Source organism: Rhinichthys klamathensis, unplaced genomic scaffold (assembly GCF_029890125.1).
Source record: "Rhinichthys klamathensis goyatoka isolate OS25496 unplaced genomic scaffold, OSU_Roscu_1.1 h1tg000011l_1, whole genome shotgun sequence".
Taxonomy (NCBI): domain Eukaryota; kingdom Metazoa; phylum Chordata; class Actinopteri; order Cypriniformes; family Leuciscidae; genus Rhinichthys; species Rhinichthys klamathensis.
In genome coordinates, this window is record NW_026606564.1 from 800,057 (window position 1) to 913,681 (window position 113,625).

General features: G+C 38.9%; 6 protein-coding genes and 1 long non-coding RNA gene across 10 annotated transcripts; 3 read left to right on the forward strand and 4 right to left on the reverse strand.

Annotated features, from left to right (window-relative positions):
• Positions 1 to 217: 217 nt before the first annotated feature.
• On the reverse strand, positions 218 to 13,010 carry kdsr (3-ketodihydrosphingosine reductase). Its single transcript, XM_056263110.1, has 10 exons — positions 12,561 to 13,010; positions 11,083 to 11,172; positions 10,665 to 10,721; positions 10,504 to 10,569; positions 10,243 to 10,338; positions 8,363 to 8,554; positions 8,183 to 8,266; positions 7,810 to 7,893; positions 6,047 to 6,148; positions 218 to 1,440 (listed from the first exon to the last, which is right to left on the reverse strand). Exons 1-10 carry the CDS (start codon positions 12,747 to 12,749, stop codon positions 1,321 to 1,323), a joined length of 1,080 nt encoding a protein of 359 aa, XP_056119085.1. The 5' UTR covers positions 12,750 to 13,010; the 3' UTR covers positions 218 to 1,320.
• A 630-nt stretch (positions 13,011 to 13,640) lies between these two features.
• On the forward strand, positions 13,641 to 14,023 carry LOC130096590 (uncharacterized). The gene is made up of 2 exons (XR_008808196.1): positions 13,641 to 13,910; positions 13,941 to 14,023. It is a non-coding gene; the product is annotated as an uncharacterized LOC130096590 (long non-coding RNA).
• A 281-nt stretch (positions 14,024 to 14,304) lies between these two features.
• On the reverse strand, positions 14,305 to 34,196 carry vps4b (vacuolar protein sorting 4 homolog B). 3 transcript variants are annotated; one of them, XM_056263076.1, is made up of 14 exons: positions 34,055 to 34,196; positions 30,772 to 30,883; positions 30,590 to 30,690; positions 29,256 to 29,315; positions 25,395 to 25,506; positions 25,005 to 25,152; positions 21,911 to 21,972; positions 19,715 to 19,834; positions 18,958 to 19,114; positions 18,240 to 18,388; positions 17,857 to 17,938; positions 15,718 to 15,937; positions 15,458 to 15,598; positions 14,305 to 14,661 (listed from the first exon to the last, which is right to left on the reverse strand). In XM_056263076.1, the coding sequence occupies exons 1-14, from the start codon at positions 34,073 to 34,075 to the stop codon at positions 14,560 to 14,562; spliced, it is 1,587 nt and encodes a 528-aa protein (XP_056119051.1). In that variant the 5' UTR covers positions 34,076 to 34,196; the 3' UTR covers positions 14,305 to 14,559. The 3 variants fall into 3 exon arrangements, with proteins under 3 accessions (XP_056119051.1, XP_056119056.1, XP_056119064.1); XM_056263081.1 differs by lacking the exon at positions 29,256 to 29,315; XM_056263089.1 differs by lacking the exons at positions 29,256 to 29,315; positions 30,590 to 30,690; positions 30,772 to 30,883; positions 34,055 to 34,196 and adding an exon at positions 26,102 to 26,279.
• A 12,831-nt stretch (positions 34,197 to 47,027) lies between these two features.
• On the forward strand, positions 47,028 to 61,415 carry nmur1b (neuromedin U receptor 1b). The gene is made up of 4 exons (XM_056263100.1): positions 47,028 to 47,160; positions 51,929 to 52,811; positions 58,178 to 58,423; positions 61,147 to 61,415. The coding sequence occupies exons 2-4, from the start codon at positions 51,950 to 51,952 to the stop codon at positions 61,389 to 61,391; spliced, it is 1,353 nt and encodes a 450-aa protein (XP_056119075.1). The 5' UTR covers positions 47,028 to 47,160; positions 51,929 to 51,949; the 3' UTR covers positions 61,392 to 61,415.
• A 3,794-nt stretch (positions 61,416 to 65,209) lies between these two features.
• On the reverse strand, positions 65,210 to 70,321 carry cpdp (CPD photolyase). Its single transcript, XM_056263133.1, has 10 exons — positions 70,167 to 70,321; positions 69,789 to 69,998; positions 69,149 to 69,294; positions 68,532 to 68,714; positions 68,254 to 68,412; positions 66,739 to 66,937; positions 66,492 to 66,641; positions 66,302 to 66,423; positions 66,061 to 66,220; positions 65,210 to 65,448 (listed from the first exon to the last, which is right to left on the reverse strand). The coding sequence occupies exons 1-10, from the start codon at positions 70,216 to 70,218 to the stop codon at positions 65,270 to 65,272; spliced, it is 1,560 nt and encodes a 519-aa protein (XP_056119108.1). The 5' UTR covers positions 70,219 to 70,321; the 3' UTR covers positions 65,210 to 65,269.
• A 560-nt stretch (positions 70,322 to 70,881) lies between these two features.
• LOC130096593 (UAP56-interacting factor-like) lies at positions 70,882 to 77,799 on the forward strand. The gene is made up of 9 exons (XM_056263156.1): positions 70,882 to 71,078; positions 71,508 to 71,639; positions 71,964 to 72,184; positions 72,321 to 72,457; positions 74,551 to 74,623; positions 75,198 to 75,253; positions 75,595 to 75,669; positions 75,941 to 76,070; positions 77,521 to 77,799. Exons 1-9 carry the CDS (start codon positions 71,006 to 71,008, stop codon positions 77,620 to 77,622), a joined length of 999 nt encoding a protein of 332 aa, XP_056119131.1. The 5' UTR covers positions 70,882 to 71,005; the 3' UTR covers positions 77,623 to 77,799.
• A 10,184-nt stretch (positions 77,800 to 87,983) lies between these two features.
• LOC130096599 (TSC22 domain family protein 2-like) lies at positions 87,984 to 111,725 on the reverse strand. 2 transcript variants are annotated; one of them, XM_056263166.1, is made up of 4 exons: positions 109,675 to 111,725; positions 99,298 to 99,372; positions 92,628 to 92,679; positions 87,984 to 88,706 (listed from the first exon to the last, which is right to left on the reverse strand). In XM_056263166.1, the coding sequence occupies exons 1-4, from the start codon at positions 111,177 to 111,179 to the stop codon at positions 88,395 to 88,397; spliced, it is 1,944 nt and encodes a 647-aa protein (XP_056119141.1). In that variant the 5' UTR covers positions 111,180 to 111,725; the 3' UTR covers positions 87,984 to 88,394. The 2 variants fall into 2 exon arrangements, with proteins under 2 accessions (XP_056119141.1, XP_056119146.1); XM_056263171.1 differs by lacking the exon at positions 99,298 to 99,372 and having other exon boundaries at positions 109,675 to 111,724.
• Between the last annotated feature and the right edge of the window lie 1,900 nt (positions 111,726 to 113,625).

A 113,625-nucleotide genomic window follows, 5' to 3' on the forward strand; every position in this document is an offset into this window, starting at 1 on the left:
AATGTTCATTTTTGGGTGAATTCTAGCTTTCAATTGACCCCTTTCTGTTCATTCAGGCATTACTCTAGGGTGTGATCACATCACATGCTCGCCGTTTGCTTGTGACAGTGAGGAAGGCAAATATTACAACAGCATGAGTAAGTGTCATTTTCTCTCTAGCTATTGTGTTGTCAGTAAGGTACGACATCGAACGGGTGCAACAAGAACAAGGGGCAAGTTTGGAAGGCCTAAATCAGAAAACACAGTTTATATGCTAGAACCATCCAGTTTACATTACAACAGAGCAGAGCAACGAGGAGATTCACTTCACTTGTGGAAGCCGTATTGCCCGTTTTGGTGTACAAATCAGATCAAGCTTCACAACATCTACAGTATTTGAAATGCCTGCGTGAACAATACTCTTGATACATTGATTCATCTTCAATACTAGAGTTCTGGGGTTGTGGACATCAAACCACATGTATAGCTGACATCTGACTACGATTATTCAAACGTGAGCTGCTTCATATATAGGCTTTTGCTCTGGTTACACCTGATCCATTTGGATCTCCAGCTCCACCTGTTGGCAGAAAGGTGTAGTGACTCGAACCAGCGAGCCATTCACCACCGCAATGGCTTATCAAGACCCATCCTCCAGTTCAGTGAACTCTTAGAAGCCCCTGAGGTCACCTAAATGCATGCGTACAAGCAGACAAATATAATACACACACACGCACGCACATTTATAAGGTAAACATTTCCTTCAGAAACCCCCACACAGAGCAAAGAAGATAAGGCAGAGTGGCAGACTCAGGCTGTTTCATCCAAAAACACAGACGTCCCGTGTCCATACCTTAAAACTATGAAATCTAAAAGCAGGAAGATACAGTGCTTGAATACGAACATCACAGACCAGTCAGAAGAACATAGGACAGCTCGTCACCTCATAAGGAAGCGAAGTTGGAGTTCTTGAGCTGTACTCATTTTTACATGTACAGCATATGGTAACATTTCGTTAATATAAATAAAAGCTGATTGAATTTTAATTCTAGTGCTGAACCTTCTGAAGTTCACACCTTCTAAAACATGAAAATGAAGTATAGGCAGTGAGAGCCAAAGAGTAATTCATTTAAATGCAAACAAACTTGGTTTTGTTTTGTTTTTTAAGAGATTGAAATATTGATGCAGCATGCACTGGAATGATTGGGGTCCTGAATATTATAGATCTACAGAGTTTTTTTTTGGTAGACCTCTTCTACCCACTTAAACATGTCTGCCAGGCTGGGTTTGTGCGTGCTGTGAAGGTGTATGGGTGAATGTAGTGGTGTGGGAATGCTGGTGTTACTCCCTCTTGTCCGCTGCTTTGGACTGTTCTCTCTGGATCATGCAGCGGCGGACGATGCTGTCAAAGCTGCCCAGGTAGAAGAGAGCGATGGTGCGGAACAGTCCCATGGTCACAATCTGGACAGGGTGACAAAATATTACTATTTTAACATATCACAGAAAATAAACAACTGTGTATTCGATAGGGGTGGAACGGTACATGTATTCGTACCGAACCGAAACGGTACGGGCGTCACGGTTCGGTGCACGAATTTACACGGAGAATACACGGTATAAAAATAAATAAAACTCGCGTGGAAATTAATTAATGTAATGCGGAACTACTGTTAGATACGCGGGTTCTTTAGGGACACATAATCTTTACCATCTGCTTAGCTCTGAACGCGCGTTCACTTCAAACGTGGGCTTATACGCGCGTCCTATTCGCTTTGGACTAGCGTCGAACAAGACGCGATAGACGCGAATTTAACGCTCTATTCGCGTTTGGTGTGACCACATAATGAACAGGCTGCGATGTCAAGATTGCAATGCTGGAGTGTGTGTGCTTATGTGTGTGTGTGTGACTGTGAGAGAGAGGCGCGGCCGCGATCGAACAGTGGAAACATAAAAAACATACTCCGTCATTTTGTTCATACAGATCATTAAACCTGCAAAGTGTTTACTTATATTTGTGTACACTCGCAATAAAACACAACATTGTCCTTTTGTCACACTGTAAACTCTTGTCAAACTGTAACCTACAACTGTCACCCAACCAAAATCTCTCTCTCTCTCTCTCTCTCTCTCTCTCTCTCACACACACACACACACACACACACACTGTTTTAAAAGCAAAACATATTTATCCAACTCCATTTCAAAACAGTCTGTGGGTCCCATCTTTTGGACATTCATCGCATTGGTTTTCATTTCTCGTCCTCGGAGCACTAATCTTAAACATTCTACATTGATTAAAAAAGAAAATCGAATGCGTTATTAATGGTAGTATTATTTTATACAGAAATCAATTATTTATAATTCAGATGAGAATAATGTTACATTGTTAATTAATAATGTTAATTAAAATTAAGGAAAACAAATATATTGATCTGAAATATAGCAAATTAATTTTAAATTAATTCAGGTACAATTACCAAACATATCGCAAGGTCTTTTTGTCTTTTTATTAATTTAATTAATAAACTAATTATATAAAACTATTGTCAGTGCACTACAAATAAACTGGTTCTATGCCTTTATTAATAAAACTTATTTTAAAAATACAATGCCTTCTGCATTTTTGTTTTGCTTTTCCCTCCATTGTACCGAAATCGTACCGAACCGTGATGTCTGAACCGAGGTATGAACCGAACCGTGACTTCTGTGTACCGTTCCACCCCTAGTATTCGATTATCCATCCATCCATCCATCTATCTACCTATATATATATATATATATATATATATATATATATATATATATATACACTTAGAGTATATATAATATATATATTTTGATCTACCTATATATCTATCCATCTACCTACCTACCTGTCCATCCATCCATCTATCGATTCTACCTATATATCTATCAATCCATCTACCTAGTACCTATCCATCCACCTATATATCCATCCATCCATCTATCTATGAGCCATGTTTTTCTTACTGTGAAGAACATTTTAATAATCTAAATTATCTTATTTTTAATCCTATATATCTATCTGTCAACATATATTTATATATATATACACTCACCGGCCACTTTATTAGGTACCCCATGCTAGTAACGGGTTGGACCCCCTTTTGCCTTCAGAACTGCCTCAATTCTTCGTGGCATAGATTCAACAAGGTGCTGGAAGCATTCCTCAGGGAGTTTGGTCCATATTGACATGATGGCATCACACAGTTGCCGCAGATTTGTCGGCTGCACATCCATGATGCGAATCTCCCGTTCCACCACATCCCAAAGATGCTCTATTGGGTTGAGATCTGGTGACTGTGGAGGCCATTTTAGTACAGTGAACTCATTGTCATGTTCAAGAAACCAATTTGAAATGATTAGAGCTTTGTGACATGGTGGAAGTAGCCATCAGAGGATGGGTAAATGGTGGCCATAAAGGGATGGACATGGTCAGAAACAATGCTCAGGTAGGCCGTGGCATTTAAACGATGCCCAATTGGCACTAAGGGGCCTAAAGTGTGCCAGGAAAACATCCCCCACACCATTACACCACCACCACCAGCCTGCACAGTGGTAACAAGGCATGATGGTTCCATGTTCTCATTCTGTTTACGCCAAATTCTGACTCTAACATCTGAATGTCTCAACAGAAATCGAGACTCATCAGACCAGGCAACATTTTTCCAGTCTTCAACTGTTCAATTTTGGTGAGCTCTTGCAAATTGTAGCCTCTTTTTCCTATTTGTAGTGGAGATGAGTGGTACCCGGTGGAGTCTTCTGCTGTTGTAGCCCATCCGCCTCAAGGTTGTGCGTGTTGTGGCTTCACAAATGCTTTGCTGCATACCTCGGTTGTAACGAGTGGTTATTTCAGTCACTGTTGCCCTTCTATCAGCTCGAACCAGTCTGGCCATTCTCCTCTGACCTCTGGCATCAACAAGGCATTTCCGCCCACAGAACTGCCGCTCACTGGATGTTTTTTCTTTTTCGGACCATTCTCTGTAAACCCTAGAGATGGTTGTGCGTGAAAATCCCAGTAGATTAGCAGTTTCTGAAATACTCAGACCAGCCCTTCTGGCACCAACAATCATGCCACGTTCAAAGTCACTCAAATCAACTTTCTTCCCCATACTGATGCTCGGTTTGAACTGCAGGAGATTGTCTTGACCATGTCTACATGCCTAAATGCACTGAGTTGCCGCCATGTGATTGGCTGCTTAGAAATTAAGTGTTAACGAGCAGTTGGACAGGTGTACCTAATAAAGTGGCCGGTGAGTGTATATATATATATCGATCGATCCATCCATCTATCTACCTCTATAGCTATCCATCTATACCTAACCATCCATCTACCTATATATCTGTCCATCTATCTATCTACCTATCCATCCATCTAGGAATTCCCCGATACCAGTCAGGCCCAATACTGCTTGTGTACTCATATTCATATACAATAAAATGCTTTAATACCAAAAAAAACGATACCACGCAGCGTGTGTACAGAACAGTGTTTGTGTCCAGAAAAAGAAACGCAGACAACAGAACAAACAAAGATATAGAGATATCAGAGATTAAATATGTCTATGAAGTAGAACATTAAGCATAAATTCAATATCTACACCTGTATAGCTGCTGTGCACAATATGATAAGTGAAGCACGCTAAGTGGTTTAAGCTCGCAGCAGCATAGACGAGCACACATCCCTTTCTCAAAGACATCGCTGAAAAGTTTGTGGTTTAGTTCGGTCGGATACATCAATAGCAAAGTAAAACGACGCACCTATTACTAAAGTTATTTGATGCTAGAGAGAGAGAGAGAGAGAGCAATTCTGTTGCATGCTCTTGATTGCTGATTGCTCACTCAGTGTGTAGGTACCCTAACTAAAAACATGAACTGTTATGTGATTTATGTAAAACATGTGATTCTCTACATTTTTACAGGAAATGTCATGTGATTACTGTGCCGCTGGACTGGAGAGGTTCTAAATGTGTGCTGTAGATGAAATACAACAGAGCAAAAGAATGAAGAGTGAACAGAACATTAACAGACGCCTGTGCAATAATTTAACAGGCATAATTAAGCATGAAAATAACTGAAGGAAACATCTATTTGCTAAACTAATTAAGCCACTTGATTTGATTCATATTCGTTTGGTTTCTCTACCCAATTTCTTTTTTTTAAATATTATATTTAAATGATTTAACAATTTATTTATTCAAGTTATCATATTTAAATATTGTATTTAAATTATATTTTAAAATGCAAATGAGTACCAAAAATGAAAGTATCAGTATCTAACAATCTATCCATCCATTCATCTAAGCTATTTAAAAAAAATCTCAAATAAGTTACAGTATACAGACTGTGGGTATTTGCCATGACATCAAACAGCTGGACTGATTCAGAAACTACATAATAATTGATAATTGTCAACAAGATAGGAAAGGAATAGAAGTAGTAAAAGCTTTGACACAGACACACTAATAATTCAGAGACTGAATCCACAGACTTTTTTTCACATATTATTGGGGAAAATCTGCAAAATTGAATTAAAAAAAATGGTACCATCCTCTTCTTAGTCGGTGAAAACAATCAAATCAGCCCAAATATTTAATGAGGAATGTGATGTGATGATCTTTAATTTCATTCTGCACATGCTGATAACATCTGAATACGTTTTACTTAGTGAAAATCTGTGACTATATTTTATATTCTTCAAAGAAATGCATTTAAAAAAAATGCAGCCTGGCTGACCTCACAGGTTTATTCCTCTGATTTGACCAGTTTAGAGTCAGGGAAGAGCTGGGCAAAAGTCAAGAGGCTCATTAAAATCTTCAAAGGGAATATCTAAGACCGTGACTGACTCAAATAGCCCTACGAAAGCTGAATGCAAACAAGATGTTACTAAGATACAAAGATGAAGCAGGATGATAAAAGGGACATGATGCAGAAATTATTAGCTGTCATTCCATGTCAATCTCCTAGGGTATTGTCAATGCGTCAAATATGATGACACTGTTGCACTAGAGTCAGAATCTTAGTGTTTAGTGACAATGGGCCGTACCTGCTGCAGCCCCTCGGTGATGGAGGTCACAGGTGACATCCCACAGGTCAGCGCTGACAGCATGTAGCCATCAGGACCAAATGAGCTGGTGAAATTTCCCTGCTGTGAATGGACAAAAACCAGAAAGGGTATTTAAGGTATTTGAAGGAAACAATAGTTAATATTTACACAAACACACACACATACTGTACATATATATACTGTATACTATGGAAGCTTGTTTCCGCCACTGAATAAAAATTTATTTATTTTTTTAATTGCGACTTTTTATCTCAAAATTGCGAGATATAAAGTCGCAATTATGAGAAATAAAGTCGCAATTGCGAGAAAAAAAAGACAGAATTGCGACTTTTTATCTCACAATTCGGACTTTTTTTCTCACAATTGCAAGTTTACATCTCGCAATTCTGACTTAATAACACATAATTGCGAGTTTATATCTCGAAATTCTGACATCTTTTCTCAGAATTGTGAGATATAAACTCGCAATTTCGAGTTATCAGGCCAATTCTAAGGGGGAAAAAAGACTGAATTTTTTTCCCTCAGAATAGTTTATATCTCGCAATTCTGACTTTACAACACGCAATTGCGACTTTATTTCACGCAATTCTGACTTTATAACACGCAATTGCAACTTTATTTCACGCAATTCTGACTTTACAACACACAATTGTGACTTTATATCAATAAACTCTGACTTTATATCTCGCAATTCTGACTTTATAACACACAATTGTGATTTTATATCACGCAATTCTGACTTTATATCTCGCAATTCTGACTTTATAACACGCAATTGTGATTTTATATCACGCAATTCTGACTTTATATCTCGCAATTCTGAGAAATAAAGTCAGAATTGTGAGATGTAAACTCGCAATTGTGAGAATAAAAGTCAGAATTGTGAGATAAAAAGCAATTACCTTTTTTATTTTTCATTCTGTGGCAGAAACAAGCTTCCATAATATACACATCTATATATATATATACACACTACCGTTCAAAAGTTTGGGGTCAGTGAGAATTTTATTTTTATTTTTTGGAGGAAAGAAATCAATACTTTTATTTATCAAGGACAGTAAAGACATTTATAATGTTACAAAAGATTCTATTTCAAACAAATGCTATTCTTTTAAACTTCCTATTCATCAAAGAATCCAAAAAAAAAAAAAAAACTGTACAACTGACAGACTGTTTCAAACTGTTTCAACATTGATAATAATAATAAATGTTTCTTGAGCATCAAATCCTCATATTATACTGATTTGTGAAGGATCATTTGACACTGAAGACACTGACACTGGTGATGTTCACTGGTGATGACACTGGACTCAGCTTTGATCACAGGAATAAATTACACTTTACTATATATTCACACAGAAAACAGCTGATTTACACTGGAATAATATTTAATACTATAACTGATTTTTGTTGTATTTTTAATCAAATAAGCGCAGCCATGGTTAGCAGAAGAGAATTCTTTTAAAAGTATTTAAAATCGTACCGACCCCAAACTTTTGAACGGTAGTGTATATAAAAACCTGCAACATTTCTCAAAATATCTTCTTTTGTGTTCCACAGAAGAAAGTAAGTCATACAGGTTTGGAACGACATGAAAGTAAAATATGACAATTTACAATATCCCTTTAAAGAAGGACTTTATTGTGCTTAAAAACAGCTAGACGGAGTGCAAAACAGAAAGCAGGGGTCTCAAGGCAGGTTATTAAAAGCTAAAGGTCGACTTTTGATCAGTCCCTACTTACCACAGCATCCTTCACCGCGATTTTTGCCACTTGCTCAGGCTGACAGACTCCAGACGTCTCTGAAATTAACTTGGTCTCCAGAGGCTGCCGTTGAGAGAGATAAAACCAGAATAAGAATAATACATAGGCCGGACAAAAACATGTTTTGCCCAGCATTACTTTGTGCAGGGACAAACAGCCACCTCAATATACAGTATATATATTTTTAAATTCAGGAACAAAGATCCAACTATGTAAAAGAGCGGAGACATGCATTATTAGAAATCCTTCATTTTTAAATATTCTATTAATATTAATGCTCTTTTCTAATATTCTAGGTATCTAATATTCAGTGATTAATTCTATTCAGGAAAAAAAAAATCTATTATCTCACCTTAGTCTTATTCTCTTCTGCAAAACCTGGTGTGTCCGTGTCTGGGGGATACGCCACAGTGACATAGATATTATAGGGCTTCATCTAAGAAAGATCAGGAGGAAAGATTAAATCAAAATCAAATTGTTAATGGACAGCAACATGGTACATACTAAGTGAGCGTCACGTATACATACACACCTCCATCTGCAAGGCCTCAGCCAGACCACGCAGGGCGAATTTGGATGGCGAATAGGCCGTGTAGCCAAAGAGGCCAATCTGCCCTCCCTGTGACGACACAAACATGATGCGGCCCATCCGCCTTTCCTTCATAGTGGTGATCACTGCCCGGGTGGGGTAAACGCTGCCCAGATAGTTCACCTCCATCATTTTCTGTTAAAGGCACAATATGTAAGATTTTTGGGATTAAATTATCCAAAAACCCCTAGAACAATATTATATATTGTTGACTTGTGTACTTGAATTATCCAAAATGTTTCCAACAATACAGAATACAGTAAATACAGAGAAGTTGCTTTAAAGCAAGCAGCTTTGCAGTATTAAAGTCGTATTTAGGATTTAAACGAAGTTTACCCGAATTCCCGAGTTGGGCGGGCAATAAACATGGCGAAGGGGAGAACGATTGCTGCTGGGACTGATTTTCTTTATTAGTTTTTTATACAACAGCTTCATTCGCCTTGTCTTGTCATTAAAGTAATGCATATTTGAAGAGTTTGGTTCCAAAACGCAATAAATCCATTTAGATTAATTTGAGTAAAAATTTGTTTTCTTTACCAAGAAAGTGGAAAGATGAAAACCACTATTTTCTGTTTCAAACTTTCACATAGCATTTGTAGGTCATAATAACAAAAAAAATTAAAATCCAGGTTTTGATTTTCAAAGATTTATTATAAAAACGGATTATTTTTCCCCCCAAAATGCAATAAATCCTTTTTTTTTTTTTAAATGCAATTAATCCATTGAATCAATATAAAAGTTTTTTTTCCATATTGAAACTGTTGAAAATACACAACAACGTAAGTTTATTAGTATAATATTTTTATTAAGAACTGTAAAGAAGATTGAAAACATGTTTCCTCCTCCCGAGTGCCTCATCTTCTTAATCTCCTCACGTAAATGATTCGATTTCGATGCCTTACGTTTCTTACCGACCGCAGTAACAACCACAGGTTTATCAATGCCGTCAAAATTATTCATTTTTTTGTTTGTTTGTTGATCGAAAAGTACAAAATAGATAAGAAAAACTAGGAAGCCGGGTGTATTTAAGGCGCTGCCGTTACTGTTTACATTGCGTGGAATGGTGCGTTGTGATTGGTTGAGAGCGGATATATCGCATTCTGCAGAGAAGGGAGACTGGCGTTTGTCACGGTTTGGAAAGTAAGGGAGAAAACATGACAGAATAACACGGCGGATATCGCATTTTACTTAAAATTAAACATTGACTTTTCAATACCAACCAGATAAAATACTGATTTTTCCAGTAACGATTTTTTTTTTTTAAATGCCGTTTATCGCGTTTTGGAACCAAACTCTTCATTTACATATATGAATAATCATTTAAAGCGTATCATTTAAAGCCTGTATATGACTGAAATTCTAGAATCGACAGCAAGCTGACTATCTAGATAGCGTGGTGAATGTATAAATGCTTGTCAATGAATGGGACGCTAAATATCATTTTGGCTTAAATAAGATTTTCCCAATAAATAAGCAAGAATAAACCTGGTGTCCTCCATGATTCATGTTCTTTCCGGCAACAAAGCACTTGAATTTGACGAGCTGGTAATCGAGACTTAAGAAGTGGGAAGTAGGAAATTTCCGATAACAAGTGAAGGCAGAATAATAGTAGTTCGAAGGGGTTGACCAGCAAGGGCGAACTTTCCTGGAAAGTTTGCTTTAGGAAGCTGTTTTGAACTCCAGAAACAAACTCAAAAACTAACTTCATTTTGGCTGGATTTTGTTCGAAAAGACATCACAGCAGTTCATTCTTCGATTTCCAAGGCCTTTACTAGCCCAATTCGAAAATGCCCAAGCACATGTCTATGATATGCTGCTCTTACCTTGAAGCGGTCAACTTCCACCTCCTCAAACTTCCCAGATATAGACGTCCCAGCACAATTCACCAGCATGTCCACAGGACCCAGCTTCTCTTGAGCCTGGATAGCAAACACAAACATGCAACAGTCAGCAACCATCGCAAACCATCTGAAGAAAAAAAAATTATAATAGAGTTTATGTTTGAAAACAATGACCAGATTAAATGCTGACATAGAATAATATGCGAACAGATTCTTATAAATTGGTAAACAAAATAAACATACTTGTTTTATGACACTCTCCACTTGGCTGTAGTCTTTCGACACATCAACAGAAATGCAAAGCACCACCTAGAGGTAATCATGACAATACATGTCAAGCCCATTTAAGATTTTTGAGTTGATTTTGAGTGCAAGGTCCAAAAAATGTAAATAAAAATACACACTTGCTTATCATTTATGGCACATTTTTCCACTTCTTTCTTGGCTTGAACCAACTTGTGCTGTAGGGAGACATGTACGCAATGGTAAACACACATACAGGCTCATGGTTTTCAGAATTTAACACAAACAACAACAAATATGTAATACCATCCAAAGGCAGGATTAATTATTATGTAAACTACTGATCAAAAATTTTGGGGTCAATAAGATTTCTTTTCTTTTTTTAAAGAAATTAATACTTTTATCCAGTGCAGAATATTTCTATTCTAAATGCTGTTTTTTTTCTTCCTTTTTATTCATAAAGGGATCCTGGGGAAAAAATCGATGGTTTTTCCACAAATATATTAAGCAGCACAATGTTTACAACATTGATAATAATATCTTCAAATAACTGCAGTCACTGACACATGATATACACACCTCGTCTCGTGCCACCAGTGTGATGAAGGCACCATGTTTGTAGCATTCCATGGCAATGCACTTCCCAATCCCACTGCTGCCTCCGGTCACCTGATGATGGACAGCATATTCAGAGCAGATTTATTACAAACCAAGCAAGTCACAGTTCACATCATTTACTAAAATATGCAAAACGCTTTGAGAGAGCATATAAACAAATTCACCAGGTAAAAGCACCAGAAAATCTAACAAAAAAAAAAAAAAAAAAAAAAAATCTTCAGTGCAGGTGCCACCATCTGTTCTCAAACAGTAGACAGTGCAACAGTCAGATAAGGTTGCAATTACAAAAAAATCCTGTTCATATCCTCTATAGAGACACTGACTTTTCACAATATACAGGGTACAAGACTCTACTATTAAAAGGATAGTTCACCCAAAAATGAGAATTCTCTCATCATTTACTCGCCTTCATGCTGTTTCTCTCTTCTGTTGAACACAAACGAAGATATTTTGAAGAATGTCGGTAACCAAGCAGTTGATGCACCCCATTGACTTCCATAGTATGGAGGGGGAAAAATACTATGGAAGTCAATGGGGTCCAACAACTGCTTGGTTACCGACATTCTTCAAAATATCTTCGTTTGTGTTCAACAGAAGAAAGAAATTCATACAGGTGTGGAACAACATGAGGGCGAGTAAATGATGACAGAATTTTAATTTTTGGGTGAACTATCACTTTAACTAAGAGATTAGTGTTATTTATCAGGGAACTGGATGGTTTTATTCTTGGCTTAAAACTCGTCCACAAGCAATCGGAAAAATAAAATAATGGCTGCTGAAAAAAGTGTGAGATCATTCTGTGTGGTGTTAGTACATTATATGAATTCATTCTGATCTCTCTATGTGTTAGCCCAACTGCTTTTAAGATATAAAGAAACAAAATCAAGCATTTTATAAACAAAGCTTTGCGAAATATCTTAAGAAATCGTAAAATAGATAAAAATTGACTATTTTTAGAGAGCTCAACATGGTGTTCATTTACAACTAGATAAGTTTGAGCTCTTGATAAACTATGAACCTTAGCAAATGCAAAAACATGCAGTGCCCGCTTGAAAAGGTCCATTGCCCTGGAACAGATGGTTGCATAACCAGTACAAGAATGCATTTATTTGGCCACCTGTGAGAAATATGAGCTGTAACATGAATATTTTTATGCATTTACAATATGAAGCCATAACAAATATTTTCACCAACTGATGAAACAAATAAAAGTCACATGCACATTTGCATTGGTCCATTGCGCATAATTGCAGTGACGTGACACATAATGCATAAGTGCATATAATCACTTTATGAATAGAACAATTAATGTTTAATGCAAATACATTATTATGCGTTTGCAATATATGGAAGACAACGCATTGGCAACCATTTATTTTATACTTCTTATGTTATAAGATCTGTGTGCTGTTATTTAAAATAGAATTATATGAACTTACCACCACATGGGCCCCGTTCAGTTTGAGAGGTTTGGGGCTTATTAACGGGGATATCATGTACAGCAGCAGCACGAAGGCCACGATGAAAGCAGCCACTACCAGGAGCATAATGAAAGGCAGAAGCAGCCACCAGGAGTTAAAGGAGAGCCAGTGTGAGAGCGCGGAGCCGAGAGCCTTCTCAGAGGACATGGGTCAACCTGATGCTGATGACGTTAGCTCACAAGCTAAATGTCCAATTCCAGGCACTCCCCTGTCTCGCGGACAGAAGATAACAGGCCTTCGGGTGAGCTGTTTATGGGCTTATATTATCTGGTGATGTGCAAGAGGCCTGTGCAGTAGATTAAATACTAGGTTGAAGTCGTAAAACCGCAAAAGCTAACTCTTTCCGTTCACTACATGAACCAAAACACAGAATCTATGCACTTTGAACGGGATGCTGCGCTTGAGCGGTGGAATAATGGGAGTTGTAGTTTTTTTAACCTCCGCTTAACCCCGCCCAGTTCAGAAAAAGACTACAAGTTCCAAAGTTCAACACTCTTTTCATAAACTGTCAATAATTGTCACTTTCTTAATTAACGTAAAAGAGTCTTGAAATGTTTTTTTAGATGTTCTATAAGCCGTTTCGCTGTCTAAGCTACTGATTCTGACCGCCTCAGAGATTCAAACATTCTCCTAAAACAAGCCCCTAAAGAAAAGACATTATTTAGGGGCCGGTAAGCCAACCTGCTGTCAAAAAGAGACTGCCATCATGATTTGACTGTTATTTCAACGACAAAAGACAAGTTATTTCCATTTCAACCTTTATTTACATGTGAATAATAAAATGAACAAGATAGACCCCTTTTAACTGTCAAACAGGCCTTATCCTTAAAACAAACCAAACATTTCTATACTAGTTATTCTAATACAATGTTTAATAGGTTTTTTTTTTTTAAATGGCAAACCAAACACCCTATAAATGCATAGGAGCTGTATACAGATTGATATATAGTTGTAAAGTTTTAAATGAAATGTGCAAATATCATTGAATCATTCCCAAACGTTCTGCCTATAAAAACAGGTATATATCCATCAATAAGCATCAGTATGTGTGAATCTGTGTATGTAGATTGAGTGAGACAGACAGAGAGACAAGAGGGAAATGCAAAAAAGGCACATTGTGTGCTGAGCCTCAGCAAGTGAATTTACAAACGTCCAACGCTGGCCCCTGAACATATAATGTAACTCATAACTCAGTGAAGAAATATCACGTTTTACAGTAATATACTGAAAGTAACGCTGTACATGGAGACAAAAACATATGAAGTATATGTAAAGAGTGCCTGAATTGTTAAATGGGGATCTCAAAGTGTTACATCAAATGCCAATGCAGATTCAAAGTGTGACTTTCTCAAACGAGAAGGAAAAAAAGACAACTCTCATTACCAGCACCCTTAAAAAGATGTCTTTGCAGCAACAAACAAGAGCCACTTTAAATGGTTCTTCTACAAAGCACAGGCAGCAAAAACATTTTAAGATGGGGCTGAAAAGTCTTCATGCGCCATGGAGCTTAATTATTGTCCATTCAGACTTATGCGACTGTAAACAAGAGTTACATTAGTATTTCTTCAAACGATTAGTCACTGGGTATACGTAACAACTTATTACATTTGCTAATTGTTTTACAGGACATCTGTTGTAGGCCCTTCTGACTGTTAATCATAGACAGACAGTAAGCGCAGATTATTATGAGTGAGACCGCTGATTAAAGATGAAAGATGCATGATGGTCACAAGGTACTGATGGCAGCCTTGCAGGCAGAGTAGCTATTAAAAACAACTGAGGTGGGCTTGAAGAGATGCACATTTCAAATTACATCTAGCATTTAGCCTGAGCTGAGGGGGGCCGTCGGTCAGAGGAAGAGCATGGGTACGAAAGGAAGAGAGGGGCGTGTGAAGGGCAAGAGATAAGACGTTACAATCACATTCTGTTTGCTTTGGTTTCAGGAGTCCGGCTCTGTTCAGCCCTCCTGTCCAAAGTCCTCTGTGAACTTTTTCAGCTTCTCCAGATCCTGCTCGTTGACGGTGGGCTTTGTGTTGGTGAGGGACCTCAGCATGTCCGACTGTGGGTACGGGCAAAGTAGAGTGATGATTTGATTAAAGTACCATAACATTCTTGCAAATCTACACAAGTTAGTTTTTTAATAAAATAAAATAAACAAAACATTCATTGTATCATTAACTTCCTATTTTTTTTACTTTAACTTTTTTTTTTTAATAAATACTAATATTATTATTATTTCTATTGAAACACTAATATTTTTATATAAATACTATTATTCTGTTTGGTCCAACCATTAAAAGATGCTGCAAAATAGCCAATATACACATATATAAACACTACCGTTTGGTAGTGTATACTGTATATTTGTTACATATTTTGTTTGTAAAGTTTGGGCTCAGTTAGAATTTTTTTATGTTTTTGAATGAAGTCTGCATTTATTTGATCAAAAATACAGTAAAAACAGTAATATTTAATAATAATAATAATAATAATAATACATAAGGGATAATGTACATCAGGTCATCCGAATTAATAATATATTATTATTATTAATTTAATTAAATATTTAAAATAACTTGTCTATTTTCATGTTTTTTTCCTGTGATGCAAAGCATCATTACTCCTGTCTTCAGTGTCACATAATCCTTCAGAAATCATTCTACTATGATGATTTGATGCTCAAGAAACATTTATTATTTTCAATGTTGAAAACAGTTGTGCTGCTTAATATTTTTGTGGAAACAGTGATACATTTTTTTCCAGGATTCTTTTATGAATAGAAAGTTCAAAGAATAGAATTTATTTGAAATAGAAATATTTTGTAACATCATAAATGCCACTAAAAACATGCTCACCATGGAAACAATTGGCTCCAAAAGTTTCTCTCCAGGAACATCCATCCAAGTCATTTCTATAGCCTGTGGGTCACCTGGGGAGCAAGGGGTTAGGAGGTCATCCACTAAGACATTTGGATCATCTCTTGAAGGTCCTCGTACCTTATGAAATAAAAAAATGGTTTCAGTTAGAAAGGGAGGGTAATTAATTTCCAATTAATTAATGACACATTTCACAAGCTTTCATTTAATCCATTGTAATGGTGTCTGGCAGGACTCACCCGTTTAAAGTGAGTGGCAGACTGAACCTTCCTGACGGGCTGCATGAGAGCATCTCTGACGATGACGCTGATGTCAGCACCAGAGTAACCATCCGTCTTCTTGCCCAGAGTCATGAAGTCTGATTCGGTGAGAACGTTAGGTGTGCTGCCCAGATTTAGCTTGAACATGAACCCGCGAGCGTGCTCTTCAGGCAGAGGGATGTAGATACGTTTCTCAAATCTAAACACAACAACACAGAAGATGAACAATGAACAAACACTTGCAGTTAAAAGTGGTAGATGGACATGTACACTCATTCATTGCCGTTACTATTACATTTTAAAACAATCGTCAAACAAATCGGTCACACTTTATTTTAAGGTGTCCATGTTACAGTGTAAATATGCATTTAAGTACTCAGTAATATTAATTAAAATGTACTTACTATAGGGTTTGGTTTAGGGTTAGCTGTATGTAATTATGCAAAACTTACTGTTATAATTACTACAGTAAGAACATGTAATATAGGTAACAAGGGCACTGTAAAATAAAGTGTTACCAACAAATCAAATATATGAAATAGCACAAATGGAGGTTTAGGAAATCATAGCTTATACATCACTACCTACGTCTAGGTTTTTTATACATACACTACAGTTCAAAAGTTTGAGGTCGGCAAGATTTTTTAAAAGATCTCCCTTAAGTTCATCAAAGCTGAATCTATTAGATTTCAAAAATACAGTAAAAACCATAAAATTGTGAAATATTACAATTTGAAAATAAACTAAACTTTTCTATTTCACTATATTTTAAAATGTAATTTATTGCTGTGATGTCAAAGCTGAATTCTCAGCATCATTGCTCCAGTCTTCAGTGTCACATGATCCTTCAGAAATCACTCTAATAGGATGATTTAGTGCTTAAGAAACATCTTATTATTTTCAATGTTTTTCACGATTCGTTGATGAATAAAAAGCATTCATTTGAAATTGAATTATTTAGAAACATTTCTTTGTCGTCACTTTTGATCAATTTTATGCATCCTTGCTAAATATTAATTTAATTAAGTATTCATTTCTTTCAAAAAACAAAACATTTTCTGACCCCAACCCATACACAATTTCAAACGTCCAGGATTTCAAAATATTCCACATAAATATTAGCCTGGATGCCAGCCCGAACCCCGCCCACAACATTTTTTGGTCAGGAAGTTCGGTCTGGACTCGATCCATTGAGGAGTAATTATGATCGGTTCAGAAATGGTCGGGCCAATCAAATTGCCAGGGCGGGCTTTATACGATGATGAACAGATGATCTGCAGTTACGTAATCTTCACGTTCTCAAAGAGCGCTTGGGTTGAACTGGTTTCCCTCAGAGATGACTGCAGCTGGAGAATTGAGATGTATAGATTTCGCTATCGCGTCTGTTGTAAAAGAAATCGACAGCGCATTAATCTTAAAAGACGAACAGAGAACTGCAATCAAGGCATTTGTCGATCGGAAAGATGTGTTTGCCGTCCTTCCCACGGGATTCGGCAAAAGTTTAATTTATCAGCTGGCTCCGATGGTCGCTAAGAAGATGGGACGCAATGAACGCCCTGTGGTCGTTGTGGTTTCTCCTTTGGTCGCACTCATGGAGGACCAAGTAAAAGAAGCAACACTCATTATTTTACTACTTCTTCCAGCGTGCGTGCAGTGTTCTGTTGACAACTTTGCGTAGCTAAACATACTTCACTTACTGCGTTGCTCTGATTGGTTGTAGGTCTATCCAATTGAGTGCAGAGTTTTTTTTTTCCCTGGTTCGGTTAAGACACGCCTCATAATCAAAGCCCTATGGAGCAGTATCAGACTCACATTCTGACTAGAATATGAGTATGACGAAGTCAGGATACATAAATAAAATACCTGTACATCTTTCATAATAACATTCCACATGATTCATACTGATTCATGGTTTCTGGCTCAATCATGAACTACAAGAGTTAAAAAACCTGTTCCTTGATGATGTGACTCGAGTGATGTCATCAAAACATGACGCGTCACACTGGCACAGAGTTTAATGAGATAATCTTTAACTGATAGACTCATTCACTCCTCTCTGACTGCTCTCTTTCAGTTTTCATCATGGTAATTCAGTCACTCATGGAAACAAATTATTACCGTCTTCTGATGGCAGAATCCAACGTCCATGGGATATTTGTGGCTCCCAGTACCAGGATCCCTTCATTGTCAGTCCCAACACCTATAAAGACATGGATTTGCATTAGAAGTCTTAAACCTTCTTTAATCACTTTTTTAAAAGTATATTACTTTTATCTTAAATGCGACAAAAGGGAATTAAAAAAAATCAAGAAAATAATCTTTCCATTCAAAATGATATGAATTGATACAAATTGATATTCATTTCTATAACATGTATAATACATACAGTATATTTGTTTTATTAATACATTCAAACACAATTCTATCTGAAAAACACATTGTAAACTCTTCAGAAGCAGGATTTGACATCCCTGTAACAGACGGTCATAACGTATTCTCACCTTGCATCTGAACCAGAAACTCTGTTTTGATTCTGCGAGCTGCTTCACTTTCATTCTCGCTCCTGGAGCCGCAGAGTGAATCGATCTCATCTATGAAGATAATAGAGGGCTTGTGCTCTCGGGCCAACGTGAACAAGTTCTTCACCAGCCTGTGGGGATAAAAGGACACGTTTAGACATCACGTGACACCATTTTAACCATTTAATCAGGTGACAAGCAACTTTAACAATCAGAAATGTAGATATTTCCAGTATTCTGTATCATTCCCTAAACTTATACAGAATGTACAGCCATAAGAACTAATTATAAAGCCATAAAAAATTAAATGTTTTAAGCATTTTGGCTTTCGTTTACAGGTCAGTTGGTGAGTCAAGGTTGCTCGATACCAAATTCTGTTCAAAGATCCTCATAAAACCTGTACAAAACCTGTCCAAAACCCCACAGATGCAGATGCACCTTCCATACAGTTTCTGCAGTGTGGCACTTCATTTTCTATCCATTATTTTGTATGGCATATGTTGACTAAAAAAATGTAATAGCTACTTTAAAATGATGATAATGCATTTGACTTTTTAATTTTTTTTTACCAATTATGGCCTATCACTTTACAAACAGCTGATTATTACAAATATATTAAACATATTTCAGATGTTCACGTTCTAGCAAACTCCCAGACTCTTAGGTAAAGCTAACCATCACCATTCCTCACAAGACTCACTTTTCACTCTCTCCCAGCCATTTGGATACCAGGTCTGAGGAGGAAATGGAGAAGAAGGTGGAATTGTTGGCTTCTGTCGCTACGGCTTTGGCCAGGTAAGATTTGCCTGTTCCCGGAGGCCCGAACAGAAGGATGCCCCTCCATGGAGTTCTTTTACCTGAGACCGAAACAATCTGTATCGTTATCTGTCATGAAGTATTGGTACAGTTGTAGTTTTGGATACACCCACAGCCATCAATTATCCCTTTACACAAGGTTCAAACTACTGAGCAAAGCACAAGACACTTAGGCCCTGTTTACACCTGGTATTAAGATGCGTTTTGGTCGATCGGATCACAAGTGGACAACGCTAAATACAGGTGTAAACGGGGTCTAAAACGTTTTGAGCTTCTGCTCTCCGTATGTTTTTACATTGTCTCCATTCGCATTCATATGTAAATTGTGTGAGCTTTTCATCCATTAGATCGAAAGATCTGAAAAAACTCATACATTTACATAGACCCTCCCCTGGAAGAAATCAGGACAGAAGTGGTTAAAAGTAGACAAAAAAAGACGGATTAAAACACCAGGTGTAAACAGGATTGTGTCTCCCTCGTCTACTTGTGATCCGATCGACCAAAACAGATCTTAATACCAGGTGTAAACAGGGCCATATTGGCATTGATGAACATTAAATACTTAAAACTTTAAGAGTGTTACATGAAAGCATTAACCCATTAATTTATATTCTTAACCCAGGCAGGAAAAAGCCACTTACCTGTGAAGAGATGTGGGAATTTGATTGGCAGAATGACGGCTTCTTTCAAAGCCTCTTTGGCGCCCTCCAACCCGGCGACATCATTCCATTTAATGTTCGGCTTCTCCATGACAATGGCTCCTGTGACAGAAGAGCCGGTCTTTGAATCAGTCAATAAGATTTAACAGAGATTTGTTGGAATTTAAAACGAAGAAATATCAAATGTATTAACAAAAAAATTACTGTTTTTGCTTAAAGCTCCAGTCCGTAACTTTTTTAAGTTAAAAATAATCCAAAATAATTATATTAAAAAAAACTTATTCTGCCAGTGTTCAAAACTCTCTGCTTGCCATAGCTAGATTCAAAACGGTTAGCTTGTAATAATGATTTTAATTCCAGTGGTACTGGTGGGTTTCCGCGGGAAATTCGAGCATGTCTTTGCGTCATTACGTCACACCCGTACACATAAAGAAGGAGTTTCGGATAGCTGGCTATACTGCGCGTGACGAGATGTTTAGATGTATAGGCTTTTCTCGCAGTACTTTACATAATTAAAGGGATACTCCACTTTTTTTGGAAATAGGCTCATTTTACAACTCCCCCAGAGTTAAACTGTTGAATTTTACCGTTTTTGAATCCATTCAGCCGATCTCCGGTTCTGACGGTACCACTTTTAGCATAGCTTAGCATACATCATTGAAGTGGACAAGACCATTAGCATTTCTAAAAAAAAAATGACCAAAGAGTTTCGATATTTTTCCTATTTAAAACTTGACTCTTCTGTAGTTACATCGTGCACTAAGACCGACGGAAAATGTAAAGTTGCGATTTTCTAGGCTGATATGGCTAGGAACTATACTCTCATTCCTGCGTAATAATCAAGAAACTTCACTGCCGTACCATGAGAGCAGCAGGCGTAATGATATGACGCAGCACCTGAAAATAGTTCCGTTGTGTTGACGGAAGGTGGCCTATTTTCAGGCGCTGCGTCATATCATTACGCCTGCTGCTCTCATGGTACGGCAGTGAAGTTTCTTGATTATTACGCAGGAATGAGAGTATAGTTCCTAGCCATATCAGCCTAGAAAATCGCAACTTTACATTTTCCGTCGGTCTTAGTGCACGATGTAACTACAGAAGAGTCAAGTTTTAAATAGGAAAAATATCGAAACTCTTTGGTCATTTTTTTTAGAAATGCTAATGGTCTTGTCCACTCCAATGATGTATGCTAAGCTATGCTAAAAGTGGTACCGCCAGAACCGGAGATCGACTGAATGGATTCAAAAACGGTAAAACTCAACAGTTTAACTCTGGGGGAGTTGTAAAATGAGCCTATTTCCAAAAAAAGTGGAGTATCCCTTTAAACTTATGGCATCCAGAAAGATCCAAACAACAACCATCAGTGTCAACTGGAGATTCAGCAGTTATAAAACCCAAAAGACTTCGTACTTCGGATTTAAGGTGGCTAGAGAAAGAGAAAGAAACCGTCTCATGCGAACACAAGGATTAAACATCGGCGGGGCTTTTGAAAAGTGCGTGAACTCCGTGTTTTGAAGGGGTTCAAAACGGAAGAAGAGACGGCTTTTTCTGCTGAACAAGTAAGACATTTCAATAGTTCAATCGTGTAACAGTACGTTTTCTTAATTCACACAGTTATGGAGTTTCCTTTGTTGTGCCTTTCTCGTTTAGCTATTATGGAGAATATGAATTCTGAAGTACACAGGTAACCATAAAACACATTAAATTTAACATTAGTCACGCAATGCTGATGTGATGTTGTTAACATGAACAATTTGAGCACAAAGTAGGCTATAATTTGCACGGTTGCTGTAAATCGCGTTGATTAAATCTAACGAAGCTTATCATGTCGAATGCTTTTCCCCCCTTAGTTGGTCAGAACAAAAATGGATGTTACTTACTTGTTCAGAAGACATTTTCTAATGAAAATTCTTATGTTGGTCAAACTTTCAAAAAGTGAATCTGTGATTCTGTTTGACAGTATCCACACAGCGCGGTGACTGACAGCACCACTCGCCTCAAAGCACTGTGTTCATCCGCGCGGTTTCATGCCGATTTACAACCCACGTAAAGATGATAATTCCGCGAATCACTGCAGTTACAGATTTCGAACAGAGAGATGGCGACAAAGAGGAAAAGCTACGGACTGCAGCTTTAGTGTCTGAAAGTGTGGAATATGGGGAATGGGGGATAACTAACCTGAGAGTTGATTCTGAAATTTCTTTTTCTCTGGGTCATCTCCTTCTCCATCGCTCTCATTCCTAGGGTTAAAAACACAATGTGAAATGCGCGCAAAAAGCCGCTTTAAAGACAGTATGGGTATGAGATCTCTCTTTTCTATCACACTTAAACTGACAAAAACACACAAAAATTGTTTCTGAGTACTCTCGTAAATGCAGTCTTGAATGTAAAGAGTTGTGAGAAGATGGGATGTGCGTTAGATCCGCGTCATGTGCGTCAGGTCTTAAAGTGACAGCTGGCTAATAAACCTGCTTCTGTTTGTCTCATTAATGTTAATCAAAGAACGAAAGAAAATTCTCTTGCTAACTTTAGTTACTTTAATTAGAATAATCATTATTTCATTCATACATTGAAGATTATGCAATGTTATTTAATATTTCATTACTTTATTCAATTTTTGAAGTTTTTCTGAATTTTTCTTTAATTTCTGTATTTCTTACCTGAACCTACCAAAAAATATTGTTTTAAAGATGTTTATTTCATTACTGTTCATTATATTTGTTCTATTGTATTTATTTGTGCTATTGCTGGTAGTTTGTTTATTTATTCTTATTGTATTACTGATTGTTTACTTGTTTTTTAAAATGTTTGACTTGTATATTAGTTAGGCAAATAGTTTACAGGTGCTGGTCAACGAATTAGAATTATTTTAAATAGTGCAATCATGAAATTCTTTGAATGCATTTTTTGTGCAGAAAGCAAATCAGGTGTTCACCGCACCTGTCCTACTCGTTAGACTAATCACAGAACTCGTTATCTGGAAAAAAATTTGCTCAGCTGAGCTTTCCAAAAGGCCCATTTAGGCCATTTAACTGTGACACTGTTGTTTTATTGAATTAGAATAATGGTGAAAGCGTTTCATTGAATTGCAATAATTTTTATTAAAATTACAATCATCACTTTCTCAGTATTTTGTGGCTGCCCCTTTGGCTTGTATGACTGCCTGAAGTCTCCGCGGCATCGATTTGACCAGCTTGTCGCAAGTTTCCGCACTCACAGCTTCCCAGGCAGTGGCGATGTTCTGCTTCAGTTGGTCCAGCGTAGTAGGCTTTCTGTCGCGAATTTTCCGCTTGACGATGGCCCAAAGGCTTTCAATGACATTGAGGTCAGGCGAGTTGGCCGGCCATGCCAAAACTTCAAGCTGTTTTTTAGTGAACCAATCTTTGGTCGACTTTGCCGCATGAGCCGGTGCAAGATCCTGTTGAAATATGAAGTCTTCTTCGCCAAACTGTTCCTCAACAGTCGGAATCAGGAACGTTTCCAGAACATCTTGATATACGGCAGCATTGACAGTCTTCTTGAGGAAGCAGAGTTTCCCTACACCTCGAGCGGACATGCATCCCCAGACCATAACGCTCTGGGGAAACTTGACGGATCTTTTCACGCACTCGTGGTTGTAGGTTTCGCCACCACGACGCCAGACACGAGGACCTTGGTCACCGAAGGAGATGCAGAAGCGTGATTCGTCACTGAAGACCACTTTCTGCCAGTCTTCAGCAGTCCACTCGCCGTGTTCTTTGGCCCACTTCAGCCGTTTCACCATTTGTTTCTTGTTCAGCATCGGTTTTACTGCTGGAACGCGAGATTTGAAGCCGAGTTCGCGCAGACGACGGTAAGTGGTTGATCTGGAGACGTCAGCGCCGGTCTGCTTGTTCCACAAGTCGGTGAGCTCGGAAGTGGACTTGAACCGGTTGCTGACTGCGATCTTTCTCAGCTGCTTGTTGTCGCGAGCAGAAGTTTTTCGGACGCCGGAACAGTTGGTGCGCTTGCTGCAGTTTTTCTTGAGAGCTTTGCAGACGGAAGACTGGCTGATGCCGAGCTGCTCAGCAATTTTAGTTTGGGTCAAGCCTTGTTGGCGAAGGGCTTGAATTTGAGCCACTATTCCGGTTGAGAGGTCGCGCTGCTTACCCATGATTGATTTTACAACTTAGAAATTCTACTCAACCCTGACTTTATACTGCACAGTGAACACTCTTCACAGAAAACAAAAATTTGAGCATTTATTCTAATTCAATGAAACGCTTTCACCATTATTCTAATTCAATAAAACAACAGTGTCACAGTTAAATGGCCTAAATGGGCCTTTTGGAAAGCTCAGCTGAGCAAATTTTTTTCCAGATAACGAGTTCTGTGATTAGTCTAACGAGTAGGACAGGTGCGGTGAACACCTGATTTGCTTTCTGCACAAAAAATGCATTCAAAGAATTTCATGATTGCACTATTTAAAATAATTCTAATTCGTTGACCAGCACCTGTATGTTGTGGTATAAAATTGGAACCGAGAATGGTGAGAAAAATGTGACTGCAACCTTATTTATTAAAATACAAGACAACTTCCATTTAATAGAGACATCAATAGCGGTTTTGCTGTCTGTTATATTAGCCTTCATTCATAGTACTTATATAAAAATATTATATTTCTTTGTTCAATGTCATCTTTTTCAACATATTATGTAACACTAGCTAATGGATGACGGGAAAAAATGGATGCTGCGTTAATTGCGTGTAATATATTATTAACGCGTTAAACTGAAAAAATAAATAAGCCAGTGCGTTAATGCATTCATTTTGACAGCCCTAATAAATATGTTTTAAATAGAATAAAATATTTAAAATATATACCCTCTTTATGTTATTTCTACATTAATTTGGAGATTCAATGTGAAATGATGTATTACAAAATAAAAAATATATTACAAATTTGAATGTTAGGTGTGATAAATGTGCAACAGTCTCAGTAGCTAACATGTCTTTGTATTGACATGTGAACACACACTAGCAGTTAGGGATATGCAAAACTACTATTTTAAATAAATATGGGTTATCTGAATGGCCAATCGATTAGTCAGCCTTAAGGAAGCTCTTCACAATTGGGTTCTACCAGAGCCAGATTATATGCATTTTTAAGTAGGGCATTCAGACTGGACATGTTATTGTGCTCAGAAACAATTGGCTAATATTTGTCATTTTGATATTTAGCCAATTCACAGAAATCGAGCACACATTTCAAATGTATGCATATATGTTTTTGTATTTATTCAGTCAAACCCACCCTTTGTCACTGGACTGGGACTCCTTCACTGGTTTCGCAGGGGCTTTCTCTTTCTTCTTCAAGAACTCTTTCAGCTTTTCAGCCCGGTCTAAATATTCGGCACATTTGGCCCGGATACTTTGTTTGGCCTTATCACCCTGTGCTTCATCTTTGTAAAAATAATTATTAAAAAAATAAAAAATAAAGAGTTAAAGATATAGAAAGCCTTCCCTGTTGTGATGTATTCTGCTTATACATACTGATAAATTAGAATGTGCAACTATAAAGCAACAATCAAACTATTACAGTCTGGATAAAAACAAATAATATGACAGGAATAATATAGTTTTTCCGTAGCTAAAATCATTATTCTTGATGGATGATATAAACAAATTTGTGATGCATACTTACATTTGACAACATGTAGGAAATATTGAACAGCATGCTGATATAAACGCAGGGCCTCATCATAGTTTTCGGCCTTATCCTCCTGAGATGCCTTACTGGCCAGATCTATAGCTTTCTGTGTGGTAAATATCATAGTATTGTTAATTAATGCAGTTTTATTGTCTTAACATTGACTGTATGGGGGATTTCAATCATGATTATATGCAAGCAAATAAATTAGACACTTCAGCAAACCCTCACAACGAAAATGAAGGATGTGGCATCAGTCCTCTATATGCTTAGAAGTTCACCACAACAATGAGCCTAAAAATAATAGGCGTATTCATAAACATAAAACTAAATTTAGATCTAAACTTCACACAAGACAATGGTCAAACCCAACCGTATCGTTAAGCTCATCTGATCTTAACCTGACTTATTTACGTTCAAAATGCCATTTATAATCTCACGTACAATCAATTAAGCCTGATTACGACCCTGACAGGTTTGTTAGTAAGTTATATAAATTTAACAAGTAAAAGAAAACACTATGGGTTCTGGTATAAGAGATGAGCGATCATTTCTCCATGTTGTTTACTACAAAGTCATTGCATTCAAACGTATGAATTTACAAATTGCTCAAGACTTAAGTATTGATCTTAATTAAATCCGTAAGTTAACATTCTTGCTGTCAGTTGAAAAAGTATGAGCTAATTTGTTTGCTAACTTACCTGTAAGTTGTTGTTGGCAGCCATAGTGGCTGAAAAAAATCAAGAACGTACGACGTGTTTCGGAAATATAAAGACAGTGTTATATTAACTGTCACAGACACGATTTAACAAACAAACAACAAGGATTGTAGATTTATGATTTTTTAGTGCTTAGTTTTGAGATCGTTGAATAACAGAGGAAAAAACAACTTCCGCATTAAAATGTCGAATGTCACTTCCGCCTCCTCGCTCACGTGTTCCAGAAATGTCATGCGTCATACGTGTAAGACAAGCCTCTTTGGCGCGCCCTGGAAAAATGCCTTTGGTTTCAGGAACACAAAAATAAAGGAGTAATTCTTACGTAATAGAAGTATTGTGGGTAAAAACAAAAGGATTCTCTCAAGCTGATGCCACCAAACATAAGAAGTGTAACTGCCTGACCTGCCTGTATATAAGATTGTGTACAAATCATCTGCAACCATTTGATTGTAAGCTATTGAATATACAATGTTACAATGATTACAGTTACTTGAAACCAATTAATTGGGGAGACTGAGACTAGGGAATCTATAATCTATGGGCTTTCTGAGCAACTATACGGTTTATAGTCAAAGGTCCAAATCATAGACTGTAAAAGGTCCAAATGCTTGTTTTCTTTAGTGGTTTTGTGTTGATGCTGGTTTCAAGCACTTGATATTCTTGATTTGTTTTCTTTCTAATATCTATTGGGTAAATAAGTGAACACAATAAAACCACACTGACTAATTTTGTATGTCAGATTTTCAAACATCAGAACAGAAGATATTATTTTTAATCCAATTTAATAATTTAATGTTTGCCAAAAAAAATATATTAATATTTGTTTTGCATTACATTACATTAATTTTAATTAATTATGCCACAGGCATTTTTTCCCTCAACTGATTGGACACATTTGGTCTCTAGACTATAACAGACTAATGACCAGTTAATGACCAGTTCCCATGTGAACACTTACCCCGCATAGTGGTCAATGTAAACTATATTTCCCAGCCCACTCTGAGAAGTGTGATAACTAACTCCAGTCTCAACACTATTATTATATTGGCTTCTGTACTAGAAATCTGAACATTCACAGCTACACAGAAAGGCCAGTGTGTTACTATAGTGATATAGCTACCAAAAGACTGAAGTCATCAGCAAGATAACTGAGCTATAAACAAGTGTTGCTATTGTCAAACTGAAAGGTTACCTACTATCATGAGCCATAACATTGCTTACACATTGTCAGGTATTATATTGCAATATGACAGGCTAGTAATAATATAAATATATTACGCTTGTTTCTTTTAGAATCATGTTGTGACATATAACAAAAAGGCACCACAGTAAATGAAAAAAAAAAGAGTTATGGAACAGACAATAAATACAATGTAGTATAACCAGACAATGGATATACAAAATGTTGAAAGTATAAAAAGTGTCAGTGGTCCACTGCCTTTATAATAAACATAAAATCAAAGTAGACCCTTTATATTTTCTTAATATGCAATTTCTTAAAGCGATGTTGGGTGACGTCACATCTTGTTGACGTTCGAAGTATTGTCAAACAAAACGGAGGCTAGCTAGACCCTCCCTCCTCCTCATCGCGCACTAACCCCCCAAACCCCACCCCCAAATCCTTCTTGTCGGTGATTGGCTGGAACTGTTTGTTATGTTTCGTGGTGCGGGTTGGCCCAGTTTGTTTTTGTTGCTGTTTGTGGAGCCTGGGGTGTCTGCAGAGACTGCGGTTTTTTACAGTGTGTTCAGGGGACAGGCAGCTAGCGGATAGCGAGGAGATGTTTGCTGTATGTGACAAAAAATGTTTTGGCCTTATTGCACATGATTCATCGATGCACAAAATAAAAAAAATAAAAAAATGCTTGTCTCCAAAACTTGACATCACCAAGCCTTCTTAATTTTCATTCGGTCCCCTTAAAACACCAGTGCAATCGGATGTAAACAACATTTAATTTTCACTTTAAAATAACTGTAGTGAGATAATATTGGTAGCTGAGAAATATTAAATATCAGCAAATTTAGAGAATGGTCCATCAAGGTTTTTATGAACAGTTTAGCACGAAAAAGAAAAATAAGCATGATGGTCCACCTCTAAATCTGACCATCAGCAGATGGTAAGCAGATCCTGCGAAAATACACAATTGAGATTTTACGTATTCATATGAATTAAGGTGCTGTCACACTGAGCGATGCAAAATCCAGTCTTTTAAATAGGAATCAATGCAATTTGCAATTTAGAGTGTGAGAGTGGAAGATTCACCCGCACAGATTTTGTTGGTCATGTGGATTCGCCCTGTCAACCAACAGACAGCTGCTTGGTTTGAAAGTTACTTCTGTGTAAGCTGTGCTTTATACCAACTGAAAACATAGCTAATTTTCACACAAAATGTTGCTAATGTTACTGTACCTTTAGCCACCAAATACTCCAATACTCAGGGGCCAATACTCATACATTGGCCCCTCCAGGTCCCTGAAAACCCACCCATATCCCACAACCTGGAGCCATGGCTGAGTTTCAATATCTGTTATAATCTATGATACTGCTGTCAGATCTGGTGACATATGGGTAATTAGGATAGCAAAGACTAAACTTTTTACTTGCAAAAGAACCAGACCTAAAAAAAAAAAAAGCCAACACCCTGAAAATAAACTAAAACAACAAAAATACCCCATGGTGAAAAAGCATGTAATGCGTCACTGCCTAATGGCAGAACAACCACCTCACTTGCCTTCCAGACACTACATTTTTACATTAGAAAATAAATTAAATGACCAGACCTTTAGATCAAGATGTCAAGGTTTTGCTGATTAGCATGCCGTCATCAGCTCTAACAGCTCATCTGCCATAACTACACCTTCTGACTGCAATAAGCATTTTTTTATTTATTTACGAGCATTCAACATTATCTGTTGTGTTCTGCTGAAATAAAATGTTTTACAAACACACTACCACATTGCACTTACTCGTAGTGTTTTAAGAGACTTGGCACATAATGCAATAATGCCCCAAAAATATAGGCTACTTACAAGCAAAACCACAGGATGCCATGGCATACCTGGCAGAAGCACCTCTCTCTGCAACTGAATCTAAGACTAAGCAACAGACCACGGTCAGGATACAAAGTAAGACTCCTACCTGCTCATTACTACCGGAGACCCCCAGGGCTCTGTCCTGAGTCCACTGCTGTTTATCTTTCTAACACACAAATATCACACAATCACATAATTTAATTTGCAGACCATTTCAGTTCACAGAGAATACGGTGAGACCCCTCTCCTGCTGTCAGTAAAACAAAAAAAGATTAGAGACTGAGGTCAAAGGTCAAAGCAGTTCACAACCCCGTCAAAGCAAAGTCAACTTCAAATATTTAAAAAATAATAATATAATACATATAATATACAGTGATCTCTAACCCCGCTACATTTTGGCTTCCAGGAACAGTAAATGAGAAAAGGAAATGTTGCTAGTTGGATTCAAACTCACACCACCCTTAAAGGGATACTCCACTTTTTTTGGAAATAGGCTCATTTTACAACTCCCCCAGAGTTAAACTGTTGAGTTTTACCGTTTTTGAATCCATTCAGCCGATCTCCGGTTCTGGCGGTACCACTTTTAGCATAGCTTAGCATACATCATTGAAGTGGACAAGACCATTAGCATTTCTAAAAATTACGCTATTACGCAGGAATGAGAGTATGGTTCCTAGCCATATCAGCCTAGAAAATCGCAACTTTACATTTTCCGTCGGTCTTAGTGCACGATGTAACTACAGAAGAGTCAAGGTTTAAATAGGAAAAATATATAGGAATAATTTTTTTTTTAGAAATGCTAATGGTCTTGTCCACTTCAATGATGTATGCTAAGCTATGCTAAAAGTGGTACCGCCAGAACCGGAGATCGGCTGAATGGATTCAAAAACGGTAAAAACTCAACAGTTTAACTCTGGGGGAGTTGTAAAATGAGCCTATTTCCAAAAAAAGTGGAGTATCCCTTTAAGTGAGCACAGCATAATGTGTTGGAGCTCTTGCACTACCATTAGGCCATGTCTATAATGTTCCATTTGATTTGAAACTACTTTAGTGTGTCCAGTGGTTTTGCAGACCACATATCGTTTTCCCTTCAGCATTTTATTTACTTAGCTTAATTTTCCCACTGCATGTTTTTCAGTCCATGATACAGAATGATGCTGCCACCATGCTTCAATGCACTGTTAGTGTTCTCAAAGTGGTTTAAATTGTTGGTCAAAATGTGTTTTTTACTATTTGACCAAAGATGTGTTAGTGTCCAGTATTTGTTATTAAACAGGAGACAGGCAGTTTATCAAGACTGTACATAACAAGGAAACATCACACATTTCTAAACGATCATGTCTTCCAGCATGATCTTTCGGAATTTCTAAGTTGTCACACAATAAAGTGTGACTGCTTGGACATATTCATAAATACACAAAGAGACAATTTGATAGTAACCTCTTTGTTATCAAGATAGACTTGGAGCTCTTCTGCTCTGTCGAGATACTGCTTACACTTATCTCTGATCTTCTGATTCCCCTCCTTACCCTGTGGTTCACCTGAATGTATGGAAAACAATGGGTTAAATTAGCAAGAAAATGACAAGACACCATTGTAAACTGTATATATTATGCACTCACGTTTTACTACATGCAGAAAATATTTCACTGCATGTTGATAAGATTTAACAGCCTCCTCATAATTTCCATCCTGGTCCTCCTGTGAAGCTTTGTTGGCTACAGCTATAGCTTTCTGTGAAATGAAGCATGTATTATATTAACTTCGATTTACTCATTATAGTTACACCTGACTTTTATACATTTAAGACATTTTTGAGACACATAATCACAAGGTGAGTAAGATCTGTATGTACATCTTGCAGAGATTTTAAAGTGAGTACATAAATAAAGCATCACTACACAGCATGTAGTTTAATATTTAAATATGAATAAATAATGCAACAATTATGTAACTGTTAGCATGGTTGTGTTGAGTCAATCAATAATATGAAGTGATTTGTGACTAGAAGTACAAATATATCAGTGACACTTAACTTTAATAGATATTAAAATGATAATGAATCTGATAAGGCACATAATTGAATAATAATGAATTCAGATTATCATGATTCTTATAGAGATTCAGAATATTAGCCCACTGATTCTTGAGAGTCGGGACAAAACATGTCCCACAAAGAAAAGTCTAATTTATAGCAAAAATTAAGAAATTCATCATGTATGACATACTTACAAGGTTAAATCTAAAGGAATTGTATATACCTATCTGATTTTTAGAATAAACTTTTTTATCTTTTTGGGGAAAAGTTGTTAAAATGTATGGTCTGTGGTTAGATGGTCCATGTTATTGCACTTGTCCTCAGCAAGAGGTTACAATATTAACCATCCCAAAAAACTTTTAAAAAGCTCTACAATTGTGAAAACATATATATCAAATAAAAAATAAGGGGTATAAATATAAAAAACAATGCATTAAGTGAACATCAAACAATATTTTCCATAAATATCTGCCTATTAAAGTTGTGTCCTCAGTTTCTGTCAACTCCATCAGATTTTTTCATAAAGCTCTTTAAATCAGGAAATAGCATGGTCAGCTATATCCTTGAGGACCCCTTTTCATCTCCCTGTCTGTGGTGAATGCAGCACTACCACACATGCTCTGGTACGTTTTACATTTTTTTATATTTTAGACAAACAATGTCAATATTCCTATGGTCACAGCTGCACCATGTCAATACCATCTTTCTGTTAAGATACTTTTTTTAAACCATAGTGGATTGAATTTAAGCATTTTAGTGAGGTTATTGGGACAGCTAGCAACTGAGGAAAAACTACCTAGATGCAGTGTACAATACATGTTTTGGCGGGAAAATACATGCCCTTACGTCAACTCCGTCAGACGTCAACTCCGTCAGGTTCTATGTCTGACGGAGTTGACCTGTAAGCTGACGGAGTTGACAAATCCACCAATAACCTCTTAATGTGCGAATATAATATTATTTGTGAATATAGTGAAGGGTTAAACTGTTATTTCAGGGTTTTATTTGCACATAAATGCACATACATAGCATGCATTACATTATTTAACCATACGCATGTCCGACGCCTGCTGCTCAAGGCATAAGCGCAGGTTAGACAAAAATGAAATCTTAAGTAAGCTAATTGAACCTGATTCTAAGCTACAGATTATGTGTTGCAGTATTGTTGTCAAGGAATGTCAATTTAAGATCACACCCAGTATAAAGTAGGCAGTGCAGGGCAATCACACATCCAACACACCCAAACACACACATATGCACACGCCACTTTAAAGTAAATGACTACTTACAAAGGAGGAAAGGAAGAGGAGAAGAGATGGATGAGAAAAAGTAGAGCAGGAAGTGGTATAGGGGAGGTAGATGAAAACAGAGGGGGAGGAGGGCCCCTGGTTTCACTTATTGTTTTGTTTTTTTTAAAGTTGGAAACGGTGTAATTTATAATAGTTGGAAACGGTGTATGTGCTTATAGTTTGCTTTACAGTAAGTTCAATACTCTAATAACAAGGAGTAGTTTTAGTAGTAGTTTAAAGAGCACATCTGTTCAATAATCACAATGCACACATATTCTTTGTCAACACCGTCAGTTTTACATCAACACCGTCAGATCTTCATCAACACCGTCAGTTTTTCATCAACACCGTCAGATCTTCATCAACAGCGTTGGATGTATGTTTTTGTTTTTGTAAATTGTTTGGGGGGAAAAATTTTCTTCCTTCAGTTTATGTTGTTTTTGTAATAAAGGACCATCTGATCTACATCATCTTATGTTTTATTTATTTAAGGAATTTGTTTTTACAATATTGAAATTAAAATCAAAGTTTGGAAATGCAAATATTTAGAAATCTGAGTTTTCAGAATAGTGTGAAATCACAACTTAAGTTTATATATTGTATTTTTTTTACATATCAGAGTAACTAAACACTATTACAATATACTTCAGAAATTTAGATTCTTTTCGGATTGGAAGAATTAAAATTGTATACTTTTTAGTGTGTCTGACAGAGTTGACACAAATCCAGTTCTGAAGGGAAACATGCTTATTTGTTAAAAATGTGTTTTTAATTTTGAACCTGTTCCTTTACAAGGTTAAATAGCTAAGACCTTTCTCTGCAGAAACATACCAACTCTAATTGATATAGTGTGTATTTTTTTAAAAGTTTTTTAAAACGTGTTTTGTCCCGACTCTCAAGAATCAGTGAGCCTATTTATTTAAAAATCTAAAATGTAACAAAAATGTCTAGTGATATATAATGTGGCTTTTGACATCATTATCTTGAATATCATATAATATGACTATTAATAAATGTGCCTGTGTAATGATTTGTTAGATGAAAATCAACCACACGAATAGGCTATGTTAAATGCACCAGTGAATATGGCAACGGTCTGCTCTTTATAAAAGTTTCCTTTCGGGGGATGAGTGACGTCTTGAAAATCCTTTTCAGGTAATCGTCACACTTCAACGGCAAAATTGTTCCTGGACTGATAATATCATCGATATGTCAATAATATCCGGTGTTAGTATGGTCGCCGCTCAAAAACTATAAAGCTGCCTGCCTGCCTTTGCCAGCAATTTGAAGGCATCCTATGAGCTTTCGAAACCACTAACAGATACTTGCTGTCTAAGCAGGCAGCTCACTAGGTTTTGAAACATAACCACTGTCATTACGTTGACCTGCGTACTCAAAGATAACTTAAATCACTCCAACTTCATTCTTTAAAATGGTTGCGAGAGTGGTCAATGTGAAAGTGGTTTCTATACTTTTACGAAGAAAATGATTACGGCATTTAAACATTACAAACCATAACACTTGGTGAATTCACATTGCCATCACATTTATTGGTGATTTCTGAATGTTTATATTTACCTGTAAATTTGTAGGCTCCATGTCACGCTGATTTGTTGTGTGTCAAATCGGTCACTGCTAAGTTTCGGTAGTTTGTCGGCGTTGACTGTATCGAGTTTGTTGACACCCACTCGACTCATAGATCAGGCATGATAATGATTGAGGGACAACACGAGAAACAGCGCCCTCTACATTTCTCACACTCAGAAATATACAATGATTTGTTTGCTAGTTCATACTAGAATGAATGTTGTTTGTTTATCTGTTGATTAATAAGTACAAATTGGTGTAACAGATACTCAAATAATAAACTAGATAGGCTACTACAAAATATAAGATAAGATATTTTGTATTAAAATTGGCTGTATTATTTTTTATTATTAGTTACAAAAATTAGAATTTTGGTGGTGTTCGCATGAAAATCATTTCTGTCATGACAACTCTCTAAATGTTTGGTAATGGTAATGGATATGACAATGTTGATATGTTTCGTCTTGGTGGAATAGATCTGCTATGCTGCTGCAGAACAACTTGCTACTGCCAATACACAACACACTGCTGTGAGCAAGACATGCTGCTGCTGTACAATATAGCGTACATGAATTACACCATTGCAGATACAGGTGGAGCTGGGGAAGGTGGAGGGTTCCTGAAAGTGCGCTGCAACTGCTACAGCAAACGCTGCCCGAGTATTTGAAGGTTGAGCAGCGAGCTCATTGGCTATGAAACAGCAGGAACCAATCAGCTGTGCCCTATAGGGATAGATGTGATTGCAAACGGATTGAGTTAAGGACATATATTAGCCTGCGCCATTTAGAGTTTCATGACAGAACTTGTTTGTAAACACAACCATAAAAATCTTAACCCTTAAAACAGGCCTTTTTTATTCATATAATTTAATTTAAGTATTTTAAGTAATTTTCCCCATGCATTGTAAACAGTGTAATTATATGAATTTGTTGTTCAGGGGAGGTCATCAGAACTTTGCGAGCCAAAGAATCTAAGGGTTGCTGACTGCTGCAGTTGTGAGTTATCAGTGTCGTGTGCTGTGAGTTGCCCTCGTGAAGTCAACAAAAAGTTCTTTTGTTTTGGTGCCTACATTGCTGGTTCTGTTTTGCAGGCTAAATTGTTGCACACTTTTTTCACAATGTTGCACTTCTTCATGCATCATTTTCACAGACCAACAATTCATATGGCAAAATGGCAGAGATGTATTTAAAAGATATGCCATATATATTTTTTTATAGTTTTATAAATTGAAAATATATTTTTATTTCAAAATATAAACACCAAAATATATATCATAATATATATTCAAGAGATAAGAAAAAAACCTTTTGCAATATTTGAAATTAATTTAGTAAGGTTAGATAATGTAGGCCTGGTTTCATAAACAGGGCTTAGATTAAGTCAAGATTAAGGGCATTTAAGTAGATTTTATAAACATGCCCTAATAAAAAACATTACTGGTGTGCATCTTGAGACAAAACAATGGCACTTTTAAGATATGTAAGTGCAATTTGCTTTCAGTTAAAACAGCTCAAACATGCATTTTAGTCTGGGACTAGTTTCAACCATGTCTGTGAAACCGGGGTTTAATTTGATACAACTGAAAATGAAGAGATATATGTACAGTCTGGCCAATAGGTGCCACTGTTGATCAGCTGATGAAACATTGAAACTAACTTTCCAAAACAGAAAGTCAACTGCAAGGCTACTAGCAGAAAACGAAACTTATAGCACCCAAAATCACAAGCACCTCATAATAAGTTTGTGTTGAAACAAAGAAAGTTCTTAAAGCTTAGATGTCATTCAGAGGGGGGATTAATTCAGTAAATGAATTTTAAGAAGCCATTTTGTTTATGGTTGAAAGGGTGGTCTGTGTTAAAATGACAAAACTGCAAGACAACTCACAAATTTCTACAAGAAGAAAAAAATGACTATGTCACAGACATAGCCTAACTAAACAGAATTTAATATCAAGTCCTCCAAGGGGGGAAATATGGGACATCTTACAGTGGCTACAGCACAGTACTGCAGTGGCACTTGTCCAAGATGACCTGAAAAACTATGCGGAGTATTTAACACAACATATAACAGATAAATGTGAACAGACATAATGGAAACAAAGCATCTTGCACTTAGGCATCTGGCTGTGAACCTAAGATTCCACAGCGGAGAGTAAGTGGAGAGGAATTACATTTTCTGCTAGAATTACATTTTCTGTTTCTGTTAAATATGTAACTAGGAAAAAAGGACAAATGCAAATGAGGCATTTTTACTTGAATAAAGTTTTTGAGTTTAATTTTAGAGTCACTAATTAACTAATTAGTGGAAGCAGTGGTGAAATTCCCAGTATGAAATACTATTGATCAATTCATTTTTTTTTTTTTCACTCTTAGAAGAAATGTAGAACCTTTAAGGGGATTGTGTCAGGCACTTCATAGAACATTTTAGGGGTTCCCATCATGGGATCATGTTATGAATTTAGTGCTAATTATTTATTTTGTTTTAATTCATATTATGCAGTAATATACTTAAATAGAAACTTTTTGGCATCTTTAAAATTGAGTCAAGAACTCTATAGGTTCTATATAAAACCCAATCAAACCTTTTTTTAAGAGTGTATATTTCTCAAGCAGAGTCAATCATTTGAAGAGAGGAGCATATTATAGCTTTCCTTTGTTTAGAATTAATTACAAAACAGACACTCAACTTGTGGCCACCAGGCAGTGGAGGATGTGGAGAAGGCATTTGATAATCCAATAAATATGGTTTTGCATAACCACAACCAAAATCCAATGCAAAGTGATACACATCTTCTCATAACAGTCACACAAAAAATAATAATAATATCATAGTTAACCAGGGGTGTCTAAACACGGTCATGGAGGGCTACTGTCCAGCAGAGTTTAGCTCCAACTTGGCTCAGCACACCTGCCTGGAAGTTTCCAGTATGCCTAATAAGACCAGAGATGATCTTATTGGGAGATCCGAGGGTCTATGGCTCTACCATTGGAAAAAGCATAACGGCTACCTTGGATCATGTGAGCCTTGATAACCAATCACATTACAGCCTTGACGCCATTTCGTTCAGAGTTGTACGACAGTCAATAACTGTTTGCGGATACCATATAAAACACCTTTTTTTGGGTGTAAATTAGATCAATCCAAAAAAAAATTTTTAAGAGCAAACATGTTGATGATTAGCTGATGGGCTGTCGATTCATTAAATGATAAGCTTTTTCCTCACAAAAGCGGTTTATTCAGCCTCTCCTCCATTGACATCTATTAAAAAATGGCCTCTTGTCTCCTTCCCTGCATACTGCAGCGTTAGCAGGCGTTACACTTTTTACAACTAAGATTGCAGGCTTGCCTTCAAGTGGCTTTGGTAAGACCTTGATTAGCTGGTTCTAGTGTGTTTATTTGGGGTTGGAGCTGAACTCTGCAGGACACTGGCCCTCCAGGAGCAGGATCTGAACAGAGTTTGAGGAGATGATGGAACGTCTGCAGTACGAAGGTTTTGGCTGTTTCAGGTCAGGAAGCATCAGCTCATCTGCATGATTTGGCACTAGAGCCGCAGGGTCCCTGTCACATGGTTTATCCTCCAGGCTCCAGCCAGTGTCTGTCCAGCTGTTTGCTGTCCAGAGGAAAGCACAGACCTCCACGGGGTCAAGAGCGTAGGATAATAGTTTCAATAGCATTTACAAGTAACTAAACTGTCTATATCTGTCACGTTCAGTTGGGGTTTTAGTTCTACCAGAAAGACTCGGGAGAATAAATACTGTACAATAAATACATTTATTAATAGCCCAGCAAGCAATAAAGTTCTTTGGCGTAGGCCCCGTCCATAGCTCGCAATCCGAGGGTCCGGACTCTGCATTTCCTGCCTGAAGACGAAGGCAGGGGCGCAGCCGACCCCCTGTGAGGTATAGGAAGGGACCATCCTGGTGGTGGTGGGGAGGATGGAGGGGAAGGGACCATCCTGGTGGTGGTGGGGAGGATGGAGGTGAATGAAAGCGTCAGCATCTGCGAACTCAAACATGTGTAAGTACTGGTCTTTTATACCGCAAGTATTAGACGCGATTGGATAGATGAGAAGGTAATAAGTGACGTAGCAATTGAGTCTTCCTGACAGAACTTAACGCTAAAGCTTACATTTCAATTTCCTGAAATTTTAGTTTGTATCTCACAATTTCCTGTGTTTCTCTTCGGTTGTCATGGTTGCTAGCTTGTGTTCATTGGTTGTCATGGTTGATCATTATTTCATCCACCTGTTCCTTGTTTAGATCATCAGTGTATACACTCACCGGCCACTTTATTAGGTACCCCATGCTAGTAACGGGTTGGACCCCCTTTTGCCTTCAGAACTGCCTCAATTCTTCGTGGCATAGATTCAACAAGGTGCTGGAAGCATTCCTCAGGGAGTTTGGTCCATATTGACATGATGGCATCACACAGTTGCCGCAGATTTGTCGGCTGCACATCCATGATGCGAATCTCCCGTTCCACCACATCCCAAAGATGCTCTATTGGGTTGAGATCTGGTGACTGTGGAGGCCATTTTAGTACAGTGAACTCATTGTCATGTTCAAGAAACCAATTTGAAATGATTAGAGCTTTGTGACATGGTGGAAGTAGCCATCAGAGGATGGGTACATGGTGGCCATAAAGGGATGGACATGGTCAGAAACAATGCTCAGGTAGGCCGTGGCATTTAAACGATGCCCAATTGGCACTAAGGGGCCTAAAGTGTGCCAGGAAAACATCCCCCACACCATTACACCACCACCACCAGCCTGCACAGTGGTAACAAGGCATGATGGTTCCATGTTCTCATTCTGTTTACGCCAAATTCTGACTCTAACATCTGAATGTCTCAACAGAAATCGAGACTCATCAGACCAGGCAACATTTTTCCAGTCTTCAACTGTTCAATTTTGGTGAGCTCTTGCAAATTGTAGCCTCTTTTTCCTATTTGTAGTGGAGATGAGTGGTACCCGGTGGAGTCTTCTGCTGTTGTAGCCCATCCGCCTCAAGGTTGTGCGTGTTGTGGCTTCACAAATGCTTTGCTGCATACCTCGGTTGTAACGAGTGGTTATTTCAGTCACTGTTGCCCTTCTATCAGCTCGAACCAGTCTGGCCATTCTCCTCTGACCTCTGGCATCAACAAGGCATTTCCGCCCACAGAACTGCCGCTCACTGGATGTTTTTTCTTTTTCGGACCATTCTCTGTAAACCCTAGAGATGGTTGTGCGTGAAAATCCCAGTAGATTAGCAGTTTCTGAAATACTCAGACCAGCCCTTCTGGCACCAACAATCATGCCACGTTCAAAGTCACTCAAATCAACTTTCTTCCCCATACTGATGCTCGGTTTGAACTGCAGGAGATTGTCTTGACCATGTCTACATGCCTAAATGCACTGAGTTGGCGCCATGTGATTGGCTGCTTAGAAATTAAGTGTTAACGAGCAGTTGGACAGGTGTACCTAATAAAGTGGCCGGTGAGTGTATATTGCCCTTTAAGTTTAGTTTGTTTGTCAACACAAACCTTGCCGCCCAGTCTGATCATGTGTGAGCCGGTTCCTACATTCGTCCTAGTGGAGCTTGACATCCTGGCGCCCACCCATGTCCCCAACCCTGAAGGGTTCCACTGGTTCCGCCCAGCTCCAAGTCTTCTTCATCGCCGCTGGTTCCACCCAGCTCCAAGTCTTCTTCATCATCGCTGGTTCCGCTAACCTCCAAGTCTTCGTTATTGCCACTGGTTCCGCCCAGCTCCAAGTCTTCTTCATCGTCGCTGGTTCCGCCAACCTCCAAGTCTTCTTTATTGCCAGTGGTTCCGCCCAACTCCAAGTCTTCTTCATCACCGCTGGTTCCACCGAGCTCCAAGTCTTCTTCATCACCGCTGGTTCCACCTAGCTCCAAGTCTTCTTCATCACCGCTGGTTCCGCCCAGCTCCAAGTCTTCTTCATCGCTGCTGGTTCCACCCAGCTCCAAGTCTTCTTTATTGCCACTGGTTCCGCCAACCTCCAAGTCTTCTTTATCGCCAGTGGTTCCGCCCAACTCCAAGTCTTCTTCATCACCGCTGGTTCCACCCAGCTCCAAGTCTTCTTCATCACCGCTGGTTCCACCCAGCTCCAAGTCTTCTTCATCACCGCTGGTTCCACCCAGCTCAAATTCTTCTTCATCGCTGCTGGTTCCACCCAGCTCCAAGTCTTCTTCATCACCGCTGGTTCCACCCAGCTCCAAGTCTTCTTCATCACCGCTGGTTCCACCCAGCTCAAATTCTTCTTCATCGCTGCTGGTTCCACCCAGCTCCAAGTCTTCTTCATCACCGCTGGTTCCACCCAGCTCAAATTCTTCTTCATCGCTGCTGGTTCCACCCAGCTCCAAGTCTTCTTCATCACCGCTGGTTCCACCCAGCTCAAATTCTTCTTCATCGCTGCTGGTTCCACCCAGCTCCAAGTCTTCTTTATTGCCACTGGTTCAGCCAACCTCCAAGTCTTCTTTATTGCCAGTGGTTCTGCCCAACTCCAAGTCTTCTTCATCACCGCTGGTTCCACCCAGCTCCAAGTCTTCTTCATCACCGCTGGTTCCACCCAGCTCCAAGTCTTCTTCATCACCGCTGGTTCCACCCAGCTCCAAGTCTTCTTCATCACCGCTGGTTCCACCCAGCTCAAATTCTTCTTCATCGCTGCTGGTTCCACCCAGCTCCAAGTCTTCTTCATCACCGCTGGTTCCACCCAGCTCAAATTCTTCTTCATCGCTGCTGGTTCCACCCAGCTCCAAGTCTTCTTCATCACCGCTGGTTCCACCCAGCTCCAAGTCTTCTTCATCACCGCTGGTTCCACCCAGCTCAAATTCTTCTTCATCGCTGCTGGTTCCGCCCAACTCCAAGTCTTCTTCATCACCGCTGGTTCCACCCAGCTCCAAGTCTTCTTCCTTACCGCTCTTTCCACCCAGCTCCAAGTAAAAAGAAAAAAAAAGGTTGTTGATTGTGGCCTGCGTAATGTTGGTCCACTCTTCAATGGCTGTGCGAAGTTGCTGGTTATTGGCAGGACCTGGAACATGCTGTCGTATACACCGATCCAGAGCATCCCAAACACATTCATTCATGCTGACTGCAGGAATGTCCACCAGAGCTGTTGCCCGTGAATTGAATGTTCATTTCTCTACCATAAGCCGTCTCCAAAGGTGTTTCAGAGAATTTGGCAGTACATCCAACCGGCCTCACAACCGCAGACCACGTGTAACCACACCAGCCCAGGACCTCCACATCCAGCATCTTCACCTCCAGGATCGTCTGAGACCAGCCACCCGGACAGCTGCTGCCACAATCGGTTTGCATAACCAAACAATTTCTGCACAAACTATCAGAAACCGTCTCAGGGAAGCTCATCTGCATGCATCTGTCCTCATCGGGGTCTCGAACTGACTGCAGTTCGTTGTCGTTACCGACTTGTGGGCAAATGCTCACATTCGATGGCGTCTGGCACTTTGGAGAGGTGTTCTCTTCACGGATGAATCCCGGTTTTCACTGTACAGGGCAGATGGCAGACAGCGTGTATGGCGTTGTGTGGGTGAGCAGATTGCTGATGTCCAGCATACTCACCGGACATGTCACCCATTGAGCATGTTTGGGATGCTCTGGATCGGCGTATGCGACACCGTGTTCCAGGTCCTGCCAATATCCAGCAACTTCGCACAGCCATTGAAGAGGAGTGGACCAACATTCCACAGGCCACAATCAACAAACTTTTTTTTGTTTTTGTTAATCATGCTGTCTAATCAGCATCTTGATATGCCATACCTGTGATGTGGATGGATTAACTCGGCAAAGGAGAAGTGCTCACTAACAGATTTAGGCTGCATTTACACTGCAGGTCTTGATGCCCAAATCCGATTTTCTGACTATATCCGATTTTTTTGACGACCCGCTTACATCATCTTTTAAGTGACCCGTATCCGATTTTTGCATTTACACTATACACTGCTGAAACTACCAAATACAGACGTTCTGACCCGGAAAAGGAAGTAAAAGTCACCAACAATACGTCAACCTATAATAAGTCATGTGATCTCAGTTGGTGTCCACCTGAGTTGACGTCACTTTTTTAATGACGTATACGACTCGCATTTACTGGGGAATATCCGATTTGTCTGCTTACATGGCACACGCAAATGCACGTATCCGATTCATATCCGATTTATTGCCACATATGAGTGAGGCCTGAATCCGATCTGAGAAAATCGGAATCCATGCGTTTTTTTCCTGCTTACACGTTCATGGGTCATATCCGATCTGTGCCACATGAGAGGAAAAAATCGGATTTGGGTCACTTGAACCATGCAGTGTAAATGGGGCCTAAGACAGATTTGTGAACAATATTTTCAGAGAAATAGGCCTTTTGTGCACATAGAAATAGATCTTTGAGTTCAGCTCATGAAAAATGGGGGCAAAAACAAAAGTGTTGCGTTTATAATTTCAGTATTATGATTTAAACAGCTTTCTCAGATGGCCAGATAGTGATTCATCTTATGATTTGTTAAAATATTGGTGTCTGTGAGCCAAGAGACTGTGTAGGTTACAAAATGAGTTATTTAAAGCTTATAGATTAAATGTATGTTGAATAAATAGTGCTAATAAACAGCTGTTGAAATAGTATTCTCAATTAAAAGGATTAGCAATTTGGACCCGAAACAGTATTCTTACGTCATGACTTAACAAGCGAGTTGACTGACTGATTGATTTTAAGGTACCTTTATTGTCAGAAAGGGAAATGAATGGGTTAATCCAATAATCTCCACAGACCATGAGAGCACTTTGAGTTTAAGCTCTCTTGAGCATTTAACCTTGTTATAAAAGATTTGCGGTCACATCATCTGGATGAGGAAGCTGCTGTGACTCACGTTGACGGACGAGGAGGACAATTTTCTGCTTTACTGCCCTTGACTATCCGCTAGCAATGAATAAATCTGCTGCTGTCAAACCCTCAAATAGATTAGAGGGGAAATGAAGTGGAAACTGTCAATTCTATTCATTTTCAATCTTTATTGTTTCAGCTTATTCAGTGTGGTAGTGTAGTGTGAAAGGTACAATTGTTTGAAGTGGAGTTTGAGTAGTCCACGTAGAAACAGTCCAGTGAATGGTGAATGAAGAATGAGAATCCAGTGCTCAGTGTGTTGCGGGTTGCGTGTCTGTGGTATTTTGAAGTGTCCTGTATGCGTAAGTGTGCTGTTTAATTTACAGCAACTCTTCCAAGAAGAGGCAAGCAGGGCTGATTATTAAGCTGGTTCATCATGCCCATATTATCATCTCTGTTTCTAGCAAGCTGATGCCTTTACAAGGGAACATCTTGTGAGTTGATTAGAAGAAGAATCTCCCTTGAGAGTTGATAAGAAGATCGAAGGCTACTGTCGGTTCGGTGGACGAACAGATTATTCGATGTGAAATTAATTCTGTTAAAGGTTATTCTGAAAATTGATCTAGCCTATCTATATATTCATAATTGATTATAATTCGTTGTAATTAATTATCCATGTACAAATACATAGCCTATGTATTCCGTTTTTGGGCAATTTAAAATATTTAGGCAACAATTGATCATAACCAGTATGATTAGTTATTAGTGGAAATGTTCAATATATACTATATTGATATGTTATATAGTAGGCTACTACTACTTTAGGTCCTGCAGTGCATCTCATCCTCATGGACTGATTTGCCAGCTCCTGCTGTGAGATGTTACTCCATTCTTCCACCAAGGCATTTGCAAGTTCTTGAACACATCTGTGGGACTCAAGGTTACACATACAGTAGTTTGGCACTGCAAGGACGATCAGCTGTCCTTCCTGTCTCACTGTAGCAATGTCAACGCATGTGATCGGGACCCTGGCCATCTTTCTCCTGGTGTTTTTCAGAGTCAGTAGAAAGCTCTCTTTAGTGTCCTAAGTTATTGGAACTGGGACCATAATTGTTCACCGCCTGTAAACTGTTAGTGTCTTAAGGACTGGTCCACAGGTGCATGTGCAATAATTGTTTATGGTTCATTAAACAAGCATGAAAACTATTGTTCAAACACTTCCAAATGAAGATCTGTAAAACTTAAAAATATACCCCCAGTCTCCCCCACATGAATGGCAAATCACTAAACCCCAACTGAAGCTGAGCTTTGAGCTATGGCATTTGCGCAGGTGACGTTCAATTTGACTCTCTTTCAAAATAATAATTGAAAATGTTAACCTAATTTACATAATAATTCAGACTCATCTGAGCTGAACTGTTCATTTTAAATAAATCATGCGTAAAACATGCGGAAGACAGACCATATGGCGTTTGTCAAAGTAGCACTGAATAATTCTCCAATCGTGAGCAAATAGATTCTTCCCGGACGATCACTTGGCTAATACTGTCCCTGTCACATCGCAATTCGGAAGCTGGTCAGGAGGATTGAGGGCACAAAGAACTGAGCCAAAACAGACAGGCACTTGAGGAAAACTTCCTCCAGAGCCCACTATAGACGTCAGAAGTCAAAGTCATCCTTCAGCTAAACAACAAGCCCTGCCACACAGAGTTTCAAACGCTGAACCTCTTTTAGACGCCCAGCAAAAGCCTGAACTTGAACCTTTCTATTTTAAGACATTTAGCACATACTCATTGGACAAAACTTGTTCAGGACATGTCTATAGCAAAATTAAACATGATTGTACACTAAAGCTGCTGGGCTCAATTACAGTGACCATATAGTCATATATTAATATATCTATTGAGGTGCTGAAGAGATATAAGATTTCCTGGACAGCTTGCTTTGTGTCCAACACTCAACACAGTCACAGTCTAAAAGTCTCTCTCAAAAGTGACCTCTCAAAGCATAGAGTCTCAGCCTGGGTTTTCCTTTGTTTGTGCTGAAGTGCTGGAGAGTTTCCAAAACACTGTCAGCCAGCAAGCTTCCTTTTAGGGTTATTAAATACCATAAAGAGTCCTCCGTTTTTGTTGTAACGAACTTTGAGCGATGTGCCGTCAATTATTATTGCAGAAGAGCTGACTTTCTTTTTCCCGCATTCAAAATTTGATTATTTATTAATTTATTCAACTGATTCTTTCTAACCCCTTGTGGAATTTGTTTTAAAACCGGACAAAAATAAACGTTTTAGGGTAAATGAAGAAGAAATAATCAAGGTTCTATCTATCTACACTATTATCTAGGTCACTAATTTGTGACATTGAGCGTGTGAACTCCTTTGAACGAAAAATAGATTTCCTTTCTTCTCTGGAGCATTTTCAAATCATGCTGGAATCATGCATGGATCATCATGCATGGATCATCAGGTTTTGCACAAACTTGTGGAGTCTCATGCAAGTTTAAAGGATGCTGTCATTAATTTAAGAAATAATTACAGAAAATTACTGAATTTTTGTTTGTTATGCTGGTTGAAAGTCTACTCATATCCGGATAGCAATGTTAAGGTCTAAATGTATTTTTATGATATCGCCTGTGGAAGGTGTAGGACCATAAAATGTTCGTTCAATAATTGCACGGAATGAAATGATAACGTGTTCCCTGTCAGATAATGTGTGTTTGCATACCACTGAACAGCCTGCAGTGTTCACGCAGACATCATACGTCATCAGCGCGTTCACGTACACTGTGCAGACAGAGCGAGAATGGCAGGCCACAGGCAAACAGTTGTTTACATGCATTATTGTATAGTACTGTACACTCACTACTGTAAAGTTTTCTCACACTAAACGACACATGATGTAATCCAATAACGTCGTCTCTGATTGTCTCGCTTCTGGTCTGTGCTCGTTCGTGTTTTGGAGAAAGGGCGTGGCTTTGGACGGCGATTTGTCGGGAGGGTGGGATTGTATGCTTTCAATGCTAGCAGGCTAAAGTTAGCATTTCCCAGATCACCTATTGCACCTTTAAAGTAATAGTTGGGCATAAAAAATACTAAGATATGTTAGTTTACCAAAGCATTAAATAAATAAAAAATAACTAGAACAAGAATTAAAGGGGTAGTTCACCCAAAAATGAAAATTACCCCATGATTTACTCACCCTCAAGTCATCCTATGTATATGACATTCCTCTTTCAGACGAATACAATCGAAGTAATATTAAAAAATGTCCTGGCTTTTTCAAGCTTTATAATGGCAGTGAATGGCCGGTTTCAGTTTTGAAGTTCATCAAAGTGCATCTATCCATAATAAAAGTACGGCCTACGCAAGTCGACTTATGCCAAAAGAGTACACTTGACGATGAATGATGTAGGAGTAGCGTAAGTTTTGACGCCTCTCATAGTTCAAACAAACAGGGCTGGGCAACAAACTCAAGCTCCTCTGACATTTCTCTTTTAAAATTCTCATTTTAGACTTCTAATTCGTGAATGGAGTTTTGTTTTGCTCTTTCCTCTGCGCTTCCGCGTTCATCATAACGTTGTGTTTCAGGTCAGGGTTACTCTTTCTCCGTGAATCGATGCGTACGGCAGTCTGCCGGCTCCTAGTTATTTTAGACGATAAAAATATGGATATTTTTCTTACACGAACGCATCGCTTCGCTTTAGAAGGCCTTTATTAACCACCCAGAACCGTGTGGAGCACTTTTATTATGGATGGATGCACTTCCATCCGGCCATTCACTGCCATTATAAAGCTTGGAATAGCCAGGACATTTTTTAATATAACTTTTTAATATAACGATTGGATTCGTCTGAAAGAAGAACCTATAGCTTGAGGGTGAGTAAATCCTGGGCTAATTTTCATTTTTGAGTGAACTATCCCTTTAATGTAGACTATTGTTCTTGCCGGTGAACGACTACGTAGTGCGATTGCATTAACGGTGAAATATTACACACTGACAGTTCCAGTTATAGTGCATAGAGAAAAGACTTTGACGGTACTTTAAAGGTCATCCATCTCACTATAAGTAGGAGGGGATGGTGTGGAGAGAGTTAGAGAGAGTCTGTATGTGTAAAGGATTTCTCTTCATTGCTTTATAGTCAGATTGCTCCACATCACCACATCTGCTGGAGAAGGAGGAACTGAGAGGCAGGACAGTCATGAGTAGCCCACCAGTCCTTTAGGAATACTCCTCTGAGAAACACTTTCAACAAGATTTTGCTCGGGTATGTTTGCTTTTCTTTAATCTGGTCTGTCCAAGAATGAAATATAATTTCTAGACATTGTTTGTTATTGCAAAAAATAAAGGTGCAGTTTTTCTATAACGCAGACATTTTTTTAAAAAAAATCCAAGATTCTAATTGTAAATAGAAATGTTACTAATTTTACTCAGAATTAATTCTGCTTCAGACTGCATTGTTTATTATTGTAAGGAGCTTTTTGTCATACAAATTACAAATATTGATTAACATATAAGTTGATGTTGTGTATCTGCTCATTTTATTTGTTTATTAATCCTAGTTTATTGATAGATGTTTACAGTGTAAATTAGACAGTTGCGTTATATTTACTATAAGTGTCAACTACTGCAATTCTTATTAGATTAATGCTACATTAATTACAGATGTGATAACAATAACATTTAAACATCTGCCACCAAAAGTATTTATCTAGGCTCATGTATTACCAATCAATTTATTTAACATAAATAAAAATGCATTCCTGGGAGTCTCTTATTATTATTTATCATTATTTTATCATATTATTCAAACACTTTTTCTAATGACTTATCATTGGTTATTCTACGGTATTACAAATGCTTTTATGTTTAATAATTGTTGTGTGTATGCATCTGTTTTTATATTAATACTAATTTATTGATATATCTTTGTGTTCTGTTCTGCACTAGTTGTACTCCTACAATATAGTTGAAAGTGACATTAAGTTTTCTAAGAAGCAAAATATGAAATAATGTAAAATGATACAAACTTAAAACAAAGGAGGGAAAAGGTTGACTTTAAAGGTTTTTCAGCCTACAGTCAAAACTTTTATTTTACCTTAACTTCTCCAGTAGTGGTCCTGAAAACCTCTTAGACAGGCTGTCTTAATAATTACAGTGATAACCAGAAAAAACAAACATGCTTTTCCAGAGTTTATTTCAATCTATAAGCAGCCACTCCTGAACAAACTAAAAAACAGGAACTGAACTATGGAAATTAAAATCTCCAGAAGCCCCACAGATTAAACATCTCATACCATGAATCAGTGTGTTTATTCAGTTTTGTTTGGGTCTGTTTACTGTTCTTTTAAATGAAAAGTACACAAGAGACATAGTTGTTACTGTTCAGAATATACAGTCAGAGTGGTCGACACAATGGCACAGCGGTGGCGTACATGCTGTGGAACAGCGATCAAAGACACGCAGGACTGGGGTCTGACTGACCCTGAGAAACTCTATCAATTTGCAGTATATTATGTTCACATAAAATAATAACATAATAATGGTAGACTTTTAGAGGTGGATAGGAAATGGAATATAAATAATAATAATAATAATAATAAATATATAAATAATGTGTGTTATATACAGTTGTAATCAAAATTATTCAACCCCCATTGCAAATCAGGTTTATTGGCAAAATTGACAGACTTTCAGCTGTTTGCAATGAACAAATCAATAATTTAAATAGCTCTGCGGTTTCCCCGAATTCAACTGAAAATGCTACTTTTAATGACTTCTGCAGTCTCAAAATTGTTCAACCCCCTGAATAGAATCCCTCACAACGGCACAAATATGCAAAACAGGTGTTGTCTCAAGCACACCTGATGCAACTAATCAAGGGCTTCATTAGTTGCACCAGGTGTGCTTGAGCTAGAACACATGAAATATCTGAGCTATAGGTTTGTTGAATGTCATGTTTCACTGCATGTTAGAAATATGGCTAAGTCAAAATAATGGTCCAAAAAGTAAAGAGAAGATATCATCACCCTTCACAAGCAAGGAACAGGATACAAAAGATAGCAAAGGCACTAAATGTTCCTAGAGACACTATTGGAAGCATAGTTCGCAAGATTAAAGTTAAAGGAACAGTGGTTACACTACCTGGACTGGGCAGAAAAAGGAAGCTATCAACGGCTAATGCACGTACTAAGCGCATGCCAGAGCTCCAAGACGTACACCACTACTGACCCAAAAGCAGAAGAAAAGTGCTCAAAATCATATAAATATGCCACAGAAGTTTTGGGATTCTGTTCTGTGGAGCGATGAAACAAAACTGGAACTTTTCAGCCCTATGGATCAGCGGTATGTCTGGAGGATGAAGAATAAAGCATATCTGAAAAGAACCCTCTGTTTACAGTTACGCATGGTGGGGCTCGGTGGTGCTCTGGGGCTGCTTTGCATCCTCTGGCACTGGAAACCTGCAGTGTGTGGAAGGTAAGATGGATTTATTGAAGTATCAGGAAATCCTAGGAGAAAACGTCATGCCGTCAGTGAAGAAGCTGAAGCTTGGGCGTCATTGGACCCTCCAACGGGACAATGAACCCAATCATACCTTAAATTCCACCAAAGCTTGGTTGCAGAAGAAGTCCTGGAAGATTCTACAGTGGCACTACAGTCACCTGACTTAAACCCCATGGAAAATCTCTGGTGGGATTTGAAGAAGGCGGTTGGTAAACACAAGAATATTACTGAACTGGAGGCCATTGTTCATGAGGAATAGGCTAAGATTCCACAGAAACGCTGCTGGTGTCTGGTTATACATCTAAAAGGTTGTTCTACTAAGTAAAGATGCTTGCTATGAAGGTGTTGAATTATTTTGAGACTGCAAAAGTCCTTAAAGTTCAATTTTTGGTTGAATTTGGGGAAAACACTTGAAACATTGTTTTGAGCTTATTTCAATTACTTCTGTGTGATTGGTTCAATGCAAACAGCTGAAAGTCTGTGCATTTTGCCAATAAACCATGATTTGCAATGGGGGTTGAATAATTTAGATTACAACTATTATATTTAATAATATATAATTATTAATTTAATAATACCTTTAGGTATTACCTTAGTAATACCTAAGGTATTAATGACTTTTAAAAAAAATTGCACATACTCATGTAAGTCCGTCTAATTCGAGCCATCTGCGGTCCTCGATTAGAGGTGAAGGTCACATGCGCGTTCCGTCTCTTCCAATGGCAAAGGGATTTTAATTAAATGCAATACAATTATCTTATGTATTAACTCGTTTCATCTGACTCCATAAAATGAAAGTGTTTTTCAATGATATCTGTGCATCTTTAAATATACGTTAATGTTTGACTATTCCTTTTAACTCCAATGAAAATAAAGTCAAAGTCTGTTAGAATAATCAAATATAACAATTTATTATGTCAGGTAAATGTATTATAACAATTCCATAATCAATTGAAAGATAATCAATGCAAATCATCAAATGTTTTAGGAATAGAGAAATAGATGCAAACCCAACATTTAAGAACTACATGAGCTAGTCCTCATGGGCTATCTGAAATACAGAAAAAGCCACGATCCCTTGCTGCATTCCATTAAATAGCCAGAACTTCTTTTCAATGGTAATTTGCATTCAGGTTACACCTTATTTTGGGGGTAGGGGAGAAAGGCCATTTGTCCACCTTTCTTTGTGTGCCAGTTTCTCTAAACTTCTAAAAAACCTTATTACCTTTTGTTTTACTTATTTGGAATGAGACATCTGAACCAGCCACCCTGAGACCTTTAAAATGATACTAAACACATTACTCAATGATAATCATTCACATTAAACCATATATATATTCTTATGTGAGTTTTAGCTGTTACTGGGTGAAATGTAAATCAGATGAGACTGCGTGAGGGGGAGGTCGAATGCTATTTCAGCAAGTTCCTTTGTTTCAATAGACCATGTGGTCAAGACAGTTTCTCCAACCAGTTTTCCAGTCTTACACTCATATAAAATTGCACATACTCAACTGTATAAGTAATTGATATAGTATATAATAATAATTAAACCCCTTTAACCCCCTCAGACCCTGCTGTCATTGGAATGTACATCACATGTTTTTTTTTTTGTTTAAACCAATACAATTTTATGTTTTTAAAATATGTGTAAAACCTGGTCACTGATTGGTCCCTGATCAATCCATCACAATAACTTAATTACACAATAAACACAATAACACCCTTAACTTAATCTGAAGAAATCCCCCTTTTTACCTTTTTTATGTTCATGATAGCCTCATCAAGTTGCACCTATAAACCTAATAGTATCAAGTGATAATGTTCAAAGTTATTTTAAAGATCTTTCAGCTGCATAATTTTTTTTAAAGTTTAATGTCCATCACAATGGACATCAAGTCTCGAAAGATATCAGCAGCAATAATGCACAAATTTCAAAATGTGTGTATTAATTTCAAAGCTAAAATACAGAGCTAAATTCTAATGTTAATTAATGAAAAACTGTCAGTTAGTTTCTCTTTGGTTTTAGTGAGAAACAGCCACAGTGGATGTGAGATGAATGAATACACAGCACACACACCCTCCACACACACACTGGGGCCTTAATGCTGTTATGCACACAATCATCCAAACAACCAGCAAGTACACATAAACACATCCACAAAGACACATATACTCAGATTCACCCACTACAACCAACAAAAAGTATCAAACGTTTATTTATTGACATTTCATATACTATTACCTTTTTCTACATTCTTATTGCAGTGCTCATTCTCATATGTTTTTTTGTTTTTGTTTTCAAAATCTTCAACACTAGTTCATAAGTATGGTTAAATTATGAGGATTTTTTTGTTGCTTTAGTAATGGTATCCACTGTAGTGAACATGTAAATGAATGAGTTGGCAAAAAAGGTGTTTTTTAGATTCATTTCTACATTAAAGATCAAATATCATGAGGAAGGTTCAGTGAAAAAAAAAAAAAATCAGGTCTGAAGAGGTTAACCCTGTCTGTAATTGTTGTGACCTCTGCAGGTGATTTCCTCCTGGTAACCAATGATCCAGTTCAACTGCTCCTCTCCAGACTCCCTCTACGCGGCTGTGAATGCATCATGGTGCTCCGCCAAAGAGGAAGAATGTCAAAACAGAACAGTGAACCAGTCCGACCTCTGTCTGAGCTTCGGCGCTTACCTGGAGAAGTACCTCGGCCCTTGCCGTTCGCCCTTCTTCCTGCCTATGTGTGTCACCTATCTGCTCATCTTCCTAGTTGGCGTGCTGGGCAACGGTCTGACTTGTATTGTCATCGCCCGTCACCGCGTTATGCGCACAACGACAAACTACTACCTGTTCAGCTTGGCCATTTCTGACCTCCTCGTGCTGTTGCTCGGCCTCCCACTGGAGCTTTACGAGCTCTGGAGCAACTATCCTTTCCTGTTTGGCGTTGCTGGCTGCTACTTCAAAACCTGCCTGTTTGAGACGGTCTGCTTTGCCTCTGTGCTCAACGTGACTGCTTTGAGCGCCGAGCGCTACAGAGCAGTGGTGCATCCCCTGCAAGCCAAACACACGGCCACGCACGCTCATGCCAAGCGCGTTATCCTCGTGTTATGGGCCGTCTCTCTGTTGTGTGCCTTGCCCAATACCAGTCTGCATGGCGTGGAGACGTTAAGGCCCCGTTTTGGACTCACTTTCCCAGATTCGGGGGTGTGTACCGTGGTGCATGATAGATGGATCTACAACTTGCTGGTGCAAGTGACAGCGCTGCTGTTCTTCGTACTGCCAATGCTGACCATCAGTGTGCTGTATGTGCTGATCGGCCTGCAGCTGCATCGGGAAAGGGAGTGTTTCGATTCTAAGATTGGGCTCAATCAGGATGGGGTGAATCAGAGGGCACGTCATCGGCAAGTCACAAAAATGCTCTGTGAGTCCCGTCCCAGTGCTTACCTCTCTGCTGTTGGTATCTGTTAGATTCAACGCGAAACAGCATTCACAGTTTTCATAATGTGACATGTTTCCAAATGAAAAAGGAAACAAAAATCTAGGGAACTTTAATTAGGATTTTATATATTTGGGCCTGATTGGATGATGAAAAGTTGGGATGATGTAGGAAAGGATTGAAAAGTACAGTGTAAAAAGTGTAAACTTGTAATTGTTACCTTAAAGGGATAGTTCACTTTGAAATTAATTTTTGACATGTTTTAGCTTACCTCAAGCCAAGGGCATCCAAGATGTAGGTGTCTTTGTTTCCGCAGTAGTTTCAATTTTGATATTTTTAGGTCAAACCGTTCTTGTCTGTCAGTCATATAATGCAGTCCTATGGGGTCCACCTCAAAGAGCATGCACAGAGAAGTCCAAATTAAACATGATTTAATGCCTCGTAAATGTAAGTGCACATTGATGGCCTAAGACACGAAACGAGCGGTTTGTGTGTGAAAACGAACAGTATTTATATCGTTTTTACCTCTTGTAAACACAGCCAGGTCCAAGTGATCTGAGGGCGCGGGCGCTTCGGTCTGTGCGTTACAAGAGGTAAAAACGATATAAATACTGTTCGTTTTCTCGCACAAACTGCTTGTTTCGTGTCTTAGGCCATCAATGTGTACTTACATTTACGAGTCATTAAATCATGTTTAATTTGGACTTGAGGTGGTGACCATAGACCTGCATTATATGACGGACAGACAAGAACGGTTTGACCTAAAATATCAAAATTGAAACTACTGCGGAAACAAAGACACCTACATCTTGGATGCCCTTGACGTAAGCTAAAACATATCAAAAATTAATTTCAAAGTGAACTATCCCTTTGAGGAGCTACTTGTGTACCTGTTGTTTTGCTTTTATTGCTGAAGTAAGAGTGTTGAATTTCTCCTTCGTGAGAAAAGCTAACGCAAAAGTAACGTAACATTACTTTCCATAAAAAGTAGCCAAGTAACAAAATTAGTTTACAGTTTTTTTAGGAAGTAACGCAACACATTTCTTTTCAAAAGTAACTTTCCCCAACACTGATGTTATTGGTATTGTATGAAAAAAGAATGTTAACCCAGGGTTTACAAATCACAAAAAGAAGGGAACTTTAATTAGGATTTTATATATTTGGGCTTGATTGGATGATGAAAAGTTGGGATGATGTAGGAAAGGATTGAAAAGTACAGTGTAAAAAGTGTAAATTGTTACCTCAAGGAGCTACTTAATGTACCTTATTTAACTCAAATTACGTTTGATGGTATAATCACTTATTCTCAACCTGGAGGCCAGAGCCCACAAGGGGGAATCAGAAAACCTCCACAGGGTATCAAGATGAACTTTGTAAAATAATACAAAACAAACATTAAAATAAGCTAAAGCCATGGTTTTTGTTATTTAGTTCAAAAACTATTTTGAGGAACCAGAGTTCCCACAGTATTGGAAAACCTTGATATATAAGGTAGCATTAGTTTTAAAAGTGTGATTTCTAGACCTGAAAAAGTCATATACACTGTGAAAAATTATATGATCAGTAAGTTATCACAACATATGTTTTTACGTTGCTTTAACTCATCAAAATAAGTTAAGCAATTTTCAACTTTTTTATGTTATACAAGATTCAACTCATTTTTTAAAGTCAGTTAAATGTAATTTCAGTTGAAATGACTTAAACATCTTTTTTTTCAGTGTAAATTAATAAAATCTTATAGCACCATGGGCATTTTCATACATTTTATATGCAGGGTTCTACATGCCAAGCTCTAAAATACTTTATTGGGTGTAAATTTTAAGCAATAAAAAAAATCATTATCCTCCATCCTTATGATATTTGAATATTGTTGTTGGCCTTGAGTCAAAAATGTTGAGAAAATAACCAATTCAGTAAATTTAGTTAAATTATATTTTCTTGACTTTGAATAAATTCAGTTCATTTATATATTATCACATGAAGCACCTTTTAGGTTAACATTAAAGTGTCCTTGGTGACATCATCCCAAAAAAAAAAAACATTTCAGAGGCTGAGCAAATATTACATTTTAGGTTAAATATTAGAAAGACAAACATTTATTTTTCTTTGGAATACTTTGCAGCGATGAAATAATCACAAGAAGACCAGGAATATGTACTAGGAAGGTAACAAGGGTCAATTTTGAAGACACTTTTAACTCTGGGTTGAGGAACATCTTGAATTTGGGTTAGATAATATAGCGTGTCAAGACGCATCATGCAAGGTTTGACGTAAATAAATAAAAAAATCTTTTCACGCGAATGCTTTTGACCTATTTACATAGCACATCTTTTCTTTTAAAATATTTAAATTAAAATTTATTTTGCAGGTTTATCATATTGTCCAGTCAATGTTATTCAGTGTTTGAGGTAACTCATTACAAGTAATGTGAGTTAGGTAATCAGATAACTTTTTTTCCCAAGTAACCCGTTAATTTTAAACAAAATTCAATTTACAACAAAACATCTTTTTCAAATAAGTAACGCAACTTTGTTTTCCCATTTATTGACTGACAACTCTCCTGTCCACATGTTGAGAGAAATCATAAGTAAGATGCAGAGGTGTTGTGTGTAAATATGATGGTTATTGAGTTCTATGTCAATGTCAGAATATTACGCAAATCTGAAACATAAATAACACAGATATATAGGCTACTTTATGTATTTAATCTTATTTTATTACCCAATGTCTTTGCTACTGACCTTCAATGATCCAACGCAACCAATACGCAAAACTGACTTTAGTTAAACATCACATTTTTGTTTTGCTTTTATTGCTGAAGTAAGAGTGTTGAACTTCTCCTTCGTGTGAAAAGGTAACGCAAAAGTAACGTAACATTACTTTCCATAAAGAGTGGCCAAGTTTTTTTAGGAAGTAACGCACTATTGTAACACATTTCTTTTCAAAAGTAACTTTCCCCAACACTGATGTTATTGGTATTGTATGAAAAAAGAATGTTAACCCAGGGTTTACAAATCACAAAATTCATCAGTGTTGGCAGTGAAAGATTGTTCATAAGAAAGTTCCAGAGTTCATTATTCAAACTGAAAAACTCAAGCATTCTTTTCTAAATATTATTTAAAAAAAAGAAAGAAATAGTCAAATCCTGCTCTTTTAGTCATGGCACATTCTTGTCCTGTGTGAAGGTTTTTTTCATGGACCTTTGTTGAGAATAATTTGTCCTGATAAACAGAAAATACTCATCTGTGCTTTATCAGCCTCTTGTCATGTTATTGTAAATACAGAGGGGATCTGATTTAGGAATAGCGTCAGTGTACATCTGGCTTATTGTAATAGCTGGTCAGCACTTACTCTGTGTGGCCATCCTCGAAAAATGTCAACATATACTTTGATACTGAGATACAAACAAAATACTCCAGATCTAGTCATGAACATAAATACTGTCAGTAGCACAGATGCGTGCCAAGAGTAACAGTTTGTTTTATAGATTTACATTATACGTATAAGTGTATCTGGACACTTAAAATGTGTGAATGTCATTGCATTATAGATGACAATAGTGTGCAAACAATTGATGCTAGAAATCTTCTCAGAACTAACGTCACTTCCCGTATTAACTGGTGTTTTGGGGATTTTTAGTGGATGTATGAAGTCAATTCTCCTCAAGTTCACACACACTGATAAAAATGATCCTGTGGTGAAGTAAATACTACAGAAAAACAACATGTAATATCTACTGAATAAGTTTAGGCAAAAATAAAAACAAAGTCAATTCTACATTGAAGCTTGCAGAAATTAAAGAATAAGTATTTTTATAAAATTAAAACATTTAATTTGTAAAACCTCAACTTTCTGATACTGGTGTTCCTATCATGCACTGGGGCATGAATAATTAATAATGTTGCATTTTTCACAGTTTTCCAGCTGTTTTTTTCAGTTGCTACTCAAAATGACACATTCATACTCAAAAATGATCCCACGAAAGTTACCGTTATTGTGTATTGTGTACCAATTATTGACGTCTCTGTGTTCGGGTGGGTATACACATTACTTCTATTAGGTATGTTGTCTATACTCTACACAATATCTACTGTATATTTTGGATGTTCTAAGTAAACATATACTGTAAAGCATGCTTAATGCACTGTTATATTGTTAGAGTAAAATGTACTGGAACAGAACTTTGCAAAGTTAACTTCAACTAAGTAGAAAATGAAATTACTCAACAAACTTTAACTGGTCAAGTTAAAGTTGCTTATTTTCTGTGTTAATTTAACTTAACTCAACTCAGTTAAGTAGATTTTACTTAAAGGTGCTCTATGTAACTTTTAGCGGCCTCTAGTGGTGATGTTTCAGATTGCAACCAAATTTTACAAGAGCGCTCGTGCTCAAACTCATAGACAATACCGTCTATTACGCAAATATCTCGGCGAATACTAGACGGATTCGGCGAGCACCGAGCTCGTTGGGACCATCTAGTCGAGCTGAAAAGAACCATATAAGTTCCATAGTTTTTGGTGGTGTTTTCGCGGAGATATTAGCAGAAAACCATCGGGCGCGCTGCAAAATTGCGGACTCCGGTGACGTCACGATCTCAGAAGAAAATCGCTCGTATCTCTGGAACGCAAAGACCCAGAGAGCTCAAATTCGGGGGAGGAGGTCCCAGGGGAACCCTTGCCCCAATGCTAGAGTGGCGGGCCTCGGGGATGCCCCCTACCGGATCGCTGTTCGCTGGGACCCCCGATTTCGAACGCCTATAACTCGGGGAGCCGGGCGAGTTAGACCTCGGGGGTGGGCTCGTTCAAAAGGCCCCGTCCAGCACTACGAACGATTAGAGTCTTGGGAATATTGATCAAAGATTGACTGAGATATAAGGCGAAAAACGTGCGCCTTTAACCGGACGTAACTCCCTGACCGTCTACAATAGACTGTATATAAGGAGAGAGGCTCGGGAGCGCGCATGCACGTCACATCCGTTGGATTTCGCGGTAAATCCGACCCGGAGACTTCACATAGAAATAGGAATACTGGCCTTCAGAGGTAATAGCAAAACTCGACAAGTGGATCATTTTAATGTGTGATTACAACCCCTTCACACACAGGCAATAAAAAAAGGATTCATTTTAGTAGAAAAGTTACATAGAGCACCTTTAATTCCATAATGTGAAATTTATTCAAAAAATGTGCGTGCAAAAGAAAAATTAAGTAAATTTAACTTTTTTTCCGTGCAGTAAAGTTCATCGCATTAATGATCCACCTAAGTTTGAGAGCCACAATATAATGTAATCCAATGTAATGTAATATAATAATAATTGAATACTTAATGCTTTCTCTGTTTTAATATCTCACAGGTGCATTGGTGATTGTGTTTGGAATCTGCTGGGCTCCTTTTCACATTGATCGTGTCATGTGGAGCTACATTAATGACTGGACTGCAGAGAACCACCATGTCTTTGAGTATGTGCATCTTCTTTCAGGTGTCTTCTTCTACTTGAGTTCAGTGGTCAATCCCATCCTCTATAACCTCATGTCTTCACGCTTCAGAGAAATGTTCCGTGAGGTGGTGTGTCAAAAAGACCATCGTCAGCTCTCAATAAGTAAGGTCACATTACGTAGTGTTGTTTCTGCCTCTTTTTCTGCCTCCAATTCTGTCTCATTTTCTGTCAAATTCAACCCTCGTGGCCTGCCACAGACTCTCTAGACAATACAGGGGATTCTGTTCAAGTTATTTGATCCGAATGCTATATCAGTTGCGCTGTCAAAGTATTCAATAAATAGTCTATACAGTTTTATGTAATAAAAACATAAAGCAGCAATAACATTAGTGAACGCATTTACATGACAAATTGCTTATTGACTATCTATGCCTAATAACCTGATGGCATGAAACGTCATGTACACTATATCGTTCAAAGATTTGGGGTTCGATTTTTTTGTGTTTTTAAAAGAAGTCTCTTATGTTCACCAAGGCTGCATTATAGTTTGATCAAAAATACAGTACAAAACAGTAAGATTAAACAGATTAAATAAGATTAACAGTAAGATAAAATATTATTACTATTTAAAAGAACTGTTTTCTGTTTTAAAATGTAATTTATTCCTGAATTTTTAGCATCATTACTCCAGTCTTCAGTGTCACATGATCCTTCAGAAATCAAACTAATATGATGATTTGCTGCTCAAGAAAAATGTTTTTTTTTTTTTATTATTATTATGGTTGAAAACAGTGGTGCTGCTTAATATTTATTGTGGAAACCTTTTTTCAGGATTCTTTGAATGTTCAAAAGAACGGAATTTATTAGAAATAGAAATATTCTCCTTACATTATTCCTGTACTGACTTTTGATCAATGTAATGCATCCTTGCTTAATAAATGTAGGCTATTCATTTCTTTCAACAACAACAACAACAACAACAACAACAACAACAACAACAAAATCTATCTGGACCCATTTTTTTGTTGTTGAAAAAAATAGATTACAAAACAGTATCATTTCAAATCTCATATATAACATATTTTCTTGCACTGCTGAATTTTTTGAAGAAGCAGATTTTTGAATGTTATCAGTGTTTTATTGTGTATGTAAACTCACTTTGTGACGCCATCAAATATAATCTGCTTTATAAAAGAGTTATTTATATCGAGTAACTCAGTTTTTCACAAGAAATTTGTTATGAAAGTAGTCAGTGCTGTATCTGGGCAGTCTTCATACAGTAGATGCAGCTGTGTCTCGAGACTGATCTGAGTTCGAGTCTTAGCTCACGGTCCTCCTAACCTGGCCCTAGCCAGATGAATTTCGCTCCGCCTAGCTTCACTCACATCCATCTGGAACCGATCCATTGAAATGGCGTTTCAGAAGGCTGGGCCTTATCAAAAATCCTTGCATATGATTGGATAAGCCACTTGTCTGTCATCTTTATCGACGTGCTATTTCAACCACTCACACCGAAGCCAACCCGTGACGCTGAAGAATCCGGTCGGGAGAAGGCACTGATCTATATAACATCGTTTCCACCAACAAAAGCCTTAAAGGAGAACTCCGGCGCAAAATGAACCTTTGGTCTAATTACACATTGTTACCTAGTCAACCGTTATCTGAGATTTGTTTTCATGATTATCGAATGTAAATAGTTTTATCTCTACAAACAGTTTAGCCTATAAAGCTAGTGTATAACGCTAGTATATTGGGCATAGTGTAATGACAAATAAAAATCGCTTGTAAATACCACTAACAAGGCTCAAAATAGCCCCACACTAGCACGGTAGAATAATGAGGGTCCCTTCCTTCAAACCGAAGCATTGAGAACTTTGTCAGTGTCCAGACAGTTTAATAAGAAGATATTTTAAACATACAGTCAACTTCGCGTATACAGGCAGAAGCCATCTTTGAAATACAGCCTTTACCAGTCGATCTACGAACGCCGATCCAAGCCTGCTGTTCGCGCTCACCTTATCACAACTTATAGCTCGTTCACATTCTCACCAGCGCACTTGGATCGGCGTTCGTAGATCGACTGGTAAAGGCTGTATTTCAAAGATGGATTCTGCCTGTATTCGCGAAGTTGACTGTATGTTTAAAATATCTTCTTATTAAACTGTCTGGACACTGACAAAGTTCTCAATGCTTCGGTTTGAAGGTAGGGACCCTCATTATGCTACCGTGTTAGTGTGGGTCTATTTTGAGCCTTGTTAGTGGTATTAACAAGCGATTTTTATTTGTCATTACACTATGCCCAATATACTAGCGTTATACTAGCTTTATAGGCTAAACTGTTTTTAGAGATAAAACTATTTACATTCGATAATCATGAAAACAAATCTCAGATAACGGTTGACTAGCTAACAATGTGTAATTAGACCAAAGGTTCATTTTGCGCCGGAGTTCTCCTTTAAGAGCCGTTCTCTGATGTTCTTTTAATGAAACAATATTAGGTAGATTGGACAACACGGATGAAATAGCAGCATCAATATTAACGCTTGTTTCCTCGATGCGAGCCGCCATTGTTGTCTGAATCAAAACAGTCTCACGGTCGCTTCTCCACTACGTCACATCTATGAAACTCCCGCCCTGCGTCCTGATTGGCTAAACCATAAAGTTGGTTGGAGAAATCACTCTCAATGGAAGAGGTTCCAGATGGATGTGAGTGAAGCTAGGCGGAGCGAAATTCATCTGGCAAGGGCCAGGTTACGGTCCTCCTCCTTTCTCAATGTTTCCTGTCTCTCCTCCTACTGTCCTGTCTAATAGAAGCCAACAAAATATAACTTTAAAAGAAATTGGTCAGTTAGTGCGTATTATTTCTTCTCCGCCAACGAAAATAGTTCCAAAAGAAGCCCACGCATCGAGTTTTGCGTGTCACCAGGCAACAGCACAAACACTGAAAGCCGGACTGGAACCACGTATACGAGTGGAGCGGAGTGAGATTGCCCATTTCCCACTGAAAAACACTGATACTCCGACTTCCAATAAAACGTCTGTTGGCTCCAGGCAGCTGTGCTCGGCTTTTCCTCAGCACTGCACACAGAGGCTGGAACACTATGGAGCGACACACTGTCATACTCACTGACTGGTCTTGTAGTGCCACATAGCCAGTCAAATTTAAGGATTGGAACATAAATGACAGAATTTTAAGTTTCTATATAGAAATAAAGTTGGTAGATGAAGTTACACCACATTCATTAAAAAAAAAGGAATATTTCAAGGATTCTTTGAATAATACAAGGTAATGGATATGACAATGTTGATATAAGTACTGGACTTGCTCATGCCAATACATAAATACACGACACGCTGCTGTGAGTAAGACATGCTGCTGCTGTACAATATAGCGTTCATGAATAACCTGTAGATCTAGACAGGTGGAGCTGGGGAAGGTGGAGGGTTTCTGAAAGCGAGCTGCACTCATTGGCTCATTGGCTACTGATACAGCAGGAACCAATCAGCTGTGCCCTATAGAGATGATTTGATTGCAAGCAGAGTTAAGAAGCCCGAGCCATGGAGAACTTTATATATATTCGAAATAGAAATATTTTGTATGTAACGCTATAAATGTCTTTTTTTTTTTATCAATTGAATGCATCCTTGTAAAATAATAAATCATGTCTTGTTAAATACCATCCCGTTCTCATCCCAAGGCATCATATACTGACGCTTTTGCCAAAGCGTCTATATCCAACGCACATGGCACCCTTTAGCGTCAATATGAGACGCAGATATATGGCGCCTCATAGTGGTCTAACCCTAACACTACCCCAGACCTAAACCTACCCATAACCGAAGCGTGTTATATTAAAGGGTGCTATGTGCGTCGGATGTAGACGCTTTGGCAAAAGCGTCCGTATATGACGCCTTAGGATGAGAATGCGTTGCAAATACAGTTGCATATGACGCAGAGTATGGACAGCAATTGTAAATCTTGAATGATTCCAGTAACTAAGTAAGTTTCCCATCATTTTTACTGATAAAAATCTACTTTATTATTTTGGACTTTGGAATGTAATGATGACGGTAGATTTTGCAACACTGTGGTGATGTGATGAGGTTATGTTAGACAGTTTTTCATTTTATATGTTTATATTTCTTATAAGTTGTGTTCTACAACTTCTGTTTTGTAGGAATGTAATCATAGTGAATGTAAAATATTCAAAATATATTCTATAAATGAACGATTTACTAAAAATGAGCAATAGATTCATTTATATCGATATATTGTGATTTTGCAGATGTCTGACTCTGTACAGAGAACTGTTGTGTGTGTGTGTGCATGAGGTAAATGTGTCTTTACTCAAGGGTGAATGCTAAAACCATCGCCTGTACTTTACGATCTTTATCTATATGCTTCTACACAGAGCCCATACATCAGCTGTCAAATCTAAGATGATAAAAGTGCTTGTATTTCATTGATTATAGTCCCCAGAGACTTTGTCAATTGCATAATATGCTAAATATGCTAAAAATGTGTCATAGTTGATTTCATATTTGTTTAGTTCCTGTTTGTACATGCTTTTTCATATTGTTTTCAATGTCATTTGCCTTTTTGTTAAATAAATATAAATTCACTTGTATTCCAACATGGCAACCTACAGGTACATTTAAATGATTTTTATTTATCCCTGTAAATACTTATTTCTATTCATTTCAGTTTAACTTCATGTTGAACTTTTGGCTGAAACACTTTCTAAGAATATGGGTGACACTTTACAAAAAGGTTTCATTTGTTAACATTAGTTAACTACATTAGTTAACATGAACTAGCAATGAACAATACTTCTACAGCATTTATTAATCTTACTTAATGTTAATCTCAACATTTACTAACACATAACTCGAAAGTTGTATTGGTAACAGTTAATGTTGTGAACTAAATATATTTTATTTTACTGCATTTATTTAATCAAAAATACAGTAAAAACAGTAGCATTTATTAACAAATGTTAATAAATGCTATACAAATATATTACTCATTGTTAGTTCATTAATGCATTAACTAATGTTAACAAATGAGACCTTTTGTAAAGTGTTAACAAAATATGTATAAAAGAAATACCAGAACTAGCATTTTAACGTGCTCCATTAAAAATAATTGAAAAGCTGTCAGTGTCACTCCTTTATCTATTATAGTAATGATCGTATTAAAATGTTTATATTGTTTACATGGAGTTTCTTTTTGACATTTTTTTCTTCTTCATTTTTATAACATGTTATGAAATATGAAATATCTCTGTCTGACATTCCATATAGATTGTAATTCAAAAGAAAAAATCTGAATGGATATTGCAAGAATAATTTATCCATTTAAAATATCTATAGTCTTATTACAAATACCTTCATTTCAGACAAAAATGCAAGATAATGAGATGACAACACAACACAGAACATATTTTACATTCAGATTGTGGAGCATCTTTAGAAGTTAAAACAGTCCGATCTCATGAAAGTGCGTATCTATCCAACAAATGTTATTTCTCGAGCCATTTATACGCCAAAATAGTTTTTGCGACTATATGATACGCAGTTTTCGCGTGCATATGATACGCACTTTATGGCGTGTAATACGCACGCACTCCCCACCCCCCTAAACCTACCCAAGGGGTTTTCAGTGCGTAGCATATGCACGCAAAAACCATTTTTGGCGTATAAATGGCACGAGAAATGACATTCGTGGTATACGCACTTTCATGAGACTATTTTGGTTAAAACGTATGTAGCAATACAGATTTAAAGAAATTGTTCTTCTGCCATTTTGTTGTTTAAAAAAAAAGGTATTAAAAAAAAAAAATACTCAGTTTACTGTACATCTTGATTTTTTTTAAGTTAGATTATTTTAATCTAAATCAATTGAAATCATTTTTAAAGGGATAGTTCACTTTGAAATACATTTTTGATATGTTTTAGCTTACCTCAAGGGCATCCAAGATGTAGGTGTCTTTGTTTCCGCAGTAGTTTCAATTTTGATATTTTTAGGTCAAACCGTTCTTGTCTGTCAGTCATATAATGCAGGTCTATGGTCACCACCTCAAAGAGCATGCACAGAGAAGTCCAAATTAAACATGATTTAATGCCTCGGAAATGTAAGTACACATTGATGGCCTAAGACACGAAACGAGCGGTTTGTGTGAGAAAACGAACAGTATTTATATCGTTTTTACCTCTTGTAACGCACAGACCGAAGCGCCCGCGCCCTCAGATCACTTGGACGTGGCTGTGTTTACAAGAGGTAAAAACGATATAAATACTGTTCGTTTTCACACACAAACCGCTCGTTTCGTGTCTTAGGCCATCAATGTGTACTTACATTTACGAGTCATTAAATCATGTTTAATTTGGACTTCTCTGTGCATGCTCTTTGAGGTGGACCCCATAGGACTGCATTATATGACTGACAGACAAGAACGGTTTGACCTAAAAATATCAAAATTGAAAATACTGTGGACCAAAGACACCTGCATCTTGGATGCCCTTGAGGTAAGCTAAAACATATCAAAAATTAATTTCAAAGTGAACTATCCCTTTAAGGCATCCTGTGGCCCTCTTAGAAGTGTGCTGAGGCCCCCTAGTGAGTCGTGTGTTGATAACCACTGTTTTAGATGCTCAATGTGAGCTTAAAAGGCACAGTATTGTAGCACAATGAGAGGTATTTGTAAGAAAAAATTATGTTTTATTTTTGGGTGGAACTATTCTTCCAGCACTACACATAAAAAGGCAGAAAACCGATAGTACAATGTCTATATACACTGCATTTCTGAAGTATACGATGCATCACATTAAGTCACAGTTGTAGGTCCACTGATCAGAAGTACATGTAAACACAGACAATAGCCCTTAAACCACCAGACCAAATAACAAATATAGCATCTTATTAATAATCTTCACCTCACTAGAGACAAAATGTCTGCCAGAAAGTACAAAACTGAACTTTAAAGCAGAATTTTGACTAGAATTAAATTACACGGATGTCTTGGTGTCTTTTTTGGAGATCTCCTTTATAGCAGCGTACTTCCTCTCGAACTGCGCCACATCAAACTTCCTCTTGCAGCCAGCATAATTCATAAAGCGAATTTTCCCAAAGATGGGCCTCTCTGCCCAGCCCTGGTCATGGATGCCACAGATGGACCACATGCATCCTGTGAACAATTCATTTATAGAATTACGTATGAAAACATTTTGGAAAGACTGATGACACCGTTAAAAAATTTGAGGTTAATGTTTTGGAGAGAAGTCTCTAATGCTCATCAAAGCTGCATTTATTTAATCAAAAATACAGTAAAAACAGTAATACTGTGTAATATTATAATAATTTAAAATAACTGGGTTTTTTTTCATATATTTAAAAAATATTTATGACGCATCATTACTCCAGTCCTCAGTGTCACAATCATTCTGATATGATGATTTCCCGCTCAAGAAACATTTATTAATATTATTAATGTTGAAAACAGTTGTGCTGCTTAATATTTAAGTGGAAACCGTGATGCTTTGTTTTAAGGATTATTTGAAGTATAGAAAGTAATAATAAAATAACAGCATTTATTTGAAATAGAAATCTCTTGTGACATTATAAAAGTCTTTACTGCCGGTTTTGATTAATTTAATGTGCCCTTGCTAAAAAAAACTGACCCCAAACCTTTGAACAGTAGGATACTTTTTCCATATTCTTAGCATTAATGCCTTTATAATTTATTGTAAGACAATATTTGATGCAGCCTGAGCAAACAAAACACCATTATGTCTCTCACCCACGTATCCATTGGGATCGCAGCCGTCCAAAGATAAACGGTCATTCAGATATATAGCGATAGAGAGGGCTTCTTCAGGGGACGCAGTCCATTCCAGGATCTTCTTTGCCCAGTACATGCGCAGGAACCCATGCATCTTCCCTTCTGACACCAGCTGACGCTACAACAGACCAGCAACATTCACTGGTTTTGCCATTACAACAGTAATTATAAGACAACCAAAAAACTGTTGTTTAGTTACCTGAGCGGCGTTCCACAGCTGATCGTGGGTCTTGCCGTTCTCCAGCTGCTGTTTTGTGTAAAGGTACTGTCTGCTGTCCTTAGAGTGCTCCTGCAAAGTCTTCTTCGCCCAATCGTACGCACCTGTGCAGAGAAGTCTTTAAACAAAGGCCAAGACGATCTTGACATCTGTGTGACGGAGCAGCACTCACCTGAAATATCATCGTAGTTGTGGTTGTAGAAGCAGAAGTTGTCGGCGAGCTCCCTGCGCACCACCAGTTCCTCGGTAAAAGACGCCACGGACTCGCTGGCGTTCTTTTCTCGCTTGACCTGCCTCACGATACGCTGAGCAGACAGCTGACCTTCAGCAGAAAACAATCATTAACTTAACTGCATCTAGATGACACTGGAAGCCATTTACTTTAATTGCATAAACAAAAGAAAAACACACAGACTGACCGGTGTGGAGCCAGGGGGAGAGATGGCTGAGGGCGTCACAGTTGGGATTGTTCCTGTGGGTGGCAAAGAAACGCAGGCGTTGATCAATGAAGGACTCCAGCATGGCCATGCCAGCAGAGGTGCCAGGCTGAGCCCAGTCCACCTCGCCAACACCACGGTCCACCTCAAGAGACGACAGCACCTCCTCCCAGTCTGTCGGCTGAAACACAGAGGGATTTTGACATGAAGAAGATGGGAAACACCCTGATAAGTAGCATGAGGATTCTCTGACATCGTGCATTTGACAATGGCAACAATAAACAATTCATTAAAAAAAAATCAGTTTGATTATACAACATCAACAATATAAAAAAGAATATTATTGTTGTTGTTATCTTTTATATATATAGGATTACAATATGTGTTGTTGTTATTATCGTTTTAATTATTAATAATAATTTAATTAATAATATTATCATTTAAAAAAATTGAAGAATATATTTCCACTATTTTATTTATTATTGTAATAATTATTATTAATAATAAGAAGGAACACTATTTAACAATGATATTTATTATTATTATTATTATTATTATTCAAATTATAAAAATGAAATCAACAAAGAAATATATTGTTTTAATTATTCATAATAATTCCATTAATAATATTATTATTTAAATTATAATTACAAAAATTAAAGAATATATTATATATTATCACTATTTATATTACCAATATATATATATACATATATTTATATATTCAAATTCAAATAATACCATTTTAGTGTAAAATAAATCATTATGAATAATAATTATATATTATATAAAAATAATAAATTATTATTGTTGTTGTTGTTCGTCTTATTGTTGTTTATATTGAAATAATAATTATTAATAATAATTGCACTACTACTACTAATAATAATAATCAGTAACACCAGTTAACAATATGTATTATTATTATTCAAAATTATATTTGCATTATTATTTAAATTATAAAAGAAATTGTCAAATAAAAAAATTTGTATTAAATAATAATTATTATTGGCAACACTTTACAATAAGGTTCATTAGTTAACTACCTCACTTAACATGAACTAAGAATGAACAATACTTCTTCAGCATTTATTAATCTTAGTTAATATTCATTTCAACATTTACTAATACGTTATTAAAATCAAAGGTTGTGTTTGTTAACATTAGTTAATGCACTCTGAACTAACATGTACAAACAGTGAACAGTTGTATTTTTATTAACTATCATTAACAAAGATGAATTAATACTGTAACAAATGTATTGCTCATTGTTATTTAATGTTAGTTAATACATTAACTAATGAACTGTATTGTAAAGTGTTACCATTACTACTACTATTACATGTATTTCATATTTATTAAATACACATTTTTTTGATGTATTTGAAAACATAGCTATTTTTTCCTCAGATTTTTCATGTCAGAAAATACAGAAATTCATATAAATATGGAAAAATCACATCTCTGCTACAACTACTATACAATTCTTCACCAAACCTTTGCTGTTTGAGAAGCGGCGTGTGGATGCGTGTCCACAAGCGGAATCTCAGTGAGGAATTCTGGGAGAAGTTTAGTGATTTTGCCCCGTATTGTCCTGGCTCCATATTCCAGCTTCTCAGATGCTTCCCAGCACGGCACCACATTATGTGCATCGACCTGGATTTAAAGTAGCATGGTTTCAATTCAGTGCGTACTGGGAGAAATGAGCATTACAGTAGTGATGATGACACAATCACAAGTGCACAAGACAATAAAGCTAAAGATGACTGGCACACCTGAATGAAAGCGATGTCGGACGGAAGGTGTTTCTTAACAGTCTCAATCCACTGGAGGGGGATCCTGAGAGGGTTAAAGTCAGTGACAACGGCTCCAAAGTTACAGTTTTTAACAAAGGTTGGCAGATTTTGCCCAGGTTCCCCTGACAGCAGATGGAACTGAATATCCAGGCTTTTGCATTCCTGTAACAAGAGACATTACATTTGATTAAAATACCACACATTAAATCTCCCTACTACCCAAGCCAATCAGAAACACCGGCCAGTCCCATGCCAGATCTAAATAATGTCTCTAATTTAGGGTGTATCCACACCTGTCTTGTTTGGTTTGATTGAATCAAACTCAAGTTCGTTTCCACCCTTGGTGCGGATCTTTTGGCCAGGTGTGAATACAGCAATCGCACTCGGGTGCGGACCAAACAACCGTACCGAGACTTAGCACACGTGTGGTTTTGTTTACAAATTTTGGTTCACTTGCAAAAAGGGCAGTGTGAAAGGGAACCACACCAAACAAAAACAAAATCAACATTGTATTTGGTCCGGACCAAAGCAAGTGAACTAGCGGATTTTCTTGGTGTGAATAGACCATGATTGGTCATAATGCAATATATTTGTACCTTTGCCACTTCTTGCAGTCCTTTTAGCATAAAGGCGTACTGTCTGTAAGCTGCATCCAAAAATCGAGGTACCAAGCAGAAGCAGATGTGCAGAGGAAGTTTCTCAGCCAAGGCCAGCTGCTGAGCATAGATCAGTGCCCAGTTATCTGCAACACAAACAGCATAAGTGTACATTTAGAAAGAAATGAATACTTTTTTCAGCAAAGATGCATTAAACTGATCAAACGTGACGGTAAAGACTTTGATCATGTTATAAAAGATTTATATTTTAAATTAACTTCTTAAAATAAAATCATCGTTTCCAGGAAAAAATATCAAGCAGCAGAAAATAGACAATAATAATAAATGTTTCTTGAGCAGCAAATCATAATATTATAATGATTTCTGAAGGATCATGTGACACTGAAGACTGGAATAATGAGGCTGAAAATTCAGCTTTACCATCACAGGGAATAAATTAGATATATTAAAACATGAAACAGTTCTTTTAGATTGTAATAATATTTCACATTACTGTATTTTGGTCAAATAAATGCCTTTGTGAGCATAAGAGACTTTCAAAAACATTAGATAGCTATCTTTTGAACGGTAGTGTAACTGAATTGTGCTGAGCAACTTTCTCTTTCTCTGTGTATTTTACCTTGGACTCTTTGGTCGCGAGACATCCAGTAGAGGACCCCATCGGAGCCCTGTTTGATTTTCTGGGTGCTTGATAGGTAGCGGAGGCGCTTTTTGTTGAACTCGCACCCCTGCGCGGCTCTGCGGAGCTCAGACACTTCCTCCAGCAGCCAGCCGGACTCTCTCCCTCTCTCTCCTGCGGGCTTCGGCTGTTTCCCACCGGACTCTCTCCCTCTCTCTCCTGCGGGCTTCGGCTGTTTCCCACCGGACTCTCTCCCTCTCTCTCCTGCGGGCTTCGGCTGTTTCCCACCGGACTCTCTCCCTCTCTCTCCTGCGGGCTTCGGCTGTTTCCCACCGGACTCTCTCCCTCTCTCTCCTGCGGGCTTCGGCTGTTTCCCACCGGCGCTCGCGGTCTCTCTCTGGCGCTTCAGGCTGCGCTTGTTTGCAGACATGCTGCTGATGTAATGTTGTGGAGTTGTGTTTGGATCGCTGATGGCTCGGAGGAGCAGCGCTCTTCTGATGTATCTGATGGACAAGCACGTAGAAAACAAACTACACATACAATAAGTTACATACACAGCGAGACGTCAGATAAAAACAGCAAGGTAATTTGCATGTGGTGGACGATGCGTTACGAAAATAGAACAGAACAGAAATACCGAATAAATGAAACTAACGTCAATTTCTGCAGCCTGGCCTGCAACCTTCCCTCACGTGTAGATGTTTTGTAACACACCGCTCATTGGCCAATGACTATCAAGGGGCGGTGCTTACGCGTCTGCATATCCAACCATTTTCAGTTGGGTAACATTTGCATTACGATAGTAGAAATATATTTATATTTATATAAATATGTAGATGTTTATATATACATATTATATTAGTACTGTGTATTAATATATAGTACATACTATAAGTACTGTGTTTGCCATATATTACAGAAAATACAAGTATTCATCATATGTGGAAAGGATTGCTCCATTTTATTTCACACAAAATGTAAGGACTTGTTTTCTACAAGAAAAGCTTGAAAAGGCCAAGTCCTTGGTATTTCCAGAACAAACTCCATTTCCCAAGAGCCTCAGCTCTAAGTGCGTAGGTCGGCGCAGGCGCAGAAGCGTTGAGCGCTCATTGAAAGCTGGCTAACTTGCTAGGCTCAGTTTGTTCATCTGGGCTGTTTGGATCGTGAAGGCAGTGTGCAGTTTGTTTCTTCGTATCTAATATCGAGCGAACGGCATAATGAGCAAATCTAGTTTTCAATCGTTTGGCGGTGGCAGTACAGATGGTCCCGATAAGGTTGACATGTCTTTAGGTAACTAATGCCACTGATAAAACTAGCCTAGCGTGTTTAACGTTAACTTAGCTGTTTAGCATTTTGATATTGTATATTTTATTTATCACAGCTTGATTCGGCGTTAACATAGCATCAATCACTTGTTATCGGAATGTAATAACATTACACCTTTGTCAATATTGTATTGTATCATAACCACGTTTAGAGTCATAGCTTGACTGCGATTAGCTACATTTACTGAGTATAATTTATTTAACCAGAATGCTAATTAGTGTTTTCAATACATATTCAAGTACTGTTTTATTGAATTCATCTTCATGTATCATAATTGTGTTTTTTCTATATATGTGCTGCTTACTCCTATTTTTAATTGAACAACCCAACGCTTTGCATGATGTGACTTATATAGTTTGCTTTGCTCAGATTTATTGCATTCTTATTCCACAGATGATATTATTAGGCTAAATAAGAAGCAGAAACAAATCCAGTTCCAGAAGGCAAAGCACAGACTCCCTGTGAAAGGCCGCTTCACCCAGGGGAAGAAAACTGTGTCAAGACCTGGAGTGCCATCTAAAAGAGGTCAGAATGTGAACCTATCTTTTTTTTTTTTATTGATTTATTATAGAGTCCATCTAATTGTATAATTTTATGGAAGCTTGTTTCTGCCACGGAATATAAAATTCTCGCAATTGCTAGGAAAGAAGTCAGAAATGTACCTTCTATTGAAATCTTCCTGTTAAGGAATCAAGATTCCATAATATATCTCCCTCTTTTTAAAAAGTTGATGTTTTCTGAAGGCATGTTTTAGGATTACAAATTTTAACAACAGCCACAATATAACAATGAATTATTTTACTTCAGTGATTTATCTGATTGAGCATTTGCAACTCTTGTTTTTACCAGTAGTTGGAGGTGTTGTGAACAAACGTTTTGGTCAAAACCGCAAGCTTCCGCCCACGGTGGCCAGGCGTCGTGGGCAGGGGGTCATCACTGGTTTAGCAGCCAGAAAAAATGCTGCTCTTTTTAAAGGGATCAGTCCACTCAACCGACCTGCTCAGAACAGACCAGCTCAGAACCGGCCCATGCCGAACCGGCCCATGCCCAACAATGGAGCTTTTAACCAGGTGTGGAAACTGATCTTGCACTGAAGGGTGATTATGGGAATTAGTTTGGAGATGGTCAAACTTTGGGCTTAAAAGGTGATTTTTGTTTCACGCATGTGTGAAAGAATTTAGATGTTCTTGTTTTCACTTGTCTCAGAGGTCTCAGCCATTTGTCCAGCGGCGTGACACCCAGCGGCGACAGCTGCCGTTTCAGAGGAGACCAAACAGACAGATGGACTCCCAGAAACCTCAGGGCCCAGTTCCTCACAGACCCTTTCAGCTTCGCAGAAAATGGTGAATTTTTTGTTTTGTTTTAATAACTGAGAGGAAATCTGTGGTTGCTATGTGCCGTGCCCTACAGTGTTTCCCCTACCATTGTTTTGGGGGGGGCGGCCCGCCCCCCCAAAACGACCCCCCGCCCCCCCTAAATTGCTGACGAAATCCAGTCATAAAAAATAAATTTACTGTATAACACGGAATTTCATGGAATTTGTCAATCTTTTGAGGAATAAATAGAAAGCAGTTCAGTATACACTTGAAATCAAATCGCGATGTAGACTAGTGTGTGTGGATATTAAACCACAAAGACAATTTAAATACGAATCCTGCTTGTTCTGTGTGAATGAATGGTGCAGCCGACGCGCAGTTTCATTTAACATTACCACACACACACACACACACACACACACACACACTGAAGCACGTGTGACGCTTGCGCTGTTTTTTGGCCTATATGAAGACACAAATGCATAAACTTCCTCTCCAGGCTCTAGATCCACTCCGAAAGTCACTTCGTGATCATTTAACCGCTTCATTTGAGAAAAACTATCATTATGACATAAACACACAAACTCAAAAGGTCTTCACGCAACCCGTCAAAATAAAAGTTCGGTTTAACTTGACAGAAATATATTACCGTTGTACAGTAGAATTTAGATATGTCCCAATGTAATAATACACTAACACTAATCCAAATAAATTATCATCAAAACTGAATTTAAGGAATAATCCATGTTTTAATTTTAACAGTAAAGCTCATTGTGCAGCACGTTATTTGACAAAAAGTTGATTTAATTCCATATGATTAAAATTGATGATAAATGATAAAGTTTGTGTTTTATGTCTTCATTTTATTACCAGAAAAAACACAACACAGAATTAGTGTGATTTTTTTTTTTTTTTTTTTTTTTTTTTTTTAAATGTTGTATACGTTTAATGATTCATAATACACTATTTCAATTAATTAGACATGCTTTTTGATTGCTAAAAAATTTACACCACGTATCCGTAACACACCCGCTCCGCAACACTAGCAGTTCCCCCCGCCCCCCCCCCCCCCCCCCCCCCTGAAAAAAAATCCTAGGGGAAACACTGCCCTATGAAAGCAGACGTGAAAACATGGTGCATAAGAAGCCACAACTCCATGTGAAAAGGCACATCTTGAGTTTACCAAAAATATGTAGCTTGTAACGGCATGGGGTTTTTTTTCTCTCAAAATTAACTATTTAAATAATCAGTCAATACAGCAATCCTTCTTCCAAAATGTGATTTTTTGTTTTACCCTGATTCACTGTGGTAAGCCTATTATAAGTGTTTATATTTTAGACCTGTCGGGATGTTTTTCGTGGGAAATTGCGTACATGCGTCACTCACCTGTTCGTGTCTCATCATATCTGTAAATAGAGAATGGTTTCTCTGGTTACTTGGATGTGTGTTTAGTGTAGGAGTGGAAAAGGTTGACATGGAGCAGCTAAATATTTGAACCTCCAGTGAATCACCCGTTTTAAACAAACGCCAAACAGAGAATGCGACAGAGCTCGTAATAAAACAAGAATCAACATTGGCTTGGCTTTTTGAGTGTGGCTAGAACTGAGGGATTTGAAATGTTGTAAAAGAGACGCGGAGATGCAGTTTTTATTACTCAACAATCAATTGCTGTACATTATGTATGTAGCTGTCTAACAGAGTTCATTGTAAAGCATCATCTATTCTGAAGGGTCATATTCATTTGCACAGTCACACAGAACTAAAATGATGTTCTTTTGTTTTTAATCATTAGAGGGCCAAAAGTTACATAGTGGACCTTTTAAATTATAGTTTCTGAAACATGCATGAAATAAAAAATTATATGGGTTAAATGTCAATGTTAGACTTGTAATTCATTGAAAAGAAGAATTTCAAGTGAACAAAATCCTGATGTAATTCTGATTGATTACCATGCTTTACATAGAAAAAAAAAATCAGGGTGGGACTTAATATCATAGGAAGTTGTGACATTGTGGGAACGGTTGAATAATGACATCATTCCTTCATTCATGGTCTTTTTTTTCCTCCAAGTTGCCTCAGTGATGTGTAAATGTCTCCTGTTGATCATCTGCTTTCTACAGGAATGCTCCATCTGCCCAGCAAACACAGAGAGAAGCTCGACAGGCCACCTTCCTCTTCAGAAGAGGACTTAAAGTAAGAAGCAAATTATCTTCCGGCTCAGAGCAGCACAGAAGCTGTTCACCTTATCATTTGTTGTCACTAGTGCGTCCATGGAAAAATTCCTTCTGGCAAAAAGCTGAATAAATGGTTTCTGATCATGTGACCTTCCAATTTTAAAGAGCCTTTTGTTTCACTTATATGTGTAACATACCGGTAGTTTGCATACAGGCTACACATCGGCTCTTGTGACCGGGTCACACTCACATTTCACTGTAACATGTTTAAATTAGAAACTGGTCCTTAGAGTTTGTGTATAAATTGAATCACATTTAATGAGTGTTTAATGAATCGCACATTAAACTCACAGGCTATCATTTCAAGTCAGTCTGACAAATCCTTCACTGAATAAACGCACTGTATCAAAGTCTCGTTCGAATCGTTAGTTCAGAATTGTTTTTTTTAGTGACATTACTGATTTGATGTTCATATAGAAATGTTTGTAAAATACTAATTTTTATTCTGAATTAAAACTCAAGACCAATACAATGGGATTGTACTGGTTTGATTCCCTGTCTCATACAATTTTATTTATTTATTTTTTAAATAGGTTCATGCACAAGTTCAGAAGACACAGTCTGCTCCACCCACACAGCGAACTCGCTCGTAAGTAAACGATTCAAGGTTGGTTTTTTTTTTTTCTTTCTTTTCTACGCTATCACTTTTCAGTGATATTGCTGCAGTTGTTACACTATTATTCTACTGGGTCCAATTATCATGTTTCTGAAGGTGTCATGTGACACTGAATGATGCTGGAAATTCAGCTTTGCCATCACAGGAATAAATTACACTTTAAAATGTAAAACGGTTATGTAGAATTGTAATAATATTTAACAATATTAAGTTTTTTCTGTATTTTTACTGATCAAATAAATGCAGCTGAGCAAAAGTTACTACTTTCAAAAAGTCCCTTACTGATTTCCCCCCCCCCCCCCCTTTTCCACCAGGTGGCGCACTCCTACAAACAACAGTGGCATCCTCACAGTGTCGATAGAAAACCCCACAGCTAGAACACAGCCTGAGTACGATTACATTTTATTACTTTTGGATGCACCATTTCATAACGCATACACCGCTTGTCATTCAGATGTGTTTTTGTATTTGAAAGGATACTCCTAAAGCTGTCTGTTATCTTTAACACGCCCCACATGTTTCAAAACCACATCCATTAGTTCTGTCTTGTCATTTTAGTTTGACCGGTTTAACCTTTGAGGCTCTTTTTGACATGTTGTGAATGCTTTGAAGAGTTTTGAAGCGCATAACTAATGTATTCTTTCTTTTCCCCCGTGGCAGACCTGCTCAGTCCTGGTCGCTGCACCCCGTGACTTCAACAAGCTCGTCACCTCCACCTAAAGAAGAGCCAGAGAGGAAACCTCCCAAAGGTGTCGCCCTGCAGTTTGATATCAACAGTGTTGGAAAGCAGGTGGGACAAATCACAATTATATTTATTGTCGAGTCACTGAAACACTAAACTAATATAAGATAACCATGTTGTAATGCCTATTTTTGCATAATTCAGTCAGTTACAATTAATTGTTTACTGAAACCGAAATGATTACCTCACTTGATTGCGTTCCCAAACAACAGGAATCTGAGCACCAGATAACATGACCGTTTATTGCGTTTTGTCTGCATGCTTTGAGACGTCATTCATGGTGTAGGAAAAAAGAGCCATTGGCTGGGTCCGAAATGGCATAGTCTCTTGAATAAGTACGTTCTATATGTATATGTGTGTAGTATGAATGTAATCCGGATGTACTACATTGGCCATGTTGTCATTATCATGTGACCTACCAGTGTCAGTTACATCACTTCACTGTGATTCACTAATCTTCTCCTGTGGCCTCATGGGAATAGTAAAGTTTCCGTAGTAGGTCATCCTGATGCTGTTTGCCTACTCTTTAATGAGTATTGTGAATTCGGACACACTGTTTTTCGCCTACTAAATAGTAGGAAAGGATGCGATTTTGGATGCAGCCATATTGGCTTGAAAATTGGATGAAAACGATGCTTTATTTGCAAGCGTTTTATGCTATGTTCCTAGCCTGGGAAAACCCAGACAACTTCCGGCAAATTTAGATTTGCTCTGAAAGTTAGTCTGGCAAAGAGCTCATTCAAGCCCATTTCCAATCCGCCGAAATCGAGGCACCAATCAGAAACGTTGGGGCGGGCTTTACACGATGATGACAGCGCTGGGATTTTGAAGCAGATTTTGTAGCCTACATTACAAAGATGGATGCCGCCGTCGAACATCACTCGTTCGAATCAGCTATCGCGTCTGTTTTAAGCGATTTGAACGTTTCCTTTTTGTTAACAAACGAGCAAAGAACAACACTCGGAGATGTTTCTCCGCCGCTCTGCATACGTCATCTCCTTCATCGCTCTGATTGGGTTTAGGTCTATCCGCGACGTCCGTTGGTGACGCCCCTCTGGAAATGATTTGTCTATGACGCTTTGCCAGACCATAACTCAGTTACAACGGAGAATGGTCTGGTTTTAACCAGGCTACTATGTTCCAGTTATTCGTAACTTTGGTTGGAAACAGCTTAAGTCTGATTTGTCAAACATTTTTTATTTATTTTTTTATCTCTATAGTTTTGTTGATCTAATCCACAATCCACTGAATTATTCATTGATGAATAAGACTGATCCGATTCTCTAGTTCAAATCATTTACATCCACTTAGGAAATCTGCTTATGACCTGAATTATTCCACTAAATCCTGAACTTTAATCTGTGTTTTGCCTTCCTATTTGGAGAAAAAGCAGTCCGTTCCCAAACAGCTCCTGGAAACGCATTTACATCCCGTTATACCAAGATCAATCCTGGTAAACCCGATGGTCACCTTGATTTGTTCTGCTTTCCTTTATCAGACCGCAATGACCCTCAACGAGCGGTTTCGCATTCTGAAGGACCAGCGTGTGGCGGCAGCAGAGCAGAGCAGCAAAGGGGGCCGATTCGTCACTGTGGCCTAGAGCTGAACTCAGAGACACTGCTCACGTGTGTCTCTATTCCTGATCTCACTGAACAACAGTCCTTCAGGACAGAACAGGCAAACAAGGACCGGAGCTGAACTAACACTGTTCATGAACTCGCATTAAATACCCCTGATGGAAGAGACTTCGTCAGAAAGTGGATACGCTGTTTTTTTTTGTTTTGGGAAAGTTACTTTTTTTGTTTATTTTTCAAAAAAAAAAAAAAATCTGCTGTTCTGTCAAAAGCAAGCATAACTGTCCTTGAATTTCAGTTAAGTTGTGTCGTCTCCTAATCTGCCCTTGATATTTGATGGCGTTCTGTTTTTTATATATATACATAATTCTGTTGCAGCTCGAAGAATTTAAACGTTTCTGGATAGACTTTGTTTTTCATAAAGCGGTTGTATGAAGCAGAACACGTTCTTTTTGTAGAGCAAAAAAAGACTGTTTTAAGATGTTTTATATTTCAATTAAAAAAACATTGTGTAACAAATGTCTCATTTTTAATCTGTTAGCAGATGATGAATATAAACAGCATTCTTTGTAATAGGCAATTTTAAAGGGGTCATGAACTGGCTTTTTACATTTTTTTATATTGTTGTCTGAGGTCAACTTATGACGTTCGCTTGGTTTTTACATTCAAAAACATCAAAATGAATAAGTAATAGGCTATTTTCTACCCTAGTTTTGAGCCTAGCTCAAAAACGCTCGGTTTTTATGGGCGTCTCGCATTGAAGACTTGGAAGTAAACGCCCACTGCTGTGAGTGGATAACAGTTTTGCATATTATAATGAGTTTCGTGTAATGCGCGAATCGGTGGGCGGGGCTAAACCGGCCGTGTTGAAGTAGGCGTTGATCTTCTTCTGCGGGGCTGGTGTTTTATCCTCTTTGTCGTCATAGTTCCCCACTTTGAAAAACGAGTCGTTTGCTGAGCCTGGTGTCAATAAAAGCTATTATTGGACTAACCAGCGGTGCGTTTCCCGAAAGCATCGTTAGCCAACTATGGTCGCAAGTTGGTCGCAAATCCCATTGAACTCTATTGGTAACGACGGAACTTGCGACCATAGTTGGCTAACGATGCTTTCGGGAAACGCACCCCAGGACGTTTTCAGTTCTGAAACTTACAGAATATTCTTATAATATGATGACCTCTTAGATGTCAATTTGATTTCTCAGTTCATCACTCCTTTAAAACAAATAATAATTTTATGTACATTATGCATTCAATTAATTTCAGTGTTTGAAACTAAGGGTATGTTTACACGATAACGATATGCCTAACTAGAAGGTCCAACACATTGAAAGTTTCTGGGATACTGATAACTACACTGAACAAAATTATAAACGCAACACTTTTGTTCCCTTTCGAGAGGTTCCTCCTATTGCGTAATAGCTTACGCTATGGGAAAACTCCTTTTCTCGAGAAATATTGAAGTCTTTATGTAAAACGCATTGCAGCTGCACAGCATACAGCAATGAGCGAGGCAGCTCGGTCATTGGCTGTGCTGCGGCAACTTGCACGAACCAATGACGGGGCGACTCTGAACCCGCTTCCAATGAGCGTGCTTCGCGCCCACGCGCGTCAGAGCCCGCCAAGATGGGCGTGGCCAAGGGCTATATATTGGGCGCCCCGTCGTCTGAGTTCTTTAGATTTAATCTCCTTCAGCAAAGAACCTTCTCTTCGCTGGATCCTCCGGATTTGTTGGAGTCTTTTCGCCGCCGCCGTCGACAAGCCTACAGCAGGACTGCTTCGAGGACGCCGGCGCCTTCAGCCGCCTTCGATCGCCCTTCTGCTAAGCCATCCGGCGCGCATCATCTTCTAATATCCTTTCAAAAGCTATCAGTGTTGGCCCCCGCGACACTTTTCTAAAAGAGCAAATTTTACAAGGCGTTGTTTCAAATGCCTTCCTGCGCCTCGTGTCGAGGCCCTCTTCAGGACGGGGATCGTCACATCATTTGCGCCCGCTGCCTGGGACCGGACCACGCAGAAGCTGCCCTTACTCGAGGCGGATGTCCCGAGTGTGACGCCCTGGGCCTCACCGAGCTGCGCGCTCGCTTCGCCGTTTTCACCGCGAAAGAGCCCACCTCTTCCGTGCTGCCATCTCCTCTAGTCGAGCCGCGAAAGAAAAAACGCCGCTCACAGAGGCCGCCGGAGCACGCGGTTTGCAGTGATGTCACGCCGGGCCAATCCCCGCGTGCTTCACCACCACCCGAAGACTCCCCGCCGCCAGTCCAGTTCACACAGGCGGACCAGCACCCCTCCAGCGGAGCGATGGGGCTCGTCTCGTTTGGCGCGTCAGGGGATGACGATGATAAGGATGACAGTTTTTCCTGTGATGCTGCATCCGACGACTGGCCGGGCTCGTCCTTCGACCCCGCGCCATCGACATTAGCGGGGACGAGCGCGGGCTCCAGCATGGACTCGGAGATCGTCCGCATTCTCTCTAAGGCCGTGGAAGACCTCGGGCTCGATTGGTCTTCCCCGGAAGAACCCGCCCGCAGCCGACTGGACGAGTGGTTCCTGCAGGGGCGCCGACAGGCCCCTCGACAAAGACCCTCCCCCTTCTTCCCGGAAGTTCACGACGAACTCACGAAGTCGTGGAAAGCCCCGCACTCCGCTCGCCTGAAGCCTTCTTTTTCTTTGTCGCTCTCCTCTGTGGACGGCGCGAAAGAAAGAGGCTATGAGGGGACTCCGCCCCTCGAGGAGGCTGTGGCCAATCATCTGTGTCCACCCTCCAACGCTGGATGGAAAGCTAAAGCTTCTCATCCCTCGAAGCCTTGCCGGTCCACTTCAGCTCTCGCCGGTCGCGCATACGCCGCCGCCGGCCAAGCTGCATCAGCGCTTCACTCTATAGCTGTCCTCCAGGTGTTTCAAGCCAAACTTCTCCGCAGTATGGACGAGTCTGGACCCGATCCTGAGGCATTTAAGGACCTACGCAGCGCCACTGCCATAGCGCTGCGAGCTACAAAAGCCACCGCCCAATCCATCGGCCGTGCTATGGCTAACCTGACTGTCCTTGAGCGCCATCTGTGGCTGACGCTAACAGAGATGAAGGATGCAGATAAGGCGTCATTTCTCGACGCGCCTATCTCCCAAAGCGGCCTGTTTGGACCAGCGGTGAAGGAGTTCGCCGAGCGCTTCACCGAAGCCCGTAAAGACTCACAGGCTATGCGTCACTTCCTGCCCAAGCGATCTAGCTCATCGCAGAGCCGCCAACGGCCGCCTCAGCAGCAGCGAGCTAAGACGGAGCCCCCCGTCTCTCAGCCCAGACCTGAAACAGATTTTCGACGCCGCTCGCGCTCTGCCAACAGGAAGCAACCGCCCGAGCGACGGGGACCTCGGCCCAAGATTGTGCTGAACCCAGAGCCTCGTAAGTCCTCCTAGCTACAGGGAGGAAAAGGGAGAGCGCGTGTCTCGCAAGAGCCGGACCGTTCTCTCCAAAACGTTTAAAGCATTACCCAGTCCCCTTACAGGCGGCTGGAAATGTCTATACAGCAGCCAATGTGCCAGCCACACAGCTCGCCCACCTGCAAACAAACGCCGTTTTTACGGCGACACACAGAAATCACATAAAGAGCTATTTTCTGCCTGTGTCATTAAAGGGTCACGTGTCCACACCAAAGTGCGCATTCCCACATATCAAAACTGTCAACGCAGTGCCAAATGTTTTCCCAGCTCAGGCTGGACGCCCCATAAATGTAGATTGTGTGCCAACTGTCACGTATGCACCACTACACACAAGCACTGTTCCCACAGTTATAAACACTTCCCCAGTAAAAGCGGGAAGTTGTATAAGAGTAGCGCGTGTGCCCGCTGTTATGCACGCACCCCAACTCACAAACACTGTTTATATGGCCAAAAACCTCCCGCCACGAGCGGGAAGTTTTATGAAAGTGGCGCGCGTGCCTACCACAGTTTATGCACCCCCACCCATAAGCACTATACACACAGTGTTAAACATTTCCCCATCTCACTCTGTGAGCATTACAGCGAGCGTGCCTGTAATCTCACACGCACCCCTGCACTCGGCATTCAACAGAGCTGCTCAGCGCGCGCCCGCGCCGCTGAGAGCTGTAAGCTCGGTATTAACACAGAACGATTCGCTGGCGGGAGCCATACGTCACTGCGACACGCCCCCGGCCAGCATTCAGCCCGTATCTGTGCGAGCGAAAGCTTGGGAAAATATCCCTGACATGCCGAAATGGGTTTTGAACATAATAAAACACGGTTACTCGCTTCAATTCGCTCGCAGACCGCCCCGCTTCACAGCAGTGGTAGAGACGAAAGTGAGAAAAGATGTTTCACATGTTCTACGCACCGAGATGCTCAAACTGATACAGAAAGGCGCTATAGAAACAGTCCCCCCTCTATGAGCGAGGCAGGTTTTTACAGCCGCTATTTTCTCGTCCCGAAAAAGGATGGCGGTCTCCGCCCCATTCTAGATCTCAGACATCTGAACAAAGCTTTAATGATGCGCTCGTTCAGAATGATAACAACCAAGCATATCCTCGCGCAAGTTCGCCCGGGGGATTGGTTTCTGTCAGTGGATCTGAAAGACGCTTACTTTCACATTCCAATAGCGCCTCATCACAGGCCATTTCTGAGATTCGCTTTCGAGGGACGGTCATACCAGTACACAGTACGAGCATTCGGCCTGTCACTGGCACCCCGTACATTTACGAAATGTATGGATGCAGCAATTTCCCCCCTGAGACAGCGGGGAGTGCGAATACTAAATTATCTCGACGATTGGCTAATACTAGCACAATCAGAGAGCCAGTTAGTGACACACAGGTCTTGGATTATCAGTCATCTAGAGTGCCTAGGTCTAAAAATCAATTTTGCAAAGAGCATGCTATCCCCCAGCCAGAATATTTCTTTTCTGGGAATAGTGCTAGACTCAGTGCAGATGACGGCGCACCTCTCATCAGAGCGCGCGCTCACTATCCGGCGCCTTGCAACATCGTTCAGAGCGGATGCGCGCGCCCCCGTCAAGCGATTTCAGAGGATGCTCGGTCTCATGGCCTCAGCATCAGCTGTACTCCAGCTAGGATTGTTGCACATGCGTCCTCTCCAACGCTGGCTCAAAAGCCGTGTCCCCACTCACGCGTGGCGCTCGGGCCACTTTTTAATCAGAGCAAATCACGGCTGCATAAAAGCCCTGACGCCCTGGAAAGCTGTCGACTGGTATCAGTCCGGCGTGAGTTTGGGCGTGAACACAAGGAGAAAAATGATCACGACAGATGCCTCCAAAATAGGTTGGGGGGCCCTTTACGAGGGCAGGCCTGTCTCCGGTTTGTGGTCAAACCCGGAGAAGCGCCTACATATAAACTGTCTGGAATTGAAAGCGGTCGCTTTGGCTCTCAGAGCCCTGCTCCCGTACCTGAAGGACGAGCACGTCCTAGTCCGAACGGACAACATGACGGTAGTCTCGCATATAAACCGTCAGGGTGGACTCAGATCGAGCTCCCTGCACTCGATGGCCAGGGAGCTCCTCCTATGGTCCCAGCGCAACCTGCGCTCGCTGAGAGCAGCGCATGTGCCAGGTGTTCTGAACCAGGGAGCGGACATGCTGTCCAGAGACAAAGTTCTCCCAGGAGAATGGTCTCTCCACCCCCTGACGATTCAGTGGTTATGGCAAACCTTTGGCAGAGCAGAGGTCGACCTCTTTGCCTCCAAGGAAAATGCGCACTGCCCTCTCTTCTTTTCAAAGAGCACAGACGCGCTCGCCCAAGTCTGGCCGAGCCGCCCGCTGTATGCCTTCCCTCCGGTCGCGATGCTACCTCAGGTCATCAGTCGGATCAGGGAGGAAAAATGTGCAGTGCTCCTGGTAGCCCCACTCTGGAAGAACCAGACGTGGTTTCCAGAACTGATGCAGATGATGCAATCTGCCCCATGGCCGATTCCACTGAGGCTAGATCTCCTCAGGCAGGCCAACGGGATGATCCTCCATCCCCGCCCCGATCTGTGGGCCCTCCATGCGTGGCCCCTCAACGGATTCCCGGGAACCTCCCCAGTGGAGTGTTGAGAACCATCACTGAGGCGCGAGCGCCCTCTACGAGGCGCTTATATGCCCAGAAATGGAAGGTGTTCAGTGACTGGTGTAAATCCAGGAACCTGAATCCTGAGACATGCGAAGTACCGAGTGTGCTCGTTTTCTTACAAGAGCTGTTGGAGGCAGGCCGCACCCCCTCCACGCTCAAAGTATATGTGGCTGCCATAGCGGCATCACATGAACCGGTCGAAGGACGCACACTAGGGAAAAACTACCTAGTTGTTCGTTTCCTGAGGGGCGCCAGGAGGATAAATCCCCCACGCCCCCCCCTCGGTGCCGATTTGGGACCTGGCCACGGTCCTGGACGCACTTAAGCATGCCCCGTTCGAACCCCTCCGAACTGTGCACCTTAAACAGCTTTCGCTCAAAACTGCTCTCTTGCTGGCTCTCGCCTCGGTCAAGAGAGTGGGCGACCTGCACGCGCTGTCATCAAGCGCTACCTGCCTGGAGTTTGGACCTAACGACAGCAGGGTTGTCCTCAGGCCAAAACACGGGTATATTCCTAAGGTGCTCTCTACTCCTTTCAGAGCACAGGTGATATCTTTGGCCGCGCTATCGTCCCCAGCAGACGAAAGTGACGCTAATTTACTCTGCCCGGTCAGGGCACTCAGAGTATATTTGGAACGTTCTGCCCTGTTCAGACAGACAGAGCAGTTGTTCGTATGCTTTGGCGGCCTGGCTGTGTCAAAGCAAAGAATATCGCGCTGGATAGTTGATGCTATAGCGCTGGCTTATGAAGCCAAGGGCCTTCAGTGCCCCTTGGGCATCAGAGCTCACTCTACGAAAGGCATGGCCTCCTCGTGGGCGTGGTCGAGTGGGATACCCATTCAAGATATTTGTGCGGCTGCAGGCTGGGCCTCACCGTCCACATTTATCAGGTTTTATAACCTACAGGTCCCCTCATTGCACTCTAACATACTGTCGGTCTAACTATGCATAGGCTGGGGTGTGTACATGCTGAGCATTGTCTCCTCCCTCATAGAATCCGTCTTTGACTGATGTAGAGGATTTTTCATACATGACAGTACATAAAAATGTGCTTGTGTGTGTCTCTGGACGCCCATCGGGCCGTTCCAAGTTGTCCTTTTATAAAGCCCGCCTTCGGCTGGCTCGTTGGATAATTACTTTGCTCGAAGGCTCAGATATCTGCCTCCGGCTTAATAGAGCGAAGTCAGCACGCACGGCGTTTTACATGGCGTTCCCATAGCGTAAGCTATTACGCAATAGGAGGAACCTCTCGAAAGGGAACGACTCGGTTACTAACGTAACCTCGGTTCCCTGAGAGGAGGGAACGAGTATTGCGTAATCTGCCGTGCTTATGCTTGGTCAGTTTGCTTCAGTCGATTGAACCTAAAGAACTCAGACGACGGGGCGCCCAATATATAGCCCTTGGCCACGCCCATCTTGGCGGGCTCGAAGCACGCTCATTGGAAGCGGGTTCAGAGTCGCCCCGTCATTGGTTCGTGCAAGTTGCCGCAGCACAGCCAATGACCGAGCTGCCTCGCTCATTGCTGTATGCTGTGCAGCTGCAATGCGTTTTACATAAAGACTTCAATATTTCTCGAGAAAAGGAGTTTTCCCATAGCATAAGCTATTACGCAATACTCGTTCCCTCCTCTCAGGGAACCGAGGTTACGTTAGTAACCGAGTCGTTTTTGCCCCCATTTTTGAGCTGAACTCAAAATATATATGCAGGCGTATAATTCTCAAAATATATCAGTAGTAGACCCTTTAAAGAATATTATGTACAAAATATGATAGTTCTATCTGTTAATTAACCTCTTAAGTGTTAATTAACCTCTTAAGTGTCACCGGTGGGCCCAAATCCATTACATTTTTAAAACAGTAATATCCTATACTAAACCTAAACTAATCTTGACAAACTATATATCATTTGAAAGCTTACAATCTCTAGTTTCCATATTTGGTGATTGATTTTCAAAATAAACTACAGAGGAGCCGTAATTTATCAATTTGCAACAATAATATTTTCATACTCCTAAGGCTTGTTTAGACCTTTATTTTGAAATAGTGATAAACATGAAAAATCATGAAAGAATGGTAGAAACCTCAATTTGTTTTCATGCCAAGAGTTCAAAAGATAGCATCCATTCAATTATTTTAGAAAAAAAGGTCTGAAATTTTTTTAGCTATAAAGAAAAAAAATTGAAGCCCTTATATGGGCAGTAATGGAGTCTGGTTGTCATCTAGTGAAAAGGTTTGGTACTGCGCCCAAACAAAATCTTACTGAAAGCTCATTTTTTGAGATATCAACCTAAAATTTGAAACACAACTTGTTCAGATTTTTGGCTTTGATTTTTTTTTGCAGTTTTAGAGTCGCCCAGGTTTTGAAAACATATATTTTATATAAAATATGAATAATATTTTTTTTTACATTGTACATTTTCATAAACTCAAACTTCTATAACTTTTTTTCTATTTCACTTTCTTAATTTATTTCACTTCTACAAAAATCTGCCAAATGTCTTCTTTAAAACAAGACCAATCTTACGTCTATATTCCAAAGCATTCTTGAATCACAACCATTTAAGTTCGAAATGTGCATTTTCATGTATTTTCAAAAAAGGGGGGGTGACACTTAACAGGTTAAGATGTTTTACTTACTACTTTTTGTAGTAGTCTGTGGAAGACATCATCTTCTAGATGTGCAAGCAGGAAGTAAACTGGTCATGTGACATTAATAGATTTTAATCAAGACAATCTATTTTATCATTTAAAAGTTGAATTTCTTGCCCAAAGTCAATAACATTTTTAGAGCTTCCAGAAATAAGAAAAAAGATGCGGTCACAATTGTGCCCGGTGGGATTAAACGGGTTAAGTGAGAAGTACTTTATGGAAAAAAAAAAATACAACCACAATAGAATCAACTAATGGTAATACAGGTTAAATATTACTTGTTCTTGACTGATTTCATGTGATCCAAAAAAAAAGGGGTCATATCCAGGTCATACTACACCTCAAAATCAAAAAGTCATGAATTTTTGGGTGTGGTGGTAAATTTGCTAAATATGTAAAGAATTCTTTAAATGATAAAACAAACAAATCAACACGTCTCTGCTACATAACAGCCTGAGGTAATTTGCAGAAATTTGTATCCTGCTGTTTTATAGCGAGTCATACACAATCTATGAACCGCAAACACATTAATCAGATGATGGCCAAAACCTTTCTAGATCTTTATCTTTATAATTCAAGTTTACCCTTCTCAACTAATATGTGGGTCTTTTTTGAGTCGAAATGATATATGCTGCATACTTCAAGAGCACATGTGGTGTGTATCAGCAACCCACACATCAAGATAAATCCATCATGTTTCCTCTCAGTGAGGGGAAGTCACTGCCTACGGTGCTGTCATGTAGTGTGAAAATAAGCATCATGGTTCATAAAGCAGAAACAAGAATATCGCAGACAATTTAACCACCTGTTTCTAACACAAATATTCCTAAGCACTTTTGTAATTTGAATATTGCATTTATTTAAATACATTAAAATTTGCAATGTAACAAAACTATTGGCATATGAAATTCAAACACCATTTAAATGAACAAAACATGGCTCACTTCATTTTCTGTGGCTAGTGCGTCACACACACTAGTTCATTTTTTTTTCTCCTCACCGTCACCTCCATATCTCCTTCCCCCGCTGACACCTTTCACAGACTACTTACAATATGAGTGCCCAATACAAAAATGAGGTAAGAAAGTGGTTTGACATTTACAGATAGCAGATCATGCAGAACATGCCTAAAAGCAACAAAAAGATTTGTTGTGAGGAACATTAAAAAAAAAAAAAAGTACATAGAGTGCATAACAAAAGAAAACAAAGAAAAAAATAATTACACAGCTTTGCATCTTTGGTTACAAAGTAGGTTGAACAATTTCACAGTTTTTTTTCTCTCTTTTAAATCCCCTTCCCAACCCCAAAAACATGAGACATCAGGGTGGCGGGCAGGAGAATATGGCAACTGACTTCTTTTTCCAACATACTAGCAACAGAACTGAAGCATTCTTCATCAGGGTAGATCATTGAGGATTCAGTTTAGATCTTCGCCCACAAACCTGTACAAACTTGTTACGCTCTTTTTATTCTTTATACTATACAAAATGTACATTCACGCCAGGTTCACATTCTTTATCCACAGAGAAACATCACTGTTAGTGTTTGAACTCTACCCACTGTTTATGGTTGCATTGATGATTGATATTGTAAAGACTGCTTGCTTGGATTTATGACCGATTACTGTCGGATTTATGAATCGAAAATGTTCCCCTCGACCTTATCGGCATCTGTGACATTGTTCCTCTCTGAAAATAGCAGCCCTATAATAAATAACAAACAGTACAATTGAACTTGACAGGTGAATCGAAATCATGTGAAGTACGGTGGCTCTGAAAATAGACTCTCGCTTCTTACAACATGAAAACTGCAATGCTAAAAAATACACCGCTTTCATGGCTGGATTCTCTTTATTAAAAAAATAACTCTCCTCACAAACTCTCCACCTCGTCCAGGGGGGAATGGGCCGTGCGGGAGCCCCGATCAAGACCGTGGGTCCACAGGCATGCTAGCATGTTGCGCCCGAGCAGAAAACGCCCCTCGCCCGTCACGATGGCCGACATCATGCGCGCTCAGCGAAGTAGTGAACGAGACAGGTTTTCTGCTGTTGTAACGATATATGCGTCATTCGCACAGGCTTCAGGCGGAGGTGACGTTGGGCTGTGGTTGTCGTGGCAGGGAGTCCAAGGTCGTATTGGCGTCTAGCTGGAGGTAAGGCTGAAGTTGGGACTGGGCCTGACCCGGGACGGGCCCAAGCTGGGAGGGAGAGTTGGATGGGTTGGAGTTGGGCTGGACGGTGAGTTGGGAGAGTTGCTCGCTGTTGGCTAGAGATTTGAGCACAGCGTTCTCTCGCTCCAGCACAGAGTTTCTCTCAAAGAGCTCCTTTATCTGCTCCTTCAAGACCTCCACCTCCTCCCGCACGGCATACATCAGATGGCTTTTCACTAAATCCTAGAGCCAAAACATAACAATTTCAGCATCAGAACCCATTCAAAATTTGTCTTACTAATTTTACTAACTATTATTACAGAGGACCTATAATGCCCTTTTACAGTCTTGATTTTGTTTTTTGGGGTCTACTTGAATAGGTTAATGCACATGTTCCACATGTTTGATATTGTTGCAGCACCTCTCTTCCCATTCTGTCAGTAACGCTGTGTTTAGTTCCTGTCTCTATGAAGCCCCTCCTTCTGAAAAGCACAATGTGCTCTGATTGGTCAGTTGTATCAGTGAGGGCTTTCGCACCGGGTAGTTCAAGGAACTTAGTTACAGGGGTTAAAGCAAAAAAAAAAAAAAATCTTTTGGCCGACAATTTTTCCTCGACCAAACCCCATTTCACAGCCCGTCGCACACCCAGTTTAAGAGCAGTTTCTTCTTCTTGTAATTAGGAGTATAGTGACTATATGCTTTACCTTCACAAATGAAATACTCAAAAGAACATTTGCATTTAAAGAAAGGCCATTTTGAACTGCGTTTCTATTATTTACACACTTTATGAAATTTCATTGTTTTCAATCTAATGCTTTTACAAGACTTGACTCTTTGTGATGCAGTCATACAAATAATGAACCATTTGCATTACTTTAACACAAATTTTTATTTCTCAAATACTAAAAGCCAACAGAGCTTTTGCCGAAAAGTGAGCTAATATCACAAACTATACATAATATCTGTTTTTAACCTAGCCATTGTAAATAAATAATATAAATGTTATTTTTTTATTTGATCTATGTTGATTATATGAAAAGTGAACAGCATGAGCAGGGCCGTACGCAGGATTTTATAAATCCCGAGGTCCTTGCTATAGTGATTCTGCTATGGGGGTTCGGCACTACAAAATGGAAATGCAGAATGTTTATGCTTATTGTTGACAAAACACAATCACATATTCGAAACGGGAATGGCCTTAAATTAGAAATGATTCAAGGATTATTTTGCATAGATGTTACATTTCAATCAAATGCCAATGCAATACTTCTGTGTCCAGAGGCAAATGAGCATCAAAGATTAGTTTCAGAAACTTGTTTTTGGACTTATCGGTTCATTTAATGGTTCAATTGTTCACTCATAAAGACAGTGACTTGTTGCCACCTACTGGCTTGATGCAAGTTGCACAAACATATAACATTCGAGGACCATATACAAATATTTATATTTATACAATACTACTATTATGGCATTATAATTAATAGGTGCTTGTGTTGTTAAATTGAGCTTATTATTTTTTTGTGTTAAATAGGAATACATTGTAATTATGTTAATCTCATGTCCACTAGGGCTGGGCGGTATGACGGTATATATCGTTACCGCGGTAGAAAATGTCAACCGTAGCAGATTTTTTTATTCCGTGTATACCGCGACATGCAAATAAGTGGGCGTGGTTAACTCGCGTGCAATGTGCGTGAGACTGAAACACAGCGAATTGCAAAAAGAAACACGGAGAAAGCAGATCAAGAGGATCCACAAAGGAATTACATTTTCTAAAGGGTTGTTGTTGTTAACGTGATATTTTCGGGGGGAAAGGTGCAGCAGTTCACTAGAGCAGTGCAGCACCCAGGCTACAGATTAGTGCACGCTCGCAACGGGGAAAGCTGGACAACAACAGTTCATATATCAATATCGTAACGAATAGAAATAACCTTAAATAATGTATAGTTATCTGCATCTTTCTGTCTCTTATGTATAGTTTTTAAACACGCAAACAGTTTGGCGCCCGTGGTAATGAACATCCTGCTTGTTAAAGTGAATGTATAATCCTGTAGCCTATCTGAGGCAAAATTACTAAATATGCATCGCGAGTTATATATTTCTAACTCCAAACAATTGGCCACCGAACCAGCTGATAAAATCTTCCTTTGATTCGATACGTGATAGTGATTACAATTTGACACTCAAATTAACCGATCGCATTTTACTGATGCAGAAGACGCGCGCGTGCACACGCACTGAGGGAGCGCGGTGTTCACCGGGCTATGGTCAAATAATGACGCAGTTACAGGTGTGTATAATTTAAACTAGGCTACTTTGTCAACACTAACAGTAGCTGCTGTTCGGTTTTCAAACTGCTGCTCTCCTTAGTCACTTCTGAATTTCTATTGAATAAAGCGCAGGGTGACGGGTTGCCAGATATCACAAAAAGAGCAAAACAAGCCCCTTAAAAACGCAGTGTAGCCTTATAAGCAGACATGGCAAAAATGTACCGGGGAACACATTTAAACATAACTAGTATTACTATCCTACAAAATTAGAAGGAAATAACTCATTTATCATGATTAGAATAGTTCAATATAAAATATTCAGATATTAAAAAATGATTGATGAAGTAAAGCATAAAATGATTGAAAAATGATTCAGAAACACTTTATTTAAAGTTTAATTGCACCTATGAGTTGTATTTAATATCAATCAGTTGGGGGCAGTTCATCAAAAAGTTGATGAGTGTGTTTTGTTTATATTTAGCTATCTAAATAGTTTACCAAAGAAATAATTTACCAAATAAGAGAAACAGAAAACAATGTGAAGTACTTTTCATTTCTAAAGTATTTGGGTTTATTTATTATACAAAGCCCTTTTTGTCGATTTTTTGAGAATAACTACATATATAAATACCTATATCGTGAAATATATCGTTACCGTGAAATAAAATGAGACATACCGTGAAATAGAATTTAGGTCATACCGCCCACCCCTAATGTCCACAGTATGCAATACCTGCTCTTCCTCTCTTTCTTCTTCTCACAGTCACCTAATCTTTACATGTACATCTGATCTTCCCAAAGCTGAGCTTTGAATGATACAGTCTTTTCAAACTGATTGTTTCTTTTACTCGTTTAATACTTTTATAGTAAACAGTTGTTTGGTTTAGCTACTCACATCTCGAAGGCCAAACTCGCACTATATGACCGCTAACTGTTAGTGACCGTTATTTGGGGGCACTTTTCGCCCATCTACATTTAAAATAACGAATGTGAGTGCGCAAACATGTGAACAAAAAAAGCTCAGCAAAACTAAAGCAGCTCAGATAAAGTCGGTTATCGTGGCGATATGCAATATCATTGCAACACCAAAGTAGAGTTAACATTAGGCATTTATTTCACAACCTTCATTATACGCACTTCGAAAAATTACCGAGGTCCTGACCTCGGGGACCTCAGTCCCAGTGGTGTCCCGTACCGGCCCTGGGCATGAGTAAGATAGGATAATTAGATGCGAAATCTATAGGGAGACATATGGAGTGGGTCAGACAAGATTTTGACCACATCATTAAGTTTTGTTTTGTATAAAGCCTTTCTTTAAAGTGAATTTGCATTTGGCCAATCAGCGTACACGTCACGGATAGTTCCTATAAGTGCTGGTTTAGACCTCTGAAGTATGAGCTAAATAAGTTCCTCCAAAAGGAGTTGCTAGAAGAAAAATCGTTCCTAGTTCCTGCGGTGCGAACACGCCGACATCCGGGTACTTCCGTCAATAGTTCTAGGATCTATGAAAAGGTTCCTCCGGTGCGAGAGCCCCTAGTGTTTTGTGATTGGTCAACCATTGACCAATTGGTCGAGCAGGTTTCAGAAATGTCAGAAACCGCGAGTTTCAACACACTACTAACGCAACTCAACCAGGCTTTGTCCTTTTGTTTTGCATATCTAAATGAAGGATATTGTGTGAAGTGTACTTTCCCGGAAGAAAACTCAAGAATACAATGCAGTCGTTTCAGGGGGTTCAGAAACAGTTCATAATATAGAGAATAACTATCTCTGGAGTGATTGTGTTTTGTAACTTTGCAGACCTTTTTCATTCTCAAACAGCAACATTACACGAATATTGAAAATGTATCTTTAATCTCTAAATATAAAAATATAAATAAATAAAAAAACTTACCATTGCTTGCTCTATTTTATTATCAATGGCGACCACACTTGCTCCAGAGGCACTGCAATTGGAAAAAAAGTCTTATTTAAAACATCTGCTGCATAAAAACATCATAACCAATTTGCAGACGTTTAAAGCCTGCACATTAAAGAATAACACAAACTGCTCCTGTTGCTGCTTCACTCTCCAAACATAGTGTTGCGTTTTTTAATATTATATTGCGCCACATGCACACATCAATCTTCCAACAAATCGTGCCAAAATCATGGAAATCGAGCAGGTCATGGAGCAACCCCACATAACGACAACTAACCATCGCAAACAGCTCTAACAGTACAGAAGAGTTACAGTGCTATGTGGGCGGAGGCCTCCATCTGATACTCATACAGGGCTTTATCCAAAGACGGGGGAGTGTAAAGTTAACTCACTTTACAAACATGCACAAGAAAACAATCACGTCACTGAACACTGTACTGTTTACACAATTACAGTCAAAACATTAAAGGAAGGATGGATGGAAGGACAAATGAATGGATGGATTTTTTTAACTGTCTATACATCAAAATAATCCTGAAAAGCTCAACTTTTTCATATATTGCTAATAACATTAATTGCATCTTGTGCGTCAAATTAGAATTAGATTAGAATGATTTCTGAGGGATCATGTGACACTGAAGTCTGGAAGTAATGATGTGGAAAATTCAGCTTTACCATCACAGTAATAAACACCATTTTAAAATCTATTAAAATAGAAAATTTAGACCAGGACTAATTTGGAACTAATGTGTCTTTTTATTAAAAATGTTCTATTTTCGACTGTAAATTTGTTACATGTTTTCGTATACATGCTGCTGTTGTTTTTTTGAACCCATCAATCCATCCAATGCACTGAAGCAGATCACATGTGTAGAGAGTCAAGACAGGCAATGATGACACTGATTTAGAGACATTCTGTACTTTTCCCAACAATTTACTTTCACAGGAAAAGCAGATTAGCATCAACCATAAAAGGTCCATTTAAGAGGAAACGCATTCAGTACAAAATCACACCGACACAATTTGGGAGACTAAATGGCTCTCCGTGTTGTTGTAATGATAGCTTTCACAAGCACATACACACGTACACATGCATACGCAATTGTTGAAGAAATATACAATCTCAAAAGAAAAGAAAAAGTTAAAAAGTGACAAAAAGAATTCACTTAAATATGACGTGGCCAGTGCTGTCTTGCAGTTTCAAGTCGCACAAACACGTACAATGCATCTCATCCTCTCTAATGTCACAGTCAAAAAGATTATTTTAAGCAGAATCTTTGGACTTAAAAGAAACAGTAGGTTGGGGAACTTGTTCAACTGACGAATTAGATCCAGTCTTGCAACATATCCAAGACCACAGCAAAGGCTGCTGATAACCTTGAGCCAAGCAAAGGTATTTAAAGGCTCTCATAAAGCTTTTGCAGGCTTGTCCATACAAAGGATTGCTTGTCTTATATAACTACTTATTCTTGTCTTTAAAAACAAGATGTCGTGAGTTGAGAAGAATGTAAGGTTAGTGTCGAAAAACCAGGCTGACTCAGAATTGATATCACATCAAAGCCATTAATGCCACAAATAGCCATTAAAAGGCAGGGTAGGCGATTCGTTCCAGAACATTTTTTGTTATGCTACTTGAAAGTCTCTTCACATCCTGATAGCAATCACAAGGTGAAGTGGTCTAAATGTATTTATATTAGGGATGCATTAACATTTCGGTTAATTTTCCCGACCGACAACCGCCGCTCGTTATCCGAGAATTAACCGTTAACTGATAAGATTATAATCTTATCAGAGAAAAACAGAATAAATAATATAAATAAAAACATAAAATAGGCCTACACTAAATATTTTCTTCAATACTTGAATAATTAACAAATTAAGATGACAAAAAGAAAACACTGAATCCGTTTGAAGCTTTGAAAAACTGGCAACTTTTTCCCCCGCCACCGCCAGACTAAGGCTACGTTCACACTACAGGCTGAAACGACCCAATTCCGATTTTTTTGCCCCTATGCGACCTGTATCTGATCTTTTCATGAAAGTCTGAACGACACAGATCCGATCTTTTGAAATGACCCAGGCCACTTGGGTATGTGGTCCAAATCCGATATGTATCCGATCTTTTGAAATGAGACTTCAATCTGAATGGCCAGGTCGCATGTATCCGACCCGCACGTCATTGATATGCACTGTTATGGGCCGCCGTAGACGTGTCTCTTCCCGCGACAGAGTTGATCGAAGACGCTCACAAATATAATCGAAAGTGGATCTGGTCATTCGGAAGTTACTGATGAATTCTGTATTTGTGAAGCCACTCACATCAGTATCCCACCACTCCTGGCTGCGACTCCGCACCCACACGTTTCTGTACCGAAGTTGCTACCACTGCTCCACAAAACGCCATGGTCAAAAACCTTGATCTCCTCCTTTTTATTTTTTTTCTTAAAACTAGAAGATTGTAAGTTTGTAAGTGTGCTGGCTCTGTTGGGAAAATAACCTCAATATCGCTAAACGAGCTCCACTGTTGACATCCATGTTTAGCTACTACCGCAAACAACAAGTGACGTCGTTGACCGTTGAGTACTCTTCTGCGCATGCGGGTCATTTCTGGGTCATGTCACGTTCACACAGGAGATCACAAAAGGTCGCATTTAATTGGAAATGGGAACGGCCTTGCAAAAAAATCGAATTTTTTCAAAAAATCGGAATTGAGCATTAAGCCCCTGCAGTGTGAACGAAAATAGCAGGCCTACCTCAATCCACACATTGTCTAGTTTTTATTTTAAAAAAAAGTAAAATGTCTACATGAGGTGGGGGTTAGTCTGGAGCGCAGCCTGTTGAGTTAGACCCGCGGCAGAAATGGCACAGATGTCCCGGGAATACAGAGATAACGTCTCGCTCATAGACTGTACAGTCAAAATTTTTACTTTCGGTTAACGGTTAAACGGTCAATATGAGCATCCCTGATTTATATGTATGTATACGTTGACATCACGTCATCGGTGCGTTTCATGCTATGCAGAGTTAGACAGACGTCAGTCACCGAGGAGGACCGCAACAGAAACAGCAGCCACCTTTTACAGTTCCTCCTGAACCAAAACAACCAGCTCATGCTGCGTTCACGCCATAACTACTGTAATTTGGTAGAGATGGAAACCCGTGACTTTATACTTGGAGCGGTTCTTGACTCGAATGTATGCGTTTCAATAAATGTATGCTTTGAGACATGAGTAGTTCAACGCCGTCTCTCGTGATGCTTTTGTTTGCTCCCTGCTGTGCGTGTTCATGTGTTTTGAAGGAGACGCTCTGAAGGGAGGGTGGGATCTCGCTATTTAATTTAAAGATAGTAAAAACATATGCAACACAATAGCTGAAAGGAACTCTGTATTTTACATAATATTTACAAAATTAGAAACTATAAAAAAAAAAAAAAAAACTTGATAAATCTGTAAAATAAAGAATGATCATGTTACAGTATTTTTCACAAATAAAGAAATTGTTGAAAATATGAATAAAAGTAGTAAACACTGTAACCAACAGGGTAGGGTTACAATAATCAGGTAGGTTTGTGCGCACTGGGAATCATATTTTTTTAGAATAAATGAATCGAAGATTTAAAATTGCCGATCGTGCGTCGAAGCTGAACTCTACTGTCTGTATTCAATTCGCACTGACCGTTACACAGAAGCCATGTTTCCATCCACTTGTCGATCGAATTATCTGAAGTTCAGTAAAAAACCTCATGCGAATAAAGCTGGTGAAAGTGTGTTTCCATCAAACGGCCTTAAAGCGGATAAAAACCTGTGCGTAATGACGTCACATGCTGTTTTGCGATCAAATTGGTATATCGAATTGATTTGAGACACGTTAAGGTGTTTCCATTCATTTTCTCACCGAATTGCACAACATTCAAGCCAACGTTTGCGAACAAAGTTTTACTAGGCAAAATGGATCGCACCATAATAACGTTTCCATCCGCGTTTATCGCATAAGCCGTATATCGATCAAGATCAAATCCGATGAGACCGATCGTATTTCATTTCATTCATGAAATTCAATCGAATTTTACTGTTTCCATAAGGCATTTTTCATTCGATATCACTTAATGCGGATAAAAACGTGAGGATGGAAACATAGCTAGAGTAACACGTTTTTATGTAGTCTACAAAACAAATGCACACATCACAAGACCTCACAGCTGGAATCGACAAAGTTTGCGAAATTAAATGTTTATTAGATATTCAAAGACTTCTTTAAATTATATAAATATGCTGAATGCTGACAGTAGATCAGAAAGTATTATAGCACTTGCCTTCCTTTTACTAATGACAGAAAAGCAAACAATATAATACTTTTTTGTATACCATTTACATTATTTAACAGCTCTAATCATTTTGGGAATGGGAGATCGGACGCTCAGTCACTGGCATTCTCAGCGCTTTCAAAATTAAAGTCCAACACGCTGTCCAACACATCAGCCAATCTAATTTAACCATTAAAAACTGCCAAATATCAGCCATGCAAATATATTGGTCGACTAGGCTGGGTGATATGGCCCCAATATTATTATCACAATATTTTTTCCACATCATACGACATGTAAGGGATAATGAACATCCAGCCAGTTGTGATCTCAGAATAAACCCCGACAGGGTGTTCAGGACTTTAATCAGCCTGATGGGGTTTATTCTGAGATAACAACCGGCTAGATGTACATTATCCCGCTTATTACACGGCTACTTGCCACATAAGTACAAATATTTCAATGAGTCAAAATACTTTATTAGGTCTGTAAACACAAAGCTTCCAAGGAGAGAGCAGTTGCCAGTGCGCAGCAAGTTCAAATTAGACGGACATTTAAGAGATACGATACAGTCATAACACTTATTACACAGCATTTCACCACATAAGTAATTATGGGGATAAAAGATATTGATTTGAGATTAAAGTTTTAAAATCGTACCCGTTTAGCCAACAGCGTACAAAACAATAGTCGCAAAATGGCAGCAGCTGCGTTGGTATGAAACGAGAGAGCGAGTCCACGACACTGGATGACATCAATAAATAACTGTACACAAAATATTGATTTGACTGAGTTATAATATTTTATTAGCTCACTAAACGCAAAACTTCCACGAAGAAGAAACGTTCCTAGCAAGCGTATAGCGCTGCTGACTTCAGTAACCCGGATGAGCCGGTGTTATCCGTTCTCAGCGGTTGTTATTGAGAAATAACATACCCCTGGATGGCGCGATTGACCAATCAGAATCAAGTATTCCACATAGGCGTGTAATAATGATAATTATCACAATATTTATTAAACATATTTGTTACCCAGGCCTGAGAATGAATGTAAACTTTTGTTCACAATTAAACTCCACAGAGTAGCTACGTTTTAATTTAGGGCCTCATGAAATCCATTAGATTTTTTGGGGATTCTGTTTTATGATTTAATACAAATTTATATAAACTTTAACAGTTGAATCAAGCATTTAAAATGTAATCAAATGCTGCACAACAGAACAGTGTAAATTTAGTACATGGATGAAAAAATATCTTGGTTGTAATATTCCTTAGAAACTTTCAGAAGTACATTTTAATAAAGGCTACAGTAGTGATATATTTCGGTCATAATTTCTTCAAGTTAAAATAAACTTTTATTTTGATGGTTTTTATTTACGAGTTGATAGTTTTTCACAAATTAAACTGTGAAAAGCTTGTGAAGTGACTCAAAGCAGCTCTGGAGATGAAGTTCATGTGTTCATGTCCTCGTATATTGAGACACTGAAAACACTGTGAGCCTCACGTGTGTGAGTGTGTGTATCAGACGAAACAGTGCAGCTCATTCACAGAGACACGCAGAAATCACTTATCGACATGCACTGACTGCCTATTGTTGCGTTTATTTCTGCTGTGTTTCTGTTATATCGAGCTTATCATCGTTATCGCGTAAATATTATTGCGATCTCGTTATGATATAGTTTATCACCCAGCCCTACGGTCGACCACTACTTATGATAGGCCAGGTTGGGCAACCAGTTGTTGAACAACTGACTAGATCTTTAGCTGTGGTGCATTTAATTGGCTTTATGCCACAGCTTCACTACTTCCTGAACTTCAGCCAGCCCTTTGTTTCCTGTCTGTCATTATTGGACAAACTGATTAATCCAGGTGTGCCTGGCCTCAGTAACAATGCAGAATGCAATGCTGAAGTTCAGGAAGTAGTGAAGCTGTGGCATAAAGCCTATTGGAGATGCTCAAGTCCAGTCAACTAGATGTTCAGAAACTAATTGACTAGCCCAATTATAAACATTTTGCACATTCCTAAAAACAACAAATTATCCTCTTCCTAAAAACAACAAATTATCCTCTAAATCCTTATCTGCAGCTCAACACTGGCTTCAGCTAATTAATTGTGTTAATGGAAAGCAATGCGCTTGAAACACGATTCAGTATCCCATTTTCCCATAGGATTTTAGCTCACATTTATTAATATAGCAATTTGCATATGAGCATTATGAGGTTATGTTTGCGCTGAGCTCCACTGCAGAGAGCACCACTTAAGCCTCAAAGCCATGCCCGCCCCATGCAGCACACTTCAAACGTCATCTGCGTCACACCAGGGTCTGTCCCATTACTGTACCTATCACAGGTCATCTTTGAGTCCTTCAGCCTACTGCCAGACTGGAAAGCTTGGTAGAAAGCTGTGGAGGGATTCCTGCACTCCATCCAGCAGAAAGAGAGAAATAGAAAAAGTTATGTGAGAAATGAAAAGATCAGGCCAAAGAGGACATAAAAGGGGAGTTGATTTGTAGTCTGCTCAGACTGTAGTAAAAACACCCAAAAGAACAATTGAGGTTAAATGGGAAATACATCAGATGTTCAGTAAATATTTGCAATGATTTTGATACTGCAAATTAAGCAACATGATTGCAATCATTTTAATTCGTTTTTTGTGACCATTAGGTTCCATGATCATGTCATCAGATTAGTTTGACAATCAATCCTCGTCTCGCCACTTGCAAGTACGAGAACAATAAGATAGGCGTTTTGATAGCATCTCTTATAATCAAAAGTTTGGGGTCAGTTCGATTTTTTAAAATGAGTCTCTAACTATGTGTTCTCTGATCATTTATTCCTGTGATGTTAAAGCTGAATTTTTCAGCATCATCACTCTATTCTCCAGGGTCACATGATCCTTCAGAATTTCTAATGTGATGATTTGACTAGAAATATTTCTTAACAGCTGCTGCTTATTTTTTGTGGGAACCATGAAACTTTGTGATTCTTTGATGAAAAGAACGTTTAAAAAAACAGCATTTATTTGAAATACAAGTCTTTTTAACAGAAAAATAAAAGTATAAAAGTACTCCAAACGTTTGAACTGTAGTGTACGTCACAAGATTTTCTCTTTAGCTTTAATTATCGCACTATATACTTTAAAAAATGTTTTTAACAATTCTCAAAGTTCTCATTTAAAGCCATTTTAGAGCAAATACATAAAGATATATATGAAATCTAAATTACAATAAAAACATACAGATTTTTATCTATATTGCCAAGTCATAGGTAAACAGCATGTATTATAACTTTAAAAAGTCTCAATGACACTTAAAGATACAATTATGAATCCTAAGCATCTAAAGATTGGTCAGTGATCACTTAAGTTCCTGTGATGTCTCGGTGAGACCACAGACTGTTACCATTATCTCCATTTCCCCAAACTAACAGGGCCTTCTCTTTAAAGTAACAGGACAGAATGTACTATATCAGGATGGGAGGGCTACAGCAGTTAGCCAGGAGGAGACCCTCCTCTCCATATAGCCCTCTATATAGGAATGGGAGGGGACAGGAGTAGATTTACCACATGTGTGAATATCTGGACTCTGAGCAAACAGCTTTTCCTAGAATCTGTGGAACGCTGGCTGCTCTCCGGTGGGGGCCGAGACCCCACAACCACACTCCTCGAAAAGGGCTCTTTTTCTTCTTCCTATGCATGTAACCCCATGGGGACGGCAGATTATATCTGGATCCAATAAACATCAGGATCGTTGCTTAGAAAGCATTCGACTACAGCTACGTGTTGAGACAAATGTGCATTTCCTGTAGATTCCAATTGGTTAATGTTGCATATGAGCTATTAATCTAGGATTTTAAAACCATGCGCCAACAAAAAAAAAAAAATATATATATACATGCATTGTAAAATAAGGTAACCAGGTTAGGGTAACCATAACAGTGGGTTTCAAGCAAATATTATCATTTCATCACTGAGGTCAGTGTAATGATACATTATTTATACCTCTGAAGTGGATCAGAGAAAATGGATTTTTTAATTAGAACATGTGAAATGGTTTGAAGAGGAAGAAAGGCAAAGTGAATCGTGACACTGACAACCAAAACGAGGCATTTCAAAAGTCCATCCAACATTTAAAATGTGATCTGCCTAAAGGGACAGTCTCACAAGACTGAGATGAGTGAGCAGCCTACATAGGCAGCATATTTTGGCATCATTAGCCACTGTCAGGCCAGTGCGAGCCAGGGCTACCAACGTGTTGGGCGAGGCCAATAGCCTCGAGCACAAAATCAAGTTGCGTTTTAGAACAAATTACAAGAATTACAAAAACCGACAAAAATTACAACAGAACAAAAATACAAATTAAATTAAAAGTGCTTTAGGTTTTTCAGGAAGATGTACTGACAGTGGCATTCATATAAGTAGGGATGCACAATATAGGATTTTGGCCGATATTCGATATGCCGATATTTTCAAAATAATTTTGCCCGATGCCGATACCGATACCGATATATTTGTATTTTTTTTTAAGTGCAAAAAAAGCTTATTAAAGCTTCTATTAATGTTCTCAGTCAAGAGCAGTGAGTGATTTCCTCTGTGTTTTGTTGTTTTATTAACATTAACGGGATAGTTCTCCCAAAAAATTTAATTGTCATCATTTACTCTCTCAAGTTTCTTTCTTCTGTTGAAATTATAAAAGTTATTTGGAAGAATGTGGCTAACCAAACAGTTGCTGTACTCCAGTGACTTCCATAGTATATTTAAGCACAAGAAAGAAATGAATCCAGGTTTGAAACAACATTAGATAGACAGAATTTTTATTTCTGGGTGCAGTATCTCTTTAAAGACAAGCGGCAGAATATTATTACTGTCTCTTTAATGGTGTGTTCACACCGAACGCGAATAGAGCGTCAAGTACGCGTCTATCGCGTTTAGTTAGAGGCTTGAACATTCGCTCGAGTTCAAATTTTTCAACTTGCGCGGAAGACATTCGCGGCAAACGCGTCGCCCAATTCGCGTCATTCGCAACGCCCGGCGCGAATGATGCGTCTATTCGCGTCTTTGCATTGACTTTGTATGTAATCTACTCGCCCAAATAATTAAATTCGCGTTCGGTGTGAACACACCATAAGAACTGCACGCGAGTAACGCGACGCGTCTAATATACACGCATTTGACAAGCAGATTTGCTTTCACTTTAGACATAACCAACTTTGTTTATGTAAACCTTGTGTGTATTTGACAGTATCAGCGCAATAAGACTCGAAAGATTAGTCCAGTATGCAGGCGCTGTGACAGGCTTTTAGTTCCTGTGAGCGTCGGGTGTAACGCGCTCAGAAAAGCGGATGATAGAACAGCGCATCAGCACGTGAATGACATGTTTAACTAGCAAGACTTTGACGCATATGCAAACAATGAACTTTTGTGAATTGCAGTGTCCCGTGAGTGTAACTCTACCTCTGCGTTTACATGTGATGTGATGTGAATGTACGTCGCGTTGTACAGTATGTTGAGATGATGGCGCAAGAATTGAACTGATAGAATGCACGATACTATGATTTTTCTTCAAAAGCAGATCGTGGAGACATTTTAATCGTCCACGATCAAAAACCGTGAGACGCACACCCCTAGTTGGAAGTTTAAGTTGCTGGCGCTCATGCTTCGTTCACGGTCGTCACGTGCGCATAGGAAACACGCCACCCTATCGGCAAGACTCATCGGCAGAAATATTCATATCGGCCGATGCCGATGATGGTCATTTTAAGCTTTTATCGGCCGATACCGATGTTGTCCCGATATCATCATGCATCCCTACATATAAGTAATGTAATTGTAAGCCTACAACAGAAATTGAATTATCAAATGTAAAATAACACTGCTGTATATACATTAATATAGACGAATCCTTATTTAAACTACAAAAGTTATACATTCAAGAGCAGTGAGTGATTTTATCTGACTTTTGTTGTTTGATTAAAATCAATTCTATACCGTTACACACAGTAAACGTGACCACACCTTTAGTCTGCCTGGGCCGTTTTTTAAAGTCAAAAAATAAATTGAGTAGACGGAAGAAACAGAGACCACTGGAGTAGCGGACTGAATGATACTCATCTGGAACTAGAACTCAATTACTAAAGTTCTATACTTTAAACTAGGGATGTCCCGATCCGATCACGCGATCGGAAATCGGGCCCGATCACGTGGTTTCAGACTCGATCGGAATCGGACGTTACCTCCCGATCAGGACTCGGATATATGTAAATTAGGGGTGTAACGGTACATGTATTCGTAATTATTGAACCGGTTCGGTACGCATACCGAACGATTCCTAGGACCATTTTTCCTGCAGACAAAATCCGCGCTGGCGCGATCACCACAACGTTGCGCAACATCAAATGGCGAACGTAATGAAAGCGGAACGAAACTGCGTTACTCATTATATTGTGCTTAACGGACCATTTATCAGTTCGGACCAGCAACATCTGTGCAGCGCGAGATCAAGCGACACTGTGCTAAGAGATCCAGAGAAGAAAACATTTGAATTCGCCACTGAAGTAATAACATTGCTGCGAGATCTAGTGAGAAGAATTCAGATTTCTCCGTTATTAACCGTAGATCTCTATTAGATCAAACAGCGCTGACGTGGGAACCAGGAGAAACATTGTGCCGTAAATGAACATGGATTTAATGTTGCACTTCAAAACTCAAATATTATATAAATATATTTTTAAATGTTATTTTTAATGTGATTACCAAAACATTAGTTGTTCATCCTTCATAGATTACCCCCATTTCTAAACCTGAAAGTTTCAAGATGTAGGAAAACTCAAAACTTATTTAAAAATAGTTTTTCTTTTAATAAATAGGAAATTTCTCTGGCATTTCTTTCTTTTTGCTGTATCGTATTCGTATCGAACCGCAAATTTTGTGAACTGTTACACCCCTAATGTATATATATATATATATATATATATATATATATATATATATATATATATATTCTCATTATTTTTTTATACACTTAAAACATTTTTATTTTTTGTTTACATGCCTGCCGGGTATTTTAAGTTGAGGTGCTATTTGTTTTTATATTAGACTTTTTCTATATTTATTGTTGCACTAAAGTCCAAAAGTGAAGATTTTATGCTATTTATTACTTGATTGTTCAAGCTACCTCACAGAAGTGCTCTGTTTGTTAACAGAGTTGTTGAATGTTAAAATAAGGTGAATTAAATAAAAAATAAGGAACATCCTGGATCTGTTTTTTCTCACTTCTTTATTCTTTTTTATGTATTATATAAGTATCGGATCGGGACTCGGTATCGGTAGATACTCAAAATCAAATGACTCGGACTCGAGGGCAAAAAAACCTGATCGGCACATTCCTACTTTAAACCCCTGATGAGAAAGAATGAAATACACTAGGGTGTTGTGCACACACACAATATCTCTTCTCTTTGTCTACTAAACATTAATAAACTGATAAAGAAAAAAACAGTACTTGTATCGAATTTGCACCTGTACCTGCAGATACTCAAGGTTGCAGTATCGGTATCTGACTTGAAAAAAGGTATTGATATTGATCCATTCTTACAAAAAGTATTTATAATGTATTCAAAATTTGAGTGTGCTGCTGTGTATTTTGTATGCTTAGAGTATTGTGATGTTAGCTTGGCAACAAACTAATTGGAATCAATTAGTGCACTTTACATAAGTAGTGCTATTTGTATGATGCATGGGGTTGCTGCCTACCCAGTGTGCCAAATCAGTCACTTATAAGTGTGAAATATTTTGCATGCTTAAAGATTTAGTGTGACCGCCGCTTGCACAGCATGAAAGCAGCAGCTTTTATTCTAAAGACAAAACAGAGATAGCAACTCTACATGAACAAAGGCCTAGAGGAAGTACCTGAAGAGCATGTTCTGAAGACTTTGACAGATTGTGCACTGCTTTACTGTCAGCTGAAGTCAGCAGTGTCACCTGGGATGGAGGTGTTGTTGAGAAATCATGTTTTAAAAGAAAGAGGGAGGGAATGCTTGCCGAATACAAAGACGCTTTAAGATTCGAAAGCAACGAGAGGCATTAGAGATTGAGAGAATGGCAAGATTGGGGGAAAAGGTACATTCTGACCTGCGCTGGTGTTGAAAGATTGAGAAACACAGTTGCACACATGAATCACTGTATGACACTTGACAAATGATCTGTACTTACTTATGACTAGTAATGTAGGTCAAACAATTGTTTTGATCAACAAACAAAACTAACCGAGCCCTGAAAGCTGAAGGCAATGCCAACTAAAGGCCGGCTGTAGCTTTTTAATGCTAGTCTTCATATTCAATTGGTCTGCCTTACATAACTGGTTATTTGCCAGGGATGTTATATGCCAGCGTGCATCATCATATCTCAAAAAGGCGGCAAAAACAGAAGAGGTTCCACATTCTAACCAGCAGATGGGGCAAAACCTGATCTCTTGTTGCACAATGAGCTAATTCATGGAAAACACTTTCAGATGTTAGATTTATAATCCCAAGACTTAGAATGTCAAAACAACATCACATATGGGACAAAGTAATTACTAACTGTTACTTTGAAGACCTTGGACCTGGTCTATGTTGTGAATGACCATGTGACAAAATCAATGTTTTATTAGTTGAACCTGATTGGGTGGATTTCACACAACAAGTCCATGTCATATTTCACTCAAAATCAAAACAAACAAGTTGTATTTTGTTATATTCAAGTAAAACCTCTATTAAAGTAATGAGAATTGGTGCAAGACATGTTTAACTGTCAGGAAGTTGTCATGTCATAATCCTAATGGTTCTAAAAAAATATATATATTTGTGCAAAGTTTGGAGTAGTTTAAAAGAAGTCTCTTCTGCTCACCAATGTTGCATTTATCGGTTCAAAAATACAGTAAAAACAATATTACAATTTAAAATAAAAGTTCTTTTTTTATGCATCTTTTTCAGCAGCACTTGATCCAGTAACACTAACACTTTATTTTCTATTCTATTAAAAAAAAAATCATGGACTGCGTTAGATGAAACTGAGAGGGGTCATAGCACTTGCATATTGTTGTCCTATTAGTTTCACTGCTTCTATTGTTCTCATTTGTAATTATCGCTTTGAATAAAAGCGTCTGCTAAATGAATAAATGTAATGCATTTTGAAACATGATTTATTCCAGTGATGTCAAAGCTGAATTTTCAGCATCATTACTCCAGTCTTCAGTGTCACATGATCCCCCTAATCATTCTAATATGCTGATTTGATTACTAGAAATGCTCATTATCAACGTTGCACTGCTTAATATTTTTGTGAAAATGTCAATTTATTTTCAGAATTCTTTAATGAATAGAATTTCAAAGAACAGCATTTATTTAAAATATTTAGTAACATTCTAAATGTCTTCACTGCCACTTTTGATCAAGTTAATGTGTCCTTGCTGAATAAAAGTAATAATTTCTTTTAAAAAAATGTTTTTTAAAATGATTGACCCCAAACTTTTACTCATTTCTTAAATTTTATTTTGATTTTAAGATAGCTATTGACTGATATTTAACAAAATTTATATACATTATTTAAATTAGGGATGCACCAATATGAAAATTTTGGCAGATACAGAGAACTCTTTTTTTGAAAGCCGATATATTGGCCGAGAGCCTTATTAAAAAATATATAATTTTTGAGAGCCTTATTAAAAAAAAAAAAAAATCTCACCATTAAAATCCATGACCCAAGCACTCAATTTTATGAAGCCTATATGACAGGCTTAAGTTTCACTTCAATGCATTTTCCTTTTTGAAGTGATTTCAATCATATTTCAAGCAATTCAAAAACATCATAGCGAACCGTGCACATCTGAAGCGTCTCAGCTGAAGGAAATAATTCATTATTTATCGGCACGATAACGATAACATTAAAAACTAACATATATCGGCCGATACCGATATGGTGGCCGATATATTGTGCATCCCTAATTTAAATCTATGATCAATCTCCAAAAAATGACAACAACAAAAAATGGGGGGAAAACCAGCTCTACACATAATGCACAGATTAAAAACTTGTGAAGATGTGAGCTGTGCCAACCAAACCATATTTACAACAAAGTATAAATCTAACTGCATTAGGCAACTAAAGGAAAACAATAACAGCATCTGCTGGGTGAACAATTTTTAAATACGTTCATGGAGTTTGAGGAAACAAAGACAGATGCATGGCATCCACAAAGTATTTCAGTAATTCCTGAACAGGAATGCCGTCTTGTGGAAATCACTCAACACGTTATCTGAACAACTGCCTGTCAGATGACCCTTGTACCCCAATACACAAAGGAAATAATGTGAAAACTATGTCTTTAGAGTCATAAATAAGGAGTGATGGCTTTCTCTGTCTTTTAAAAGAGCAATAAAGAAGAAAAAAACGTTTTTAACCATGTAGTAGAGCAACCTTATCTCTAGAAGTAAAACATAGGGGAAGGTCTACTGTTCGATGTGATAGGCCTCCGCTATCACAGACCCCCCCTTTGCATATCAGCTACAAAAGGTGTCACCATTTAGTGACAAGCGTCTTTACCCCGGGCTGGGCGAGTGACAGGCACGTAGGAGGCATCGAGCTGAGATCCAGCCCTTGAGTTTAAAGGCCACTGCCTACTCGCACTATACTTTGACTAGTACATAAGCTGAAGCCACAGCTTCGAGTCATCTAAAGCACTTGGCAGTTCACCATTTCCTCTCGAGTACGCCGACAAGTTGATATATTGTGTACAAGTTGCAACGCTGGAACTGAAAGTCGAGCATCTAAGAGGAAGCCAAGCAGCGACACTTCTCAACTGAAACTGTGTCACCAGATATGCACGGCCCCCTTTTGCAATTGAGAAAGCACTGCCATTTCTGGCATTCTTGTGACATCCGGAAGCAAACAAGAAACATTTTTGTTTGCATGCTTGTTTGAGTACTGTCACACTAGTGCATATTAAACCTATCTTTTCAAAATATCAGTAAACATACAACCTCACTGTACATTCAAAACAACTTCAACCCATGTCTTACATATGCACTACTGTTTGGGGGTCAGTACTTTTAAAAAAAAAGAAATTAATACTTTTATGGAACACATTAAATTGATCAAAAGTAACAGTTAAAACATTAACAATGTTTCAAATTAATTCCGTTCTTTTGAACTTCCTATTCATCAAAGAATCCTGGAAATTAAGCAGCACAACGGTGTTCAACATTGATAAGATGATATGTTTCTTGAGCAGCACATCATCATATCAGAATGATTTCTGAAGGATCATGTGACACTGAAGACTGGAGTAATGATGCTGAAAATCCAGCTTTGATCACAGGAAAATGCATTTTAAAATATATTAAAATAAACAGTTCTTTTAATTAATCTTGTAATATTTCACAATATTACTGTTTTTCTGTATTTTTGATCAAGTAAATGCAGCCTCAAAACCATAATAGTCTTTTTTCAAAAACTTTTGGAAAAACATTACTGACCCCAAAAACATATGGCAGCGTATATATTAAACTAAGCCAACTTCATTACCAACAAATACAATTTTTTTTTTAAATAACTCTTCAAAATGTTAAATCAACCATTGTGGCCATTGTAAACAACCTGATAAAAAGCATCACAACACATCCTACCTTCCCGATCAAGTGAATTATGAAACATTAACGAAACATTTTTAAATGGATGGGTCAAGCAGCCAACAAGTGTCCAGCACACAAACTCCTTTAAAAGTTTATGAATAGCAGGATGTTCCTCATGAAGATTTGTTTTCACTAAATAATCCCATAATCCCATTATTTTAATGACTTTTGCTGTTTTTCGAAAATGAGAAATACTGTAATAATAAAACCGTGGGTGTGTCCAAACTTTTTCCTGGTAGTGGAATAGCAAGAGATGGAATAGCAACTCTAATGAGAACAACCACACATCCATCACATGTCACTGCATTCCTCACAACACAACCATTTGCACATTAATGCTAAGAACACTGCATGGACATTTACCAGGATGAAATGACTAAAGGCTGTTCTCATTGCATAAAATTCTGTCATCATTTACTCACCCTGAAGTTGTTCCAAACCTGTATGAATTTCATTTTCTGCTGAACACAAAAGAAGATATTTTGAAGAATGTCGGTGTTGTAACCAAACAGCTGATGGACCCCTTTGACTTTCATAGTATGGGGGAAAAATACTATGGAAGCCAATGGGGTCCATCAGCTGTTTGGTTACAACACCGCCATTCTTCAAAATATCTTCTTTTGTGTTCAGCAGAAAGGTTTGGAACAACTTCAGGGTGAGTAAATGATGGGTGAACTATCCCTTTATCATCAAAAATTCTTGAAATCTTACCTGAGCCTGTGTATGCATTAAAAAAAACCACTCTCTGGAAAATATAATAAACCTAAATCAAGATTTTAAAAAAAGAAGAGTTCCCACGCCTTTTGACCAAATTCAAAGATGGTTTTATGTTTTTTTTGTAATTAATTTTTACATAAAGATGCCATTCACACAGACTAATTTCTATCTCATGAATTATTGAATTCACTAAATAATAATTTGAATGAGTTTTCAAGGGCTGGAAATCCCTTGACATTTACAGGTCTTCCATGACTTTGGGAACCCTGCATAAAAAGTGACAGTTCAGGCAGTCAAATCCCTTAAATCACTCAGAACATGAATGGCACCTCACCTGTCGTCCTCCCCATCAATGGGAATGGATATTCCGAAAAGACTGTTGACAGCCGGACTGGACAACTGCAGGCCTTCTGTGATTAAGGGCTTCATCATGTCTGTGCTGTGAATCTGTGCCGATGCATCAGACATCCTCCGGCTCTCATCCGTCTGACTGAAACCCATGGCAGGAGAGCCGATGCCCGCTGCCGTCCCGCTGCGAGGAACCTGGCTGTGTGCAGAGGTATTAAGGTTGGGTACTGTTGCCGATCCTGGCAGAGCAGTGAGCAAACTCAAGGCTGGCACGCCACCTACTCCGACCGTCCCTGGTGCTGCGGGCATGTTCTGAGTGCTTTGCGGCGGCGTCGACAAGCCTGAGGCCTGGTATTGTCCCACTGGTGATTGCTGAATTGATATAGGGCTGATGCTGCTCAACAGCCCCACATGCTGCACCAGGTTTGGGACAGATGACACCGGCTGGCTTCCTAAGGGAACACCTCCAGGGACTCCGGGGCTTTCCACTGTACCCAGAACCTGCATCCCTCCAGCGGATGGGGTCGGACCGGGGGACGACCCCTGACTGACGGCATGTCCGACAGAAAGGCTTGCTCCGGGGTGAGTCTGGGTGACTGTAGGCATGTTACTCTGGGTGTATTCAGGCTGACCGGCTGATATCTGAGCTGGTTGGCTTTGCAGGTGGTGTGCACTAGACTGGGGTTGATAAAGTTGAGGAGGAGGGATGCTGGGAGATTTCTGAAGGTGGGCACCCGGGTGTCCTCCATCATGATGGAGACTGTGCGGGACAGCGACATGAGAGTTTCCCAGCACCTGCTGCTGAGAAGACGGAGGCACTGGCTTATTACTAAAGGTCTCAGGTGAACAGGAACCCGGGCCGGTGAAAGATGACCCGTCGCTACCTGCGTCAGGTGCCACCTGAGCCATTACGGAGCCGACGGTGGCCCCGAGACCACTGTCCCTATCCGCTAAGGGCTCCGTCACATTGGTGTGCCTTATACTATCCACAGTCCTGCTCATCACAGAGCCATCCGTGTCTTTCTCATAATACTCCATACAGGTCCACCGGCCCCTCCTGAAGGGCTCTCCGGTGCCATGATCAAGCTTAATGACCCTGAAGCGTGAACTGCAGCTGGTTACGGTCGTCGCACTTGATGAATTTGTGACTTGAGACGTGCCCGCCGCTTGAGCACTAGAGGCCTGGATGCCCTGGTGACCCAGGCTGTTGCGCGGGATAAACCCACCGTTCACGGGGGCGGCAGCGGGCAACTGCCCCTCTGATTCACACACATTATTCAAAGTCTCCTCCGAGGAGCTCATGTCACAGACCTCAGGCTCATAGTCAGTCCTGGACATGTCAAATATCTCGGAGGACACGTCCTCTGTCCGGGACTCATCCGGGTCGTCCAGGCTCTCGGTGTCGTCGGTCGCGCTGTTGGCCCCGACTTGAGCCTGAGTCACACTCGTGATCTGAAAGCAACTCTTCTTCTTGGCCGGCATCTTCGACATGCTGAACAGCTTTTTATGACACCGAGACCCCTTAAAGACGCTGTTGACTTCACAAAACAGCAGATTGTTGCGGCACCGGACCCGAAATTTCACAGTTTTTCGAGATGATCGCGCGTCATCAGTCTTCCTCTTCTCTCCTGTTGCATTTTCGACGCGTGAACGGCGGACGAAAACAACCTCCACAAGCGGTGTATGAAAGATGACGTGTTGGTTATTAACTTATCCTCATATGCTGGTGATCCAGAAGGGCGGTGTGTGTGTGTAAGGCCGCTGTCGTAGATTCGGCTGCGTTCACTCCCCCTGCTGCCTCTCACTTCTCTACCTACATATAAGTATCAAACACATCCTGAACGAGCGCTTTGAAACACCGCCTCCTATGGCACTAAACTCAGCGACTAGATTCGGGCATACTAACAAAACAACTACGAAAACGGTTAGAAATGAAAGTTTATGGCTAACTCTAACTGGCAGACTTCGGAAACAGAAAATCTAAAAATTTCACCTCCCGACAAGATGGCTATATAATTTCGAGATGCATGCTGGGAAACGAGCGCAACAGGCATGACGCGTAAACGGATCGTGAATACGGCTTCCTACGCTCAAACTAACGGCGTAAGTTCATTTACCCTTTCGTTTTAAATGCACATTAAAACGGGACTCAACTCAATTAACTCCAATCCTGTAAAATATTTCTCGAAAAAATATGTTTTTTTATTGTTTTTATTATTCATATATAGGCTAATGTTGAACATTAACAGAAAGGCAGTCATACTTGAAAGATTTACAAACAAATGTAGTATTTAAGATTACATTGAATTTTCACATCACATTCTATGCCCAACAACAATAAACAAGTTAAAGACAAGGGAAAGGGGAAAAAAATGTTTTATGAAAGTCATTCTTGCCTACATAAAAGCTAGTGAAAGTTTCCACTAATGTCCTGGCAAAATAATAATAATATTAATATTAATAATAATAAGAGTTTCACTGTATGCTGTAGGCTAAGTTAAGTTACAATGGGAACCTGTTATGAAATAAACTATTATATTTTAAATTCATATAGGCTAAAATTACAACATAAAACACATTTGACATTCCTGGTATTTATGAGAAAAAACATTACTGACTGTTATAGTTGATTCTTGCTTGAATCCATTGTTTTTATTGTGTTCACTTATTCATCTAGCAGCTATAACAAAAATATGCCAACATTTTATGGGGGGTAGGTCTCACAAAAAAAAATATTCTAATTTAAGAGAGAACAGTGAAACCAGTTTAAAGGCTTTAGTCACTTGACTCAGACTCTCAGTCGCAAGTGATGTTCAGGTGTTCTATGAAATGCATATATTCTTCTGTGTATTTATTCTGAAACTATTTCCACTCTACCTGCTGCAATTGTACAGTGCTGTTATCATATTGATGAATGGGTTTTTATTATACTTATTGAGTGGCATTGTGTGTAGAATTTCAGCTATGACCAGTAGGGGGAGCAATTGCATTCTGCACACACACACACACACACACACACACACACACTTCTGATTAGCTTGAACCTTCTGGAATCCTGGAATATTGGCGGTGTTTTATCTGTCTTTTCGGTTCAAATTATCAAAATATATAATAATTGCGTTTTATACATGCCAAGTGCAATATAGAAATAACACACAGTAAATTCACACGACCATTAACCTACTTTGAGGAAAAGCCGGAAGTGCTTTAGTTCGGCAGTGAGGAGGAGACACCCCTCTGGTGGATTTTTCACAGATTTATTTCATATTCAGTTCTCTAGTAAAACGTTTTGGAAATTGTGTTCCACAAAGACTATAGTAAAATCAATTTGGTCTTTTTTATGTATATGCCTATTCTCTTCAACCACTTTTTTAGTCTTATGCTTAAGCAACTAAAGCTAGTTGCTGGAGCAACTAATCCAAATAATGCAACACACTTTTTATATTTTACTATGTTTTATCTAAAGCTGTCTGTTGGATTTAGGGGAGTGACAGGTGATTAGAATAATATTTCTTGGCTTTGTCAAATAAAATCAGTTGAGATAACATAACCGTATGGGTGTGCCTCCCCAATGACTGGCCTGTAAATGTCATGGTTTTGTTGTGTGTCTTGTGTCATTGTTTGCCACATGATCTGTCCTGACATTAATGACAATGGATGTAACCCAGCTGCTGACGTGACTGTAGAAGTCAATGGACTGGGCAAACCAAATTATTTTGGGATTTACATTTAATTTAGTTTGCAAACATATTGCCGCCACTATACATCTGAATCAGCAGAGTCTTGATGTATCTCACAAAAACGATATATAAAAATGTAGAAATATCATGGCTGACCTAATGGTCAAGGTTTTAGATACTTTCTCCACCCTGGACCAACAAAAATGTTACAAAATTGGGCTGGCTGATGTTTGACACGGTTGTAAATGTGACTATCT

Bases quoted from the DNA above. Each gene is read 5' to 3' on its own strand.
- cpdp (XM_056263133.1), bottom strand. From the start codon at position 70,218: ATGTCTGCAAACAAGCGCAGCCTGAAGCGCCAGAGAGAGACCGCGAGC. The intron at 69,295-69,788 runs GTAAAATACACA...TTTGTGTTGCAG, and splicing joins TCGCGACCAAAGAGTCCAAG to ATAACTGGGCACTGATCTAT. The intron at 66,221-66,301 runs GTAACTAAACAA...GGTCTGTTGTAG, and splicing joins AGCTGTGGAACGCCGCTCAG to CGTCAGCTGGTGTCAGAAGG.
- vps4b (XM_056263076.1), bottom strand. From the start codon at position 34,075: ATGGAGCCTACAAATTTACAG. The intron at 21,973-25,004 runs GTGGGTTTGACT...TTTTAACCCTAG, and splicing joins TCCCAGTCCAGTGACAAAGG to GAATGAGAGCGATGGAGAAG. The intron at 17,939-18,239 runs GTGAGAATACGT...ATGTCTTTATAG, and splicing joins GTTTCTGGTTCAGATGCAAG to GTGTTGGGACTGACAATGAA.
- kdsr (XM_056263110.1), bottom strand. From the start codon at position 12,749: ATGTCCTCTGAGAAGGCTCTCGGCTCCGCGCTCTCACACTGGCTCTCC. The intron at 11,173-12,560 runs GTAAGTTCATAT...GTCCATCATCAG, and splicing joins TGAACGGGGCCCATGTGGTG to GTGACCGGAGGCAGCAGTGG. The intron at 6,149-7,809 runs GTAAGTAGGGAC...GTCCATTCACAG, and splicing joins TCGCGGTGAAGGATGCTGTG to CAGGGAAATTTCACCAGCTC.
- LOC130096593 (XM_056263156.1), top strand. From the start codon at position 71,006: ATGAGCAAATCTAGTTTTCAATCGTTTGGCGGTGGCAGTACAGATGGT. The intron at 75,670-75,940 runs GTACGATTACAT...CCCCCGTGGCAG, and splicing joins ACAGCTAGAACACAGCCTGA to ACCTGCTCAGTCCTGGTCGC. The intron at 76,071-77,520 runs GTGGGACAAATC...TTCCTTTATCAG, and splicing joins TCAACAGTGTTGGAAAGCAG to ACCGCAATGACCCTCAACGA.
- LOC130096599 (XM_056263166.1), bottom strand. From the start codon at position 111,179: ATGTCGAAGATGCCGGCCAAGAAGAAGAGTTGCTTTCAGATCACGAGT. The intron at 99,373-109,674 runs GTGAGGTGCCAT...GATGGAGTGCAG, and splicing joins ATTGATGGGGAGGACGACAG to GAATCCCTCCACAGCTTTCT. The intron at 88,707-92,627 runs GTAAGTTTTTTT...TTTTGGCTCTAG, and splicing joins ATAAAATAGAGCAAGCAATG to GATTTAGTGAAAAGCCATCT.
- nmur1b (XM_056263100.1), top strand. From the start codon at position 51,950: ATGATCCAGTTCAACTGCTCCTCTCCAGACTCCCTCTACGCGGCTGTG. The intron at 52,812-58,177 runs GTGAGTCCCGTC...AATATCTCACAG, and splicing joins GCAAGTCACAAAAATGCTCT to GTGCATTGGTGATTGTGTTT. The intron at 58,424-61,146 runs GTAAGGTCACAT...CAACGAAAATAG, and splicing joins CCATCGTCAGCTCTCAATAA to TTCCAAAAGAAGCCCACGCA.